General features: G+C 40.8%; 2 protein-coding genes across 5 annotated transcripts; one reads left to right on the top strand and one right to left on the bottom strand.

Moving 5' to 3' along the window:
- The first annotated feature begins 37,653 nt into the window (after positions 1-37,653).
- On the top strand, positions 37,654-72,410 carry LOC140365474 (caM kinase-like vesicle-associated protein). Its single transcript, XM_072451931.1, has 11 exons — positions 37,654-37,821; positions 64,421-64,528; positions 65,000-65,131; positions 66,082-66,156; positions 67,349-67,487; positions 70,014-70,134; positions 70,203-70,278; positions 70,671-70,807; positions 70,889-70,967; positions 71,624-71,711; positions 71,894-72,410. Exons 2-11 carry the CDS (start codon positions 64,434-64,436, stop codon positions 72,173-72,175), a joined length of 1,224 nt encoding a protein of 407 aa, XP_072308032.1. The 5' UTR covers positions 37,654-37,821; positions 64,421-64,433; the 3' UTR covers positions 72,176-72,410.
- A 6,030-nt stretch (positions 72,411-78,440) lies between these two features.
- On the bottom strand, positions 78,441-141,048 carry sema3fb (sema domain, immunoglobulin domain (Ig), short basic domain, secreted, (semaphorin) 3Fb). 4 transcript variants are annotated; one of them, XM_072451928.1, is made up of 19 exons: positions 140,665-141,048; positions 138,126-138,291; positions 97,529-97,689; positions 96,566-96,628; positions 96,177-96,296; positions 95,144-95,233; positions 93,038-93,131; positions 90,409-90,528; positions 89,771-89,910; positions 88,739-88,853; positions 85,438-85,507; positions 85,205-85,349; positions 84,562-84,784; positions 83,225-83,313; positions 83,092-83,133; positions 82,614-82,771; positions 81,876-81,943; positions 81,579-81,712; positions 78,441-80,648 (listed from the first exon to the last, which is right to left on the bottom strand). In XM_072451928.1, exons 2-19 carry the CDS (start codon positions 138,244-138,246, stop codon positions 80,205-80,207), a joined length of 2,397 nt encoding a protein of 798 aa, XP_072308029.1. In that variant the 5' UTR covers positions 138,247-138,291; positions 140,665-141,048; the 3' UTR covers positions 78,441-80,204. The 4 variants fall into 4 exon arrangements, with proteins under 4 accessions (XP_072308029.1, XP_072308028.1, XP_072308031.1 ...); XM_072451927.1 differs by having other exon boundaries at positions 81,876-81,959; positions 82,615-82,771; positions 140,665-141,047; XM_072451930.1 differs by lacking the exon at positions 95,144-95,233 and having other exon boundaries at positions 140,665-141,047.
- Between the last annotated feature and the right edge of the window lie 3,131 nt (positions 141,049-144,179).

Here is a 144,179-nt window from a genome sequence, read left to right as displayed (position 1 = left end):
CTGGATACAATGGAAAGGAACAGTTAAATTGATGACATTTTAAATAAATCTGCGAATGCCCAGCAACGACAACAATTCTCATGTTTACCACCCCAGCGCTTACATGCACTCACACACTTCACCTTCACTTCACACCTTCAGTCAAGTGTGTTGTGCGCAGTGTGGGTATTGGGACAGGGCCATAATGTTCACCCTTAGCCTGGTATTTGTCCCTCTGCATTCTATCAATATAGCAATGCACTGCATTATTTAGATAAATGATGAATGAAAACGGAACTTAACTGCACATGGAAACCAAGCTTGTAACTCAAGAAACAGGCAGTGGTACTAGCAATTTTCTTGCTTTATTCACACATACACCTTCCCTGCCTTATCTGGCAACAGCCAGTTCAAAAATGAAGGGAATTTAGTTCTGCTTAATTTACACAGGTCCGTGCTCAGGCAAAATGCCAGCTAAATTCCCAGGGAAGCTGCATGTGTGAATGGGGCTTTAGAAGAAAAATATTACCTTATTGGTCACTTGCATAACACTAGAGCCTTCATGCCCGATAATGATTGAATCTGAAGCAGTTTTACAATCCCAGAATTCCCAGGGCACCGCAATGTAGACCAGTGGTGTAATGAACTCCCACAGAAAACACCCGAGTAGTTCCGGAGGACCACTGCCTGCTGTAAGTGCCCAAATCCTGCACTCATTTGAGGAGGCTGTGTGACAGCTGAAGCAGCAGGGAACTGGTGCTCTCAGCTCCAGGCACAAGCCACAACTATTTCTGGGCATCAAATTAACATGTTGGTGGTAACTGAAAGTGGAAAATGTGATGGACATTGGGCAAAATTTTATTTATATTTTATTTACAATACGTGAACTTATTTATGCAACTCCAGAAGATAGCAGCATAAAATGCTTGAATGTAATGTTAATTACTTTCATGTGTATCTTCTGATCGCCTCAATCATAAAAGTGTCTACACAACCTTATACATAAAACATATACAAGCTTTTGGCATGCTTTAGCCCCTTGATCGCTTTTCAATTTGACATGGGCAGGGAGTAATTAAAGCAGACATGTTTGAGACACATGTGTCAGTCAGTACATTTACAATGAATGGTAGACAGCATGGCAACGGACGACGAAGAGAGAATGCACGTAAACCAGACAAGAGAAGAGTGAAGACAGACATTGACTTGTCAGAGAGCCTCATCTATGTGACTGCTTGTATTAAGGTGTCAAACCAGATTGCAGAAGCATCAGACCCCATCACACACAAGGATGAGACATCCTGACCTGATGATGAGGTCAAGTCATAAATAAAATCACAGTTTATAAAAAAATACTTCTTATGTTTTGTCTGTTAAACAAAATGATAAAACAATGAAAGATCTTATTACTAACAGCAAAATGCACAAATTAATTAAACAAAGTAATGACCATTAAAACCCTCTGACTAATTTTCTTTTATCAAGGCTTATAACTCTCAAAGTTAGAAGAAATCTTAAAGGAAATAATATCCAAACTATATCAATGCATTATTAATCTGGACAACTACGAAAGAGAAGGTAACCTTGTTCTGACGGACGAGAAGAGCACAAAATCACATATCTGGAGGGAATTTTTTTGAAAAAATGTGTCACGTTTTTTCATAAAACCATGTCAAAGTGCCCATTATTCACAGGAAAATACAGACTGTTGGAGAAACTGTGGAAGGCAAACCACTATCATGCGTTTTGGGCCTGTCCTGTTGCTTAAAAATATTGGACTGAAATCAACAAGGAGATACAGACTGTATTTGACGTCACCATCCCATTAGACTTCAGAACTATGTACTTCAAAACTCCTGCCATGGACACAATAAATGAATATCTTTGGAATATAATTTTGCTATCAGGTAAAAAAGCCATCACAAGGAAATGGATGCCACAACCCTCCCGACAATCAAGGACTGGATTGACATTATAACAGACATTTACAAATGGGAAAAAAATACTTTCAGACTCGAATTGAAGATTGAAAACATTGAAAAATCTTGGGCGAGATGTGATGTGTATGTTGGACTTATTATGCTGTAATGTTTTATAATATTGTGCCATTACTATTATTGTTCATTGTTGCCCTCTCCAGGTGGGTGGGGTGTCCTTGCCCCAAGTGGAGGAGTTCAAGTATCTCGGGGTCTTGTTCACGAGTGAGGGAAGGATGGAGCGTGAGATCGACAGGCGGATCGGTGCAGCGGCTGCAGTGATGCAGTCGCTGCATCGGACCGTTGTGGTGAAGAGGGAGCTGAGTCGAAAGGCAAAGCTCTCAATTTACCTGTTGGTCTACATTCCTACCCTCACCTATGGTCATGAGCTTTGGGTAATGACCGAAAGGACAAGATCGCGGATACAAGCGGTCGAAATGAGTTTCCCCCGCCGGGTGGCTGGGCGCGGAGTAGAGCCGCTGCTCCTCCACGTCAAGAGGAGCCAGCTGAGGTGGCTCGGGCATCTGTTCCGGAGCCTCCTGGGTGCCTCCCTGGGGAGGTGTTCCGGGCATGTCCCACCAGGAAGAGGCCCCGGGGAAGACCCAGGACACGCTGGAGAGACTATGTCTCTCGGCTGGCCTGGGAACGCCTCGGGATCCCCCCGGAGGAGTTGGAGGAAGTGTCTGGGGAGAAAGAAGTCTGGGAGTCCCTGCTTAGACTGCTGCCCCCGCGACTCGGCCCCGGATAAGCGGAAGAAAATGGATGGATGTATTATTAGTATTATAATTTTTCTTTGGTCTCAGGTCGTATCCCCAGTTATTATGTATTGTGTATAATTAAACTGAAACACAATACATTTTTTTTTTTAAATGCACATAAGTAAAGCAAATAACTGATGTGAATTCAGTTCCGTTTCCATCATCAAGTGCATATCTGGGTGTTGGTTGCCAGGTTACGGGAGCCGCAGGTCGCCTCTGTGTCGTGACACCGCTAATCCTGCAAAGGACGCAGCATCCACAGTCTGCTTCTTTAGCTTTGCTAATGCTCTATCTCTGTTATTTAATTGTTAGCTACCTACTTTTTTTGTCATGTCAGGATGTTAATACTTTAATCATGCTGCAAGACAGGTAATTACACTTTTTCTCATTCTGATTAATTCTGACTACCAATTGTTTGTTCTGTCATTTTACAGCTTAACAAGGATGTACACAACAAGCTTACCAGAGACATGACGGTTAGGCTGAAGTAAAAAATACTTCTGTCTAACCGTAACTTTAAAGCACAAGAATTCCAAGAAAAAAGCAGTGTGTCAGCATCAACAGACATCAGTTCCCCACATGGGACTCTATACATTACTCTCAATAAAAACAATATTCGTGGAGTTTCTATAGTTTTCAAAAATACCTCCCTTTGAAGGCATCTATTGAAAAGGATGTTTTTTAATTGATCATCCTGCTTGTTCCATATACTAACCCCTTTAACAGAAATACAATTTAATGCTTCATTAGTTAGTTAGTTCTTTGAACATACCTGTTCTTCTAAGTTTGTACTTAAAAGAACTACACTACACTGTATTTCACTACAGCTGTGCTCATATTAACAAGGTCCAAATCCATTTAGTATAGTATAGTATAGGATTTGTTGGTGCATGATAGTCTGCGGGATTTATACTTCTAACAGTATTTTTTTGGAGTTAAAAAAAGGATTAACATTAGTTTTGTAAATGTTCTCCCCATATTTCCACACAGTGATTTAAACATGGAAAAAAATCTATTGTACAATAGATTAAGCGATTAAGTGAATTTTGACTCAAAAGTTGTTTAATTGAGTGTCTGCGTGATGTCACGCAGACACTATATGTTCTTGTATTTCACGTATTTTTTATTATTATATTTTCCATGATTTTCCATTTAGCCAGTTTCAACTCCTTAACGCTTCAACCGATTTCAACATGTTATACCTCATTATGATCGCTTTCGCAGTAGTACATGTGCTATTACTTTTGACATTTGAACAACTTATACGTTTTGCAGAATTTTCAAAAGTATTAGTACCTTTTCCTTATTTAAATGAATTTGGGCATTATGATTGTCTACGGAATTCTTTAGCCTTTATTCTTTAGAATTTTGTGACGGAGCCAGTCGAGCGAGAGAGAGAGAGAGAGAGAGAGAGGAATAGAAAATAGAATAATAATAATAATTAAAGCCGCAAGCGGCAATGATCGGCCCTCGCCATGCCGCCGCCGCCACGCCGCAAGAGGAGGGGGCGCTAACGCGCCCCAATTGTCCTTTTAGTACTCCTACTGCTGAATCTGTGACGCTGTCACATCTTCTCCCCTTTGTTTTACCATCAAAAAGCAATTTTATTTTGAATTCTTGGCAAAATGTGCGGCTTTGCCGCACAGACACCGTGACTCTTTGAATAAAAATGTGGATACCTTTTGATGGTCCACCCCTGAAGATGAGTCTCACCAAATTTCAGGTTAATAGGGCTAACGCCCTGGGAGGAGTTGGTGGAAGTATAAAGTGTAAACATGTTCTGGCGATTTCCCCATTGGAATAACATGGGAGGTTTTGGTGATCGCTACGGCAAAGCCGTAACAATTATGACATGGGTCTCATTTACTTTTTTGATGGGTATGCCAAAATTGAGTTTTGTCTCAAATTTCAGATAATTTCGCAAAACTAAACATTTAACCTCCATATAAAATCTGTAGGGGGCGCTGTGGCGCCAAATTAATTTATTTCACTTCAAGTAGGTTTAGGGCAAAGAGTTTAACCACAGATTCTAATTTGAAGCAATTCGGACTTTATCTGCGCAAACGGCAGAAATGTTAAATTTGGGAGATTTCTGAAATTCTAGCTACAGTTTGCGGCTTCGCCGCACAGAGACCGTGACAGGTATCAATGTAATTTGGATAACTTTTGATGTCCCACTCCTCAGTAGCATTTTCACCAAATTTCAGCTTTTTAGGGCCAACGCCCTGGGAGGAGTTCGTAAAAGTACGACGTTTGGAAAAACTCCGAAGTCATGTTTAGCCATTTTTGAAGCAATATGGCCGACATTTGGTTGGGCGGACGGCGTTGCCGTAATAATATTTTTTACTTCTCTTGTCACCATCTACCTCGGCGCCAAATTTCATGATTCTACGATCAGATTTTTTTTGGGTCATTTCCCATCTCTCAATGCATTTTTGGCACATTTGGGGGCGCTGACGCGCCAATTTTTTTTATTTTAGAAAAGGGAAATAGCCAGAATGTAGAGAGGCACGATTTTTAGAGGTGTGAACATTTTTGTGACTTTTCGTCAATGTTCACTGGGTGAAAAATAGGGGGGTTGGTCCCGAGAAGAAGAAGAAGAAAGAATTAAAGCCGCAAGCGGCATCCAACGGCCCTCGCGGGCCGCCGGCCTTCCGACTCTGCGCTTTCGACTCTGCGCTTTCGACTTGATAAAGATGGCGCCCTTATTGTGTGTTGAATTAAAAAAGAACTTGACAGACGGGGACACATTGGACATGGCCAATCCAGTGCAAATGAACACAAGTGTCAGTCAAATTTGCTGCGCCGCCGCACAGATACCGTAGCACTTAGAATATAAATATGGATAACTTTTGATGCCCCGCTTGTGTAGATGATATTTCCCAAAGTAAAGCTTGATCGAGCTATTGCCCACGGAGGAGTTTGTTAAAGTGTGAAGCATGAATTTGAACATTTCAAAGATTTGGCGTTTTCCCATTTGTGACAGTATATTTGCAGCTCCACGGCACAGAGACCGTACCACTTGAAATCAAAATATGACTGACTTTTGATGCCCCGCTTGTGTAGATGATTTTCCCCAAATATGAGATTGATCGGGTATTCGCCCTGGGAGGAGTTCGTTAAAGTGTGAAGCGTAAAAATGTGGTCATTTTAGAGATTTCGCTGTTTTCCCATTTCTGACATATATTTGCGGGTCCGCCACACAGAGACCGTAGCACTTAGAATCAAAATATGGATACGTTTTGATGCCCCGCTTGTGTAGATGATTTTCTCCAAATATGAACTTGATCGGACAATCGCCCTAGGAGGAGTTCGTTAAAGTGTGAAGCGTAAAAATGTGGTGATTTGAGCGATTCTACGATTTTCCCATAAGGATAACATGGGATGTTTCTGTCATCGCTACGGTTACGCCGTACAAAATATGACTTTGGCTCTCATACTTTTATGATTTGGATGGCAAATTAGAATTTTGTTCAAAATATCATGTCATTTGGAAAAACTCTATTGTTTATAGGCCACTCTGAAGGCCAAATAGTCAGAATTCTGGGAAACGTTTGCGGCTCCGTCGCACAGAGACCGTAAAATCTATCCTTAAAATTTGGATAACTTTAGATGCCCCACTTGTCTAGAGGACGTACACCGATTTTGAGGTCGGTGGGCAAAACGCACTAGGAGGAGTTCGTTAAAGTGTGAAACAGAAAAATGTGGATATTCGAGAGATTTAGCGGTTTTTCCATAGGGATAACATGGGAGGTTTATGTCATCGCTACGACTACGCCGTAAAAATTAAGGCATTTGTCTGATTGGCTTTTTTGATCGGGACGCCAAAATAGAATTTTGGGTAAAGTTTAGAAAATTTTAGTAAAACTAATTTTTGACCTTCAATGTTAATTTAAAGGTCACTCTGTAGGGGGCGCTATCGCGCCCATTTCAATTTTGTCATCATAAACTGGTCCAAACTAGAAAGTTGAACAACTGATTCAAATTTGGTCCTAATCGGACTTGTTTTGATCAAATGGGAACAATTTTTAGATCTGCAATATCCCAAAATAAGTTGTCCAACTTTGCGGCTGCGCCGCACACAGACCGTAAGAGGTATCTCAAAAAATTGGATAACTTTAGATGCCCCACTTGTCCAGAGGACGTACGCCGATTTTGAAGTTGGTGGGCAAAACGCCCTAGGAGGAGTTCGTCAAAGTTTGACGTGAACAAAATGGCTAACACAGCGTGTTTTCATTTTCAAAGGAAGATGGTGGCCATAGGGTAAGTCTGGGGGCGTGGCCACAATAATATTTGTTTTTTGTCCTCACAAGAGGAATGCGTGTTCCGAATTTCGTAGCTTTACGACAAAGTTGACCTCGGGGCGTCTCCCATAGGCGCAATGTATTTTGACTTTTGTCGGTGGCGCTGTCGCGCCATTTTTTTAGGGAAAAAAAAATGGCCCAGAAAAAACAAAACTTTTCGCCGATTCTGAATTTTGGGCAAAGTTTGGTGAGTTTTTGAGTATGTTCAGGGGGTCAAATTAGAGATCAAAGCGCTGAAGAACAAGAAAAATAATAATAATTAAAGCCGCAAGCGGCATCTAACGGCCCTCGCGGGCCGCCGGCCTTCCGACTCTGCGCTTTCGACTTGATAAAGATGGCGCCCTTATTGTGTGTTGAATTAAAAAAGAACTTGACAGACGGAGACACTTTGGACATGGCCAATCCAGTGCAAATGAACACAAGTGTCAGTCAAATTTGCTGCGCCGCTGCACAGAGATCTTAGCACTGAGAATATAAATATGGATAACTTTTGATGCCGCGCTTGTGTAGATGATTTTTCCCAAAGTAAAGCTTGATCGAGCTATTGCCCACGGAGGAGTTTGTTAAAGTGTGAAGCATAAATTTGAACATTTCATAGATTTAGCGTTTTTCCCATTTGTGACAGTATATTTGCAGCTCCACGGCACAGAGACCGTAGCACTTAGAATCAAAATATGACTAACTTTTGATGCTTCCTTTGTGTAGATGATTTCCCCCAAATATGAGCTTGATCGAGCTATCGCCCTAGGAGGAGTTTGTTAAAGTGTGAAGCGTAAAAATGTGGTGATTTTAGAGATTTCGCTGTTTTCCCATTTCTGACATATATTTGCGGGTCCGCCACACAGAGACCGTAGCACTTAGAATAAAAATATGGATAGCTTTTGATGCCCCGCTTGTATAGATGATTTTCCCTAAATATGAGTTTGATCGGACAATCGCCCTAGGAGGAGTTTGTTAAAGTGTGAAGCGTAAAAATGTGGTGATTTGAGGGATTTCGCGATTTTCCCATAAGGATAACATGGGATATTTCTGTCATGGCTACGGTTACGCTGTACAAAATATGACTTTGTCTCTCATACTTTTATGATCAGGATGGCAAATTAGAATTTTGTGCAAAATATCATGTCATTTGGAAAAACTCTATTGTTTATAGGCCACTCTGAAGGCCAAATAGTCAGAATTCTGGGAAACGTTTGAGGCTCCGTCGCACAGAGACCTTAAAAGCTATCCTTAAAATTTGGATAACTTTAGATGCCCCACTTGTCTAGAGGACGTACACCGATTTTGAGGTCGGTGGGCAAAACGCACTAGGAGGAGTTCGTCAAAGTTTGAAACAGAAAAATGTGGATATTCGAGAGATTTAGCGGTTTTCCCATAGGGATAACATGGGAGATTTATGTCATCGCTACGACTACGCCGTAAAAATTAAGGCATTTGTCTGATTGGCTTTTTTGATCGGGACGCCAAAATAGAATTTTGGGTAAAGTTTAGAAAATTTTGGTAAAACTAATTTTTGACCTTCAATGTTAATTTAAAGGTCACTCTGTAGGGGGCGCTATCGCGCCCATTTCAATTTCGTCAGCCTAAACTGGTCCAAACTAGAAAGTTTAACAACTGATTCAAATTTGGTCCTAATTGGACTGGTTTTGATCAAATGGGAGCAATTTTTAGATCTGCAATATTCCAAAATAAGTTGTCCAACTTTGCGGCTGCGCCGCACACAGACCGTAAAAGGTATCTCAAAAAATTGGATAACTTTAGATGACCCACTTGTCCAGAGAACGCACGTCGATTTTGAAGTTGGTGGGCAAAACGCCCTAGGAGGAGTTCGTCAAAGTTTGACGTGAACAAAATGGCTAACACAGCGTGTTTTCATTTTCAAAGGAAGATGGCGGCCATAGGGTAAGTCTGGGGGCGTGGCCACAATGATTTTTTTTGTTTGTCCTCACGAGAGGAATGCGTGTCCCGAATTTCGTAGCTTTACGTCAAAGTTGACCTCGGGGCGTCTCCCGTAGGCGCAATGTATTTTGACTTTTGTCGGTGGCGCTGTCGCGCCATTTTTTAACGAAAAAAAAATGGCCCAGAAAAAATTAAATTTTTCGCCGATTCTGAATTTTGGGCAAAGTTTGGTGAGTTTTTGAGCATGTTCAGGGGGTCAAATTAGAGTTCAAAGCGATGAAGAACAAGAAAAATTAAAGCCGCAAGCGGCATCTAACGGCCCTCGCGGGCCGCCGGCCTTCCGACTCTGCGCTTTCGACTTGATAAAGATGGCGCCCTTATTGTGTGTTGAATTAAAAAAGAACTTGACAGACGGAGACACTTTGGACATGGCCAATCCAGTGCAAATGAACACAAGTGTCAGTCAAATTTGCTGCGCCGCTGCACAGAGATCTTAGCACTGAGAATATAAATATGGATAACTTTTGATGCCGCGCTTGTGTAGATGATTTTTCCCAAAGTAAAGCTTGATCGAGCTATTGCCCACGGAGGAGTTTGTTAAAGTGTGAAGCATAAATTTGAACATTTCATAGATTTAGCGTTTTTCCCATTTGTGACAGTATATTTGCAGCTCCACGGCACAGAGACCGTAGCACTTAGAATCAAAATATGACTAACTTTTGATGCTTCCTTTGTGTAGATGATTTCCCCCAAATATGAGCTTGATCGAGCTATCGCCCTAGGAGGAGTTTGTTAAAGTGTGAAGCGTAAAAATGTGGTGATTTTAGAGATTTCGCTGTTTTCCCATTTCTGACATATATTTGCGGGTCCGCCACACAGAGACCGTAGCACTTAGAATAAAAATATGGATAGCTTTTGATGCCCCGCTTGTATAGATGATTTTCCCTAAATATGAGTTTGATCGGACAATCGCCCTAGGAGGAGTTTGTTAAAGTGTGAAGCGTAAAAATGTGGTGATTTGAGGGATTTCGCGATTTTCCCATAAGGATAACATGGGATATTTCTGTCATGGCTACGGTTACGCCGTACAAAATATGACTTTGTCTCTCATACTTTTATGATCAGGATGGCAAATTAGAATTTTGGCAAAATATCATGTCATTTGGAAAAACTCTATTGTTTATAGGCCACTCTGAAGGCCAAATAGTCAGAATTCTGGGAAACGTTTGAGGCTCCGTCGCACAGAGACCTTAAAAGCTATCCTTAAAATTTGGATAACTTTAGATGCCCCACTTGTCTAGAGGACGTACACCGATTTTGAGGTCGGTGGGCAAAACGCACTAGGAGGAGTTTGTCAAAGTTTGAAACAGAAAAATGTGGATATTCCAGAGATTTAGCGGTTTTCCCATAGGGATAACATGGGAGATTTATGTCATCGCTACGACTACGCCGTAAAAATTAAGGCATTTGTCTGATTGGCTTTTTTGATCGGGACGCCAAAATAGAAATTTGGGTAAAGTTTAGAAAATTTTGGTAAAACAAATTTTTGACCTTCAATGTTAATTTAAAGGTCACTCTGTAGGGGGCGCTATCGCGCCCATTTCAATTTTGTCAGCCTAAACTGGTCCAAACTAGAAAGTTTAACAACTGATTCAAATTTGGTCCTAATCGGACTGGTTTTGATCAAATGGGAGCAATTTTTAGATCTGCAATATTCCAAAATAAGTTGTCCAACTTTGCGGCTGCGCCGCACACAGACCGTAAAAGGTATCTCAAAAAATTGGATAACTTTAGATGCCCCACTTGTCCAGAGGACGTACGCTGATTTTGAAGTTGGTGGGCAAAACGCCCTAGGAGGAGTTCGTCAAAGTTTGACGTGAACAAAATGGCTAACACAGCGTGTTTTCATTTTCAAAGGAAGATGGCGGCCATAGGGTAAGTCTGGGGGCGTGGCCACAATGATTTTTTTTGTTTGTCATCACGAGAGGAATGCGTGTCCCGAATTTCGTAGCTTTACGTCAAAGTTGACCTCGGGGCGTCTCCCATAGGCGCAATGTATTTTGACTTTTGTCGGTGGCGCTGTCGCGCCATTTTTTTAGGAAAAAAAAAATGGCCCAGAAAAAACAAAATTTTTCGCCGATTCTGAATTTTGGGCAAAGTTTGGTGAGTTTTTGAGCATGTTCAGGGGGTCAAATTAGAGTTCAAAGCGATGAAGAACAAGACAAATAATAATAATATTTTTAGCAAAAACAATATAGCCGTTTCCACTATAACAACAAATTATACATCGTTTGAAAGCTCTAAGCCTTCCCGATGCCGCCATGGGGTGGAATCATCATTACGAGCGCTTACGCGCTCGTCACTCCCTATTCCGTCGGGATGCCCCGCCCACTCCCCATAGACTTCCATTGATTTGAGCAGATACAAGCATGGCCCATGCCTGCGGCATGGATTCTCGCATACGGGACAATGCCAGGAGGGTCTTTGAAGGAATGCAGCGCTTCGCGCTGCTGTTGTCAACAATTAGTGAATGGGCTACGCCCATTCACTAATTGTTGACTATTTCTGTCATAGCAGGAGTAAGTATGCATGATCCATGCCTTCGGCATGGGCTAGTTCACTGTACTTGCCAGGGGCGACGGGGCACCAAACATGCGGGCTGCGCCCGCATGTTTGGTCAGACAGTTGCAACGCTGCCTTCGGCAGCGTTGCGGGAGCAATAGGCCCTCCGCCCTGCTGGGGCTCGGGCCTAATAATAATATTTTTAGCAAAAACAATATAGCCGTTTCCACTATAACAACAAATGATACATCGTTTGAAAGCTCTAAGCCTTCCCGATGCCGCCATGGGGTGGAATCATCATTACGAGCGCTTACGCGCTCGTCACTCCTTATTCCGTCGGGATGCCCCGCCCACTCCCCATAGACTTCCATTGATTTGAGCAGATACAAGCATGGCCCATGCCTGCGGCATGGATTCTCGCGTACGGGACGATGCCAGGAGTGATTTTGGAGGAATGCAGCGCTTCGCGCTGCTGTTGTCAACAATGAGTGAATGGGCTACGCCCATTCACTCATTGTTGACTATTTCTGTCATAGCAGGAGTAGGTATGCATGATCCATGCCTTCGGCATGGGCTAGTTCACTGAACTTGCCAGGGGCGACGGGGGCTGCGCCCGCATGTTTGGTCAGACAGTTGCAATGCTGCCTTCGGCAGCATTGCGGGAGCAATAGGCCCTCCGCCCTGCTGGGGCTCGGGCCTAATAATATTCCAATGCGAAAACAATGTTTCCCATTTTTCAAATATCATAAACTATACATTTTCGGAAAGCGCTCGCGCTTTCCTACCTCATGGTGTGGGTCCCTGGTCACTGACGGGTACTTTCGTTAATTTTGAGTGGGCTCCGCCCACTTTGTGTTTTTGGCCCTCTATACAGTAATAATGTTCAATTTTTGCATTACATGCTTATATGCACGGAACATGCAAGAGATGGGGAACGTATTCGTGAGCTACTTAGCGCAAATGAGTCGTCATCTCAATGTAAAGTGCTCATTTAGTTTGCACTTTCGCACGGGCTTCGCCCGTTTACAACGGTAATGTTCCATTTTCCTACTACTAATTAGTATGCACGGGGCGTGCATGAGTGAAGGAGTGCGTTAGTGAGTGTTTGGAAATAGGCGAGCGCTTCGCGCTCGATTTCGTGCGCACTACGCGCGCACTTTCGCAGCCGTGCTTCGCACGGCCTTACGAGATTAATAGGCCTCTCGCCAGCTTGTGGCGCTCGGGCCTAATAATAATTAAAGAAATTGTGACATCACTCACAATACAAGAACATATAGTGCCTGCGTGACATCACGTGCAGACACTATATGTTCTTGTATTGTGGAGAGGGCGGGAGAGGAAGAGAGGGAGGGAGAAATTTAGCCTTTATTCTTTAGAATTTTGGGACGGAGCCAGTCGAGCGAGAGAGAGAGAGAGAGAGAGAGAGAGGGAGGGAGAGAGAGAGAGAGAGAGAGGGAGGGGAGACGCAGACACTCCAGCAATGGCTTCAGCCATTACAGATTTTCTAGTTTGACCCATTATGGCACGAGGATCCTTGTCTGGAGTTCACCATTGTGCATTTTCTATTTTATCAATATGAATTCCCGGACCTAGTTCTGTAATTGTGTTCTTTGGCAATAAACTTACTGCCTTGTATGAAAGTGCTGAGTGCATGAATACAATAAATGTAGGCAGATGCTGCAGCTGCATGTTCTCTAGCGTTGCGCTCACATCTTGTTTCACAATATCTCACCTCAAAACTCCCACTTAAGGCCCTGCTGTCAAGGCTGTCAAAAGAATAAACCCTTCTCATTCCAATTGTTGTTTCCCATAGGTAGAGGCAAGGAAATGTAGGAGCTACATTACATCAATATACACATAAATATTAGAGGGTACATCAGGACAAGACAGAATAAAGCAAATAAATAGCTTACTCAAAATATGTACATTATTAAAATACCACTATAATCCTGAGTTGTTCTGGATTTTGGACAGTCCTCCGAATACAACAACTTGTAATGTATACGCTGAGCTATGAGCTTCATTTATGGATTTTTGGCTGTCTTCATACACAGTGTTGGGTAAGTTACTTTGAAAAATGTTTTAGTTAACTGATTACTAGTTCCTTATTATTTTGGAATAACTCCTTCATCTCACATAAGAAAGTATAATCTTTGTGGTATCGAGAATCAAGCATGTTCCTTAGTATCGAAATAAAATGTAATATTTTAGCGTCGTGACAATATAAGAACTTGGGACTAAACCTGGCTGAGTCCTGGTTTAGAACTAGTTTAGACCTGGTTTGTTGTACAACCCTAATTGTTGCTTACATCGTGTCAGAGGGTTAGCTAGTACTTATTCTTCTTTGGCAACAAACAAAGGGTTTAGGCTAACCCGTGTTTTGCACGTAAGCATGCATTACATCCTGTGTTCTGGATGTAACTGTACTCTAATTACAGGTATTTTTATTATCTTATTTCAATTCCTTACTGTATTACGTCCCTTAAAACTACAATCTAATTCCAGTAACAAGTTGCACCCAGCGCTGTTCATACATCTACTGCAGATAGAAGGCTTAATACAAGGTGACAGCCGGCACATATATATAAACCTCCGGGCACTGCTCACAGAGGATTTTTCAAATTTTGCTTTCGGCTGAAGACAGTTCTGTCTTTAGTGTCTCTTTAAAGGCCACTTCTTCAAGACACTTTGGAGCTTTTATGACACATTAGATATTGTGAAAATGATGTGTAATGCACAGCACGATAGCGCTCTCACTTCACTTCACAGCAAGAAGGTCCTAGGTTTGACTCCTGGGCAGTGTGGGGCCTTTTCTGTGGAGTTTGCATATTCTCTCCAGGTCTGCAGCGCTTTCCCTTATAACTAAACCATGCACAATAGTATGTTGGTGTAGGAATGAGAGTATGTTGTGAGAGTGAATGTGGGACAACGGATGGAAATGAGCCCATGGCTATAATCCGGTGTGTTTACAGCATTTACTGTATAACATGTATGTTCATGAACTATCCCCCCCCAAAAACAGATAAACAAATAAATAAGAGCAGTCTTCTTTACCCTCAGCTGCTGAAGTGAAGCATGAAGAGGATTTACTTTCTATGGAGAAAATCCACTTTAATGACTTCTGTTTCCAAATACAGCCAACAGCTGGGACTGCAGAGCAACATCTGCTTTTGTAAGTGAACAAACTCATCCAATTACCCGATCAAGATGGCCAGCGGCACATGTGCATACAGTACACTAATGTGCAATAATATGGTTTGGAAACAATGTCAGCCCATAGTATTTTGATTTGGTTTATGGTAGTTAAGAATATTTTTACGTAACCGTGAGCTGCTTAAATTATATTGGTTTTAGCTGGGAATAATAGTGTTGCAGCTAATCCTGAAGTTGTTGATGATTAAAGAGGCATACTCGTGCTTGGATTGGCATCACGGTGTGGAAATGCCATATGTTGGCATTTATTGGCTGTTAGGGTGCATCCTGGCTTGTGCTGTGTGCCAAGTTTGTTATCTGATTGATAAGAAATAGCCCATAAACAATATTTTTGTTAAAGGAACCATTAAAATCTGCACCACAGAGGTCTAGTTTAAATGAACACTGAAGGACACTGATTTATGCATACATGGCGTCTTGTGGTTTGACATGTTCTCCACAGTCTCATCCCCTGAGCAGGGAAAAGGCTCAGAAAATGCAACATTTTTAGGGTTGAGCATTTCACTTTTTGTCACTTCTAACAAAAAATTAAAATCCCAGCTTGTCCAACCAGGAGTTTTGCTCTTATTGTGGTGTCCCTGTTTCCAAGGTAACTGCTGTTTTCACAATGGTAAGTGTAGGCCGTCACTAGCAATGGGGCAGCGTTTAGTTCTGTAAAGATTACCCCTTTACTTATACACTCCCATGTCTTGTAGAGATGGTCTTGAAGGTGTATGGTTATCACAGACTAAGGCTGAGTAAAAAGTTGTTGGCTGTAAAATGCAAAGAGGGTCCTTTGCTTGAGTTTGTGTGTTGCAGTTTTAAAGCAAATAACATCAAAAGACATGTGCAGGCTGGCTTCTTTGGTTGTCTCAAAGGTTCTTTGCTTCAATAGCTTTATATTGAAACATCGCTCTCATTCCTTCTCCTTTGAGGGTCTGGTGGAACTAAATTTGACCACTCTTTGGTCAAATTTTGAGACTGATTAGTTCCACTCATCAAACAGTCTGTTGAGGATGGAAATTGGAGGAGTCTGGAATGGATAGAGAAATCAGGAAAAAACAATGTTTTTTTCATAGTTTTAATCCTTAGACTTGAGTAGAATAAGGGTGAATTATTAAAAAAGGATTTTTCTAATAGGAAAGAAAATATATTTTTTCTCTAAGACTGTTGATACATACATAAGAAGGGCCACGCCTAAATATATAAGAGATTCCATTTGCCATTTAAACTTCAAAAGGGATCATCAGAAAGAATTTGAACAGATTTTGAACATTTAATTTGTATCCAGACATTGGACCAATATTTGGAAGAAAATGCATTACATTGTAGGTATTGCAATTTCTAGTTTGGTCAAACATAATAGAACATTGTCTGCAATTTTATGTTCCATCCCATCAATTGTAACACCATGAATTGTTTTTGAGTGTTTAATATTTTGTGCCAATGGTTGCAAGTCCAAAGCCAACAGGAGGGGGAACCAAGCACAGCCCTGCCTCACCCCTCTTTACTGAGTCAGTGGATCCGTCAGGTGATCATTGAGTATAATTCTTGATGGTGATCGTAAAGAGCCCCAATATCTTTTTATTAATAAGTTGTCTATTTTAAATTTGCTAAGCACTTTGAATGAATTAGACAGAATCAAAAGCATTCTCAGCATCCAAACTAGTAATTACATCCTCGTTTTGCTGTTTTTGTATTTGATTCATTATGTGTAAGAATCGTCTTATGTTTGTCGTAAATCCTGTTTGATCATTGTGTTTTCAGTTTGGGAGTGTTTGTTCCATAACCCTGTGACGAGCTGGCCCCTGACCATGCCTAAGGTCTAAAGTCACTGGGATAGGCTCCAGTTACCCGCGACCCCTAACGGGAACACGCGGTGGAAAAAGAAAAAAGAAAAAGAACGTTCCATTCATAATTCAGGTGTATACAATAATCCACATTCAGAATAGAAAAGTGTCTAAATGAGGCACAATCGAGTTGATCCTTCCCTTCTATAGGTATTAGGAATATGACGGCTTCTTTCCAACTAGGAGGAGTCTGAGTTGTTTTAAGTGCCCATTTTAAAGTTGTTAAAAGTAGAGGAATATGTGTTTCTTTTAGAGCTTTATACCTTTCTGAGGTGAACCCTACACTCCCTGGAGATTTAGGCAAGGCAAGTTTATTTGTAGAGCACAATTTGTACACAAGGCAATTGAAAGTGCTTCACACAACAGGATTAAAAAAAAAAAAATCACAAAGACATGACAGAAATCACAAAACCTTAATTTCTATTCATTCAATTTAACAATTTTGCTGACATGAATCATTAATTTTTTCTGTGCTTAGTGATCCGCCAGATGGAAAACCAAATCTATTGGACCACACTGGCAGACACTGGCTCTTTCCCATATGTATTTGACATTGTCAGCGTGGCAGGTGTCTCCGGGACGGGCACATTGGTTTTAGATTGATTCTTTCCCACGTTTGATGTCCTTAGATGTCAACGCGCTGCCTCTGCTCAGCGTATGTATCTTTTTTGGCACTTTTGTATCTTTTGTCTCGTCTGCCCCCTCCCTAGATTTAGCTTTCACTAAAAAAATTGTCCCGGACAAAACTTGACCAAAGATTTTAGTGTTAAAACTGACTTTTCAGTGGAAAGGTGCGCCAGGTTCTTCCTGGACTTTGCAGTGGCCTTAGTGCCGACTGACAATCTGACCAGTGTGTGTTCTAACCTTCTCCCCAGACACTTGCAATGTGGCTGCACTTGGACACCGGCAAAACGGGCTATTGTGTCAAGCGGAATTATTTACATTTTCAATTGTAATTGTGTCTAAATAGTAGTTTTAGTTGTAGATTAAATGTTATTTCAGCTCCTAATTGTGTATGCCCTCTTGCATTTTATAATATACAATTGCTTGTTAGGCCCGAGCGCCACAAGCTGGCGAGAGGCCTATTAATCTCGTAAGGCCGTGCGAAGCACGGCTGCGAAAGTGCGCACGTAGTGCGCACGAAATTGAGCGCGAAGCGCTCGCCCACTTCCAAACACTCACTAACGCACTCCTTCACTCATGCACGCCCCGTGCATACTAATTAGTAGTAGGAAAATGGAACATTACCATTGTAAACGGGCGAAGCCCGTGCAAAAGTGCGCACTAAACGAGCACTTTACATTGCTTTGCGGTCGTCATCCCCATATAAAGCACTCATTTGCGCTAAGTAGCTCACGAATACGTTCCCCATCTCTTGCATGTTCCGTGCATATAAGCATGTAATGCAAAAATTGAACATTATTACTGTATAGAGGGCCAAAAACACAAAGTGGGCGGAGCCCACTCAAAATTAACGAAAGTACCCGTCAGTGACCAGGGACCCACACCATGAGGTAGGAAAGCGCGAGCGCTTTCCGAAAATGTATAGTTTATGACATTTGAAAAATGGGAAACATTGTTTTCGCATCGGAATATTATTCTTTCTTCTTCTTCTTCTTCTTCTTCTTCTTCTTCTTCTTCTTCTTCTTCTTCTTCTTCTTCTTCTTCTTCTTCTTCTTCTTCTTCTTCTTCTCGGGACCAACCCCCCTATTTTTCACCCAGTGAACATTGACGAAAAGTCACAAAAATGTTCACACCTCTAAAAATCGTGCCTCTCTACATTCTGGCTATTTCCCTTTTCTAAAATAAAAAAAATTGGCGCGTCAGCCCCCCCAAATGTACCAAAAATGCATTGAGAGATGGGAAATGACCCCAAAAAAATCTGATCGTAGAATCATGAAATTTGGCGCAGAGGTAGATGGTAACAAGAGAAGTAAAAAATATTATTACGGCAACGCCGTCCGCCCAACCAAATGTCGGCCATATTGCTTCAAAAATGGCTAAACATGACTTCGGAGTTTTTCCAAACGTCATACTTTTACGAACTCCTCCCAGGGCGTTGGCCCTAAAAAGCTGAAATTTGGTGAAAATGCTACTGAGGAGTGGGACATCAAAAGTTATCCAAATTACATTGATACCTCTCACGGTCTCTGTGCGGCGAAGCCGCAAACTGTAGCTAGAATTTCAGAAATCTCCCATATTTAAAATTTCTGCCGTTTGCGCAGATAAAGTCCGAATTGCGTCAAATTAGAATCAGTTGTTAAACTCTTTGCCCTAAACCTACTTGAAGTGAAATAAATTCATTTGGCGCCACAGCGCCCCCTACAGATTTTATATGGAGGTTAAATGTTTAGTTTTGCGAAATTATATGAAATTTGACACACAACTCAATTTTAGCATCCCCATCAAAAAAGTCAAAGAGACCCATGTCATAATTGTTATGGCGTTGCCGTAACGATGACCGAAACCTTTCATGTTATTCCAATGGGGAAATCGCCAGAACATGTTTACACTTTAGACTTTCACAAACTCCTCCCAGGGCGTCAGCCCTATTAACCTGAAATTTGGTGAGACTCATCTTCAGGACCATCAAAAGTTATCCACATTTTCATTCAAAGAGTCACGGTGTCTGTGCGGCAAAGCTGCACATTTTGCCAAGAATTCAAAATAAAATAGCTTTTTGATGGTAAAACAAAGGGGAGAAGATGTGACAGCGTCACAGATTCAGCAGTAGGCGTAATAAAAGGACAATTGGGGCGCGTTAGCGCCCCTTCCTCTTGCGGCGTGGCGGCGGTGTGGCGGCGGCGTGGCGAGGGCCGATCATTGCCGCTTGCGGCTATATTTTTTGATTATTTTTGACCCAATTTGGTTTTGCACATTTGGTACAGCTGGCAGCCCAGTGTAAACGCTCTCTCTTCTTTCTCACACTTATTGTGCTTTATCTCCTATATTTTGTAAATATAGTTAGGATATTTTTTCTATTTTTCTGTACGATAGGGACACGCGCTGGAATAGTTTTTTAATTCAACTGTTTTTGACTTCTTTCGGCTGGATTTGAGCGTTTTTCGTTGCGTTCGTTGTGTTGTTGTGACGTGAGCTAGCTCCGAGCGAGCCCACCAGCCCCCCCGCGCCCTCCGGCCGCGCTAAAGTACGGCGTGTCGTCGGTACACGTTTATATACACGTTTATATGAAAGAGGAACTTCACGAACGATCGGGACACTCACTGGAATCGCTTTAAATTAACTTGTTTTGACTTTATTCGGCTGGATTGAGTGTTTTCGTCGTGTCGTTGCGATGTGTCTTGGCTCTGAGTCCCCCGGCTCCGGCCCCGCCCCCCGGCTCCGGCCCCGCCCCCCGGCTCCCCAGATCTTCTACAGAAAGTGTTTTTCAGACTTCCTATAAGTGTTCTGTTCTTCTGTATCTACCTCTGTATCTACCTGCGTTGCACCAATGAAATTTCCCCATGTGGGACAATAAAGGAATATCTTATCTTATCTTATCTTATTTTAGAATGTCACTTCAGAGTATAGCTTATTTAGGCATTTTCAAAATTGTGTAAGATGCATGGCATTCAATGTGAGTGAGACATAGTAGTCCCTGCTGAGACTTGTGTCTTGTTGAAATATTAAACTCTGTCAGGCTACTTGAAACATTCATGTATGAGTGGGAGTTCCTCTGGGCATCTCCCCAGGGCCTACAGTAGATGCTAATTGCTAACTCATGTCCAATGAAGGACTTTCATTTTGTGAACATTGAGAGCAGAGTCCTCGAAGCACTGATGGACCTAAGTGAAGTCACAGAATGAGCTCAATTTCAAGAAGCAGATTTAGATAAAAATTGAACTATCACGCTCTTAGGCATCTGAAGGTGGAAAGTTATTCTCCACTAAATTAACATTCATAATATAGTATATAAAGTATATATAAAGTATATATAAGTATATATATATGTATCTCTCTCTCTCTCTCGTGTTATATATATATATATATATATATATATATATATATATATATACATATATATATACAGCATATATATAACACGCCTTTTATAGGCCTTCAGCCAAAATGATAAGGCGTTAAAGTCCTGAATAGTCACCATCCGCACCTGAGTTTGTGTCTTGTGTTGAGACAAACTAACTAACAAGCTGTAAGCATAAAGCACCTGCCTGTATTTCTCCTTGTTGCTCACAAGCTCGGGCCTTAAGCAGGTTACTTTTCTTTCCAAAGATTCACACTCCAAACAACAGCTCATGAATTAGACAACAAATGAATTGTCATTTTCAGTGCTGTAAAAACAATGCCATCTGGTATTGCCACTGTCGATCATCCAGTCTTTTAGAAATGGAATGATTTATCTGCCCACTGGTGGTGTAGTGGATAAGGGCATTATACATGTGTGGTTGCTGCTACTGCGGCGCTGTTTTAAATAAATAAAAAAGGCAGAACGTTTTTTTCTGTTGTATTTCCCCAGATCAGGTCGTGTTATTATTATCACATCAACAGGATAACGACATTGAGGATCTGAAAGTAAAGCTCTTTTATATAACTATGTGGACAACCACAGTACTGAGCCAGTGCACTGACAGGAGTGCACTGAAGAGCCCTCTACACCCTTCCCCCTTGGAACAACCATTATCAACACAATTACCACCTCCGCTCATCAGGTCTGCCTCCCATCATCGCATCCACGACTCACCCACGGGTGCACCCACATCTCTCTGCACTTGGGATTTTTCTGGGCCCCACTTGTTTCCAGAAAAATACACCTCATTAAATTAGTCATAGTACATTCCGATTATGACTGCTACTCTCTGTTGGGTCTATATGGGTTTAAGAAGTACTCTGTGTGGATGTGTTTGAGTGCCCTCTTTATTACATGGCTCGATCAGAGAGCCTCTCACCACTGGAGAAAATCATTACTGGAAATTGATGCTTGAGAAGGGACATAGCACTCATGTATGTGCATACTTCAGTGCGGTTTCTGAGAGATCCTTCTAAAGTGTCCAGAAAAAAATGGTGGAACAAATGAAAGGTGCTCCAATTACTTCTGTTGTACTCAGGGCTTTGCTGCAGCACGTAGCCTTTTTGTGTAATTCATTTGTGAGTAAAATCTATACACTGCTGAGCCAGTCCCTCGTACCTTCTGTGTAAATGCAGAAGCGTCTGGGATCAGCAATCAATTGTCAATGAATTTACCGCTGCTCGTTTGTAGCATGGATCTTGATGTTTCGAATATCTTTTACCTCAGTTTAACATTGTGCATCACATAATGATTCAGCAGATGTCTGTATTTTTACTCTGCGCTGTATTCTTATTTTATTTTTCACATAAGCCACTATGTTTGTTTTGATACAAACCATGCATTTCTCTGATTGGCTTAACCACCTGTCTAAACAAATGTCTTCAGAAGATGCCTTTTTGATGTCTATGACTGACTGGAATGATTATTATTACAGCAAAATTCTCCTGTGACCCTGCATGAAATCCTTTGTCACAATTCACTGCTCACCAGATACGACAAATTCCAAGCACTGACCATTTCCTTTGTCCTGTAATAACCATTTTTGGATTTCCTATGAAACAAAAAAATGACTGAAAGATATCAAATAAAAAAAAATATATACAAACAGTAAATCATATAAAGTTTTAGTTTTATCTTTATATCCTCATAAGCCAGTGTTGTTTCCTGTTCAATGGGATTTGGAGCAGATTACTATTTTCATTCGTGCTTCACAGTTTCTCCTCAATGATGCATGCTTTTTACCTCCCACAAAGTCACTAGCTTCTGTCTAATGAATCATAACAACATTTCCATTGAATCTTGGCTTGAGGACAGAGCCATAAATGCGACCGAAATATTTTTAGTGCAGTCAGGAACTTTGAGTTTAATCTCAAAATCTGTACGCATTTGGTCCAAACACCAATCTGGGAACGAGATGCCACTTGGAGAGCATCCAGGACAACAAACAGATTTTCTCATGAAAAGCATCACAGTTTATTTTGGGCAGAATGGTGGCATGCACTTCAACTTGTGTGTGGAGAGCCTGTTTCAAAAGGTATTATTTTGTTCGTTTATTACGTTTTCCATTCTCTCTTACTTTCCAGCCTCCAATAACTATGGCAACCGTCTCGACTCATGGCAGAAGAAGTGGAAAAAAATAAAACTTATTGAATACCAGATGTTCACTTGTGACTTTTAGCTGTGTAGTAGTGTGCATCTTCCTAGTCAATGGAGAATGTCTCTTGTTTTTTGAACAGATCTGTCCACGAGCAGACGTGAAGCATCTCACCACCCACTGGCTGCATGTGATGCCGACACTGCGGGGAGCTTAATTCACATCTTCCACTCACCATCTCACTCTGTTTCCTCTACTCTACTCTTGCCCACAAATGTCAAGGCAGACATACAAAAATGCTGATACAAAAAATGTGTAAATTTTCTCTAAATGTTAAAATGTTTAAGTGCAATTAGCACCTGTGCACCTCATGAGATTCACAGGACAGGAGAGGAACTCTTTGGGGAGCCCGTGTGATTGATGCTCAACACTGCTCTCCTGGGGCCAAGTGGGGAGCCAAGGGTCTGTTCCCTGTTAAAAAAAAAATCCCCGTTTGTACTTCCAGGCTTGTTCATAAAAATAACGTCAACAATGAGCTAAGGGGTGTTCGACATTGGATGCACATGACGTACCCCCTGTGAATGCCATTTGTATGTGTGTATATGGGATCGCTGACATTTCACCTGAAGGTTTTTGAAGGACTGGGTTGATATAAAGGTCAAAGTTGTCGGGTTGTATGATTGTAATACCATCACTTTTGTAACAGTGAAGAATATAGAAGATTTGAAAATCCTTTCTATTTGTCCTGTCCGTCCCGATTATTCAGGAAAGATGAGATTCTAATTGGCAGTTGTTACGATGCACAACACCTCCATCCATTCGGTTGTATTGCTTGTAAAGTCACATTTACACAGTGGTTTAGGCACATTAAGCTGTTTACACTGACGAACCACTAACACTATTCAAACACATTCATATACAGAAGACTTTTAAGACATCACAACAAGGCAAAACTGTTGCACTCTCTTACCAGTGGTTAAAAAAACAACAACAAACAAACAAACAAAACCAATTTACCAATACCATGGCCACAATTTTACAGAATAGCTTGTCATATTGCGGCTCTTTCCACTACAGTGTCGAACATATTTATTATCGCCTTGATCCCATTTACCCTGACAGCTGCTCTAATCGTCCGACGTGAATGAGGCTTCTAATATTTCTGTAGAGCGCCAGTGAGCGGAGACAGTATAGATCAGTGATAGCCCCAAGTCACACACTCAGTCATGGTGGACATAAAAAAGGTCCAACAGGGAGAAATGACATGTACTAAGAAACCTCACAACCCCCGCGGTGGTGGAAGTGAGTCTGGTGAGGGTGTGGAAAGGTTACATCCAGGGAAGATAAAGGACATTAACAGAGCTCTGTTAATGTCCTTTATCTTCCCTTTTGTCTGTGCACATGAAGACACATAATCTTATCTTCTTTCTTCTTTTTGAGTCAAGAAACAGGACATATTTCAAACAGGAATATGACTTGGCCATATCCTGAACAATGCTCAGGGATTCTTGATAAACAAGATGAATAATTAAAGGACTTGGGCCAAACCACAGTCATTGTTTTTTTCACAAGTACTTGACACAGCACACCTATATAAAACTACAATTTGAGTTTGGTCAGCTCCACAATGCTTGTTTAACTAATATTTCATGGGGGGGGAATAGAATAACCTACTCCCCCAGTGTTGATAATGAGATCTGAGAGAACAAAACGACTCTCTGGGTTCTATACATATATTTTCGACAGTGCCAGACTCGTAGGCTGGAGATAAGGGTTTAAGTGTTTTGCTTCTGCTTCACAAGAGGAGGATTTGCGAGATAGAAACAGTCAATTATTTAAGCATGCATTAATATGGATGAGGCAGGTAAGAGAACCAAAAACAGTGATTATATCTGAGTCATATGTACTGTACCTGCATGCTCCAACCAACTCTCACTGCACTTTGACCTTTGGATCTTGTGTGCCGTTTCGTATTTCACAGTGGATTTGGTTTTATTCCTGGAAAAGAATGATTGCATTTTTAATTTATGTCATAAAATTTAGCCAAAAATCAGCCCCTTGTGCCGGAGATAAAGGTCACGCATATCTTTTGTTTACAATGTCAAATACTTTTGGTTTAGGTCTGCAAAATTAAAGTTAAAAGTAAAAGCTTCTGGAAGTTATCAACTTAACTTTTTTTCCCCCCAGCATTCACCAGTGCTCAGTGAGACATCTCCTAAAAGCCACAAACAATTGGCAGTGGTGATGACATATATTTCTGACACATCAATGAGGTCCAACCTCATTGATGTGGCATTTTTGGAGATTCTAACCTTCGCAATGTCTTTCCCAAAAATATTTTCTAATTTAAAACAACACAAAAACAATGAGGGAAGTCTAGACATCCTCTAGAGAAATTAAATAAATGTATTTATCTTTCTATCTATCGCATTTTATTGTTCCTCATTGTGGAACCTTCTTTAACTTCTTGATTTTCTAACCCAAGCCTCGTACTACAGTTTTACAGCGAGTCTCTTTACTCACTGTGTCACCTGTGTGATTTATTGACTGCACTTATGTGTCCATGTGGTCTGTTCTTACAGAAGCTCATCTATTCTTCTGCTCACATTAAAGCTTTGTGTGCGTAGGATTACCAAGCCAATAAACAAGTGCAGCACGCCTGACTCTGGGAAGATTTACACTCATAGATAGAAAATCCATTGCAGCCAGGCTTTGTTCAGCAAATTGAGACCAAATGAAAGATGCTCTCTCCTTTAAAAATTTAATTCCTCTGATATCTATAGGAATACCATGAGTGCACGCTGTTTTACCACCAGCACCACCAGATAGTGGTAAGGATCAGTGGTGGAGCTATCTTCGCAGAGGGAAAAAGTTTGTAAAATGGATTTGGCTGGTTTGAGGCATTATCTTTACCACAAGGTGCTTGCAGAGATTCCACTTAGGGCCATATTGAGTTGGTTTAAGTATGAATTATTTGTCGCACCACAAGGTCAGTACTTAATCCCTGCACAGTGCGAGTCCATATTTGTGTCCATATTAACCACAATATTAATCTGGAATTTCTTTAAATAATTTCTTTTACAATAATAACAGCTTCATTGACTTCCTGTTCAAAGCTGCAGAACTGACAGGCATGGCCTCTTCATAATGGCATTTCACCATTGCCAAATGGCAATGTGTCATTTTATAATCAGACATGTATAACCCGGTCGTATGAATTTAAAAAATAATCCTTTGTAAGTAGAGGGCCATGGGCGGAGACAAGGGGTAGGTGAATATTTTCTGCCTCAAATGCTGAAAAATACAGTATTACTAAAATATGCAGGAATCAATTGAAATATAGCTGGGACATGTTGATGGAACATCATTTTACACAACATGTCACCCTGTTAGTTTGACTAAGACCACTACTGTAGCTTGGAGAGAAGAAGAAGCGATTTAGAAGACGCAGCTAATGTTATTTAAAGCACTGGACCAGCTTGGCTTTAAAAGCATAGAAGTTGACAGTACACCCTTAAAATATATGCTCCCAGATGTGTAGTAAATTAAAACGGGGGTTGTGCCTGTTTCTCTGTGTATTTCCAGAATCTATCCCTCACTGCCAGCACTGACAGGTTGGCAGAGAGTGAACGTCAGCAGATGATGATGGGGTGAAGGCAATAATCCGAACTATTGACCCACAATTGGCAGTGGCACTTGTGGCTTGGCTCAGCAGAAACCTTAGCTCAACTCCGGAAATATTCATAAATCTCAAAGTTGGCTTGGATGAAATTCCCATTCTTTTCCTCCAGCAAAGATTCATTAAAACAGGGACGGGACAATAGGCTGATGGTGCACTTCAGCAGTGTATCGCCCGTGTTCGCCGGATCAGGGTAGCTGGTAATTAAGAGCCGAGCTGAGGTCCTTTGAGGTATATGCTGTGTACCACCGCTATCTCTATATGACCCTCTATGCCAGCCACAGCAGCCTCTTCATTACTGCTTTTCCCACTGCCTCCGGTGTCGACTATTAGAGCTATAAATTCACGCAAGAGTAATTTTCACTCATTAAAGTGTCAAAAGGAGCCAAATTACCTTTCCAAACAGGGAGACATGATTTTAAAGCAGCAATAATATTCATTAAAATATTCTGTTTGTAGAAATAAGTAGCTTGTATTGCTTGCACTTTGCAGCTCTTGGCCCAGAACTAGATTAGATTAGGCAAGGCAAAGTTTATTTGTAGAGCGCATTTCATACACAAGGCAATTCAAAGTGCTTTACACAACAGGAAAAAATGCATTCAAGATTAGCCTTTATTGTCCCCGTAGGGAAATTTGTCCTCTGCATTTGACCCATCCTTCACCCAGGGCAACCTATCAGGAGCAGCGTCCGGGGACCCATCTCCAGATCTTGAGACTACCTTCACTGGAGATTTTTACACATTGTGCATGTTTTGGTTCAACCTACAGTAGCTTCCAAAAGAGAGATTAGAGCGCTTGATTGCATTGCACCATTAATTTGACTCCAATATTCTCCATAGAACAGCCAACATGATTTGAAACGTGAAAGAAAACCACCAGATTTCAGGGAATATAAATGGGTGAACATGTGAGGGGGAAGGCAATGTAGTCTGATATTTCTGTCATTTGTCTTCTCCATCCCCCTACATACTCCCACCCACTGTCACAGCGCCTCATGCATGAGCTTTAGTCGGCATGCTACGCCTTCTTTATGCGCAGTATTGCATGTATGTATGCATGTGAGTCTTTTGGAGTATTCAACATAGAAGGAATGAATGGCTGTGACAAAATGAATAGTAGTATAAACCTTTGGCCCATATGCAAACATGTGTTTTTATTCTTTTACCTCTTTGGCTTTGGCCTTGGAGAATTAATGCATTAGTAGTATTATGTCAACAGCCAGTGTGACCGACTACATATGGGCCAAGCTGTTTTACATTTTACCATTTCCCACTGACATATTCATACCCCACCGTAGACTGTATAAAGCTTGAAGGAGCCAGCTCTGTCTATTTCAATATACAGTATAGTCTATGTGCAGAGTCCTTGCCCCAAGTGGAGGAGTTCAAGTATCTTGGGGTCTTGTTCACGAGTGAGGGAAGGATGGAGCGTGAGATTGACAGGTGGATCGGTGCAGCGGCTGCAGTGACGCGGTCGCTGCATTGGACTGATGTGGTGAAGAAGGAGCTGAGTCAACATACAAAGCTCTCGATTTATCGGTCAATCTACGTTCCTACCCTCACCTATGATCATGATCTTTGGGTAATGACCGAAAAGACAAGATTGCAGATACAAGCACAATTTCCCCAATTACAGCATTACATTTTTCTGGTACAAGACAAAACTACAAGCTGTGCTTCAGTCGCTTGAAGATTTCTCAAGCCCATTTTGATTGACCCGGGACCTGATAATTTAAACACTATCTATTGAGTAGTATTAGTGGTAGTATTTAGTCATTCTCATGTTTAAAATGCCATGTTTGTATAGTGTAATATGAATAGGAAAATCTCAACACCACAGATGAAAGTGAAGTTATTTGAGCCATTAATGTTCAATTGAATTGTATCTTGTATTTAATCACTATCAGACTTATACAGGTTGTTGCACATGACAGAGCATACAGTTCACCATACTGTTTGTCAAGTATAAGAATGTAGTACAACAAAGTGCCTCTTATCCAATTTCAATAATACTTGACTATTATACAGATTAGTACTATATGAAGTGTGATACTTTTCTGAATGAATGTTCACTCAGCAGTCCAGACTGCAACACGCCCACACACACGTGCTCCGTCTTCAGTAGCACACTAATGCTCGCTCATTATTTATAAGATTTCAGTATATGCTATTTTTAGTTGTCAATTAAATAAAATATGAATGAAAATAATATAGTGCTGCTTATTAATTGGAATAAAAACGTACTGTATATTTAATCAGCAATTCCAAATATAGTAATTACTTTTGCATAATGGTGAAAAATAATGCATTTATATTTATTTCACTGTAGCACTTTAGGGACACTCATATACCACCTATATTGCATTATTAATTCACTCTGTTGGTATAGACACAACACTTAATAAGTTATAGAGCAGTGAGCAACCAGTCTAGGGCTGATGTGGCAAAATTATATCACTATTCTTTTCCTTGGATAGATCAATCACTATTTCCAACACCATTTTATTTTACCTTAAAAAAATGTACAATCACTTTCAATATTATACCCTGAACATAAACAAGGCAGACTACTTATTCTTCCAAAGTCTAATCTCCCTGTTCTGACCCAGGCTCTAGAACTCTAGATTAAAAAGTTCCAAGCTGTTCTTGAATTGATTGGAGCCCTAAATCACTCAATCAAACAAACAGCTTGTTTAGGGAGGATTAGCTGATTTTATAAGTTTTATATGGGAGAAAGAAGAGTGGATTATCTCAAATTTTCAAACTGAATGGAGATCTAAATAATGTTGGTGTAACTAAGATTTTAGAATGTATTTATATATGAGACATTCAATGCTGGACTGACAATTACAATGCCATTCATCTGCCTCCTCCTGATGGTGATACATTAATGTCTCCACATCAGAGTGTGAACACATGAGAATAACCTTGTGATTCACGATGCCATAATCACTCTGTGTTTCAACAAAGGCCTTTCGGTGAAATAACCTGACGTCCACAGCTCACGCAGCACTCACAGTGCTCCATGATTTATTAAGTAGGCGGCTTTTTATTTCCCCTTTTGATTGCTTATCTAATAATGTTGTCATGGAAACAATCTGTTTGTGCAGCACCTCTGTCAGTGAGGTGATTCAAAAGTAGTTCAGATCATCGAACTGTAAAATGCACAACCTCAGGTATGAATCAGTCTTCTGATTAGACCATTTATATGAAAGGTGAGTTTTGGTTCCATTAACCTCATCATATTATTATGAAACACAAAAACAAGTCATTGTGGATGTGCTATAGCTCCAGTAAAAAACATAAGCATGAAATGTGATTATCTGAAGGAGTTAAATGTAAATCCTTAGTTTTATTTGCCCTCCCAGAACTGTTTGTTTGAGAGGATAAATGTTAAGTGTAAGCACTTAATGTGAATCGTGTACTTGCCCTTTTTGGATCAGTATTATTACTGTGACCATGTAACTTGGTACAAAAAGATATCAAACAGGTGGCAAAACATAAACAGAACAAAAACAGTCCCTATTGTAGTATCCAGTCAAACCACACGGGCTAATTCAATACACACTTGTGTGACCTGTTCTCTCACACATGTTTGGTGGCTCTGGTGCCACCTCAAGGGAAACAGCTGAATCTCCTTTCATTGCACGGTTCCCAGAATACCTGGGCAGTGAACATCTTTAAGAAGATAAGAGCAGAGCCAATCAGGCCATGGTCAGGTCACAGCTCTTTGGTGAAGACTATAGTTAAAGAGTTCTGTTTGCGTGGGTATAATGTCAATATTAATACTGGAGAGTAGTACTGGAGTCACATGGGGCTCACTGCCTGTGGAGACTGTAATTCATGTATTTATTATTATTTAATACAGTTAAACAGGCAAATGTAAGATTTTTTTTTAAATTTACTTCACTGCCTGTCTTCACAGCAGTTTATTTGTAGTGCACATTTCTCAGATGCAGAAGATATCCTTGTAACATTCAGAACAAAATCTATATCTACTCTCACTTCAAAATATCACTGTTTAGTGCTTCCACAATAGATAATGGCTTCCGGGCAGGAGCTGAAACTTCTTGATTTCATTGTACAGCAGATGATTAACTTTGAAATCCTTTCTACCATGGACCACTCCTGGACAAATGAGGGATTACATCAAAACCAGATAAGGGACTTCAAGTTCAGTGTACAATAACAGTAGAGACACTTCAGCAAAATAAACCATTTGTTACTCTTCATCCTTGTCAATCTGAAAGCTATGCTTTTACACATGTATAAAGGGAGAGAGAGAGAGCACATGCAGCTGAAACATTAGCTGTATCAGTCATTTCTTCCCCGCAGAACCACAACATAAAAGACGTACCCATGCTTACATCCCTTAATAAGTATAATAATGAATAGCATTTCCCTCCATCTTTGCAGTTAAGAACCTTATCATGTCGTTGACCATGTCCATTCATTCACATTATCTTAAGCTCCCAGAATTGAAATAAAGCTCACTGTGTTGTTTCAGTGCTGTCACAAAAAGCAGAGAAAGTCTTGGCAGGCACAAGCACACACAACACAACCTGCCAAAAATAATCACTAGACTGGGAACACTCCAGAGTCCACCAACACATGGATTTGGACGTTTGCCTGCACTGAATGATCCCCTGAGCATTCTACACGGAAACTACTCAATAACGACGCGTTTACCTCTTGCAAAAAGGTTCATGCTAAAAGAGAGACAGGGAAATTTGTCACAGTTTTCCTTTTCTCAAATAGTGCCATGTTCTAAAATGGCCCTATTTCTCTCATTTAATGATACATTAAACATAAGCTTGTGGTGTGGAAGATGTTTTTACTGGTGGTCCAAAAGTATGAAGATGAAAAGACAGGAGAACGTCTGGATGTTCTAGCCCTTGTGCTATCTTCAGGTCTGGATGACCTACAGGCGTCTATAGTAGAGGGCCTCACCGCTCCCTCCATAACATGAAAAAGTGTTTTTAACCTGCACACTATCGTTGAGGGTGGCATTAAAAAGAAAGAAGAGGTTTATCAATCAGACAAGCCTGGAGTGATTTGAAAAGTCAGCACAGTGTTTTTGCATTGATTATTCAAGTAAAAGGGGTTTAAGTATCTTAAAGTGAGCGTCATTTTGAAGGACAGTACATTAATCACAAGACTGTACATAAGTCATCCGTGCCACACATTAGATAAAGTAAAGTTATAATTAATTAAACCAGTGGCTATCATCACTAGTGCAAAATCATGCCTGTTTATGTAATAAAAACTGTATTTGAACTGTAATGGAAATGGCTGAATTTGTTGTAATTACAAAACCGCAACCTGAGATGAATTTAGAAGCCAACAGATGCACAACTACAAGCAGGAAGCACATTGTCATAGCTCCTACCAACACCGGCTTTATTACTGCTCCGAAAAACCTCTCTTCTGGTTAATGCATTTATGACTCTATAGTGTCAGAGTACTTTTGAATTAACATGAGGCTAAGTGAAAATTCTATGAGGTGTGACGACGCAAGAGCTCAAGATCTGTGTCAGAAAACATCCATTCCCTCGTGTTTACCCAAAGATGAGTGCGCCATTGTGATCCTTCCGTAATGAGACTGTGGCGTACGCATGCAAAGTATTTCTCTGGAGACTTTTAACAGCTACACTGAAGGCACTATCCAGTCAGTAAGTGATTATGAAATCATCGTTTCCCCTTTACCTCTTCAATATGTTCACAAACTCACAGAAATAAGCCCTCTGATCACTCGTTACCATGGCAACTCCTACTCCAGCTCAGTGTTGCCACAAGGCCACGGATGCTGTTGTGATGTGAATCGGCAAAATCTATCAGCCAGCCTCAAAAATTGGCATTGAAGTAAATATTGTTTTCCTTTTAATTAACTACGGTACATGTGAAAAAAATATTGTGAGCAGCAGCACTTATCAAGGATTGTCAGGAAACACATTTGCCTCATTGGGAAACAGATACATAGCCTACAAATACAAAGGGATAGATTCTTCAGATAGATGTGTTCATGTTCACTTATTGATCTGATTCTTCTTATTTTCTCTTGATCGGTCATAAGCACTCCTCATAAGATCTTGTGAGCTGGTACACTTACTGTTTAAATACAAACACAATAGGTCAGTGATTCTCAAACTTCTCATCAAGTACCACCTAAGAAAATATGTGGCCATTTGAAAACCACTAGATCCAGGTCCGGACTTTTCTTGGTCTAATTGGGCTAAAAGAGAGGTCTAAAAGGACTGAACAGAGTTTCTTTACTTTCCACAGCTGCCCTTGGGAAAACAGACACAACACTTTCAGGTGTGAAGTGTCTTGCCAACAACAGTGTGTTTTGGCCCAAGCAGGAATTGGTCCTCGGACCCTCGGGTTAATAGACTTATTTCACTCTTAACTTATCAAATATAATTGTGTAATTTGAGCTGTATTCTTACCAACCAGAGGATAATATATATAGTACTTTTGGCACATTTTAAATGTTGCTAGGATCACGATGACCTGAATCTCACTGTACTTCTGTTTCAAATTCACTGGAGCTGGTACAAATTTGACAGACATTGTAAATGGTCAATATCGCTCTGGCTCCTTCAGGTGTTCACAGCAAGTGTCTGCAGTCTGGCAGAAAATCATATGACTTATGGCGAGCTCAGTCCTCAATGAGATTCAGCAAATTCTCACATGTAGTTAGAGGCTACTAGGTTTGTAAGTGAGTGAATGCAGCCCTGCCTGCCACTTTTCTCTCCTTTTATTAGTAAATGAAGCCCTAAGCTTTAAACTGAATAGAAAATACATATTTTTTTGCTTTCATTGTCCAAATTGCTACAACAATCCTTTTTTTCTGAAATTCTTTCACCTTCTGTTACCTTTTTCAAACCGTGAGTATTGCTGAGAAGTGTCTCTCAGGGTGTGGTGCAAACACGTCCACATATTTGACATGTAGCATGCCAGCATCCTGGATTAAGTCTTCCTGTCAGAGTTTCTCTAGTGGATCACTTCTAATGCATAAGAGCTGAAGGACCCTGGTGTGGAGACAACTCAGAGCTTCTTCTGCCACATGCCAGCAGTCATTGTGAAATAAATGGTAAGAAAAGTGCTAAATTAACTAAAATGAGCAAAAGCATTCACAATGGTTCAAGCCATATATGATCTGGTCCAATTTAATAGGAGACGTTGATGGATGTCAGGCTGAGTCTGGCATTATAAACAATGTGTTAATATAATAATGCATATATGGGTGATATACCACATCAAGTGACTAAACCCTGAACTAAACCTGACTAGAGCAGGACTAAACCCACAGGGAAGAAAACAGAACAAGTTTGAACGCACCGACACCATATAACGTATTAAACATAATTTCAAAAGAATAACTTCAAATTACTATTTTTGCTGTAACAGTTTTTTTTGTATTACTTTAACTATATGCACAGACATAGAACAAAGATTAACATGGCCAAAACTTCTGTGAGGGCTTGAATGACGTTGAATCAACGTCTTTTGCTCTCTGGGTATTTAGTTACTTTTATGTAAGTGGAAGTCAATTTGTACAATAACTTTTATTTCCACAACTACTGACACACAACACATTACAGAGAGAGGGTTCTCAAAACATTTATGTCTTTGTGTAACTCATGTGCAAAATTTGGTAAGAGTGTCTCTTTTTGGTGTCTTAAGAATCAAATATTCCAAAATCTGTCAAAGAATACTTGATGCTTTTTTGAACCATAACATAAGCAGATAGTTTTACTTTTTTTAAAATTATAATTAGGCCAGAGCCGAAGGACGAGAATCGTCTCAGCGAGGGACTATTTAAAATTGTATCCAGAGGCCAGACAATGGCAGAAATCAAGTAATAAACATGCGAATGGTATCGAAACTTAGAACTCAGTAGGCTCTAATTTGGAGCAGAAAACCTGTGAAAAAATATTTTCACAGCGCCACCGCAAAATTGATTAAAATGGGGCCTATGGAAGAAAAAAAATCATTAAAAATATGCTTAAATTATATCATATGACGACAGTAAATGATGTTAAAACCCCACCATGAGGGCTTTTATTATTATCATTATTATAAATATAACTAAATATATTAACTAACTATAGAAAAAAAGAAAAACAAAACAGTTTTATACAGTTTACACCATTTTTGGGCAGTTTAAACAATCATTCAACAAAATAAAGGTGTTATATGGTATTATTGTGGCGTATGGTTTTCAGCATGGTTGCTAGGTAACAGAACTACCTCTACCTATGTCACATTTGCTGCTCATGTCCAACCAGGAAGTACAATAATAAACTTCACAGTAATTGTCAAACTTGGGACGAGTACGCAAAATATTTTGAAAATCTGAAATACGATTGCGTTCACAAAGTTTTAGTAAAATGTGTGGTCATATTGATTTTAAACTGATGCCATCCGGGCACGATACAGAATGCCCTCAGCAAATGCAGTCAGTTTACCAAATATGCACTGATGTATCTCATTTTAACTTTTAAATGTAGCAGACATTTATAACATTTATTGTAATGCTTGACGGACGAATTGTTTGTGACATGTGATGGTGAACCAAAGACAAATTTGGCCCCAGATTTTCATTTTCATGTTTTTATTTTAAAATAGTGGCTACATGACAGTTCAGGATCTTACTTGATTTTTACTATCTTCAAACAATCATGACTAAGTACAGGGAAAGGGCGGGGATGGGGGGTAGGTGAAAACATGGTGAATACACTGGTTGCTGATGCAGGACAATACAAGATTACTCAAACACGCTTGAATTAAACAAAATACAACTTTGAGTGGCTTATTGATGGGGAAACATCAAGCTTAACAAGGTTAAAATCTCATTAAAGTTGTCCACTTTAAACAGAATTAAGAAGAAGAATTAAGACTCAATCAATCAATTCTCATTCAAATCAAAACGTTAAAATGAGCGTTTTCTATGTCTTAAGTCGTGTTTACTGAGAGAGAAACTGCATGTGCTGCAGATGGTGGTGGTTCTGGACCTCCGATGACACCATAAACATGGAGCTCTTTAGATGACACACGTTCCTCACATATAAAATGGGGTAATAATCCATATGTTCCGTTGTTTCGGTTGTTTCGTGCATCGGACCCTCTCCCTCACCCCGGTGCACCCCTCCTCACCCCCTCCTCACCCCCGTCCTCACCCCCTCCTCACCCCCTCCTCACCCCCCTCCTCACCCTCCTCCTCACCCCCGTCCTCACCCCCTCCTCACCCCCTCCTCACCCCCCTCCTCACCCTCCTCCTCACCCCCGCCCTCACCCCCCTCCTCACCCTCCTCCTCACCCCCGCCCTCACCCCCCTCCTCACCCTCCTCCTCACCCCCGCCCTCACCCCCTCCTCACCCCCCTCCTCACCCCCGTCCTCACCCCCTCCTCACCCCCTCCTCACCCCCCTCCTCACCCTCCTCCTCACCCCCGCCCTCACCCCCTCCTCACCCCCCTCCTCACCCCCGTCCTCACCCCCTCCTCACCCCCTCCTCACCCCCCTCCTCACCCTCCTCCTCACCCCCGTCCTCACCCTCCTCCTCACCCCCTCCTCACCCCCCTCCTCACCCCCTCCTCACCCCCCTCCTCACCCCCGTCCTCACCCCCTCCTCACCCCCGTCCTCACCCCCGCCCTCACCCCCTCCTCACCCCCCTCCTCACCCCCGTCCTCACCCCCGCCCTCACCCCCTCCTCACCCCCCTCCTCACCCTCCTCCTCACCCTCCTCCTCACCCCCCTCCTCACCCCCGTCCTCACCCCCTCCTCACCCCCTCCTCACCCCCCTCCTCACCCTCCTCCTCACCCCCGCCCTCACCCCCTCCTCACCCCCCTCCTCACCCCCGTCCTCACCCCCTCCTCACCCCCTCCTCACCCCCCTCCTCACCCTCCTCCTCACCCCCGCCCTCACCCCCCTCCTCACCCTCCTCCTCACCCCCGTCCTCACCCTCCTCCTCACCCCCTCCTCACCCCCCTCCTCACCCCCTCCTCACCCCCCTCCTCACCCCCGTCCTCACCCCCTCCTCACCCCCGTCCTCACCCCCGCCCTCACCCCCTCCTCACCCCCCTCCTCACCCCCGTCCTCACCCCCGCCCTCACCCCCTCCTCACCCCCCTCCTCACCCTCCTCCTCACCCTCCTCCTCACCCCCCTCCTCACCCCCGTCCTCACCCCCGCCCTCACCCCCTCCTCACCCCCCTCCTCACCCTCCTCCTCACCCTCCTCCTCACCCCCATCCTCACCCTCCTCCTCACCCCCCTCCTCACCCCCTCCTCACCCCCTCCTCACCCTCCTCCTCACCCCCCTCCTCACCCCCTCCTCACCCCCCTCCTCACCCTCCTCCTCACCCTCCTCCTCACCCCCCTCCTCACCCCCTCCTCACCCCCTCCTCACCCCCCTCCTCACCCTCCTCCTCACCCCCGCCCTCACCCCCTTCCTCACCCTCCTCCTCACCCCCCTCCTCACCCCCCTCCTCACCCCCTCCTCACCCCCCTCCTCACCCCCTCCTCACCCCCGCCCTCACCCCCTCCTCACCCCCCTCCTCACCCCCGTCCTCACCCCCGCCCTCACCCCCTCCTCACCCCCCTCCTCACCCTCCTCCTCACCCTCCTCCTCACCCCCCTCCTCACCCCCGTCCTCACCCCCTCCTCACCCCCTCCTCACCCCCCTCCTCACCCTCCTCCTCACCCCCGCCCTCACCCCCTCCTCACCCCCCTCCTCACCCCCGTCCTCACCCCCTCCTCACCCCCTCCTCACCCCCCTCCTCACCCTCCTCCTCACCCCCGCCCTCACCCCCCTCCTCACCCTCCTCCTCACCCCCGTCCTCACCCTCCTCCTCACCCCCTCCTCACCCCCCTCCTCACCCCCTCCTCACCCCCCTCCTCACCCCCTCCTCACCCCCGTCCTCACCCCCGCCCTCACCCCCTCCTCACCCCCCTCCTCACCCCCGTCCTCACCCCCGCCCTCACCCCCTCCTCACCCCCCTCCTCACCCTCCTCCTCACCCTCCTCCTCACCCCCCTCCTCACCCCCGTCCTCACCCCCGCCCTCACCCCCTCCTCACCCCCCTCCTCACCCTCCTCCTCACCCTCCTCCTCACCCCCATCCTCACCCTCCTCCTCACCCCCCTCCTCACCCCCTCCTCACCCCCTCCTCACCCTCCTCCTCACCCCCCTCCTCACCCCCTCCTCACCCCCCTCCTCACCCTCCTCCTCACCCTCCTCCTCACCCCCCTCCTCACCCTCCTCCTCACCCAGTCCTCACCCCCTCCTCACCCCCGCCCTCCTCCTCTTCCCCTGGTTGCGCTCCCGGCACACACAGCTCGGCGCGCGTGAGCACAACAGATGGTACAGTAGAGCAGTCCGCAGGAGCGCACCGCTTTGCACGCACCGCATCACATCTACCGCAGCCAACTTCACGCGACACCGGTGCGGGACTTCAGTCCACTTGGCTCGTCCCTGGAGTTACCTTTTGCACGCGCAGTTTGGGTAAGTTGTTTATTCCTCTCCGTTACAAAAGTGCGCAATGTCGTCGTCAATTAAACTCAGGAATGAAACAATTGAGGAGAATAATGACTCCTCATTTTCTTGCACATTTGATGCATATGTATCGTTTTAAACAGTGTTATTGACTTGAGTGACAGTTGAATTCAGCGCTCATGTCTCTCCGCATCACGTAAAGGTTGTTTGGAATGGGGGACAATGCTGCAATTATTTAATTACATTCAAAACTTGTAAAAAGCGTGACTTAAATCGTAAGAGCAGGTTTAAACTCAAGCCCTGCACGTTGTCTCGAGTGCGGTTCAAACCTCCGTTCTGCACCTTCAGTCGCGGATTTGGACTTTTCTCGATTAGTGGCTCTGCTTTATATTCATGCTGATCCTGCATTTTGAGGTGCCAAGGGTTTAAATATGAGGGATGATTTCAGTGACTGATCTTGAAGTGAACGGAACACACCCCTGCTTTATATTCCGCGCAGCACCGCTAGATTATACTTTGGGGAGTTTAGAAGTTATTGCGGCTGAGCTGGAGAAGCTGCTGGTCCCATTATCAAGAGCACTAAGCAGGTTACAGTGTTTTCTGTACGTCGATCGAGACATTCAATACTCAAGCATTATTGCATTTAGTTGTAGGCTACTTTGTTTGCAAAATCCAATTTGTATTACAATGCATTGGACCAGTTATGTGAAAGGATTGTCCTGGATTTTGAACTGAACGGTAGGGCAAACAGATTATTTTATTTTATTTTTAATTGTACTATACTTATATTTTAACTATGGCAGCATTATATTTAGTATGCAATCACTGAACCACTTGAGTTAGCATTAAATTCATTCATAGGTGGCTTTTAGTCAATATAATCTGTGTTACTTGAACGGTCAAATGTATTTCAAGAGGAGGTGGACCGGTGACATGTTGAAAATGACAGATGCCCTCCCATTGGTAACAGTGCTGCCTTAGTTGGCACTGAAGCAACAGACACTGAGACATAGTTGTGTGCCATCAATTCAACTCCATTACCAAATTTGCACCTAAATGACCAATCTTCAGCAATGCAGTTCAGCATCACAATGAAATAGCCTTTTATCACAAAGACTCTATTTATTGATGATACATTTAAGTTCAGTGGGTGTTGAGACTGGCACTAATCACTTTGAATCCTGCTTGTCTCATGCTTTAGGGACCACATGACATTTAGCTCAAAGCTCCAAATCCAACAGAGAACGTGCAGGTTGTGCAAATCTTATGGCATTCATTAACACAGAGGAGATCTTTAGATCATCACCTCTGCAGCGCTGGGTTGAGAATCCAAGACTTGTACTCAGGTAAGAGTAAAGTTTGCTCAAAATAATGTTGCTTAAGTTGAAGTACAAAGTAGGAGACTATTGCTCAAGTTAGAGTAATTTTACGAGAAGCTGTCTTAGCGTAATACACAAAAATGAGAAACGTGTTGATGGAGCGGCGCAAAAAGCCCAAATGCTCACTCTATCCCACCAAACTCCACACTTGCAGTGATGGCGGTGAGGTATTTGCACTGAAACTAACCACGTCTGCAGAAAATATGGAACTTTATTGGAGGTACAATAATGACGGATTATTTTTGAGCAATTTACAAATGATCATACACAGAAGAAGGGCAGTTTTGTCAGCCTTTTACCAGACTGACAAAGCTCCAGATTGATGAGAGAAATGGAATTCTGTAATTTAACGGACTATAGTTACTTAAAGCTCACATTAGCTAAGCTTCAAATGTACATTAATGTAGCATTCATTTGGGTTTTCATTTGGGGAAAGATTTCACATAATGATCACCTTGACATGATTGAATAAGCCTCTGTTGTGTACAACAGCTTCAAATTAGATACAGTATAACAATTTTATCAAGATCATTATTAGGCCCGAGCGCCACAAGCTGGCGAGAGGCCTATTAATCTTGTAAGGCCGTGCGAAGCACGGCTGCGAAAGTGCGCACGTAGTGCGCACGAAATCGAGCGCAAAGCGCTCGCCCACTTCCAAACACTCACTAATGCACTCCTTCACTCATGCACGCCCCGTGCATACTAATTAGTAGTAGGAAAATGGAACATTACCGTTGTAAACGGGCGAAGCCCGTGCAAAAGTGCGCACTAAACGAGCACTTTACATTGAGATGACGACCGCAAAGCGGTCGTCATCCCCATATAAAGCACTCATTTGCGCTAAGTAGCTCACGAATACGTTCCCCATCTCTTGCATGTTCCGTGCATATAAGCATGTAATGCAAAAATTGAACATTATTACTGTATAGAGGGCCAAAAACACAAAGTGGGCGGAGCCCACTCAAAATTAACGAAAGTACCCGTCAGTGACCAGGGACCCACACCATGAGGTAGGAAAGCGCGAGCGCTTTCCGAAAATGTATAGTTTATGATATTTGAAAAATGGGAAACATTGTTTTCGCATCGGAATATTCTTCTTCTTCTTCTTCTTCTTCTTCTTCTCGGGACCAACCCCCCTATTTTTCACCCAGTGAACATTGACGAAAAGTCACAAAAATGTTCACACCTCTAAAAATCGTGCCTCTCTACATTCTGGCTATTTCCCTTTTCTAAAATAAAAAAATTGGCGCGTCAGCGCCCCCAAATGTACCAAAAATGCATTGAGAGATGGGAAATGACCCCAAAAAAATCTGATCGTAGAATCATGAAATTTGGCGCAGAGGTAGATGGTGACAAGAGAAGTAAAAAATATTATTACGGCAACGCCGTCCGCCCAACCAAATGTCGGCCATATTGCTTCAAAAATGGCTAAACATGACTTCGGAGTTTTTCCAAACGTCGTACTTTTACGAACTCCTCCCAGGGCGTTAGCCCTAAAAAGCTGAAATTTGGTAAAAATGCTACTGAGGAGTGGGACATCAAAAGTTATCCAAATTACATTGATACCTCTCACGGTCTCTGTGCGGCGAAGCCGCAAACTGTAGCTAGAATTTCAGAAATCTCCCATATTTAAAATTTCTGCCGTTTGCGCGGATAAAGTCCGAATTGCGTCAAATTAGAATCAGTTGTTAAACTCTTTGCCCTAAACCTACTTGAAGTGAAATAAATTCATTTGGCGCCACAGCGCCCCCTACAGATTTTATATGGAGGTTAAATGTTTAGTTTTGCGAAATTATATGAAATTTGACACACAACTCAATTTTAGCATCCCCATCAAAAAAGTCAATGAGACCCATGTCATAATTGTTATGTCGTAACGATGACCGAAACCTTTCATGTTATTCCAATGGGGAAATCGCCAGAACATGTTTACACTTTAGACTTTCACAAACTCCTCCCAGGGCGTCAGCCCTATTAACCTGAAATTTGGTGAGACTCATCTTCAGGACCATCAAAAGTTATCCACATTTTCATTCAAAGAGTCACGGTGTCTGTGCGGCAAAGCCGCACATTTTGCCAAGAATTCAAAATAAAATAGCTTTTTGATGGTAAAACAAAGGGGAGAAGATGTGACAGCGTCACAGATTCAGCAGTAGGCGTAATAAAAGGACAATTGGGGCGCGTTAGCGCCCCCTCCTCTTGCGGTGTGGCGGCGGTGTGGCAGCGGCGTGGCGGCGGCGTGGCGAGGGCCGATCATTGCCGCTTGCGGCTATATTTATTACTATTATTATAATGATCAATATCAGTGAATGTTATATGTAGGTTTTTATAATAAAGTGTACATTTGTCAGAAACAAACAGAGATACTGAACTCACACTCGGACCAGGTGAGGTTTATTAATGTTTGGTCTGAATAATTTTTAATATCTATTTTTATGTAATGACAAAGAAACTCCAAAAGCTTAGAGTAGGTGCTAATCCAAAAATATATTGTTAAGCAATGCAAACATTTGATTAATTACCATCTCGGGAAAAGTTTTAGTATGCAAAATATCAGCTTCCAAGTACTTAACCAGAATCAGAGTTTGAATATATAAAGCATGGCAAATTTAATTGTAACCCTTGTAAACCAAGGACTAAAATGTTACGTTAATATTTATATTTTGACTGTGGTAGTTGACACTGATAACTAGAATTGGGAGTAGCGCGTTAGCTGGTAACGTGGACTACTCAAATTACTTTTTTAGCGTTAGTTTTGTGCACCCATGTAATCTAATACTAGTTACTTTTTCAAATCAGTAAAGGTTAGTTTTGGTTGGATCATCATCTCTTTGCCGGTCTCATCTCCTCACAGAGCCAGGATTGTTCCCCAGCTGCAGAGCAGAGAAAGAGCCGCGGCAACAAAACTTTCAGATGCACGTTTTGAAAAAGTCCTTCTCCTTCGTTATAACTGCTATTTTGTAGCTGAGGAGTAAATGTCGAGTAACAGTGATGTGGCGAGTTTGATTTGAATAAATGACTAAAGGATCCATCGCTTCAGGACGTGCTTTTTGTATGGCACTGTATTGTGCTAATCCGTCAACATAAAAGATGAATAAAGCTCAGTCAAACGCATTTACTTGTTTAGTTGATATTTTAATAATTATATTACTGTGTTCAGCGATGCAAAGGGGGGGTTGGTAAACAATATAGGTTATACAATAATCTTTATTATTGGTAACGCAAGAGTACTCTAATGCGTTACATTTATACCAAAGTAGCACAGTAACTTAACGTAACACTGCTGAAAGTAATGAGGTGAAGGCTACTCTAAATCTGGATTTAACCCTCTGAGGCCCAGAGGAGACCCAGAGAGTCAGAGAACCCTCTAAGACCACTAGGGGGTAACCTTACCATAGTTTAGAACATGTTTTGAAGGCTATTAAAGGTAGTAGTGAGTGTTTAGTGACCTGTAATGTCATGATCTGTGGTAGAGCTCAGCTGGTCAGAGTTACAGGCGCAGCTTTGCCGTTTGCACATGTACCATTGGGTCTCTGGAAGGAGCTGTTCTGATGTATATACTGTATATACTGTATATACTGTATATACTGTAGTGTAGTAATTATAGAACATCTTGAACTGTGACCTACCGTATATTGAATAAGAAATATGTCAACTTATATCACCCTTTAGATATGAATGATAACTGGTCTGGCAAGAGAGTTTGCTCCAGTTTATACGCTTAGTTAAATTTAATTACATTTATTTTTGGACCCCCAAAATCACATCAACAGTTTCCTCATCGGGCCCCCCAGAATTGTTGATTTAACAAACAGAAATTCTGAGAACAAAGAGAATTCAAATGAAACAATAATTAGATTGTTGCAGATTAACAGCGTTCACAGGATAACTGCCCCTGTCCTTGACCCTCCTTCTCGTCCCACGGATGGACAAGCTGTATGGACAAGCTGTATGGACAGGCTGTAGATGGACAGGCTGTAGATGGTCCAGGACTGATGGACAGGCTGTAGATGATCCAGGACTGACCTGGATCCAATTGCAGATAGAATACGGCCAGAAACATAACATCTAGATGAGATCAGCCAGATGAGGCTATATATACTGGAACAGTAGCTGTTTTACTGATCTTAAAATACAGACAGCTCCTCTCACACTGCTTTTGTGTCCTTGGGCAAGCCACTACATCTATATATTGCCTCTGGATTCACTTAACCATGTGAGTAATGTTAATAACTAGTAAGAATACACTATAAATCATTTTGCCCCTATTTCCTTTGCTGTGAGGGGCACATTTTGGTTCTAGCAGTTTATCTTCTCTACAGAGAAAGTACAGTTGACATGTTTTAGAACTCCCAATTGTATTGTCACAAGTGCCTGGAGGAAGACCGTGAGTTAGCCTCCTATATGAAACTGTACTATGGGCCAGTTTGACGTTTTAAGTGTGAGACAAGAGAGTGCGGAAGGGATAGATCTAATGCAATAAGGAGCTGCTCTTTTTGAGTGCTGGTTTGTGGACTACATGGACTGAAGCAAAGCTTTGAAGAGGAAATCAAAAGCACAGAGCCACTGCAGAGATCCACTGTTGTATTGACTTTATGTATTCCTACATGTTGGTGCTGTATCTTTTGCAGAGATCATTATCAGCCTCATTCAACTTGAAATGAAGAAACTGTGGCTGGTTCCCTGTTGATACTGAAGAGTCTGTTCTGTTGGTGGTTTTTAGATTCTAGCATGATGTCATACTCTCTGTCATACCCTCTTGATCAAATTGCAGTTTGCCATGAAATGTCTAAAAGATAAATGAAAAAATGCCTAATCTGATGATTTCTATTAGTGACTAGACTCAAACTTCTTGTATTACTACAAAAAACTGCCTTTTAACTATATTAATTTTAGCTGCCTCCATCTGTATTAGATATTATTGGCCTATGGAATGTTGTGATATCATCTGAAACCCAACAATTGCCTGTATAGGTTGTGTTCACATTTTAGAATGTGATGATGTCATAAGACAAGCCCTCCACTAGCCCTGCACCCCCAAACTCGGAGCGACTCTGGCTGCTGTTAATGTCTTATTGCATTTCGATGGGCCCGGCTTGCAGTGTACTGCTACGTGAGCAGCTGACGTCACCCAAACATAACCAATGTTTTCTTCTATCCATCCATCTTCTTCCGCTTATCGGGGGGCGGGTCGCGGGGGCAGCAGTCTAAGCAGGGACTCCCTGACGTCTTTCACCCCAGACACTCCTCCAGCTCCTCCTGAGGCGTTCCCATGCCAGCCGAGAAACATTGTCCCTCCAGCGTGTCATGGGTCTTCCCTGGGGACCCTTCACAACTGTCAGGCAGTTGTCTGACAGTTGTGAAGCTTAACTGCCATCCCCAAATGACACAAACAACTGGACCAAAACAGTAAGAGGAAGTCTAAAACACCACAATGTTGTAGGGTTGGTTTTCAAAGCACAGTTACAGTACGTGTAGTACAGACAAGAATAAACTGATAGCAACTGAACTATGAGTTTCAAAAGGATGAAAAAGGAACATTGCTGGCATAGCAATAAACAATACAAAAAAAGGGGCTCTTTGAATGGTGAAAAATGCTTTGATGGCACCCTAATCAGGAAGCTGATACTTATGAATATCTGCAACAGTTACATCTGAACCAACACAGCAAGACACATTAAAATGTACTGAGCAAACTGTGTGAGCTGTCAATCAGAAGCTGTCAATCTTACTGTAGCCTGACACTCTTCTTTATTCATTGTTTGGAGTAAATGTCAGTGCAGTAATTCATAACATTACCAAATGACAAGATTCTAATTTGCACACTTTAACTTTCTTTGCATCAAATTTGACCTTTTTCCAGCACTACGGATAAGAACTAATTCTCATGTATGTGAAGCTCACCTCCAAATGCTTTTTCTCAGTGGTGTTGTGTGAAATGTTTACAGCAGTCAGTGCATTGTACACAAAAACACAATATGTATCTACTCATAGGGATGTCACAGCATAACATTTTAGTCACGATGATCATGAGGAGAAATATCGCAATTTAACGATTATTCACGATTATCAGCAAAAAGAAACGTAACATCTATATTGTATTTTATTTCATGTTTAAACTTGAAAATAGTCCTGTGTGAGGAAAACGTGTTTTTATAACAATTAACCTGCCAAACATTTAATGCAGCAGATCATTTGAAAAATTAAATATAATGGCTACAAATTAAATAATATTAATGCAAGTTTATTGGCCCCTCATTGTAGCTGTTTAAAGTACTATATATCAGTTATATATGAGATGAGCTCCATGGTAACGCAGACACTCATTATAAACTGCTAATTGACAGTACAATACACACACATGGGCTGGGCTCCGTCTGATACACATGCACACACATGTGCACCCCACCTGGACACATTCCTGCGGTAGACCGCAAAAACCCCACCTACCCCAACCTAACGTGGCCATAAATAATTGCGAAAAAATAAAAAAAAAAACAGTTAGACTTGACTAGACTGGTTACTATTTAACATAGTAGCATTTTAGATTCTTTCACACAAACATCTAAACTTATTAAAGCTGAATTATGATTTTTAAACCGCATTCTGCATATTCTCTGGCCACTGGCCAATCAGAGCAAGAAATGCAGTGCCACTATAGATATACTAATACTAATACTATAGCGCTTTATTTTTACATCTACAAAATAATATATTTACTTTTCTGAGGTAATGCCAGGTCAACAACCTCTGATAAGACTTGATTTTAATTAGTTAGGCCAGGAAAGGTATAAGAAGAGTGAAAATATTGCCTTTCCTATTTAATGAACAAAGAGTTTTCCCCAAAGTAGACCACACGCCCTAATATAACACGTTACTGATTCTATCTGTCTTTGTTTGAGGTAACCATGGGTTCCAGTATGAGGAAACATTAGGCCAATTGCTATAACATTAACAATTTTAAACTAAATATTATACTCTTGAACACTGAATAGTCCTCAAAAAGCCACTCCAACAGGAAGCTGAAGCCCATGAATAGAAAGGCGCAGATGGTGCTGCTCTCATCACTGTTCTCAATACCGCCAATGAATTATAATTACATGGCCTGAATTCTACTGAATTCAAATACAGGTTTAAAAATAAAAAAAAATTGTCACATTTATATATATATATATCACTTTTATACCGTCGAGGCACTCAAAGCGCTTTACATCAAGGAACTAGTCACCCATTCCCACACGCAGTCACACACCAGTTGTTTGCAGACACTGGGGGCATGTCGGGTTGAGTGTCTTGTAGCTGCTGTCGCCCGGCAGCAGTATCTACTCAATTGAAATAATATCAGTATTTGTAATTAGTTATTTGGCAAAATGATGATGCTTTGTATTAGGTTGGTTGAGCTATTAACTAATATTCTGTCCAATTAGAAGCGCTTCATGCCAGTGTCGCTCTTTTTAACCATAAATGCATTGGTGATTACAGCTACACGGCAAATAGTAAAAGTGTGTCCCTCTGCCACCAGCAGTTATGCAGTATTTAATGTGGAGCAGCAGCCCTGCTTATGAACGAAAAACAATTAGTGTTGAGTACCGGGCATATATAACCCACTTGTATCTTGATAGCGGAATCATCCACTTAGTGCTAAAATATGGTGAAACTAAAGAAAACTAGTGTTCTCTACCTCTGTATCTCATCTTTTGTGGAGGGTTACTTAGGGCACCATGCGGCTTCAAAGAGCTTCCCTGCCTAGCCTCCACAAATAGAGAATTTGAAGGGGAATTTTAAATAAGTGGATGAATATTTCACCTCAACATTGATTCATATAGAGCCATGATGTTCCCACACTATGGGAGGCAGTTATGTTCTTGATCTATTTCCTCTGTACATTAAACAGGCTTTTTCATTGGTAAGTATAGGCAGTAAGTTTCTCATTTACAGAAGTTGTTGAAATTGCCACGCTACTGCTGATAGAGGCTATAATCAGCTATAATTATTGATGTGCATAGAAGGTCAGTGCAGTCTATCTATAATATTTAATTATATTGCATCATCCACAATTAAGATAAGATAAGATAAGATATTCCTTTATTGTCCCACATGGGGAAATTTCATTGGTGCAACGCAGGTAGATACAGAGGTAGATACAGAAGAACAGATCACTTATAGGAAGTCTGAAAAACACTTTCAGTAGAAGATCTCCTATAAATAAATAAAAACTCCCATAGACAAATAAATAAATAAATAAATACCATTGCATGTGATCCCGACAGTAATTGCACATGAATATGTGTCACGACAGCACATAGATTGCACATGAATTTCACAGTAATTGCACATGAATTCCAACAGCAATTGCACATATGACAGAATTAATGAGAAATCTTATCCAAATGATGTTATATGACAAATAAAAATAGATTTACAGACTTTGATTTCCATTAAAGTTGCATGAGCGTAATGACATTTGCATGAGGTGATCAATGGTTACAGTTTAAACTCGGCTGCCTGGTATCCTGGGTAACATGTGCCTTCAGACCATCCTGAATTTAGACCCAAGATGCGTTTGAGCTGGATGTTTACAGCAGTTTCAAATTCGTGAAAACAATTAGACATTTTCCAAAAACTTGGACCGTTCTTCTTTCTGTTGGCGTTACCTGAAGCCCAACAAATCTCTTCAGTATTTTGCATATCGATTTGGCTGCTAATTTAATCATGCATTTATGGAAAGCAGACATGAAACCGGCACCAAAATATAGTACATACATATGAGTTTCAGTTTTCAGTTACCAAAAAAAAAACTTTTTAATATTACATTAAAAATGTTTTAATATTACATTTTATTTTAGCAACATTTTACATTTCAACAGTTTTTAAAGGGGAAAAGAGATCATGTGCAGCCAATCAGAAGGTGCATAAGACTTACTAACCCTCAGTTATTGTGCTAGACAACTTTTGTGGATGCAATGTACTGGCGTATGATTCTACCAGTAGATATGAGTGCTATGTCCAGTTTAATACACACTACATTTATGCCCTGTCCCCTGTGTTCAAATCAATAGTAAAAACGCAAGTGAGAAGATGTGGCCAGGTATATGGCCATTTCTGATTGATTGAGGCTAAGCCTGGCGAGTACTTGGATATGAGACCGCTGGGAAAACCAGTGGAGCAGCTGTGGCTCTAGTGCAAACTGGTTTTGTGTTCTTCAGCAAGACACTTGACCCACATTGCCAGGATGAATGTGGTATGTGCGTGTTGGTGGTGGTTGGTGGGGCAGGCGGCGCAGATTTGCAGTCTTGTCAGCTGCGGCTGTATTAATAGTAGTTTTATTATTATTTCATTATCATATTTCACACAAATATTCTCTGTATACTTTGGAAATTACACTTCTCTTCAGTCCTAACACAGGAAGACAGGAGTCAGAGCAGGCTTCATTACAGCTCTCACATCTCATTCATGCAAAGTACAATTTAGGAACATTTGGGACAATGTTCAATATTTAAATGTGGGCACTAATTGGACAGTATTCTGTAATAAGAGAGAAGGAGATTTTACCTTGTGCAGTCTATTGAGATGCTATAGTAAGCCATACTGCATTCATGTTCTCATTAAGTCGCCATGTTTAATTACCCTTTTCAGATGTCATATGTACAGTTACCAAAAATATTTAGTTAAATATATTATATTTAACTAAATAAAATATTTATTTTATTCTAAATCTAGTTGATTATGATTATGTTAACATTAAAACTGATGTGCATCCAGATCTATAAATGTGACTAATTCATGATATACAAGAATAAACACACAGCTTCTCCCTGAAGGAAATTATGTTTTTTCCGCATTGAGATTCACTGTACTATGAGGCCACACTGAAGGCCTTTGTAACCATGGCAACCCACAACAGCAGTCACAGAATTGTACGATTAGCTGCTGCTATGTGAAAAGAAGAGGCCTACATCACATTTATACAATGGCAGATTATAAAAAAATACTTTTTACCTCATATGTGCTACATAAACCATTTTGCAACCTTTGCTAAAGTGATACTGGGAAAATATACAATGTTGTGCGTTTGTGGCTCACAAGAGAAGAAAAGAAATATCGATATTAAAATCTTTTCAGAATATTAATTAATGTATCTATAAACAAAAATGTGTGTATAAAGTTAAGAAAATCAGTTTTGTCATTGCTGCAACCACCTTAATTATGGTTTAGCTTTTTTGCAATACCTACATTTTACACTACTACTGCGTTTTGCCCATATTGTGCTATAATCCTTCCACATGCTTCACACCAGTGCCTAGACTGCAGTATATTTAGCTACAGACTACTATTGACTGGAGAACAGCCTCAGAGATGAGCTCTTTGCATTGTTGTGGGAGGGAAGACTGTTTTGAGATAGAGATAGAGTTTTTTTTTCCCTTCTGTCTTACAACTGCAATAACTATGACGAGAAAGGCCATAGTGGGATCAGAAGAGCATCCCCTACGGCTTCTAGTGTTGTGACTCGAATTTTCCCAGCACACATTGCAGCAATGACTATTGTTTGTTCTCTCAAATAGTTCACAAATCTTTCAGTGTCTGCAAGGTTGGAAAAATAAATGGGACATTTTCTCAAGTTAAGTTTTCTTTTTCTTTTTTGCAAGAGAGGTAAAAGATCAGCGTTGAAACTCACTAAAGAAACTAACTTTCTAAAAGAAAGAAATCATCTAATTTTATCTCTCTTGTGTAATAGTGCTTTATAGTAAAGGTGCCGTGTTTTTACATAATTACAAAAATAAGTGTCTCTGAAGGGTGGCAAAGCATTCTATAACAGGGCAATTTAGACTTATATATAATAATCTGATTATTATCAGATTTGTTGTGTTATAAAACTATTAAAATTATGTAAACAGCAAAAACATCTGACTTATTTTGGGTTTTGGTCCCTCTGATTACACACTTGCAATTAACAGGTTTCCTGTCATTGAAATAATCTCAAAGATCCATAAATCAGATAATAATCAGATTTTGGTGTGCATGTAAACATGGCTGTCAAGCGCTAGATCTTTTGCTTATAGCCATGCTTCAACGGCTTACTATTGTCTATGTAACCTTAAGAAATGGCCACTTTGCTAAGCATGAGGCCAAGATACATGTTATATTACTGCACTTTCCATTACATCTTTTAGTTGTACATTTAATATGAGATTGGGCCCAGCTTGATTATGACATTTAAATCAATGGTAACGTGTCCAGTTGTTGCTCATTGTCATTGAACATTATTTTACATATATTATTTGTTATCTTTTGCAGGGGAGGAACTTTTTGTGCATGTTTTTAGTGGTAGGGGAAACCTACTCAGACACAGGGAGAACATGCAAATTCAGCAGTCCCTATACAGGATTGGGAATCGAACCCAGGACCTTCTTGGTGTGAAGCGAGAGTGCTAATCCGCTGCAGTACCGAACCGCCACGTATGTAGTGTTCCAAAAATAAAAATAAAGGTTTGTCACTCTAGATGACATTCACCTATGTTAAAACTATGCATAATTATAGATATGAGCATGTTAACCTTGAGGAGGAAATATGCCATATTTACACAACATTTACATATGGGGTCATAAAAATACATAAAATCTGTGCAAAACACATGCGCCTGAAGGCTTGCATGGAGTCACCATAAGTACTGTTGCAGCAGCTCTGGGATTTTGTCTCATGGAGTATTGTTTGTTTTTGCACATGATTTGGCAGTCTCTCTGTTTCACAGACAGCGCTCTGGGAGGGTTTTCAGTTAGTCTGAGTCTGACGTTTAGATGATACTATTTCTTGTAATGTTGATTTTATGTGCATCAATTAAAATTTCTCTCTGCTGAAGCAGCACACGTGAGTAATTTAATGACTTACCAGCAAGGCGTTCTGGGAGCGCAATTGGAAATATCACTGTCTAATTTGACACTATTTGAGGCCTTTTGTTGATTAAAGCCTAAGACAAACAGGCATAATGACCTAAACTGACTTTGACACAGTATTACAGTCTGTAACTGTATTTTTCCTGGTACTTTGAGCCTACTTTCTGGGGTGAATTTGTTTTCATACTAATGTTGGTGACAGGAAAACATCGCTACAGAAGTGACCAGTGAACAGTGATGAGAAGAACACTTTGTAAATGTATTTACTTACATATTCCTTTACATGGTCTAATCATCATACTGTATTCTGAATACTTAGAATTATATATTATATTGCAAAAACACAACATATTAAAACAGCCTTTTGGTTTTGTTTTAATGTTTTTAGTGAGTTTATTTATCACAATTGTTTATAATTGATTTATAATTTGTTCATCACAAATTAGAAAAGGAAAAATTGGACACGCACGAAGCTGCGTTTTCTATTTTTCTCACTAATTCGGCGCAGTTTGAAGCAAAATTATGTTCTCAAATACCATAATGTATTCCTCTGATTTTATGAACGTAATGTATTCTTAATACCACCAAATGAAAAAGTAACTTTACCAGAATACAGTTACTTAAAATTAGTATTCTGAATAGGGATTTTCGGTACATGTATTCAGTTACGCCCCAACACTGTCAGTGAGTCACTATAAAGTAGGAGTGAATGGTTATAATACACCACATTTGTAAAGCTAATCTGAGTAACTAATTAAAACTTACATAATCACTCCAATATAGCTTAGATGATATATAAGTAAAAGCCCATAATAATGTCTAAATGATGCGTAGTTCCTTCCAACACGTTTGCTTGTACTATGGCATGTGGACACAAAGGTACAGAGATGTTGACAGACCTGGTCCCTCTAAGTCTAAAATTAGACAGGGCGCTGCATGGGTTGTAAATAGACGAGGACCACAGGGCCGTTAGGAGGAAAGAGTAAGGGACAAATGTAATGCGTTTGTTCACTGAGGCGAGTGTTGCTGGGGTCTGTATTTTACAGGTCACAGTGTTCCCCCAGGATAATGTCTGATTGATCCAAGATGAAATCTAATCCTACACCCATAATTCCCCCCCCCTTTGTGAAGGCTTCCAACTCTTGTCTCTTGATCTTCACAACCGCGTCGTCCAGGGAGCGGTACCAGGAACTTGGAGGAGTGCCCGAAAAGGAAGTGAAGATTTTAAGTAGAGTGAAAAGATGGTTTGAAAGAAGAGTTAAGGAGGCCCGAATGAATGACCCATAACAGGTCAACTTGTAAATAAAGTCAGTTAGTTTCAGGGTAAAAAAAAACCTGGTAGTTTCAGGTTAAGCAAATGCAGGTTAGTTTCCTGAGGGCGGGGTTTAGGCCGCTCAAAGCAGTATACATTTGAGCTGGTTAGACCAGCTCCGGAGATTGAAACGTCTTGATTTTTTTTTTTACATCGTCCAGATGACTCTTTCATATTTTCAAGAAAGTCATATTAACAAAACAAAACATTATTTGAGGGTTTATGAATTATATGCAAAGGAAGTGGCTATATATTGAGATAAATAAACAAAAATTACACCTTGGATTTTCAATCAAAAGCCTTAGAAATTTGTCAAAATGAACCACACTCATGTGCGATTAGAGATAATTATTTAGACAATACCAAATACAAGATATATAAATATATTTTACAAATACGCTACAGTGCCCCGTTTGAATTAAGACAAAAATGTACTTTGATGTAGACGAATAAACCTTCTTGTTATTCTGAACAAAAAGCCAATGACAGTATAAGCACTTTGATTATTATTCTCCACAACACAAAAAAGACATAACTCTATCTCAAATGCGGTCCTGAAAATGTTTGAAAAATCTCCCATTGCAATGCCTGAAGTGGTATAAAGTTATTACTGTTCGGGAGGGGTGATGTAGGCAAGAACGGCTTTAATTGTTATTATCATTACAAACAAACTTCAGCATGCCATTGCTTCCATTTACAGAACAGGTATGTTATCACCTTAAGTAGAGCTTATGTTGGTAGGTTGGTTAAAGCCAGGGGATTTTATTATGGTAAACGTTGTAAAAGGTTTTTTCCCTAACATGAATAATGTTGTAACTTAACCAGACTGCTGCCAGTCATCTGTATCTAATTGCAAAACATTTTATTGATGACAAAACTGGAATAAAGAGTCTGATACATCACTAAAACATTGTGGTGAGTGTGGTTGGCCATACAATGAAAATCCACCCTGTTTCACTTTGTCATCTGAAAAAACATTCTAAGTCACATGCATGGAAAGTCATGCATGTGACTACATTATAGTGGTGTGGCTAAAGGATTGTAGGAATGAGTTAGAAAGCTTTAAAAACCGACTTCCTCTTTCCACAATTTGTGAATATGGTTGCGTGTGCACTGAGAAGCATGTGATCTGGGACACTGCCTTTCCTCGATACACGTACAACACAGACCTACTGAGACTCTCAGGGAGAAGATACTGTCATGAATAATTAATCCAATTGTGTATGCACTCGTCAAACGCCTATACCACCAGCTCCACTCTCATTTTTCTCTTAATATGCTGGCACAACTCTGAAGCTTCCTTCAAAATTCAATACATAGAATCACACTTTACTGACCAGGGTCCTCATTTATAAACGGTGCGTACGTACAAAATGGGGTCCAAAAGTGATGTATGTGATTTTCCACATTAAGTTTGGGATTATAGACAACTTGACGTGGGATTGTGTGGTTTTGTCCACAAACTCTGCTCCCTGCGTACAGAGTTTTCAGAGACGAGGCAGAAGATGATCTGCGCTCAAAGAGGAGAGAAGGAGTAGACTGAGGAAGTTTGAGTTTAGTGTACAATGTATTTAGATCCCTTTACTATTACTCATTTAATCACAACTGCTTGTAAGGGTAATTAGGAGGGTGTTTTGTCCTCACATTAATGCATCGTCATTTCAGAATGAACAAGAAAGCAGAAGGTGCCGGCTCATTTTGTTGTATTCAAGCAAAAGCTGGAGATGAAGTTTATCTAAAGCAAGCGTCTACCTGTCAAAACGCTGCTGTCATAGGAACCGACCGGCAGCAAAGCTCTGCCCCCCCTCCCTCTGCACCACAGAGGTTTCACGCACACACAGCACACACACTGCGGACGACCTGCTGTTTCCTTGCACGTGCAAACACCAGCAGGGCTTCTGCCTCTCGCGTCTCACACACTTCCACTAGGCGCAGGACTTTGCTTACTCGAGAAGAGAAGGGCTCAGTCCGTGAGCCTACAGAGAAGATCCTGAATCTGTAAATGGACTTATGAAACAACGATCGGATGGAGAGAACACTTTTTTTTATGCAACATTGTAAAATAGATTTCGATATCAATGGGTTTCTTACCTGATTAAATAAAGGTTAATAAAGAAGTAAAAATGAAGCGCTGAGACAAGACCAGATCCAACTTGCAGATTTAAACTTTCATTTGTCTTTACGCAGGTGGAGTTTGGATCGACTCAAATGATCCAACCCGGTGTGTGACATGTAGCCCAGTGACCGAACCTGACCCAGACCCAACTTGCTCTTAAGGGTCCCCCTGTTTAAATAAAACAGGGGGGACTTTTTTTTTTATATATATATATAAATGAGACCCCAGTGCAGGCAAATAAACGGCTGCATTTTACCTAAATAAAAGAGTAAACTTTTATGTCGGTGCAATCCCTCATTCGTCCAGGAGTGTTCCATTGTAGAAAAAGATTCAGTTGTAGTCATCTGGACTCGTTTCGACTCTCATCCAAGAGTCTGACTCTTGGGTATAAAAATAAAAACACACACATGCGAATAGTTTTAACAAAAAAAAAGCAAACAATTCAAAACACTGTCCCAACTGTGCTACGTCACATGAATTGTATAGTGTGCATTGTGAGCTTTCACTTTAAGCTTTTAACTACATTTAACGTCTTTCCTGTCTAAAAAGCAAGCGTAAATCTATAGCTTCAATGATGTGCCCATTAAAGAAGTATTAATATGACTGGGATATCAAACCTTGGGAGATACAGTGGCACTGTAATTTGTTTCAATCTCAAAGGCCTCTTTAATAGAACGTCCTGACTGTGGTGTAGTAATAACTCTTTAGCTGAAACACTGCGCAGAGGGTCAGGCAATGAAACATCGAGATTTATAGCACATCAGTATTCCACCTTCACCTCAGCACCTAACAGTAGTGACGTTAACGGGGTGAATGGATTAGACACACCTTGGCACATAACATGAATTCTCTGTAAATGTTGTGTACTATGTAAAACACACCAAATTAAATTGACTTGATTCACTAAATTGAGTATTTAGATTAGATTTTGTATGTTTCACATACAAAATCTATACAAATCTGAAAATAAATCATTAAATTCTATTTATTTTTGTAAAATCACAACACGCCTAAAATCACGGCCAAAATCACAACAGCAGTTGCCTCAAAGGGTGACAGTGAAAAAACAGATTAAACAATGTTCATAGGCACCCCGTGTCCTTAGACAAATGTCCCAAGCTCCCCTGTCCTTAGACCCTGCTTCTCATCCAGGAAAAAACTCTTTGGAAAAAGTATAAACCTGGAGAAGTTCCACAGTGAAGGAGAGATCAGACGGACAGGCGGATGCGAGATAGACAATGGCGCTGAATCCGCTCAGGAGGATAGACTTATAAAAAACCGTTCGTTTCTCCAGGGAGTTGAGCAGCATCTGGATCCACAGGTCATCGATGTGCCTGTTCCACTCCCACCGGGGAAGTGGGAAAAGAAGAAGAAAAGGCAATGAACAGATTGGAAGTGAAATTAAATATTAAATATAGAGGATAGTGCTCAAGCTGCCATACTTCTCCCAGCATAGTTGCTCCTTGGGCAGCGTAGCTGAGAAACTGTAGGTTTATATTTCTGTTCCTAACTGGCCTGACCATAAACTATTTCAAAGAGGAACATTTTAAGCCTGGTCTTAAATGAAGAGACTGTGTCGGCTTCTTTAACATGGACAGGAGCTGATTCCATAACACAGGAGCTTGGTATCTAAACACTCTCCCTCCTACTGTGCTTTTAGAGACTCTTGGGACCACCAGAAGGCCAGCATTTTGAGAGCGAAGAGCTCTGTTTGGATGATATGGTACTATAGCATCTTTGAGGTGGGATAGGACCATGTCATTTATGGCTTTGTAAGTCAGGAAGAGGATCTTAAATTTGATTCTAAATTCGAAGAGAGTCGAGCACTGGTGTAATGAGCTCTCTTCTTTTAGTTCCCGTTAGTAATCTTGCTGCTGCATTTTGAACCAGTTGTAAACTTTTTATAGAGCTTTTAGGACACGCTGCGAGCAGGGAGTTACAGTAGTCTGATCTAGTCGTTACAAATGCATGGATACGTTTTTCAGCATCGCTTTTAGGCAGGATTTTTCAGATATATATTGCGCAAATGGAAATAGGCTGTTTTACAGGCTTGATATGAGCTTTAAATGAGATCTCATGGTCAAATAAGACTCCAAGGTTTCTTACAGTAGAACTGAGGGCTACACTGTGACTCTGTTCAGATAAAGCGTCTCGTAGATGTTTAGGGCCCAGCACAAAGACCTGGGTTGTTTTTCAGCGTTAAAAAGCAGTTAATTAAGTGTCATCCAGGTTTTTATATCTTTCATGCAAGCACTAAGTCTGTCTACTTGATCGGTCTGATCGGGTTTCATTGATAAATACAACTGAGTGTCATCTGCATAGATGCTTTCTGATAATGTTACCTAACGGCAGCATATAAAGAGTAAACAGAATTGGACCGAGTACTTAACCCTGCAGCACGTCGTAAGTTACTTAAGAACAAGGTGATCTAGACACACCCCTGACCATATTTATCCTGTTGAATGTGTTTATGATATTTTTCTGCACTTCAGATGGCCTGACATCACAGCCCATATATTTTCGCTGCTTTAATTCCCTGCTTGCATAACCATGCTCCAGTAGGTGCACATGTAATTTATATTCAGTGCAAATGTTACCTTAGACACTGCTTCAGCCTGACCTCTTGGAGCAGGGTTTGTGTTATGGCATTATCCTAAATACCACATCCAAACTGCAGGCCAAATTACCAATGGTTTTCATGGGGCTGACTGCTTTCCAGTTTGGCTTTGAGGGCCCAGGGCATTTTCTTTATTATTTTGTTGGCAATGATTTGGAGCTCAATATGTACAGTAACACATATGTTAGGCCATATGAAATGTACAATAATACAAGGATTCATAGGGCACTCTAGCAGTAGTACCATATACACGTCATACAATCAAGATAAATCCCTTGAATAGTCAAGGTTCTCCACAACTGTATTTTTGACACGTTCTTTTGGGCAATACCAAGCGATCATTGGCAATTGAGAGAAAATTGATGTTCATTCTTCAGAATGCAAAAGTGTTTCCTCGATGAGATTTGAGACGACTGAGTTTAAGCTTGTCAGGGACACTCCAATGTGCTTCAGGGAATCTACTGTAAGCAGAACAAACATTGTATGGTCATTCTATACCACATTTTCCACTTTTACACAAAATGATGTGTCCTAATGTGTCAGTTATGATTGCTTTTCATTGCAATTAGAGGCAAGCATGAAGCAAGTTGTGACTTTGAAAAAAAAAGAAAGAAAAGTTTTTTGTTTTTGTTCTGGAGTTAATTAGTGGTCTGGGTTCTGAGGGTTGGAGTAGTTTTGTTTTTTTTGCAGTTACTTGAACACCACGTGAATCAGAATCCACAGCAGTAGTTGTCATTGTTGCACCAAAACATATAAGCTGCAGTCATTGTTATCCACACAACAGTCTCTAGTGCTCTCTGTTCCTTGTTTTCAGACATATTTTCTTTGTTCATGGGAATTACTGAAAATACACTGTTGTCCTTTAATTAAAAAGGACAACCACTACTTTGAAATAATGAATATATATATATATATATATATATATATATATATATATAGGGCTGGGCAACGATAAAAAAAAAATATTTCCCTGATTAATCACGATTAATCGCATTTTTACGTGCAAAATTCAAAAAGAATTCAAAAGAAGTGTAAAGTGCATCAGCACTTTTATTCAGTAGCAGTTAAATAAAATATTAAGTATTCACTTGCCACAAAATCCTGAGCCACAATCATTAAAGATGAACAGGCCACTTCAGAGGTAACGTCAGAAACATTGTAATCTCATGAAACATTAGACACTCAAAACACATTTTAGGAGCAGCAGAACCAGTCTAGATATAACATCTTGTTTTGAGATTTGACTGTACAAACAGAAAATTGTTACCGCCAAGTACAGTCCATCCATCCATCCATCTTCTGCCGCTTTATCCGGGGCCGGGTCGCGGGGGCAGCAGTCTGAGCAGGGACTCCCAGACTTCCTCCTCCCCAGACACTTCCTCTAACTCCTCCGGGGGGATCCCGAGGCGTTCCCAGGCCAGCCGAGAGACATAGTCTCTCCAGCGTGCCCTGAGTCTTCCCCGGGGCCTCTTCCCGGTGGGACATGCCTGAAACACCTCCCGAGGGAGGCGCCCAGGAGGCATCCGGAACAGACGCCCGAGCCACCTCAGCTGGCTCCTCTCGACGTGGAGGAGCAGCGGCTCTACTCCGAGCTCCCCCCGTGTGGCCGAGCTCCTCACCTTATCTCTAAGGGAGCGCCCAGCCACACGGCGGAGGAAACTCATTTCGACCGCTTGTATCCGCGATCTTGTTCTTTCGGTCATTGCCCAAAACTCATGACCATAGGTGAGGGTAGGAACGTAGACCGACCGGTAAATAGAGAGCTTTGCCTTTCGGCTCAGCTCCCTCTTTACCACAACGGTCCGATGCAGCGACTGCATCACTGCAGCCGCTGCACCGATCCGCCTGTCGATCTCACGCTCCATCCTTCCCTCACTCGTGAACAAGACTCCTAGATACTTGAACTCCTCCACTTGGGGCAAGGACACCCCACCCACCTGGAGAGGGCAAGCCACCTTTTTCCGGTCGAGAACCATGGCCTCGGATTTGGAGGTGCTGATTCTCATCCCAGCCGCTTCACACTCGGCTGCAAACCGTCCCAGTGCATGTTGCAGGTCCGGGTTTGATGGAGCCATCAGGACAACATCGTCTGCAAACAGCAGAGATGAGATCCTGTGGTCCCCAAACCGGACACCCTCCGACCCCTGACTGCGCCTAGAAATTCTGTCCATAAAAATTATGAACAGAACCGGTGACAAAGGCAGCCCTGGCGGAGCCCAACATGCACTGGGAACAGGTCTGACTTACTGCGGGCAATGCGAACACAGCTCCTGCTCCGGTCATACAGGGACCGGACAGCCCTGAGCAAAGGGCCCGGACCCCGTACTCCCGGAGCACCCCCCAAAGGACACCCCGAGGGACACGGTCGAAAGCCTTCTCCAGATCCACAAAGCACATGTGGACTGGTTGGGCAAACTCCCATGAGCCCTCGAGCACCCGATGGAGGGTCCAGTGTTCCACGACCGGGACGAAAACCACTCTGCTCCTCCTGAATCCGAGGTTCGAGTATCGGTCGGATTCTCCTCTCCAGTACCTTGGAATAGACCTTACCCGGGAGGCTGAGGAGTGTGATCCCTCTGTAGTTGGAACACACCCTCCGGTCCCCCTTCTTGAACAGAGGGACCACCACCCCGGTCTGCCAGTCCAGAGGCACGGTCCCCGAACGCCACGCGATGTTGCAGAGACGTGTCAACCAAGACAGTCCTACAACACCCAGATACTTTAGGTACTCAGGGCGGATCTCATCCACCCCCGAAGCCCTGCCACCGAGGAGTTTGCGAACAACCTCAGTGACTTCAGCTTGGGTGATGGATGAGCCAGCCTCCGAGTCCCCGGTCTCTACTTCCTCTTCGGAAGACGTGACTGAGGGATTAAGGAGATCCTCAAAGTTTTCCTTCCACCGTCCGACAACATCCCCAGTCGAGGTCAGCAGGCCTCCACCCGCACCGTAAACGGTGTTGGTGAGAGACTGCTTCCCCCTCCTGAGGCGCCGGACGGTTTGCCAGAATTTCTTTGGTGCCGACCGATAGTCCTCCTCCATGGCCTCCCCGAACTCCTCCCAGGCCCGGGTTTTTGCCTCTGCGACAGCACGAGCCGCGGCTCGCTTGGCCTGCCGATACCCGTCGATGACCTCCGGAGACCTACAAGCCAGAGTGGCCTGATAGGCCTCCTTCTTCAGTCTGACGGCATCCCTTACTTCCGGTGTCCACCATCGGGTTTGGGGGTTGCCGCCACGACAGGCACCGGAGACCTTGCGACCACAACTCCGAGCAGCCGCATCAACAATGGAGGCGGAGAACATGGTCCACTCGGACTCAATGTCCCAAACCTCCCCCGGGACATGGGAGAAGCTCTCCCGGAGGTGTGAGTTGAATACCCTACTGGCAGAGGGCTCCACTAGACGTTCCCAACAGACCCTCACAATGCGCTTGGGTCTGCCAAGTCTGTCCGGCTTCCTCCTCCGCCAGCGGATCCAACTCACCACCAGGTGGTGATCGGTTGACAACTCTGCCCCTCTCTTCACCCGAGTGTCCAAGACACGCGGCCGGAGGTCTGATGACACGACAACAAAGTCGATCATTGACCTCCGGCCTAGGGTGTCCTGGTGCCATGTGCACTGATGGACACCCTTGTGCTTGAACATGGTGTTCGTTATGGACAATCCGTGGCTAGCACAGAAGTCCAATAACTGAACACCGCTCGGGTTCAGATCGGGGAAGCCGTTCTTCCCGATCACCCCTCTCCAGGTGTCACTGTCATTGCCCACGTGGGCGTTGAAGTCCCCCAGTAGAACAACGGAGTCCCCGGTTGGTGCACTGTCCAGTACCCCTCCCAAGGACTCCAAGAAGGCCGGGTACTCTGCACTGCTGTCTGCACGGCCCGTAGGCCGCCACAACAGTGAGAGACCTGTCCCCCACCCGAAGGCGGAGGGACGCGACCCTCTCGTTCACCGGGGTAAACTCCAACATGTGGCGGCTGAGCTGAGGGGCTATCAGCAAGCCCACACCAGCCCGCCGCCTCTCCCCGCGGGCAACACCAGAGAAGTGGAGCGTCCAGCCCCTCTCGAGGAGATGGGTTCCAGAGCCCAAACTGTGCGTGGAAGTGAGGCCGACTATATCTAGTCGGTATCGCTCAACCTCCCGCACAAGCTCAGGCTCTTTCCCCCCCAGCGAGGTGACATTCCATGTCCCCAGAGTTAGTCTCTGTGTCTGGAGATCTGGTCGCCGAGGCCCCTGCCGTCGACTGCCGCCCAGATCTCTCTGCACCGGCCCCTTATGGATCCTCCTGCGGGTGGTGGGCCCACAGGAGGGCGGCCCCACGTCGCTCTTTCGGGCTGTGCCCGGCCGGGCCCCGTGGGGTAAGACCCGGCCACCAGGCGCTCGCCATGGAGCACCCATCCCAGGCCTGGCTCCAGGATGGGGCCCCGGTGACGCCGATCCGGGAGACGTAAACTGCCTTGTTCGTGTTGTCATCATAGAGGGCTTCTGAAGTGCCAAGTACAGTGAGTGTTGTATTTGATTTGTTAAATTGTATGTGTTTTATTATCACTTCCAAATCTTCCATAATTGTATTAAAAATATTTTTGCATTCACACATTTCTAAATACAAAAGATAAATACAGTCAGTTGTGACTATAATTCTAAATGTTGCTCTAATTGTTTTAGCTCAATGCAAACATGTTTCATACACATGACTTAACGTAACCTAATAACATACACTTTTGTTGCTCATTGTGGTGTTGGCCCTAAATATCTATCCCATTTTCAGTCTATTGCCATGTTGGTAGTCTTTTTGAACTCCACTGTTTTACATCCTATAATTGCTGTTCAACACTTCTTTAATTGGAGATAATTCGAGTTGATTTGCCTGGAGTGGTGTATTCAGCCTGACAGGTCACACCGTGGGCAGTAAAACCGTTGATTTGTGCTCCCCAGGGCTGGCTAACCCTTTTAACACATCGGAGAAAAGTGTTGCAGTGTGGCGGATGACATTGTCTCTAAATGCTCCTGTTTTGATGTTTGTTTGTGTGACCTGGCATCTGCCTGCTCTCTTGGTGGAAATAGCTTATTATTTCTCATGTGTGGTCTTTTGAGGGGAAAAGTCCATTCTGTTATTGAGTAAATGTGCTGAGTGCTCATTTTTTTTTCAATTTGCGAGGTTATAAATCCCCACAAAAAGCTTAGGTGCATGTCTCCTCCCACGTTATTGATACGATTCTTGGATTCTTGGATTTTCCCATTACACAACACTCTCTTTCTATTTATGACTCTTGAGCTTCCTGTCTTGATTTCTAGTTCTTTCCATCCGATGTGTTTCGTAAAACCTCCTGGTAAGTGGTGCTGTTGTTGGACATTAATGTATTTTTGTGCACAATTTACCATGTCATTAATTTAACATTTCCAGAAAAAGGTACTAAATAACTCATGAGTTATTGGTTGTAACTACGTTCTATGTTATTTGCCATGTGCACTGAAAGGCCTTGTGATTTAAGAAGTGTTTAGAGGCTTTAGTTTAAATGGTAGTAAGAACTCACCACAGTGCACTTACTAGAAAACTGTTTTTGCAGTGAAGCCTATAGGTTTAATGGACAAACCTCACTGAAAAATGACACCATTTTGGATCTTTTCCTTAGGGCGGGGCCGTATCATAGCATATATAGTGTGATAGGTATGGGAGAAGATATTCAATTTGGAATAATGTGTGCTGTAGTGGTTTAAGGCAGTGCACATATTTGGTTGTTACCAACTAAGCGTTGTGAGTTTGCATACCAGCCACGAGTGTTTGCCAAATTCCACTCCCCTTTTCTTTTCTTAATTTTTAATTTTTTTTTGCTGCTGTCCTGTCCAGTAAAGCTTTTGGGTCAGAAAATCTGATATAATCTTCATAACCTACATTGACTCACACTTTCCCCCTGTTTTGAGAGCAGCCAAACCACCTCTTTTGTCTCTGCAGCAGCTGGAGGAACATCTCAAGTGCAGAGCTCAGGGCTGACGACACTTCAGTCTGATCATGTCACTGTAGGAAAAAAAGAGAGAAACACTTACATTTACAGCAGAAATACACTTTTTCTACAAAGGGGATCCAGAGGGCTAATTACCAAACCCTATCTCCTTTTGCTCATGGCAAATTTAATAAAACATGTAACAAACAAGAAGGTGTTTCATAAACTGATATGTTAAGTTTTACTAATGGAATGAAAAGATAGAGCATGTTAAATATCTTTATCAGACGTCTCTCCTGGAGCTGTTGGCAAACTAGGAGGCCACACCCCCAAATCCCCAACCATCCTCATATTTACCCAGCACGCGTTTAACCAACAGTTGGGTCAATAAAGTAAGTTTTTTTTTAAGGTGTAAGTACAAATATTATGAAAAATACACAGCCAGCCAGTTATATCTTTGCCACAAATCTATTTTAAAAAGTGGTCCCTATCGCCCTGCCCTATAACATTAATGTCATGCACATGGCCATGAATGCATACCAAAAATATTTCATTCTCAGTGACGTACTATCAACCAGGGCTGCACACTTTTAAAAAGGACACCCATAATAAAATGGTTGGGCATTTAAAATATATATATATATATATATATATATATATATATATATATATATATATATATATATATATATATATATATATATATATATATTTTTTTTTTTTTTTTTAATGGAAGCTGAAGATTTTTCATAATAGTTCTTATAGATGGGCACAGATAAGGCAGTAACTGCTCATTTCATACAAAAAAAGAGGAAACTTGAAGGGTAGGGTACAAAAGCGCTGTTATCAACTGGCCTGAATGCTGTTTGAGGCATGCTCAGCCTGCACATTATGGTCTTAAGATCCACAAAAGTGTTACATCACATTCACAAGTACTTATTTTTATTTTATTTATGATAAAAAATAAAAAAAATCATACTATCGTAATATTGTATAATTAAGCTAAAATTGTGACATAACTGAATAATTAAAATGCATATTATTTAAAAAGAGTCTCCTCACATACCTCCACTGTAGAAATAAAACAAGGATTAAGTGCGGACTTCATTGCAGACCTATATTCCCAAGCTCAATAAAGCTACACCCAAACTGTGTATTTGATTAAGGGCGGACCAGTGTCTCTGTTTGAAGCATCCTTTGCTCACTCTCCTGACAGTTTTACCCATTCATTTCTCATAAATAACAGCAGGTCATCATCCATCTAATATCTTGTCTCAGTGTGAGTCCAAATAACGGAGTCTTGCCTTGACAAACTGCTAACCGTCCACTCATTATCTCCTGTGTGTCCTCAGGTCATAAATAGTCATGCCATTTGGCTGTCTCCCAGTGGGGGAGAAGAAGGACTACAACAGTCCCACAGATGTTACAGACAAATATGACATGGGCCAGATTGTCAAGTCGTAAGTATATTTTTAGATTATTATATGATTATACAGCTATGTTGTTCTGGTTGGTAAGTGAGTGGTGCTTCACATGTGTGTCTCTACATACAGTTTTAAACATATAAAAAGGGTGTCCAAATGCAGACCTTGGTCAAATTTTCATTGCCTCTCAGGTCTTCTGCTGAAATGGCCCGAATGATAGCATTTATACTACAAAATTAAGTAATTCTACAACCTCGAGCACATTGCACTGTATTGTGATACAGACCTGAATTTCTTGTTTTAAGCCTTACTTAAAGCAAGGTTAGATTCCCGGCTCACCACCTGCATTACTCTATGGTGATAAAAGTTTATTTAGAACATTCTCCATGGAGACAGATGTGTTTTTTGCCAGTCTTTGGAATGTTATACCCTGTCCCAATACTTGCACTTGTATTAAATGTCTAACTCTGCATAAGCAGAAGTAAATGCTTTTATGTTTGCTTTCAGGGAGGAGTTCTGTGAGATATTCAGAGCTAAAGACAAATCCACCAATAAAATGTACACGTGTAAGAAGTTTCTTAAGAAGGATGGACGGAAAGTGCGCAAAGCAGCAAAAAACGAGATCCAGATTCTAAAGATGTAAGTTAATTTATGTCAGTTGTACTTTTGTGATTTGGGGCTCTACAAACATGAATCTGAATTTAAAAGAAATTGTTACACAACAAGAGGAAGAAGAAAAAAAAATCACACAATCACTGTTTGTCTGAAACTTGTAAGACGGATTTCACACATTTTGCTGTTATCTAACTCTTCAGCAAAGCGGCATTATCTGAGTTGGGTTAGAGAATGGAATGCAAATGAGCATGTGAGAATAACACTCACACCTTGTGGAAATGCTGTACTATTTCTGCCCCCCAAAAATAAATGAATTAAAGGAAAAAGAGACAACATATGTATATCTGGAAGATTCAAGGTTCTGGAGACAGTGTTGTTGAAACAATAGTATTTATTTCCACACAGACAGGGACCAGGATAAAGATTTCATTTTACATATTTTTGTTCAATCAGCCTTTTCTGTAATTCACTTTTCTGTAAACAGTTTTGGGGTTGGCACTAAGAGTGTCACAGGAAATCGTGCTTATTTTAGTTTAGTTTTAGTTTTCCTTTTCCTTGATAATTATCACTGTGGCCACTGCTGATGAACAACTAAGAGAAGTTTAGAACGACTATTATTTTATCAAGAGCATTCAATCCGCACATTCAAGTCAGCATTTTATTACAGCTTACAGGCAACACTAATAACAACATGTCTTTTCTGTACTGAAAAGGTGCTGAAGAGTGGAACAATAGGAGGAACACACTCTGGCCCTTCCTTCATGGCGAGATGTCAACAACACAACTGTTTAATTTACTGTATAGTTCCTTCTCTGTAACAATAACATGCCGACCACGGTCCAGTCCATTTTCCATGTGCATGTGTCAGCCTCCTGCCTTGTATGTTGACTGTATTTGTTATTCATGAGATGCTGCACAGCCGTGTACCTGACGTCTTGTGTCTCTGTCTTGTGCTGTGTGACTCATTTCCTCAGGGTGAAGCATCCCAATATCCTCCAGCTGGTGGATGTCTTCGAGACCAAAAAGGAGTACTTCCTGTTCCTGGAGCTGTGAGTTGGACTTGTATACTGTATACTGTATGTATGCATCTGTGTGTGTGGATTGTACACTATTGGGGAATGAGCTGTTATAGCCTCGGGCCCTGTGGATATAAGAACGACTGTGAACTCTTTTCATTTGGAATGCAGATGTGGCGATGGCTATTGCTGTTCTATTCTCGTCAGTCAGAACTCCCTGAATGGCTGAATTTTCACAGATGCGTTAAATGTATAATGTCCTTTGAGGATTCGTGGATTAAGAATATCAGTACAATGAAATATGTTATGCATCTCTACAGAGAGTTAATTATCCTCCTAATTCAGGTGCACTGGGTAATGTCGACTTTTAATAATGGAATGATGATGAGCCACCTGAGTGTTTATGCATCTTCATATGCATATCATTGTATAGGGTCGAAAATAACTTGGAAAAAGTGATGATAAGAACAGTCAAAATGGAGAAGAAAATGGGTTTCTACAGATGTCACAGAGGAAACTGGTGGTGACACAACTGGGACAGATAAATGAGATACTCGAAACAAACACTTACCAAGCAGTTCAAAATGAGGCTTTTGTACAGTTTGAGTTCTGGTGTCATTATATTCACTTTAACTGTTGCTTTTGTCAAAAAATAATAAAATAAAACATGATGAGAACATGATGGCAGGACTAAGATTGTATTTTCTGTTGCGAGATGCCAGGGTTATGACTTTAGTCTCTCATAAACAAGGCCAGGAGTCGGGGGCCAAGACATTGTGGGGGCCCTTTTCAATCGTTTTATATAAAGCTTAAACATTGATATTGAAACAAATCAACTTGAACTGGAGATATTTGTCAGTACATTCAGTATAATAGAGACAATAAAATATGGCCGTTCAAAGTAAAATCAATTTAAATTACAACACAACTTAGAAAGTTTGAAATTAATTAAATTATTCTAAATGAAAATGTAAATAGATTTACACAGCTATGGGAATTGTGAAAGTGAAATGAGAAGTATGAACAGACGCTCTACTGCTTAGTGATAGGCCCTCTCACGCTTTGGGAATAGTTTGCGGTGGATTGTCAAAGTGGAAATAATTGATTATTTATCATTGTTTTTTTTACTAGCTATGGGAATTATGATCATTAGCATGTTTTAGTTCATATTACAGGGGAGTTCACTGTGTCAACCTGAATAACAAACACATTTGTGTGTCTCCAGAGCAACAGGCAGGGAGGTGTTCGACTGGATTCTGGACCAGGGATATTACTCAGAGAAGGACACCAGCAATGTGGTGCGGCAGGTTTTGGAGGCTGTCGCCTACCTTCACTCACTGCATATTGTCCACAGAAACCTCAAGGTATGTAGATATATAAGAGAAGATATATAAAAGAATAATGCATAAATAGCAGTCAGGAGCTGCATTCAATTGGCGCATGATGCTTCTAGTTGGACGATTATGCATCTTGAAGACGGGCAAATTCATACGCGTGTCCTAGACGTCCTGGGCAAGCGTGTGAAAAATAAAGTCACCAGCAGACGGGGGTCTAATGCACATTCGCGGCTGAGGAGTTTTTTTTGTTGTGTTTGGTGTGGTTGGCCTCTTGGTGCGATGACAGTCAGGATGACGGGTTGAGAGAGTGGCTTTGATGTAAACCCAACAGGCGCTCGCTCTGCAGTTTGTCCTCGAGATACTTCAGAGGCGATCCATCATTTGCATCTGGATGATTTTTACCGGTACTGGGTTTGTTTTCATTCTTCTGGATAATGAAACATGTAGGCAGTGCACGTCACTGGAGTGTAATCTCTGATTGGTTGCCGTGCTGCGTCGGCTTCCAAAAGTTCATCTTATGTGTCAGACGCCTTGGACACCCTATTTCTGCGTCCAGGGCGTCCTGAGCTTAAATGCTCAAAATGCAGCTCGTCAAATGCTCAAAACACAAGATTCATTCAGCTCAGATACTGAGGACACGCTGTAAAAATGCCAGATGCCCTGGACGAGAGTCTACCTTAGACTTGATGCTTGGGTGTGAATGCAACATATATTCAGCCCTAGGACTCACTGCACGTGTATTTTGCCCTATGCATTCATAAAATCAGCCTTAAATCAGCCTAAAATCAGCCCTATGCATTCATAAAATCAGCCTTAAATCAGCCTAAAATCAGCCCTATGCATTCATAAAATCAGCCTTAAATCAGCCTAAAATCAGCCCTATGCATTCATAAAATCAGCCTTAAATCAGCCTAAAATCAGCCCTATGCATTCATAAAATCAGCCTTAAATCAGCCTAAAATCAGCCCTATGCATTCATAAAATCAGCCTTAAATCAGCCTAAAATCAGCCCTATGCATTCATAAAATCAGCCTTAAATCAGCCTAAAATCAGCCCTATGCATTCATAAAATCAGCCTTAAACCAGCCTAAAATCAGCCCTATGCATTCATAAAATCAGCCTTAAATCAGCCTAAAATCAGCCCTATGCAGGCATAAAATCAGCCTTTGAATCTTTTTTAAGCCAGCAATAAAAATGAATGAGAAAAGCCACACTGTCAGCTAGGGATGCGTACCGCTACGACGAACCGGATCTGGACTTGTAAAAACGTTTCGGTTCAGGTAAAAAAAAACGAAACCCTGGTGATTCGGTTCTGGACTCATATAAAATATAGCACTCAAATACTATATCCTATTTGTTCTAGAATCTAGACCATCTTAAACCTTCCATTGATAGCTAAATTTGCGCTGGAAAAGACGTAAACACTGCCATGCGCCGCTGTCAATAGCGCACACGGACCCTATATAGTGACGCACGCGTCTTCCGGGCATAAGTTGAAGCCGGCGAAATAAGTTTAAAGATGCGAGAGACGGGAGCGCTGTCGAGCTGCGCGGAACCGTGTATCCACATGCAGACATTGAAGTGAAGCCGGTAAGATCGCTGGCTTTATTTGAACTGTTTTGAGCTGTGGCCGCCGCGTGCGATGTTGTGATGGTTAACGTGCTGCGCGTTAAAGGGGCGGGGTCAGCATGGTTTCTTGTCTGGGTCTTTGGTCTGGGTGTAAATATGAATGAAATAACTTAAGTGTTATGTTGTGGTGTGATGTATTTGGCATTAGGTAAATACTAAGTAAAGTCAAAGTAATATTGCTTAATTGCTGCATTCATTAATTGGAGTTTATATTTTGTAATAGTATTTTGTATTTGTATTCTACAGTTGTTAAATATGGTCTGAACATTGTATCAGATGAAACAGCTGCTTTGACCCTTGACCCAGACTGACTCTTGTCAACAATACGCAACATGCTCTTGTTGTTGAGTTGAGTCTTAGCTAGTAGCTTTTGATTTGTAAGTTGTAAATTCTGTTAAAAAACAGTGAATAAAGCAGACAAGTTGAGTTTATTTCAATCTGCAGTTAAACCTTGTGTTTGATAGTCGTCCTTGTTCAAGTGTCTTCAACTTTAATTTAGCAAAGTAGCTTGTGTTACGCTGTTGTAACATTATGCAAATATGGCATGGTTTAGGTGAGTCCGGACCTGAACCTAAACCTCTGGATTCGAATCCGGACTTGAACCTGAACGCGGGTTTAGGTATTCATTCCTACTGTCAGCGCAAGATACGGGAGCGGCATGTCATGCGCACAGAGTTTTCAGAAAATTTAACCCAACATGTTTTTTTATGCCTGACGTGTACATACATTCATACATACATAGAAAGCATGTGTTCGTTGTTGTTGTTGTTGTTGTTGTTGTTGTTGTTGTACAATTTACCATCAGCACGTTCCTGGAGCAGTTATGGATCATTTGAAGGAGCTGTTACAAGTTTAATGTATAAATGCATTGTCTTCACTTACATGAATTTTGTGTGGCTAATATGTTTCATTTTTTGTCTTTAGTTGGAAAACTTAGTGTACTATAACCGACTGAAACACTCCAAAATAGTGATCAGTGACTTCCATCTGGCCAAACTGGAGAATGGACTCATCAAAGAACCTTGTGGCACACCAGAGTACCTGGGTAAGGGCTTTTCACACTGCGATCTACTGGATGTGAACTGCTCAACTAATCTCCATGTTTTGATGCAGCCCCTGAAGTGGTGGGCAGACAGCGGTACGGTCGCCCAGTGGACTGCTGGGCCACTGGCGTCATCATATACATATTGTGAGTGATTTAACACTAACCGCAATGTAAAAACATTTTAATCTAAGATTGCCCTTTAAGATTAATTATCTCTTTTTCCAAGGAACCCTTAAATTGCTTTACTTATTCTATACAAATGTACACGGACTGCATATGGAAACTAGCTATTTATAATCTGATGTAGAACATCTCATCATGTTGAGACATTTGGATACTTGTGTTAATCTCTCAATTAGTCTATAATAATACACATAATAATATAATATTATGAAACGCTGTGTTCTTCATAAAGAACTGAGTTTGAATTGAATAAGCATGTGTTCCACCAGCCTCTAGAATGCAGAGCAAACAATGGAACAAAGGTCACTTAGGTTTAAAGGTGCTCCTTCTTGTTTGTTCACTCTTATCCTAAGACTATCAGGCAATCCTCCCTTCTATGATGAAACTGAAGATGACGACTATGAAAACCATGACAAAAACCTGTTCAGGAAGATCTTAGCCGGAGACTACGAGTTTGACTCTCCATACTGGGATGACATTTCTGATTCAGGTACGTTCAAGTGTGTGGACAAAATAGACTTTGCTCTGATTGGAAACTCATGCCCTCCCCTTTTTTGTTTGTTTATTACAGCTAAAAGTTTAGTGGCTCGCCTTATGGAGGTGGACCAGGACCAGAGGCTGACTGCGCAGGAGGCCATAAACCACGAGTGGTATAAAGAGCTTACTTTAATTTTATGCTGCTCTGTTGCCCCGTCTCTCTGATCTATTTGCAGATTAATAAACTGTGAATCTAGTGATCGAAAACGCCACCATGCAGACTTTTCATTTTACTGTCTCTAATATGACCAAATCAGGCCTATTATCACTCGTCAGAACTTTACTGTTGTTTACTTAGTTATTAGGATGAGAGAGAGAGAGAGAGAGAGGGGACAAGAGAGGGAGAGAGGGAAGAGAGAGGGAGAGAGAGAGAAGGAGAGAGAGAGAGAGAGAGAGAGAGGGGGGGACGAGAGAGGGAGAGAGGGGGGGACGAGAGAGGGAGAGAGGGGGGGACGGGAGAGAGGGAGAGAGGGGGACGAGAGAGGGAGAGAGAGAGGGACGAGAGAGGGAGGGAGAGAAACAGAGAGAGAAGGAGAGAGAGAGAAGGAGAGAGAGAGAGAGAGAGAGAGAGAGAGAGAAGGAGGGAGAGAGAGAGAGAGAGAGAGAGAAGGAGGGAGAGAGAGAGAGAGAGAGAGAGAAGGAGGGAGAGAGAGATGGAGAGTGGCTGCGCCATAACCACTCCACCACCAAAAGCACAATAACAATGTCCTGATTCTCAGCGGTGCAGTGTCTTTTCTGTAAAGTGGAGTTCTTCTGTTTCCTCCAACAGGATCTCTGGTGGAGCTGCCTCAGATAAGAACATCAAGGAAAATGTGTGCGCACAAATAGAGAAGAACTTTGCTCGAGCTAAGTGGAAGGTAAATATTCCAGACTGGGCAGACTGTATGTGCTGTAACAATAAAGTAATCAATAAATAAACAAACATAGAAAATACTTGGTGCCAGGTTCAGGTGGTCTATAGTTACGATTCAAGATTCAAGAAGCATCCTTCTGAAAGTATTTCTTAATTTGATACATGTATTCCTTTTTTTATCCACAGAAAGCAGTGCGGGTCACCACAATCATGAAGCGTCTGCGATCGCCGGACAGTGACTCAAAGCCTGTGGCCCCTGCAGCGGGAGCTTCAGTGGAGCCACCCGCAGACGCCCAGGCCCCTGCTGGCCCCTCTGCACCCTCGTCCGGCGCTGAGGGAGAGCTCACTGTGGAGGTCAGCCCCTCACAGCCTCAGCATCTTCTTCAAGATGTCCCACAAGAGTCCCGCTGCAATGGGGACGCCCCAGTCTCCTACACAGGGGCCCAGGCTCAGGACGAGCAGGGCTAGACGCGCTGAGGCCTCTTCTCCACAAACTGTACATTAGCTGCTAGCATGGTGACACTGACTGTGCTTCTCTTCATCACTTCATGAGGTGCTGCACTGGCTTTTCCTCTCATCTATACTTTGTCTTTCTGCACTGACCCTGTGGTTTTTGTCATTTATACTCGCTCACTTGTGTTCAAACACTCTGATCCCTGACAAGCTGTGATTGGGAGTTTTAGTCCCAGTGCTAACAGAGTTATAGTAGTGACTATTTGAGCTAAAGCCGCGGAAAGTTCTAACAATCAGTTCTTTCTAACAATAGCAGGAGACTGATGCTGATGTTGCATTGTACTATACAAACCCTGTCTTGTGTTTACCTGCTGTATGTAAATTATTTAAAAGTGACACTTGATACAAACTAATGATGCATTACATGAAATCTTCTAGCACGCTGAAATAGAACAGTAATAAAAAAGGGAAGGCAGTGGATTGAATATTTCACAGAGTCAACTATACACTGTAAAGACCTAGAGGTATATATAATCTATATCAATTTCTACTTTTAAACAACAACAAAAATTCATTCTTAGAGTGTAATAAATATTATGGATAAAACTGTTACTGACTTTTCACTGTTTATGTCCTCAGTGGCGATATTCTCAGTATTTATTGACAAATACATTGAAGTATATAATATACAGTTATTTTACATTAGGGATGCAACAATTGATAAAGAACATTACAGCTTACATCTTGTGTTATCTTGTGTCAACTGTTTCTCTAAAAGTTATTCTAAAAGTTAGTTTGAGCATATTTTAAATTAAATCCCGGTATTAATGACAACATTTGTGCTCAAATTGTTGCATCCCTAAACTGTACATGTTTATGATTCTCTTTTTATGGCCAGCGCTACATCTAAAATAGGCAGCTTTAGCAGAAGCACACACACTTTCTCCTTTGCAAACTTTCTGCTCAGGAAAGAACCTCATAAACTGTATATAAATGTTTAGAAGTAGCCAAACAGCATGTTCTCCGTTCACCCCAGATGTACAAACACTTTAAAGATGCACCAGTGACAATGGTGTCTTCCAAAGCCACAGCATATTCTAACCACAAGCCATAGCTTTTTTTAAAAAGCAGAATACTACATGAGGCAAGGACAATATAACACCGCTTTGCAATGTTACAAAGCATTAAGCATTTGCATTCCGTTTCATTTGTCACCATGACGTTTTGTCATGTAAAGTTGATCTTCTTTGTTTTAGCTTTGTATGTGTCTAGACAGGATGACGTGTATAATTATTGTAAATTGTAATATTTGCTCTCACAGTTCATATTAGCTGCCATTTATTGTCCCTTGAACGATGTCCCTTTCCAATAATGATCACTGACCCAAAGTAGAGCAATACTGACAGGCTACAGAAACTGTGATTCTTGGTGTCCTGTAGGTGACGTTCACATCTCTGAGTGAAGCAGTCCATTATCACATGACATGGCTGGGTCCAAATCACTCAATAGTACCTCTTTCTGCCAGAATTCATAACAGATGAAATGTCAAGAGGAAAAGTCAAAAGTAGGCTTCAATTTGCCATGCATTTGTCTCACTAGCAACACTAACAACAACCAAAAACAGCATTTTGAGTTTTGATATCATACTCTACAGTTGTAGGTTGAGCAAATGGCAGTCTGTCCATTATAGTCAGTTCCGAGTATCTATAAAAGTGAACGCATGTCTTGCTTGGATAAAAAAGGACAGCTAGTTTAACCTGTTGGCAGTACATTGTTGCCAGTATATCAGATGTGACAGTAGTGGACTAGTTATTTTGGACCCAGCCAACCCAGAGCTGTGACTCATACGAGCCACATGGTCTACTCACTGTGCACAGATGTCCATTTGTAATAAAATGTGCACTAAGAATGAATTATTGTGGAATCTGTTGTCTTGAAATGTTTATATTTCCATTGAGCAGATTTGGCATTGTAACATAGGCCTACAAATGTATCTCTAATCCACCTCTCACTGTATAGTACCATATCTCCAGTGGTCTTCAGGAGGTCCTGTCTAGCATTTGTCAGCTGTAGTAATCCACTAATAAACGTTGATGGTAATAAAAGTGAATTCATCCACAATTCTTGTTTTGGGACTAATCTTTTCCCACATTATGAATGGCAACTAAGTCAAAAGGTTAAAGGATAAAAAGGAGCAGAAGGAGCTGATGAACAGATACAAATGCTTTTTAGCTGAAGTAGACTAGAATATACCATTTGGCTCTAGCAAATAATAGTTAAAGTTTCTAAAGTTCTATACAAATGCAATTTCGCTTTCAAATGATTTCTATTGTATTATTGTGTGCAGACTTCACACATTCTCAAGGATATATTTTGGTTGCCATCTACTGGTGTCCTTGGTGTACTACATAAGCTATTATTACATTGCATTGCGTGTATCAGAAACAAAACAAAACAAGTGGAAATAAATGAACACTAAATAATTACTACTGCCAGTGCCACCTTTTCTCACATTTGTTTGTAACACACAATGCATTTGAGTTGTTGGTCCCAACTTTAACATGCATTTCTGAGGAAATCCACCAGAGGGCAGCAAGACTCTTCACATGTCTTTCTCTTTAAGTGCCACTTGCTTTTGAGAACATTCCCGGCTCCATCTGGAGCTCTGCTGCGCGGTGGACACAGATCAGTCACTCTTAAGTTTGTGGTTAAATGGACAACACTTAATCAGCTCCCTCAGCTGGAGTCTGAAGGTCCAAATTAGAACCAGAGTCAAATCTCACTCTATAAATGCGTTTATAGAGGTTTAAACTAAGTCTGTATGCAAAATATTGAATTCACTGCAGTGATAAATGCCAATGCAGCCTTCAGCGTGTAATAAGAAGCAACATCTTGGGGGTTCATGAATAAATATAATAATTTCAAATAAACTGACCCCCCCAGCACAGGCCTGTGCCACAGATCAGCACTTGCTCGTGCAGTGGTCACTGTGTAAATGTTTCTGTGGGTGTGAAATGACATGCAGTGTTCTTTCCAGTCTCTGTGATTCACTGCGGTGTCGTTCTATAATCTGTGCTGAGTCATGCAGTGGTTGTGCCTTGTACAGTATCGAGTCAATACTGTACACTCTTTAGGCCACATCTGTAAAAGACAATTGGGGTTTTTGCCATAATTGACGTTTTTGCCATAATATCATAATATGAATTTTCATATATAGACGCTTTAGTAAATGGAAGCCTAACATACATAAGCCTCATCAATTACATAATTTTCCAAATTACTTAATAATGACCATATGTGATAGTAATAACTTGAAGTGGAATACCTTCTTTCATGGGTCAGATCAGATAAGCCTGCTCCACAGAGCTGGGTCTACAGTCCAGAAGTCATGTGCAGCCAAGTATGCCCTGAGATTGTTGTGTTGCTTCTTTGACCTATTGTTCTTCCACTCTGGAGCTAAAGCCTGCACTCCAGACGTGCTCTCATCTCCCCGTTTTACAACATGTCAGCACTCTTTGAGATTCAGAGAATGGACGTTCTCTTACAGAGCTTAACTGTTTTTTTATTATTAACTTTAAAATACAGGTTTGATCTATAAAGGTTTGACATTCCCATGGAGCAGTGGTTCCCAAATGTTTTTATCTCGAGTACACCCTAGTTTTGACTACCTCCTAACACGGCAACAATGCTATTTTGTTGTTTTGTTTTAAGCTATTGATGTTCAAAATCTTCTCAAATGTTCTTAAGGGGATAACATTGACTGATATATACCACGTACCCTGAGGGATCACAGTAACCTTGGTTGGGAAACACTACCAAAAAGCCCAGATTGAATGCACATTGCTCACATATGCAGATGCCAGGGTGGTTCAAGTCTGCTGCACCAAGCTGCTCTGCTCACAGGGTCAATGGGTTATCATCTCTGCTGCTTGTCACTTTTACAATTTATTCTACACTAGCGGCTGAACGCGATGTGGTCCAAAATGATTGAAGATGACATTCTTCAGACAGCCATAGATGTCATTAATGTCATCTATGGCTGTCTGATGGCGTGCTTTCAGTCCTCTGTTATTACCTATTTAAGTCCTTTAATTGTCAAGTATTTTTGGTCTTTTGCAGCAGGTAGACAGGGCAAGGCAGTTGTTTTACCTGCTTTTTGTTTACACCTGGATTCAAATGGCTGGCATAAATGTAATTGTATCGTTATTTATACTAGTAAATATTCAAGCAGATTCCTATTCTTCAGCAGAAAGATAATTAGAGTGGATTGTCCTCAAATAGAGGGGGTCATCATTTATTCCAAAGACTGGTGTAGATGTGGAAGAAAGATCTCTAAAAACTACTGCTACTACTACTACTACTACTACTACTACTACTACTACTACTACTACTACTACTACTACTACTACAAACCCAGACACATTTACTGTCCAAAGTACACTTCTGTGGAGGGACACAGTGAGGAGACAGTTTACAGCAGCAGGAGGAGGAGAAAGAGAGCCGGAACAGAAGTTTCAGTTTTTTGTCAGATAGTATTGATTCATACAGTTCATATATAATAATATAATAACATGATCAAATTCATTGATCCTATTTTCAGAGAGTGACCGCTACACAAAGCCTTCTCCAGCTCGTTCCAAACACTCACTGTGGTTCTGGTCTGTTGTAGATTAGGTTCTGCTTCTCCATTGATGTTTTCTCTGCTTTATGCCCTTCAAACACATAGACATCTTGTCCATGACCATGGGATTTGTCTTTCCACATGGTTGTTTCAGAAATGAGAAGCCATTCACTGCTTTTTTGCCATGATAGTTGTTGCTCCATGGTCTGCATTTCATGTCTCACATTTATAAATCATGGAGACTCTTAACTTGTGTTGTACACAGCTTGTGTTAATGTCTCCTGCAACAGAAACATTACGCTTTTACCCAATCAGGATCTGACGGTCTTTGTACATCATATTTAGTCCTTGCTTGTCACGACTTGGCCCGAGGGGGAAAAGGATACTAAAACGTACCTGGTCTGAGGAAGTTGCACCAAATGGAAATGCATTAAAGCAGAGCTGAGTAGAGCCGTTTATTTAGTTTTAATTTTCTTCCACAAGCCGATTAGCTGATCGTGTTTAGTCCTGCTTACTTTCCAATCAAATGAAAGCACAAGAAAAAGTAACCAATAACAGCACGAGTGTCCTACTGACAGAGCAACCAATCAGTGAAGAGAAGGAGATGGCACTCGACTCACGGACAGGCCACTCTAGAGACCTTGTATATACTTGCATCGTGCAAAGTACTAGTACTGTTAAAGCTCCGAGACGGGTACTTTTTAGACGTGATGGTACTGAGTGCAGGTACAACTGCTTAGAACCAAGTGAACCAAGCCAGGAATGTTGCATTGTAAATGTAGGAGGAGCTTGGAGTAGAGCCACCACTCTGCCACACTTCTCATGGAACTCAGGTATTTCTTTGCATATGGTGCATTATGTTCTTGTTTTATGCTCATGAAGAATGTGATACTGGAGGGACGTTTGATTAAGATTGTGAAGAATAGGTCCCATTTAATGGGACCTCTGAAGTTTTCTTTCAAATCCATTTCTTTACTGTAGTTCTAGCTGACCTTCTTCTTCTATGCAGATCAAAGTGTGATATTTGCCAGGGCATGAATCAATACAAATGAGACCATTGAATGTGCTGGTGTTTATAATATTGGTTTTGTTTAATTGAATGCAATTATTTCTTGTGAGGCTCAGCAACAGTATAAAATGCTTATAGATTTCTACTTCACCCTGTTTTGTTTAAGTGGATATAGATTCCCATAGTCTCCTGTGGGTTCAGAGTAACACTCCTGAACAGGGCCTTTGTGCTTAATGTTCTGACTAATGAGCTGGGGGTTTCAACTCTGCTTGATCAGTACTTTGAGTTCCAGTTGTTTCTTTTGTAATTACCTAAATATACCATGATAAATCATCAAAACTTTTCTGTGGGTTCAATCAATGGGGTTATTTCAGCAGATAAGGACTGGACATAGTAAAGTGTACTTTTTACAATGCCATTTACCATAAGTTACGTTTCCTTTCTGGACACTAAACTGTAAGAGCATCTACTGCCATAGTTGATAACATGGCAAACAAAGGGCCACTTCCTCACACCTCCACTCAGAAACCAGTTCAGCTTGTGCTGCCAGATAACCTGACATACCTCCACTGTTGGTTTTGTCAAATCTGATTTGATTTGTAGTGCACAAACCCATGTGTCAATCAAATGCAAATGATAGATGGAACATGTACATGGTCCATAGACAAAACTTTATTTCTCTCCAACATTATGTGCCACAAATGTTCCACGTTCCACACGGACAATGACGCGCAACGACACACCTTAAAAAGACACATCCTGTTTCTCTATGTACAGAGGTGTGTGTGGTGTATTTAAAGCATCAAATTGACCCATTTCACTGAAGAATGTCCCTGTGACTGCACACCCACAGAGATGAAGGAAAACAATGAGCACACAGGATAAATTACAGCACATCGGACAGATTCATGCACACTATCAAAGCCAGCTTCCCCACATTTTGGTTAGAATCACAACATTATTATTTTTTTTACAATGCTTTGTTGTACACATGGGCATTTTTTCACATGAGAATTGAATGCGTCGGGAATATGTCTTCTGTGCTCAAGGTAAATGCTGCTGTCCCATCTGAGCACCAGTTTCATTGTCCTCTCAACTTTCACAAAAATCAGCTGCGACACAGTTGTGCTTGTTCCATTTGACCCCAAACATTGTCCCTTTATTAACGTAAAAGAGTAATGCCCACCATGCAAAACATTGACAACCTTTGTAACAGTTTTGCATTTGGAAAAGTCTTTATTTTCTTTTAGGCAGCTATGCCCCAGTCCTAAGTTTTCTATGCAAAATAATCAAAAGTCTGGTCTTGGTGGCAGAAGGGAACGAAAGAAATGTGTGCAAATTTAGCTGCCTCTAAAAGCAATCAGACGAACCATTTGGGAGAATCACAGGCAGGATTATATTCATGGTTTTCAGTTAGATCCCTGTTTAAAGGCACCATTTTGAGTACTTCTGACCATTCAACGTACATTTTTCAAACGTTTTGGCAACATTTTCCATCCCTCTGAAAAATGTTAGATTAAACCTGTGGATTATATTATAAGTCTGGTTAGCTTGGTTAACTTCCTAACAAGTAAATTATGATAATAACGTTGTAAAGTCCTGAGGGAAGCTTTATAGTTCAATTATCACCAGATTTTACTAAAGCATTCTCTCCATATGTAATTATTGTACATTTCCTCAGATCATGCTGCTGAGGAATCCATTTAGTCATACAAAAAAGGAAATAAGAGCTTTTTTGGGCCGTCATTGAAGTACAAAAGTAAAAATAAAACATTACACACAGACCCTTAAAGTCATTTTTCATCCCGGCAGATGTTGCATGATTTCCCAGTTAGTCTCTCACTCAGAACACAAAAACGTCACATTTATATTGCGAGCTGAATGCAGTCGATTCTATGTAGAAATGCCTTGTTCCTCATGGATCCACGATCCACAATCCAGTCCTTTTGCAGTGTTGAGTCCATGTCCAAGCATCTGAACAAACTGCATCATTGGGTCCCACCGCTTCCACAATTAAAAAGGTCCCGAGTCCAACACAAGCAGGAAACTACACATCCCGTCACCCCTTAGCTCACTCACAACTGGTGCCGAGACACATGATGTTGACAAAGAAGTAACAGCAACAACAAGAAAATAACCAACAACAATAATAACATTAATATTTGCCCCCAAAGGTACCTATACACAAAGAGCATGTTTTATAAGTACAAAGAATCCACAGATGGTATTATATACAACCTACAATAAATACTGCGTATCATATATCTTGAGTGTATGGGGTTGTATCTGGAAGCCTTTCTTTTTTCAGTTTGATTTTGTGGTTGATCTTTTTTCTTTTGCTACGAGTCTCTCCCAGTTTTCACAGGGTAAGGGGCAGGGCATAGGAAGTATACAGTAAGTCTCTAAACGCCTCCTCATGTCTCCGTCTGGTCCTCATCATCCTGGTGGTCCCCGTGATGCCGGCGGTTGCGTGGTTTCTTCTGCTCCTTTAGCTCCTTTAGATCTTTGGCCTTGAGCGCCCCCATCAGCGGGTCTCCATACTGCCAGTAATCCTGACAGTACTGGTTGATCAGACTCATCTCAGGCTGGCTCAGGATGGTCAACAGGTCCTTGTACTGTCCTGCGCTGGGCGTCCACTGAGTGCTGGAGTGGAGCGAGGACGGCACCAGACCACCCGTTCCCTCCACCAAGGCGTTGTTGACGGCACGGCCCGATAGCACCACCAGCTGGAGTTTGACCAAAGTGTGCTTGAAGTTTTTCTCTGTGGCTGAGCACTGGTACAGGCCAGAGTCTGAGGGCTGCAGCGAACGCAAGAGAAGCCCCTGCTCTGTTTTGAGGATCCGTCCATCTGAACGCATCTGCAGAAAGAGCAACAATAATGTTTCATATTATCTTAAAGTCTTTTTTATGCTACAATTTAGAGCATTATTCATATAACCTCAGTCACACATTAATACAATAATACAACTGCTCTGACAACCAGAAACGAATGAGCAAGATGGATAAACTTGGGAGAAAGTTCAGATAGTTGAACACAAACAGGTTCATGAAGAGAGGTGACTGAGTGCTACTAAAAGTAGCGATTTAGTTCATAAAATCACAAGTGGTAAACAGGCCATTAACTGACAAAAAAATTATCTTGTCGCTTTGTATTTTTATTATCTGGGAGTTTCTCTGTGAAGAAAATGAACTCCCTTAATCATTCCTTGAAATGGTCCAGAAAGCAGCTCAATGAGCCTTCTCTGAACCAAACTCCCCTGCAGTTTGTTGTGTAGTTCACCCACAGCATATTCTGAGCAGAGGCTTGAGGTTTAAAACGTTAAACGAAAGTTAGATTTTAGTCTTCAAGTAGAAGTTAGAAGCGGAGTAGTTTCTCTTTGTCTTTTTGTCGACTGTCTGTTGAAGTAACATAAGTTGACTCTTCCGTGAGAACAAAGAGCATCCAACAGAATGGTCAATAAGAATGCTGCAGCAGTGCGCTGCTCAACAATAAAACTTTCAATAGTGCCTCAGGCCTGTAGATCATGGTCAGGCTCTTCAGATGTTCAGGACAGTCGAAGGTCTAACAATCATTCCCAACAGGCCTGTCTCAAATCTGCACTGGGTTGGCTCATTCAAACATTTGTTTTGATGTCTGGTTTACAACAGTGTCTCTATGTCATAGAAAGCAAATACATAAGGGTTTTTCTTACATTCATATTGTGGTATTAAGTTGACCCTCAAATATATACTATGCAAAATATTTTAGGGGCCTTCTTGTGACACCAAAGAGGGCTGCTTAGACTGACCTCTTTCCGCCGGTCGCTGTTGTCTCTCTGCAGGTGCCATTTGATCAGGGCGTGTGGGGAGCGCGCCTGACACTCCAAGAAAGTGCTGCTGCCCTCCACCCCATACTGGACCATCTCCACTGTGTTCTTATTGGCTGTGGGGCAGAGACACATAGAGTTTCAGTGACAGCCATACACTTGCATTAGGGCCAATGATACAATTCAAACATTAAAAAAAATATGAATTTGAGTTTGTGACTGCAGTATTTAAAGCTGCCCTTATATGTGCTAATGATGATATATGGAGAAGATGTGTACCGTTAGAATTGAATCCTCTGCACTGGCGTATGGGGTTCCCATACCTGACGTCCTGCCTCCGGCTTCGTCTAAAGGGGTCAGACCAGTGTGGCCGAATAAGGAGAGAAAAAGAGCATAAAGCAAACGCAAAGCCATCCAAAGCCATTCAACAAATCATTTCACACTTACAGAAACAGTAAACTCGATAATTAGATAGTCCCTTTGTGATTTAATTGATGTACATGACACAAGTATTGCTGCTATTGCTCTTAGAAATACTTACTGCAGATCTAACCCAGGACCCACTTCATTTGGTGTGGAATTTTCTATGATAATAAAGGTTTCAGAAAGTAGTACACGATACGAGTTTGGGACAGACAACTCATCCAGCCTCTAGCCTCTCATCTAATTATGCTCTAATCTGACTATGCACTTTCCAATAGTGCTGAAGGTGTTATCTAAATTAATACATTAATAAATAAATAAATAAATATAATGTTTGTGTCCATCCACACATTATCACACACATGCAGGCTATGTTTTACAAAGTGCATACAATGTTGGTTTAATTCTTTGGATGAACATAATATTTTTGGACCAAAATGAAATGCAGCCATAGAGCCATCCACTTACATATGGTTACATACCGCTCACATATGGTTTCAACACCCCACCTGGGTCTGTTATTGTGTTAGTGGTCACATGCTAACATGCTAACAGGCTAACAGGCTGACAGGCTGACAGGCTGCAGGTCCTCACCTCTTCTGAGAGGATGAGTAGCGGGAGCAGGACTTGCCGTCCCAGGCGCAGTAGGGGTCTCTGGCCAGGCAGCAGTCGGCACACGCCTCCCCATAAGCATCACAGCGGTGCAGGGCCAGCTGAGTGAGGCCGATGGCAGACGACACGTAAAGCTGTTGCTGTTTGAAATACAAAACATGGGAATGAATTATCTGTATCAAATCACACAGCAGGCATGTCTGGATCATCTGGAAAAATACTCTACTCAGGTCCTTGTGGTGAGCTCATTTTTCATTAGCATATGTTCAACATTTATGGGCCAGCTGTGTGTATGTATGGTAGTAAATATAATGCACTTACTTAAGCCTAATTTGAAAATTATGAGATACAATTATCCATGCAATTCTAAACTGGGTCAAACACTGAAGCTGTTATGTAGTATATACAGTTTTGAAATTTATCCATAAGAACATATCTACAAATAGTTAAGTAGACTTACTCTTTTAGAGGAGATCTTCATTGTTGTAATGGGTGTAGGCACCTGAAAACAAAAAAAGCCATCATAAAATGAATAAATATATACCATCAACAAATATGTTTTGATATTATTGAGAAGTGTATAAACTTAATACCTTAAAGACTTCAACTTCCTCCAGCACCAGCTCTTCTGTCTGCAGGTCATCTCTGGGCAGGACAATGACCTTCTGCACTGTGCCTTTGTCTGCAGATCACAACAACACACCTGTCAGCTTACACCCGCCGCCTCTCTTCAGTCAACATCACAATTCATTTCTATAATCCTCCCATCCTCTGTCCTCTGGTCCACCTGGTCCACCTTGGTGCTTCACTGTAGTTTAACCTCCAGCAACAACAGCTCTGTTCCGCTTTTGGGTTCTCACCGCTACCACCATGACAAACCTCTTCTGTCATCCGGGGCCTTGACCTATTCATTCACTGACCCGGTTTCTCCCTGCCATGTTTGAGCTCTGGGGTTCTGCATTCCAGTGGGAGGGATACTCGAGATATACTTCTAAATAAAAGGCTTCTGAATAAATTTGAAAAGGTGCTAGTGAAAGCAGCTGAAAGGCCCAAGTGAGGTCCAAGTGACAGCCTAAGAGTTTTCTAAGTTTTCTAAGAGGAATGTGGTCACAGAAAAGAACAACACAAAAAATCTGAACAATACCAAAGAAAGCAGGATATACATATAAAAAAATAAAAAATTAAAAAAAATAAAATGAATGTCCCATTTAATCCAAGGTGTTCCAATTGTATTCATTTCCAAATTAAGTTAGAATTTTTTTTTCAATTTTTTTCATTTAAAATGTCAGTCCGGTGCTTGATTGTCAGTACAGTTTGTGAACTAGCTTTCTTCCCTGCTGCCAAAAGTATACTCCAAGGTATCCATTTATTGTGATCATGGCAGATTTGATTGTCTAATATATTGTTGTTGGGATGATCAAACATGTTCATATTTAAATGTTTTTATGATTTTAAACATGATGTTGGTAAAAAATCAATGATATTGTAGATTAAATAAAAAACAAAAATGGCAACGCATGATAGTTGTAGCACATCCATCAAATGCAGTTCTGGCCATCATATGACCAATATTAAGCTATCAAAAACAAGACGCACATCTACAGCTGGCTGTTTGAGAAGTAATGCCCCCTTTGTGCCCTGCAGACAGTCAGTTCACAGATGAAAAGGCACCCTGTGATGGCCTGACGGGCTCTACAGAAGCACAAAGAATGCACTAAATGATAAATGATTGTAGAAGAGACAGGCCGTTGTTCATGTGGGGTTTATCTCTGAGTCGGGGATTTTAAACCATTATTCACTGTGACACCGGCATGTGCAATTTAAAGTGATCAAAGGTGGTGCCAAGCTGCATGCATTTGTCAATTAAAAATAATCTAACCATTGCATGTACTGTACGTTTGTTTTTCTATGACCCAAAATGTTCACTTACCAGTTCCGAGGAAGAGCACTTCGTAGTTGCCATCTGCAGCGGTCACCTGGTCCACTGTGATGGTGGTGAACTCGTAGTCTACATTGGTCCTCACCACCAGGGGGCGCTTGTGCACTGGGTAGACAGCATTGTACATGGTTGGGTGGTTCCTCATGAAGTTTATCACTTCATCTGGGTAGTCTTTAGTTGACTTCATGTTTGGGGTGAAGGTACCTCCGGGGCACTGAGGGACACAATCAGACAAAATAACATTACTTTTGGAAATGAAAGAAGATGTCCAGACACGTCTGTCAGTGAATGTAGAAACATTTATGGTTAGTGGTGAGCAATACTGAAACAAAAAATAACATTAATATTATTAATCGTGATATTTTGTCAATCCAACAGAAATTTGTTAAATCATGTTTTAAAATTGATTAGTTGATGTTTAATTATCAGACAAATGTGAAATGTTAACAAAAGTGCAGAAATATACATTTATATGTATTTGTTTTTATTTCTTATCAGTTATTTTTGTAGCAGTTTTACCATAAGCAATATATTCGATAATCAAATGTTGCAGCTCTTCAAAAAACATTCACAATATTATCTACATTTCAACATATTTCCCACCTACACTTATGCTATATGGTGTGATACTGACCGTCCCGGGGCGAGGGTATGGAATCTTTCCTGTATAGGCAACCCACTGGTAATTGGGACCCTCTTTGTGGGCAAAAGGTCCATTGAAGACCATGCGGATGTCAGCCATAGAGTACACACAGACTGCCGAGCCTTTGAACACAGAGCTGTGAGAAGAAAGGCATAAATGTCTGACTATTCATTCTCAATGCAGCTGAATTTATTACACTTTACTGGCTGTTGTACGGCACTAACCCGGAGACAGAGAAAACTCCATAGATGACTGGATTTTTTGTGTCCTGTGTTGGCTGTATGTACACATCTCCTGCAAAGAAAAAAGAGAAATCATGTCCATGCATTCAAGGCCAAGAAGGCAGGCCAATATTTACACACTCGGAAAGGCTTTTGTCAGAGAGAACCTTTAACAGCCACTTCTAGGAACGCACAAATCTCCAGCAGACGAAATTTTTTTTAGTTCTGTAAAGCAAATTAAATGTTCTGTTTTGGGAGGCTATTTACACTTATTTTCCCTCTTGCCATAAATTAATAAAATATCGACGCAAGAGAGGCTTGACATGCTAGCGTTAACTCCAAATCCAAACAAAGATACAGTAAGTCAAGTGAAACCATGAAATCCTTCTCTCTGCAGTCTAGACTCTAGCCCGGAGAAGCATATCCGGCGTGCCACCAGAGAGTTCTGGTGTAAAGACAGGAGCATTTAAACATGAAGAGTGGGGAACTTTCCTGGGCCCATACTTCATGTCTTCAACTGCGAGAGAAAGGAAATGTCTCCTCTCTCCCGAAGGGGAATTCTATCATCTACACTCGAACCAGAGTTGTTGCTCTACAAATCATTCTTTTCTAAAGGAGGCTTCGCTCTGGCAGGCACTGACACTAGACACAGGTTTAGACAATATGTTAAAAAAATTAAAGTACATTATGAACAGGACTGCAGTAACATTAGTATTCATGATAGAAACTCTTATTTTTCCTTCTTGATCAGAGTGGTTTCAGCTACAATGCATCCAAAACTCGGCTCCAAACAACGTGCTTGGCCTCCTTCACGATTAAAATGACTCAAGCACATCATTGACAATTATAAATCTGACTGAAATTCGATTTTGATTAACTGCACAGCTCAAAAGCACAGAAATGACAGAAATGTTGACGAAGTGGCCCAGGCCGGGAAACACCAAACTGGAATGAATATGTTTTTGCCCATAAAAAATGATAAGGTAACGTTCCAGTAAAAGCAACTTTCTGTTCAACGATTCTGTTTTACTGTAGGACAAGGACATTCCACATAAAATGGAGTATGCACTTGAACAGGAAGTGGCGAGGGAAATGATTGTGCTGTAAAAAGTCAACAAGTGCAGGGCATCGGGGAGAAGCTAAAAATATGACTATATACCACTCTTGCACGTGTGAAAGAACCAGAGCTAGACACAGCAAGCACTATTCAGATTTATGTACTGTATGCTGTTCCATATAGACTAGCATGAGGAATTAGCTGTCAGGACACTGCACAGATAGAATGATACATCGAGGCGTGTGGACCATTCTTTCCCAGAGGGCCCCCTACAGCCGTGCGCTCATTTCTGGACAAGTAAAGCCGGCGTCGCGCATCATTCTTCTTTTGCAAGGTACTCCAAAGTCACACCCATCCACAGACATGCCACGCTCACTGCTCAGAGCGGTCGAAAGCTTGGTAGGACATACCAGAGAACACATAACAGACACAACACAAACGCATCAATATCTAGGGAATAAAACGACGCATGTGATGCAGCGACGCCAAAAGAACAGTGATGATAATTTGTCATGATATAAAACTTTTCGCTATCATTTTTCACTATCATTTGAATGCTTAAAGTCTGTTCAATTCAACCTAGCTAGCAAACAGTATGTGTCCGAGTAACATTTTGAAAGCGAAAGTGTCTGTTCTTTCAACTCCACTACATTTTTGAACTGCAAAGTACTTTTCTGTAGAGTGTGAGACTGCCTGAAATTACCATGGTGACATCCCTCTTAAAGACTTAAAGACAGATAAAAAAAAAGATAAAAAGGAATAGATAGAAAAAGTTATCAATTAAGATACTCTAAAATCTGATCGAAATACTATTTTACTCTTTCATACTTTTTCTATGAGATTTACTGGAGTACTGTACTTTTACTAACACAATTGAGTACTTCTTTCTCTACTGGTCACAACCAACCTTCATCTTCTGCAGCAAAACATTTGTCTTCTCTGACTCCCAATCTCCATTGAGGCTAAGCTTGGAGTTTACTTGTATTTTCTTTCTGATTCAAATAAAGATGGCAATATTGTTACAGTTTCAAGCTTTGCCTACGGTGGCCTTTGTATCCTTCTTGCACATGTTCATCAATAAAACCAAACAGAGCATGTTTAAAAGCTCCATAAACAGAAAGTAAACATGGCCTCATCACTCTGAACACCGGTCACATTCACTTTACTGATCCCTCTAGTGTTGCTTGGCAAAGTTGACAGTTCTCTGGTAAGTTTTCTTACCAAAATGCCCAAAGTGTCAAAGCTGCCGCCGCCCATTGCCTTTTCTACCCCACTGCTCTGCCAAAGACCGATCCTAGCAATATCCTGAAAATCAGCGCCAGCAGCGTCAAGGTGCTCCAAAGGTTTCAATACAAATGGCAAAACAGTCTTCTATTTTGGCAGACTAAAGTAAACTGAGGAGACATATTCACATGTAAATAACACATGAGTGCCAAGAACTATCAACAGCAACAGCAATCACTTCTCATTTCTTGAAGCAACAGAAACTTCATATTTGCAAAGGCTATCATTATTATGTCTTTATTTTAGAGAGGAACAGTGAACTCACACTCACAGACATTCCAATGCAGTGATATGATTTTACTTAAGTCATTTAGTTAATCTGAAAATGAAAATTGCTGTTTGGTTCAAAGTATCCTTGCAACCTAGATAATGATACTGGTAAAAGCAGTAGGAAGAAAACTACTTAATCCGATTACTTAGCCCTTAGCGTGGGTGTCCAGACAGGTGCAGGGAGAGTATTATCACGATCAAATGGGATTATTACACTCAATTTAATCCACAAAGACATTATAGTCATTTGGGGACCGAAAGACTTGTACCGCTACATGTATATAAGTTTCCCCTCATAATTAACTTAATCAGAGCTGTATTTAGAGTAATTCATGCATGTTTGAGAAATCCTGTTTTGTCCTGCATTTGAGGCTTTAGGCGTTTCACCTACCCCCTATCCCCGCCCACAGATCTCTGTAGTTACCTGCTATTATTTGAAAAATGTTGACTCTAGGTCATAAACAAATATTCAAGAATTTTGAAGATAGAATGAAAATCCACCGCTTGCAATGATTAAATGTCACTAAGAGGCAAAGAATGAACCCATCTGTGATATTAAGTAAATAAATATTGCGTTTCAGTCAAGAAACTGATTTTAAAAATGTAATATTATCTATGCGTGTTATAGTTTATTATTGAATACCAGATGTCGTCTTTAACAGAAAACAGTTCTTATGAGCTGTGTGCACGTACGGAGCTCGTCGAAGTGCGTCTCCATGCCGTCAGCCCCGGGGACGGAGCAGATGAGCCTGGCCTTCAGGAAGGTGCTCCACTTGTTCACCAGGCAGCAGTGGCCTCCATCGTCATTCTGTTTGGGAGGGAACACAACGATATTCATCTAGTCTCTCGTGTATACATTGACCAGGTGGTTCCTCCTACACACAACATATAGCCCACTGTAGGGTTCAGAAAGTCAGGGAGATGTAAGCAGGAGATGGCATGAGCGATACATACTCCATCTGTCACCAAGGAGATACAGTGAAGAGGGAAATCACAGCAGTTCAATGTTTAGCTATTGCTTTAGATACTCGCTAAGAATCTCACTGTCATTAGAGGGAGGTTTCACGTTTTCATTTAACTTGATGAGTATCTAATATAGGGGTTTCATATAGAGTAGATGTGATGCCTGAACTAAACTAGGCCCAAGCAGATTAAAACAAAACCTTTATTAACCTTTCGTTGGAAAAGAATTTCATGTGCAATTGAGTGTCCATAATCTAGTGCAATTGTTGGTGTGTGGAAAAGGCAAATAAGAACATCCAGATGCATCACAAGTCTTGGTTTCTGGAGGTCAACGGTGAAGCCCAGTTTGACGGGACCAGTGTTTGTCAGTCAGAAGCATTTTCATGGAAAATACAGTTTTCAAACCCCCAAACACACACGCAGTGTTGTGACTATACTCTGGATGGCTCTGGATGATTTGAGCACAACTTTTTATGCCGGAAAGCTTCAAATATTTTTGTTCACCATCGCAAAGGGTTAGCGGATCATGAGGTCAGAGTTCAAAGGTCAAATCTCTCTGACAGAGGGCTGCATTGTAGACAGGAAGGTTAAAGACACATGTGGATTCCAGCACGTCAGCGTTGGCCAAACACTATCTCAGCACTCATAAACATTCAAACTCAGGGCTCGCTTGCCTCAGGACTGTTTTCATACTGGAGCAGGGCCTTTCTCCTCTCTAATGTTTACAGCCAAAAACAAATAGAGAGTCCGCTGTGTACACACCAGGCAGATGCGCCCAATCCGCGCCTGGGTCACCGGACTCTGGCCCATCTCCGCAGACTTCTCGCGGAAGAAAAAATACAGCTTGTCGTCGTTCCTTTCGGCACTGTCAGGGATGAGCTGCACATGGACAAATGTGGGATCTGTAGAGGAGCAGCACAAGGAAACACTTAGCATGTCATGGTTGGGTTTCAATAAAATACATTGTTAATCTTCTGGGGAAAAGACAATGTGACCCTATTGGTTAAATATAGAAGTATAAGAATAATGACCCTATAGGATACATCGACTTTACAAACCACTAGATGTCTAGGTACATCCTGATAAAAAAAAGAAGCAGCAATATTTTGTGAATAGAGATAGGCTCCAGTCACCCGCAACCCCAAAAGGGAACAAGCGGTAGAAAATGGATGGATGGATATATAAATAATACTTTTAAGAGCTGCAGCAATAATAATAATGAATGATAATACCAGTGGTAGCAATGATAGCAGTCACAGTAGTAGCGCTGTATTCCTGAGATTTATTAGCACGTTAGTTGACTTTAGTTGACTAAATATATTAACACAAAGTACCATTCATCAAACACGTTTTGTTGAAAGTAGTACAGACTATTCAAGGACTGTCAGTGTCACTTTTACCATTCAGCCATCTGGAGTTGTACTGATCTGTCCTCATGGCCGTCTTTGTCCCCAGAGTACGGAAAATGGCAGAGTCCGTTCCCATAAAGTCAACATAGACTCCCGCGTAGAGTTCCCCATCTGAGGACGAGAGAAAACACTTGAGCTACATTCCTCCGTTCTGACATTATTCCAGCGCCGCCCTTGGCACAAGACAGTCCGGCTTTTGTTTCATAATATATTTAAAAATGTTTAAATCTGCAGACTCTCTGATGCAAGACGGCAAAGTCATCATCATTTGTTGTTTTAGAGGTCACAGTGGCAGCTCTATTCAAGACAAAATTGTAGGCCTGAAAGTTAATTGATCAATGGATTGATTGAAATCAATTATTGAAATAATCATCAACAAAATTTAGTAATCGAATAATCTTTAACTGGTCTTTACACAGGCTCCAACATAGGCCATGTGCAGGGAGAAGATGTTTCATGACTAAAGCAGTAATGACATCAAAATGAGAATTTGTAACATTTTGTCTTTTGATTCTTAGTCTTTAAGTAGCGGTATACCCAATCAAGATGTCCTCAAGCGCCATCACTTTAGCTTGATCAAATTTAGTAAAATATATAATTTGCAGGCCTTTTGCCATACAACGAATCAATTAATTAAACAAATTAATGAATTAATACATTAATCAATCAATTAAAGAAAATTGCTATCTCAAAGTAATGGTTAGTTGCAGCAAAGGGAGTTAAAGGCACAGTTTATACTTGCACTGTCCTTACTGTAATCAGACATAAACATTTATACATTCATAAGTACATCCTGATAACCTCCTGGAACTGAAATTTCCTCACATTTTTGTGCTGGTCAAAAATACAATATGTCCTACATCTTCCACCTCTAAAACCACTACTTTACACACTTCTACATACAATCTATTTTTCAATCAACTGCCGTCCGTCCATTCTCCCAAGGTCACTCGGTCAGACCCCCTTTTCTCACAGTTGCCACCCCGTAAGGTGATCTCTCTGTGCTGTGGGAGTAAATCACGCACTGCTTTCCCCACATTAACACTGTGTCAGCCCCAGATGAATCTACCTCCAGCTCCACCAGTTAGCATCGCACAAGGAACACTGTTGTTCCTATAGAGAAACAATAAGAATCCTGACAATAGATGGCACACACTGAACATGGGCCGCTCCAGCGCATTACACAGGCCTCCATCCACACATGCTTTAACGACACCCCATCAATCTCCCCTGACGACCATGACATTGAGGAGAATGTTTGAGGACAGTTTTTCAGGCGATTTCTCAGCTATGACAGTCACACCTGCTCGAAGCTCCCTTGCAGCAGCTGGATACCAACACCTTGCCTTCCTGTGGCTTAACAAAGCAGCCACACACACAAGTCTCATAATTTATGGAGCGCACAGTAAGAGGATGTTTGCAAAAGCATTGTTTTATTCGGGGTTCCTGCAGTTTTCTAATAACTTCTTGGGAAGATTTATGTGCGCCGATGTTGTTTCAATGGATTAAGAAAGAGTGTAGCACAGGCAATTAAAGTTGGTCTTTTGTGATAAAGAAACGAGTTCGTAGGATCGCACTAAAACAGTTGTAAACGGCTGAGGAATGTGCGTAGCTGTTGACTGCGAGCCAATTCTAAACAATAGAATTTTGCTGATTTAACATGCAACTGAAAAAACGTACAATTTCTTAACGTTTGTGAGCTCTAAAACTAATCAAAGACACGCAAAACTATTACAAAGATCAACTGCGAGCTGGACAGCACAACGCAGTCACTGGCAGATGAGTGGGATGTTACAGTATGTAGTAGTAGTAGTAGTTTATGTGTCTGAAGCAGAAAAATGGCCAATGTTTAAATGACTGCGATATTAACAAGGGCTCAAAATGTGATGGGCAAGAGAACTGGGTCAAAGCCTCTTCACAACTGCAGCTCCTTAAATGTTAGTCATGGGGTTGTTTCCTGTAATAAGCAGGGATGACTGACAAAATTGTATGTCTTGATTTATTATTTTTTGAGTATCCTGATAATAATTATGCCAATCCAACAGAAATGTGTTTAAACATATTAGGTTAGTTATTTGTTGAGGTTTAATTATTAGACAAATGTGAAATGTCTGTAAAAGAAATCACAAATGTACAGAAATACCACTTTTACTCTTGTTTGAATGTTAACTTAAACAACATAACTTAGATTAGATTCATAAAATCATCACTTTTTAGTAGCATTTTTACTACAAAAAAACAACAACCTTGATATTAAAATGTTTTATATCTTCAAAGCAATATACAATAATATATACACTTTGATATATACTAAACGGGCGCTTTGGTTCATGACTCAAATGAGCACGCAAATAAAACAATTCACGTATATTTTAGTCACTTTTTATATTAAATATGTCCACCATAAAAAGTAAATAGTTCTATGCAGCTCATCGTGTGGGAACTGGCACAGATGCTTGAGCCTTGAGGAAAATAGTTTCAGCTCGCAATTAAATCATTTTTGGACAATTTAACCAATTATGTTCAATTATGCACTTAGAACTATTGAGTAATAGCAAATACAAATGTTTTGGTTGTAAAGCATTGTGAAGCGGTTTAGCAGAGTACGCCTCATACTCACTGATCAGAGCGGACACACTGTTGAGTTTCGGGTCGTACGAGCACTTCCCCTTCCCAGACTCCACTCTGCCTGGCTCCAAGTGGAAGATTTCCTCCTGAAATGGGAAAATCAGATCGAGATAGCAATAAATTCACTGGTCTTTATCTTGTCAAAGTGATTCCCATGTGTAGTTAGAGCGGAGCAGCACTCTAAACCCTGTGGGAACCGCACGGCCTGATGGGAAAGAACTATCTGAATAATGAGCGAGCGTTCATACAGAAAAATACATGCAGAGAAAAGGGGGAATATCTAATCCACACGATGGCTCTCTGCTGTGACAGTGTGTCATAAGAAGATGCATCCCGTGCTGTGGGTGTTGGGACCACTGCTGACACTGGTAATCGTGTGACTCGGGCTAAGGGCTCATGGCATAACTGCACGCACAACAGCTGAACTCATACTGGAGGGAGCGCATGTGTCGGTGGGGTTAGTGGCTCACCTCATGGACCACAACAGAAGACCAAGCCCCCCGCATGTCAACTGTGTCGCTGCGGTGGATCAGGAAAGAGACGAGGATCCATATACTCGTTTATGGAGTATGTAACGTCCATCAGATACATTTTACAAGTCATGATTAGGTGGGTCAGGGCTGTTTTAAAATATTGTCTTAATCATTCTTATATTCCATCATACTTGTTTATTTAATGAGAGTAATGTCCTTTAGTCAAAATAGCAAAGAGCGCACAGTGCCATAGTTTGTGTTAGCTCTCTGGTTTCATATCTGCGCAGTTTGAATCTAAAGCATTCTATTATTTCTAAATCAATCATATCTTGTTTGCTTTTTTGAATCGAGAGATCCACAGCCAGTCCTCTGTACGTAAAAACAAGTGGGGATTTTTTTGTGTTAAATAGCAAAGATTAAAAGTCTATTGTATGTTCAGGAAATTCTCATTAAGCCCTTTTTATTTGGCAAATGTATAACATTATGGTAACTTGCCATAATTTTATACAACTTGCCAACACCTAAAAAAGCAAATAATTCTTATTTAGAACAAACAAAGTAACCCTACTTTGTTAAGGGATTAAATAAGGTCAAACTTCTTCCCACTCCTGTGCTTGAATATAAGGTGAATGTGGTCATTTATATCTATTTATTGTTTCATTTATTTTGCTTGTGCATGTGTACCAGATATCCTCATCATGCTCACAAAAGAAAACTAAAGAAAAACTAAACCTAAATCAAACTAAACCTAAACTAAACCTAAACTAAACCTAAACTAAACCTAAACTAAACCTAAACTAAACCTAAACTAAACCTAAACTAACCTAAAACTAAATTAAACTAAACTAAACCTAAATTAAACCAAAATTAAACTAAACCTAAACCAAACCTAAACTAAACCTAAATTAAACTAAACTAAAACTAAAACTAAAACTAAAATTAAACTAAACTAAACTTAAACTAAACCTAAATTAAACTAAACTAAACCTAAACTAAATTAAACCTAAACTAAACCTAAACTAAACCTAAATTAAACTAAACTAAACTAAAACTAAAACTAAAACTAAAACTAAAACTAAAACTAAAACTAAAACTAAAACTAAACCTAAACTAAAACTAAACCTAAATTTAACTAAACCTAAACTAAACGAAACTAAACCTAAACTAAACCTAAATTTAACTAAACCTAAACTAAACGAAACTAAACCTAAACTAAACCTAAATTAAACTAAACCTAAACTAAACCTAAAACTAAACCTAAAACTAAACCTAAAACTAAAACTAAAACTAAAACTAAAACTAAAACTAAAACTAAAACTAAAACTAAACCTAAACCTAAAACTAAACTAAAACCAAACAAAATTAGTTTTTAGAAAATCGCCCTGCTCTACAATAATATCAGATTATGTTTTGTACACAACCATCTGTACATGCAAAAGTACAAGAAACAAATGAGCATCAAAATGAACAGTGAATAAACATTGACCATGAGAGACGTGAACACACAGACAGCGTGACATTAGTGCACATGATGAAAGGTGCATGCTGGGGAATGTGGCGTGAGTTAGCATGCTGCCGGTGAGTACGGGCGCGGCCTGAAAGCAGGGCTGGGGCTCACGTCGCACCTTTATTCCCAGAGTCTCGTGCACTGCGCTGGGCTCTGCTGCGCGGCTAGCCCTCCCTCGGGCATGGGCCATCTGCAGATACATGGAACTCTAAAACAGGACACATCAACACCAGTTACCCCACCACTGAGAAGAGCTACTGGGAGAAATGTGCAGCGGAAAGTCAAACGAGGGAAAAGGCGACAATGTTAGATTCCTCCTCTCTTTGTTTAATTCTTATTCATTCTATCACAGCTCAATCAATGACATTCACCCCCAAAGAAATGAATGAATACATAGTCGCTCGAGGCATATGTGCATTGTTTTGTCAATCTGGAACATTCCATTTGCAGATAATAAGTTTCCCCACTAACAATTAGTGGTGAAAACTAGCAGAACAGGTGAGCAAATAGCGAATACTGTAATACCAAAGCCCGGGGGCACTAAAGGTAAGCTCAGCACTGCTGCTGTGAGGGTTTATATTCCAAACTCCCCAGGTCAAGATTAAAGAACAAGTGGGATATTTAAGTCAGAGGGTGGTGTTTAGTGAGAGCATGACGAAGCAGTAATGCAGTAAAGGCTGACCCTGTTTTAAGTAATCCTCGAGCTCCTGGTAAAGTGCTATGAGACTAAACAGAGTATGGCCTTAAATGCTCACTGGGGATAACAGCTGTGTGGTGGTCCGGCTCTGCGCTGCCAGACGTGGAGATGTGGAGTCCAGAGCCGGACTAATGATGGAGCACAAGTCTTGTAAAGTCACGCTGGCGTAAGGTGAATTCAACAAATACAAGAGCACACCCACTTTTCGTGCTGTTGCGTGGCTTAAAGCTATGCAGTACTGAAATGAAGTGCCCCAAATGTACTTAAAAAAGCAGATTAAGTTATAAGAAAATGCTTTGCCATGGCTAATTTATTATTTATTGGTGGCGGCAAAAAGGCGAACCGTGGGAATTTGTGGCGTTCTGTCCTTACATTATAGTGCAGTGTATTTCATTTTCCTCTGTGATTGTTTAATCCCAGAGCCTCTTATTTCTCCAAACTAACTGTAGCTCACCTGTGGCTTGCGTCCGCGGTTGACAAAGGTGCAGACTGGGTTGTACGCTCCGGTTCCACACACGTACAGCTGCGTCCTGTTCCACGGCTCGATCAGACGGATGAAGTTTGCACATTCATCCTGTTCCCAAATAAAGAAGCAAGTCACAAAACTATATTCACTATTTACGGTAAACCCCTTTTTATTGGGATTATTAGACATTAATCCTGTCACTAGACCATATCATTTCTGTTTTCTTGGCCAGACAGTGAGGAAACAGCCATTTTACTTTGCCAATTGTACAGGTAAAAGACACTTTCACATTAGTAAAATACATTTACAATTATTTAAATGCTTAAACCATTGCATTTCATGTCCTGCCATTAGAACTTGAATCTTGTCTGACTTACATTGGCCTCCTTCCCACTCACAAGGCACTCCATCCTTCTGCGTTCAGACACTGGCCAGTGGATCTGTAATTGCAGAAATGATGTGGTTATTCAGCCCATACTGTCTTACACCGTTGCTATTTATTGGATACTGAGGCTATAATTGCAAAAGGGATATCCAGCCAGACCAATATTAGTCCTAGAGGGGCTGTCATAACTTAATTACGGATTTAACAAGGTGATGTGAGAAAAAGAGAGTTCCAACAAAAACTCAAATTGAGTTTGTTTAAAAAAAAAAAAAAAGCTGTTGGTGGGAGTGTATGCAATTAAATATTTGACTCAAGGGAAATATTTGCATTATGAGGTACATGTTGTAAGTGAAACTATGTTTTAGTGTGAGCTTCTAATGTAATCCGGTATTGTGTGTGCCCCAGATTCATGTTTTTATATCAGAAAGAGGACTATCAGAAAGAGGACTGCATCTGCTATAAAAACAACCATATGAATAAAAAAATGTACTGGGCTGTACTGTACTCACACAGCTATATAGTAAAAATCATTAATTCGGAAGAAAATTAGTTCATTGTTGCTCTCTGCATCTAATTATAGAGCATTTTATTCTCTTTAAGTGCGCTCTTAGCATGCTAGTTGTTGTTAGCTTTACTGTGGCGGCAATACAAACACAAGAAAATAATGTGTAAGGACTAAAAGTAACTGAATGATTGGGATAAAATGTTATAATAATCTTTGTATACAGTGTACTTCAAATGTGACCGACCTCCAACTGGTAATCAGAATTCATAGCATTGAGCAGATTTAAGCAATGATTTTTTTAAGTTACGTTAAAAATGCTGGTAACTTCTTTATCTTCATTTTAGTGAAAGACAAGTCAAACAAAACAAGATCATTGTTTTCTCATGAGCTTTGTGGAACATCATATCAACCCTTTTGATAAATAAACCGAGGAAGTGATAATAATCTTACAATATGAGGCTCCCTGTTGATGTCATGGAGGTCCAGAGACAGGATGTGGTCCTTGCTGCCCACATACATGCGGTCGTGGTCCTCGTCCATTCTCAGTATGCGGTAGTCGGTGGTGTTGAGGACGAAGGCAAAGTGATGGGCGGTGCCGGTGGACCTCAGCTCTGCATCGACACACAGACAGATGCAGACGCGTTAATGACATTGACAGTGTACACACTCCGCCGGCATTCCTCCAGCTGCAGCCACACTTATCTGATGGTTTTCCACTAACGCTGCTGAAACTCAACCCTGCATCAGAGAAAAGTGCGACTGAGTGTCTGTCAGATCGTGTTGACGGCTTAATACCTCCTCAGGGACAAGGGAGCGCGGAACCTGCCACAATAGACCTCTTTGATGACCAGTCAGTGACAAATACCTTCACCATTTTAGTACTGTTGGCTATATTTGTTGATGTGCAGCGAACATTCATCTCCTGCATTGTCTGTATAAGCTGCCAGAGCATTTCCCTGTACAATCCACCTTAGAGGGCTTCACGTTGGGCCAAACTGTTTTAAGTCCTACCTGTTGATTGTTTTAGCGTGCAAGATGTCTCAAAATGCTGTTCTAAAGCTGTGTTAGTGGCCAGAAAATGCATGCATGTGGTGATGTGCCAAGGGGTTTGTGAGAACTTGGAACTTATTAGACAGATCTAATTATCCACTACATCTCTGAAATGTTAGTGACATGTGAACCACCTCTGATGACCTCAGGAACCGGCCTTCTGCTGGTGCCCAGAGTCAGGACTAAACATGGGGAATCTGCCTTTCAGTTTTATGAAGCTAAAACCTGGAACAGTCTTCCTGAAGATGTGAGACGAGCCTCTACTCTGACAATGGTCAAATCCAAGCTAAATACTATGTTCTTTAGCTGTGCATTTGACTGCTTTGTGATTTTAATCATTTTCTTCAGTTGTGTGAAGCACTTTGAATCTCCTTGTGTACAATTCTTTACAAATAAACCTGCCTTGCCTTGCCTTGCCTTTCTCCTTTCACGGTTTGAAAATCAGGTACTCCAGCTTTAATACAAACAGCCAATGCAAAGTGATGCATTAATACATTTTGTTGTCGGTAAGATTGACCAAAATAGATCAGCATGGACATATAATACTATATCTGCCCAATATACTAGATTATAACTGGATGGCTAACTCTCAAACACCTCTTACGTCTTTCGCAGTAGATCACCATAGCCATTAGAAGGTCATAGGAGTGTGCACCTATCCGAACGCAAAGCTCCGGGCACGTCTCCTCATGTCGAGAGTAACTCAATCTTCCTGCAGTGCTGCGTTGGAGTGTTTGTTTGATATGTTCTGTCGGGTTCAACAGTTGCGTACAGGCCGGGGCAGAGAGGCCACCACTAAAACAGCACAAGGCCCCATGCCACACCAAAGACAAACACACTCCTGCACTATCTATAGGAGAGAGGCAGTGGAGGGTGGCTCGCCGGTGTTATTGAACAAACAGTGAGGTTTCAGCCAAACTGCAGGGCCACTTCTCCTCATGCGGCAGCAGACGACCACAGAAAACCCAGGATGAGAACTAAACTTTGAGACAAGCCCTATTTTATGTGTTGATTTAACAAACTCCAAGGCGGTAAAGGTAATCCAGACGATAAAGTGTGAAATGCAAAAAGCTGTGTTTGGCAAGTCAGTTTTTAATATAAATAGGGGAAACATAGCATGTAAAGCACTGGCCATTTCTGAAGTGTAAAATGTAATGGTCTGCTATTACCTAAACAGTGAGAAACAACAATGCCATGTGTTGAAACTGAGATTTTCAGTGACTAATGAGGATTTTTTTCCAATGTTCCTATACAATCTGGCACATGCAAGGGTCTATATTTTAGTTTTTTTAAATGGCCAAGTCTCGTCCGTCCCAAACATTCCAGAGGTGCTTTTGAGGAAGAAGTCCGGAGCCCAAAACATGTATAGCCACAATCATGTCCGCCATTGGGTCTTAAAATAAACACCATCTCCAGACCTTTTTAAACACTCTCCCTATGGAATCTGATACTGCCCTTCCTTTCAGCCATAGCTAAATTTAACATGGAGGTTACATCAATAAGCATGCATTAATAGCATTAGATACACTATATTTATCTAATTTTATTGAATAACTCCGGGTCGTCTCTGTGACGGACAGCTGTCAGATGACCACACGGGTGGATGGCAACATGTGGTCAGTCGATTATTTGTATTGGAGACTCCAGTTGAATGATGAGCCCCAATACGCTGCTTTATTATTGTGAGCGCCAGGAGCCACAAAGGGTGACTATGTGACGTTGAGACACTGCCAAAGCAAAAAAAATCCTCCAATAAACTGTCGGTGACTCCTAAACGTGTTTGTTGTTGTAGTGTAGTTGGATGGGCCCATCTTTCAACGCTGTAATACTTAATGTGCACAACACGTTCGCAAAAAACACACCCATAGTTGCGTAGTCAGGCGCAAGGAACACAAATACACGTTCATTATTGTCTTTTCAGTGCCTTCAACTTAATCAAAATTTACAATATACAGGTGACTTGGTCTTAGTAGGACATATTATCAGAGAAATACATCTTCAGTTTATTCAGCAAAGGTACTGCTAAAGTAAACAAACACAAGTTTGGGCGCGAGGAGTCGGTAATGACGTTTATGAGGAAATCTAATCCCTAATATCCTTCGTTAAGAACATGAGTTGAATAAATCCCAGTTTACACAACCCAAACCTACTGACAGACAATGGGGATTTGGGGATTTTGAACACACTAAACGAAACAGAACTGAACCAAACTCACACAATCACATTTAATATTTGACCATTTACAACATTTAGTACTACACCAATGAAATGATTAAACGTATAAGCAAGGAAAATATGTATATCATGCAGATATGACAGTGTTACTCATAAAACCATGTGGAAAAGCTGCATTGGTTGGGCAGCTTTGCATTTTACTCTCTAGTAACACAATGTTCTTTACCTTGAGCTACTATACAACTGTAAAATATGGGACCTTTTGAATAATAGCGCTAGACTTAAAATGTACTTTCAGCAACTAAACTTCTCCTTGTTTTTTGGTGAGTTTCCTCTCTCTGGGTGCTGGTTTTCCCCATTCACCTTAAACAAAACATGTGATCGCAGTTAAATCAATGTTACCGCTTCAAAATGCTTTTCTCCCTGAACATTTGTCAGACAAAGGACCGAGAACAAATTTGTAAAAGCATTCCAGCTCGGAGACATCACTCGCTATTCTGTGTGCTGTCCTCAGCCCACTACCAAAGTCAAGCCTCCCTCCGAGCGGTGGCACAAAATGAAATGTTGACTATGGACTTAGCGTGGCAGCAGACTGGGCAGAGAGGATCAACTGCCTCAGAGTTTAGCGTACCCATTGAAACATACTCAGCAGGACACTGGCAGCCATAGGAGAAGTGCCGGGACAACAGCAAAGACAAACACATCAAGAAGACGTGCTGAGAGGGAGACGCTATTAGCCAGGTCATGATCGTAAATCTCTGCGTTTGCCAACTTCATACTGGAGCAAAGGATTTTACTTTATTTGTGACTAGTAAAAAGACTTTCACCCTATTTGCTTGTTGTTGTGTAGAGATACAAAGGGGCCGATATTTGCAGTCTTTATCGTATCGACTATCGGCCTTAATTGTCCTACACCAATGTCCAATATTTAGTTTTGGACATGCTACATAAAGAAAACTTAAACATCTTTATTTGAACCATACTCAAAGAGGACAGTGCACAAGACGGGACAACACTGCTCTCTTAGGTTTGTGTTAAAACGTGCTGACGACTAGTAACATTAATTGACTAAATGATGAAATTCAGACAAAAACTAAAAAAATCGGAAAAGCTTATCAGCCATGTTTTGTTTTTCTGGATTCAAAACAACTGGTTGAGACTTCGGTCATGGAAAAGAAACAAAAAAACATGTCTGTCAATCTGTAGTACTATATATAAACTTAGACCACAACAGATCTACAGAGAAAATGAGGGATGAGAAAAGAGCTTAGTACATACACTGGCATATGAGAGTTGAATGATGGAGGGGAGAGAGTGTGCACTTATATGAATAGCTACTTGATGAGTGGCAAAACATCTTCTCTCTTAAAACATTTCTCCAGTTGACAGAATAAAATGTTTTTTTGCGATGGAACCTACCTGGACAACTGAGGGGCTACACAGACACTTCTATGAATGACTTGGAGAAGTGATTGGAAGGCGGGTGCCCATGGTTGACTGGAAAATGGGGTGCAGACGTATTGGGGTATTCTTGAAGCCCTTTGTCCCACTCGATGTGACTTCATGAAACAATCCTGCGTGTGACAGTGATGCAGGAATACTAAATGGGCCACAATAACTAATAACAGACAATAAAAGTGTGCCCTTTTTTTGTCTGAATTCAACATGATCTTTCCCCTTGTCACATGGATTTGTGGGAACAAGCATCACCTTTAGAAATGATGAGAGGAAGGGATTGTTTGTGTCCATCGGACTGAAGAGAGTGGATCGGATCACCTCCTGTATCTCCTCCACTCATGTACAAGAACACCAAGAGAACACAAAGCAGGAGAAAATTGGAGATCTCACTGGGGCCCTTGGACGATTTGCAATTGCCGGTGTGCCAGTGTAACATAGTGAGGAAATGCAGAGACGGGGGGATCAGGTTGCCTCGGTGGTCTACCTTCTCCACTAATAGAGCAATTGGCGTTTCTCAGAGGAAAAGTGCACTGTTTCCTAGTACAAAGAACATGCTGTGCAGATGCCAAAGTGAACCTGTCACGTAAAGTCAACCGGGAACTACTGTAGGAGTCCAGATTTGACTCTTCCTCTACATGTTGCATCATTTAATTTGAAATATGACACTTCACCCACAATTGCTTCAGACTTCACCCACGATTGCTGTTACTAGCTTCATCCGTCTTTTAGACCAATTTAAAAGAAAATAAGAAATACAAACGTCTTTCTTACTTAATCATTGGAGATTCCCAAACTCTGCATGTGATAGTGAATCCCTCCTTCTTGAGTGAATAGCCAATTGGAATGGTTTACTTAAGATGTGCGTTTGAATTAAAAATCGTAAGAAACAATCCACGCGGCTGCAACGATTTAGTTAGGATTATATTTTGCCACGCTGCGTGTAACACCAGAAAGTTAAAGGAAAAAACACTTGATTTTCTTGGCAAATGTACTTGTTACGAGCACCTTTGGAAATTGCACACACAAGGCCAAAAGAGCAACACACGGCAACAGAAAGGAGCACAGGAGCTGCGCCCAACTGCATATTTTTGAGGTTTCCAAGTTGAGAAATTAAATGCATTGCAAGTTGCAGCCAAAGATATTGAGGAGCATGTTGGTGCTTGAAGCCTCTTGGGTCCTGTAATTGTGAATGTCAAAATAGAACACTGAACAGGAGGAAGCAATGAGCATGAACGTAATGTCTTCATCCATGAGTGTATTGTTGGATTAGTAAAACATTAACTTCTGTCTACAAAATGACTTTAATCTATCAGGAACCTAATTTGTAGACAATAGCACAACCATTCGTACAGTGAACATGTCAAGCAATTTATTTTCTTTTTGTTTTCAGTCTTTCTAATTTATTTTAAATTCTTGTCTTTATAACATGCTCTGGAATGTTGACAATTGCACAGCCATTTCATGTCCACATTATGCATGAACATGACATTTTGATTGAATGCATGCACACGCAAAGACTGGGCCTCAGCCTGATATGTTCCCATCTACATCCGATTGTAAGTGCTATTACCCGTTGTTCCATCACATGCCAAACCTGATGTCTTCCAACACTGCTGTGGAGCTATATTTGAGTACACTTAATTAAAAATGTGGTATATACGTCAGGGGCTGCCAATAGGGACTGGGGTGCGCATAATAATGTGACAGAAATACCTGGTTAGCCCCCAGCGTCTCACACAGTCCTGCGGCACTTTCCGGCTGGCTGTCAGGGCGAGGTGTGTGAATGTGCACAGACGGAGCAGCAGCGCTCATAATTAGGGCATTTACAGGAGGAGGAGCGGCGTCAGGCTGTGCCACATCAAAGACTGGCAAATATTTGGAAGCTTGTCAGTTTAATGGAGGAAAACCCCAGTTAAGACGTGACTTATTCAGCTACAACAGACAAAAGAGGAGTGCGCACAATGGGGGTTTGGGTGGGAGCAAGGATTTTCAATGAAGAAAAAAATTGTGTTTTTACAACTCTGTTAAGGTTTCCATTTTGGGTGGATGTTGGATAGTGTATCTGGTCTCATAGGTATTGTTGCATTTTTACACAATCAGAAATAATTTATTTCTCATGGTTTTTGACTCCAAAACAATGTGGGGGAAAAAAGCAAATACAATGTCTTAGTTTGGTTCATAATCTCCATAATAAGGTAACAGTTATGTCACTTTTGCCAAATATGTAACATAATATCACACAATCTAGAGATATGGAGTATGTTTCTGTGTTTGCTAAACTAAATCCAAATAAACTGACCTGGGTTAGACCATTGACTTTGACAATTTGCAGAATGTCACAGAATGTATTAAAGACAGAAAATAAAAACAAAAAGAACATGACACAGCAAAAACAAAAAAAGCACAAATGGAGGGCAAAGTATGTCCGCCGTATAAATCCCATTTAATGTCAAATAAGTCAATTTTCAAATCAATCTTTTTCATTTTTCTAATTTCAGTTATTTCAATCAAGTCCATGATTGTTGGTTATGCTTGTGTCATCCATTGGTGTGTGATGGAATTTTCCCTGCAGCCAGAAGTATGCTCCAAAGGTATCCATTTATTGTGTCCATGGAAGGAGTTTTGAGGCCCAGTTACATAATTATGAAGTCAAGTGGAATGTCAGTACTGCAAACCGTTTGGAGTTAAACAATGTATGTGCAGCACTGAGGTCACTGCAGCAAATACCCCACATTCTCACAAACAATTATGCAAAAAGACAATTGCCGTAGTGCCCAGTAGTTAAGGTGGCAGCACATATGCCAGGCTCCATGTGCAGCCGAATCCAGGCTCTGGAACACGACTGCATGTTCTCTCTCATCCACATTTCACGCTAAACGCCCCTGTCTAATAAAGACTGCGGGCCAAAAATCCTTTAAAAAATAAAAAAGCAAAAAGACTATTGCCATTGTGTGGTCACTGTGTTCTAGTCAGCTCTGTGTCCACCGCCACGGGCCGCTCCCCTCATAACAGCTCGCTTCCACACCACTTCATCTCATGTCCAATGTTTATGACACTTACTGAGATTTGTGGAGGCAGCACTTTTCAAAAGAAGCCGGCAAGTGACACAGTTGTAAAAGAATGCCACTGCAATCACAGAAAAGCGCTGCAGCACGTGAAGCCAGCAGCTCGCCCACTTGGCTCAGTCACTGTGGGAAAACAATAAAACGGTCATAGGCCAAGCTGCGCTGCCACATCAGATGACACGCCAGTGCCTGATAACATGTGAATGCAGGATAGGAGTTGACCAGCTTGTAATGCTTAAGCGCCCGTCCTACAAAGGGGTATTAATCGGGTGCCTTAGCATATTGGTGAAGAGAGATGACTGCAGTTAGTAGGGAGGTCACGGTATAAAATGTGTTACGATTATTGTAAGAAAAACAGCGATTTAGTGATTATTCACTATTACCGAGATCATAACCAAACAACAATGAAATATTTCACTTTAAAATGTTACTATTCTTCAAGTTTGGACCAACTTTACACAACCAAACGTTCTGAAGAACAAAATAAAGTTTAATATGACAAATAAAAGTCAGATGAATGAGTGTGGATCTAAAATTGTCACCATTATTATCATCACCACCCGACGTGGCTTTCCAAACACATCTTCACGTTGTACTTTGTTTTATGTCAGATGCAATTTAGGAGACCTGGGATTTACAAATCTAGTGCCTGTTAAGTTCAACATTTATTTTTGCTACTTGTGTTTAATATATATCTGTGTATAAATAACAAAATGTAGAAAAAAGTGGCATTTTAATTCCATCACTGAGGTTTGAAATGATTGTGAAGCCTTGATACACCAACGCCTCTTTGTGATTATACGCTCGCCTTGATCCTGCGTTTGACCAGGTGTCAGACCACTCTAATGGGACACTGTTGCTCTTAATGGCATGCTGTTTGTATTGCGTTGCTGTGCGATGGCTCCCCGGGGCAGTGCTGTGATGATCTTTTGCCCGTACACACACTGAATGTGATCCTTCATAATGGCCGTGCACTAAATGCTTGTATCACACGTCATTAAGCAGCACTTCTGAGCCGAGACACTTTTAAAAGCACAATGGCATTTTCTCTGTCACCTTACTATTTACCGCCGTCAACACCTCGTTACGCCCCGTCCCGCAACTCCCACTGACTGCGAGGGAGGGGTCTATATCAGCCCTATAATTAGGAGTCAGCCCCCCTTTCAGCCCTCAGCCCCATCCTCTGCTCTAATGGCACCAATTTGTATTCACTGTCAGAGCTGATGAGCTCTCATGCGGAGCGATGGTCTTATCGCAGGACCCTGTCGCCTAAGCCCCTGTGTCGCTGCTGTCTGCCAGGCCAGTGTGATGGACAGGGGGGTCAGGGGAGGTACATTTATCTCCATTTTCATGTGCACTCCTGATGTGTCTCTGTCACGCCTCCCAATCAACCACTGCGACAGAAATTGAATTGTACAATCTGTTGTAGTTTAGTTTCATAGTTGTACATTAGAATGGCTCATATAGAGATAATACCAAATATGTTAAGAGTATTCGGTTAATTGATAATAATTATTCAGGGCAAAATAGAGACATAAGAACTAAAACATAATAATCATGATCATTTTAGAAGCTTAAGTTGAATCTATACTCATTTATTTAAAGTAAACCAGAATGTAAAACGTATATATATTTGTTTATGTCACATAACTTTACTTTATCATTCAGAGTTTCAAGTTTGATTTCATAAAGCGGGTTTCAGACTAGAACAGTGGTGTAATGTTAGACAATTTGAATGCGAGTACCGGTAAATTAAAGGTTTTTCTGTTATTTGGTCTTGGTGTCGATATTTGTGAATGATTGTTGAATCGCCCAATAATCAATCAAACCAATCATAAGGTGTCATTTTAGTTAGCATACATTACAACAGAAAAATATGAGAATTGAACCAAGAATCTCAAGTACTCTAAGATGCAATTTATGCTTGTACATAAAAAAAAGTTTGTAAATTGTTAAGTAGTCCAGTTTATTACATGTTCATTACACTGTTGCTGTCTGGTGAATCCACGAAATGCAGTTTAAGATGAAGCTATTGGATCAGAAAACTAGAAAAAAATGTTTGTTTACTGGTTTATTAATTCAAGTATAGGAACATGAACCACCTGTTGCCTTCTTTAAAAAACAAACAAACATACTAACGGTCATAAAATCAAATAATAACAATCCTATGACATATTCCTAAGGCAGTCCTGTGTGAAGAGCTTTGTCAGAGAAAGATAGAATAATCAGACTATATTTGGTGAGGTCAGGGGCCATCACATCTGACCCTACATTCTCTTTTGACTCTGTTTCTCTGGACTGGACAGGTCACTTCTCACTTGTGGTCAGATCTACTCTTCCCAGAACAGCATTAATGGACTTTTTATAGGTAAAAACCAACAGCACTAACCTAACATGGCCTGGATTAGAACTGTTTTTACATGTGCAAGTCAGCATGAGCCCGGAGACATGCAGGGGTCAAAGGTCACTGGCAGTAGTGGCAATGCGCTCTGCTCTGGTTTAATCTGGGATTAGCTGTGGTGCAGGGTTATCTCTCCTCAGGCTGAGTGGAATCAGGAAACAGGGATTGCCAGAGCTAAAGTGGCATTAGAGAACGCCTGTCCACAGCGGCTGTGTCCTGCCACCGCTGACTGAGAGAGACAGGCCACCAACTCAGATAACAGGCCACCACATTTAGATTCCTCAACATCTATTTGTGGAAGACATTTTGCATCGTGAATGGAAGACTGGGCATGTCACAATAATTACTATATCGACTTATCGTTCTATAGATGAAAGCAATATATATATATATATATATATATATATATATATCAACAATATTGTTCAGGGCTCAATATTAATCATGTGCACTATTTCTTTGCATTTGAGGGAGAACTTTTTCCTTCTTTTCTTCAGTCTGAGCAGTAGAGAATTGAAGAAGTCACTTCAATAACTCATTATAGCCTCTTGACTAATCACTTGTGTGTTTTATTGTGCAATTGATTTACTGCAATTCATGTTATCTATACAAAACAGTTCTTAGAAAAGGGTTTAGCTGGATTGTCCTGCTGTGAGGTTATAGTAGTTTCAGTAGGTTCTCACTTACTGGTTTACTTATTTTCCGTAACAATACTGTATATCATGACAGGCGTATGAAAGACACGCAGTAAGTAAGTAAAGTCAAATAATATATGATACAAACGTTGGTCTTTCCCCTCTTGAGGTTTGTGGGTGATTCAGCTGCCTTCAACTGTTCAATGATTCTTACATTTATTTGTCAATGCTTTTATTTTGCCTGCTAAAATTCTGATGTATATATATATTGAAAATACCTTTCTTTTATACTCTCAGGTTTTATAGACGTACTAAAGTGTAGTTAATTCATTGTAAGAGCTGAAAATCCACACCAGACCCTAAGAGCACACACAGTCTATAGAGTGGAGAAGTTAAAGGAGCAGTAAAGCCCCTGGTGCTCTGGTCTTATCTGAACCTGGTTTGTTTCAGCTTCATGTCAGCAGTAATCCTGACCTCACCCAAAGGACCCTCTGCTCACCGTGGGCACCCGGGACCGACACAGACAGAGCAGAACAGCCTGGTGGTAATGGAGATGGATGTCTGTGTGTGTGACTCAAGACATATCTCACTCACAGATGAACAGACTGAGATAAACTCAAGCAGAACATTCATATAAAACAAATGTGTAGGAAAGGTCCATATATCCCTTTATCTTTGCATTGTTCCTTCATGTTTTATAACTTCTTCTTACCTTTACATATGCAAAGGTCTCACGTCCACAAATGTACATGTATCCAGGAGTTGGTCTGGCACAAATGGGGAATACGTTTATGGCAGTTATATTTGATAAATTGTCTCATAATATTGCTTTATAAGCCATTTCACCTTATTCAGAATGTTGCCATTGGTCCACCGTGAATTGTGTTCCTCTGTCCGCTTGTACTAGATTACATAGGGCTGCCGATCTCAACAGTGTATAAGTTCTACACACACAAAGCCGCTGTCAAGCCACCCAGAGAAAGGGTGCAGTGTTGACTTGTTTGTGCACGTGAATATTTTACACAAATCAATCTACTTCATATCATATTTTAGTCCTTCATTCAAAATAACACTTAACTGGAAATGCCAAAACAACAGAAGTGCTGATCCGTAGCAAAAAGAGGCAAAAGTGGGAGGGTAACTGTAAATCGTTTTATACATAATGTATACAAATATTCAATAATGTGGAATTGAGCCACTATGGACCTTGTTTCAATTTCAGTCTTAATTTATTATGTTTAGCTTTACACCGCTTAAGAATTGTTTGCTCTCTCTACATTAGTGTCTTACATTTCACAATTTTGCAGTACACGGGAAAGTAATGACAATCGTATCAAATGTATGCCAAGTTAAAGCGCTTTCTCCTGCCTCAGAACAACAATGGATGTTGGGGCTTGTGAGGTGCATTCTGACAGGCTGATGTAGTGAAAGAGCAGAGGATATGGAGCGAATGCATGTGACAGTGCTTGTGAATGGGCTGTTTGTGGAGCTGGTGTGGGGTCGTTGTGTGTGAGGCCACTGGTCCCAGCCTCTTCCTGAGAGCTACATTACACAGGGGCACAATGTGACAGCGGCCATTATGGTTCTACTGCAGGGTTCTTCCTGTTCCTCCTCCACCTTCAGGAGCACTAAGAGCTACTTCAGCACTTAGAAGATGTTTGTTAAGCAGCAAGCATTAACAAAAGTGTATTACTATTACCTCTTAATAATATTATTACCTCATAAACACTAATAAGCATTGAACAATATTGAAATTTTATGACATGATTATCAGCCAAAATATTAGCGAGCTTAAGAATGATTCATATTTATCATTTTAATATTATGAATAAGTTCCATAGAACAGAACATCACGGATAAGAAGCTTTTTTACACACATTCAGTTTATGTAATGGGAATTATATTTGTTGGCAATTATTAAAATTTTAAGCAGAAATGATCATTGTCTACCCTTTTTATTGCAATAAACTTATTATTGTTTGCTGTCACATCCTTACCATAGACAGTTGGTATTTTCAATTAATCTATTTTAGGAATACTAACAATCAGAAACAACAAGCCACTTACCACATGTTTCATTGGAGCGAATGCCATAGTTCTAATTCAAAAACGTTTCAGATCTAATTCAAAAGTGTGGTGGCCTTGGTGCCATCAGAGTCTGACACAGACTCTGACCCCGCCTTGGTCAGATGCAGATAAACTGATTCCGACACTCCTTTGATTCCCAGGCCTTAGGGGCAGGAAAAAGGATTAGAACACAAATCCCACTCTTCCCTGCATAATGTCAGCACTGCAGTGACCATGTTCTACCCTGCACCCCTGTTGAATGCTGCTGCTGACTTTTCATAAACAGCTTGTCTCAGGCCGTGCTGCATGAGGAGCAGACAGCAGTGTGCTCCAGAGACCTCCGGGTGTAAGCCATGGGAACACAACATGATGTGTTCCAGCTTTGAATAAGGGATCATCTCAAAATGGGTTGAAACTGAAAAGACGTAATATTTTTCGTCTTGGGGGGGCTACATTTTGTCTTTTTGTTGCTTTGAAGCTTCAATACATCGTTGTGGCAGTAATTGTTTTTTGGGTCCAGAGAGAGACGAAAAAAATGTCGTCTTTTAAGCTTCAACCTACTTTGAGATGATCCCTAACTCGAGAGAAGTAGCTGAAAGGAGTGATGTTTGATGCCTGCTTGGTCTGAACCGGTTCCGTTTTAAAGACTGCTCTTTTTTCCTCTTTTCTGACACTGCGAGATAATAAGTTCCCCTAAGACCCAAGAACAGGTGCTTCATTGGCCAATATATGTTTCTGGGTCTTACAATTCAAACACACACACACACAAGAAGAGAACTGGACCTTATATTTTAGGGGAACTCTTGAATAAAGTTATGACACGGAAGACGGATAACTTTACTGTCACTGAGGTTCCGTTCACACTTTGCCCACAAACCACAGCGACACTGCGACAAAACGGGGACTAAACCTGGAACTAGAACCAGGACTAGAACCGGACTGAACTCTGGGTGAATTCACACTTGCGCATTCACCACATCAAAATTGCTACTAAACCCAAATCAGACTACGGCATCCTATTTCTTGAAGTGACAATCTGCCTATAACGGACAATCATTTTCATTTGTAAAAATCTCAACCAATGTGCTCCTGTCATTGCTGTTAAATCTAAGTCATGTGATCACAGTACAATTCTATATGTTGTACACTTTCCATTTAATCTTCAGGCCAGATTCTGAGTATGCGGTATCTGTGTCACTGTGGTTACTCTGTTCATGTCAGGTGGATTTTATAGTGAGAACCAAAAGGAGGAAGCAGGGTCAGCGGGTTTACCAAGCCGATTTAGCCATTCCATTTTGCCATTGGTAATCTCTGATAAAGGACAGAGATGGATCAAGTGTGAGGTGAGGAGAGGTGTGCATTGGGGTTGACGACCTCCACTGGATTGTCATTTGCCACTACAATAACTATCTATGCTACTGTGGATTAGTATTGTAAGTACGTTGTTTTCACCCTGCACATACTCAAATGTATGCGTTTAAAGTACATACTGTAATCTATACTCGTCAATAATTATCCCTAAGACCTAAATCTTTATGGCTGTGCGAACATTAGGAGCAATGTACTGTATAATCTTATGTAGGGGTCGACGTTACTGAACAAAAGTAAGTTCTACGATAACAATAGTCAGATGCTATTATGTCTTGAAACGTATTAGTTGAGGTTTAATCAACAACAAAAAGGTGAAATGTGTTTAAAATGAATCACAAAAGTGCAGGAATATCACATAATACTCTTATTTGAAAGTTTACAACATAACTTTTTCATTTGTATTTCAAATCAGCTCTTTTTGTAGCATTTTCTTTTGAAGTCTGAACTATATACTCGCTATTTTCAACATGTGCATATCTTCAAAAACAATATTCCCAATATTATTTTAAATTCAATTGCCCTCTTCTAGTTGCAGGTTTGATTCTAATTACTTCTTTACCTGAAAGTAGTAGCCTGACCATAGTCAAATTTGCGCATTTGGAGTACATATTCATCATTAATCATCCTCATAAGAAAATCTGTTCTCCAGGATTTTCTGTGCAAACATAAGGAGCAAAAGCTATACCCATCTGTACAGTATTTGTGTTTGATAGCATTGCGTATTGCTCTTTCAGAATGTACACAGTGACTCCTTTGCATTACAACAAACACCCCAAAATGACCACAGTCTGTTACTGCAGTGCACATCATACAAATATAACGCTGGCCTTATTTGATATGAGCAGATTTAAAGAACATAAACCATTTCAACAGTAATTCAGACTGCCAAAACTTCAGTCTGCAGAACCCAACCTCTGCACGAATGAGGTAACTCCAGAATGGAAGCCGCAGAGCTGAAGAAAAGCGAGACACATGTGAAACTTTTATGGCAGTTCCTTCAAGGTGGAATACACAATGTTAGCTTTGGCACGGCCCACCACAACTTCGACGCTTGGAGTGAAAGAGAAAGTCTGCCAAAGCCCCAGTCCTTCCCCTTATCCCACCACGCACTTTCCAAACGTCTAGATTAGAATATGCTTTTCACATCAGCCATGGCTTCCTACTCAGTTCACATGTTAGCAGCCACACTGAATTACTCAGTTTGTGGTCGTCTGCCTCTGCTCTGACCCAGTGGCAATGTGATATGTCATCTGAACGACGGAGGTCACTGGAGAACAGCGTGATCGGCCTCACCGTCAGCCCACAGCCCAGCAGGACCCTATTGGGCCGGTAAAAGGTAAACATCCCTGACAAAATGTATCTGGAGATTGAACGGCAAGAAGGTTAAACTGTGAAATGTGGTGCGGGTTAAAGTGCTGCTTCACATGTTGGCTGAAATGAAAATCTAAGTCAGGCAGCCATCAATCTTGCTTTCAACAGTGTGTCTGCATGCTATAAATCTAAAAGGAATCGCATTTACTGTATAGAGGTATTGTTGAAACAGGGGAACGTTGTGAAAATAGTCATTATTTCTCGACCTCAGCGACATGATACGCTAAGATTTGGCAGTTGGAGACATAAATCATACTTATTATTAATAGTGGCATTTCAGTTAGTCAATGTTACGCATATAACATTAAAATAAGAGAGCAGAAATGGCTATGTGAGTAATAGAATTATTTTGGCTCCAAACTGTCTTCTGTTTAGTTTTACTTCCTCAAAATGACTCCTAACCGTTGTGTGGCTCAGTGGTTAGAGCTGTGAGTGTGAACATCTCAACATTGTTAATACGAGTCCAGTCATGCATTTTATTTCAAACCCTGACCTGGTATAAGTGCATTGTCATTAGGGATGTCAATAACATTCGGTTAATGGATAATTGTGATTATTTAGGTCACAACGTAATCGTAAGAACAAAAAAAAAAAATAATTGACTATTATAGAAGACAAAATGAGTAATTTGAATTCAGTCTGTCTGTACTCCTATAAACTACTGTGCATCTGTAATTGAATGTACAGTGCATTTAATGTGACTGTTTATATCAGAATAAGTTAACGTTTGCATTCAGGATGTTTGATTTCATGAAACTGGTCACATACTAATTGAAACGTAACGTAATAGAAAGAAAGAAAATGAAGGATTTCACTTCTATTTGAATGTGTCGAAAACCACTATATTGTGATGTTTCTTCTCAAAATAATCTAAAATTCAAAGTCGTGACATCCCTAATTGTCATATCATCAGGTCTCAGTTTTCTGTTGTTGTGTTGACTGTTCACAACATGCACTGCCACTATGAACAAACTCAATGCTTTATATGTAAAGAAATCCCAAAACCATCAACTGGCCAGTCTGATAATCAAAGCTCCAGAAGCAGCACACAATCCCCCTCCTCATGCTCCTGTCATCTCCAGCACCCTGCAGCTCCCCTCTGAACTCAAACTGGCAATGTGACCTTGACACCAACTGTCAATCATTGATTAGCCGCACGTTTAACACATTCACTTAAGGCTTCTCCTTTCATGCAAGATCAATATCAGCCAAATGCACACAGAGATAGTTGGTCTGTGTGAAGCGGGGCGGGGGACAAACTGCCCTGGGGAGGACAGGATATTTTAAACAGCTACAAAGAGTAACACGTTCTTGTCAAATGGGGTTCAAGGGAATATTTGACGGACCCATCTGGAGAAACTGAAGCAGTCAGTGCCACAAGTTGCACAAAAGATGTTTTGATTTGGACAGAACTCATTCCAACAACAATAGGACATTATTTCTAGATTGCTGTAGATTGCATGCTCTGGGAAAATCATCAATTGTACTATTTATGAAGCTATTTATCCGGAGCTGAAATAAACAAACAGATTGTGTCAGGGAAGGCATCTGATATAACATCTATATCGGTGCACAAATGTGTATAGTCACTGCCAAGAATAAAGTGACTTGTTATTGTGAAGATATGTTTCCGGGAATGTTGTCATCTTGTTAGTGTCTACACTTTACTGATGACTGAAATATCCTTCAGTTAATACAAGCAAGAATATGCTAAAATCTCTTCACAATCTAAATGTTTCTTGATGCTAATGTTCTAAAATCAGTAACAATCAATAAATAAACTTTCAAAAATACGATCCCTAAAAATGAATGGAGGTGAAAAGGTGTTGCCTCATTATTACTGCACACTTGACATGGAATCACCAGTTAATCCGTAGAAAATCCTGCCACCGCCAAGTGCAGGCTGCTTAGGGGCACTCGGGAGATTTGCTGTCCGCACTGGCTGCTAAGTCACACATACGGGTACACGCCATTGCATTTCTCATAATGATTCATTGATCTGAGCTCCTCAATCCTTGCCTGCTCGATCTAAACTAATGGTACATCACCAATGCCACAATCTCCCAGTGCAGCCCAAGGTCAGTGTCAGGGCTTTTCTGCGTCCGTGTGGGGAAATACACAGTCACCATTGTAATGACGGGTTACAATCTCACACCACATCCACAGATATGCACAAAAACCCAAATGTGTGAGGACTGAGATCTAAACACAGATTAGAGATTGACCAATATGGGGTTTGTTCATGATCGATAGTGATACAGATTTTTTAGAATCCAGAAACCTATGACTGATAACCTCTGCCGATAATATTTAGGGTCGCAGTAAAGTGTTAAAATGAAGATTTATGTGACATATTTAGGGAGCTGGTCGGCCAAAACTAAATATTGGCCTGTGTTGGAAATTTAAGGTTGATTGCTGTGCAAATATAGGTCTATTTCTAGTACAGATTAAGAGAATGACTGCATTTTAACATGCTATAGGCAACAGGACATGCATGAATCATCAAAATACACTGAACAAAAACATAAACTCAACATTTTTGTTTTCGCTCCCATTTTTCATCAAGGACAACTCTGAGAACCTGAGGGAAAACAATATAACAAGGTGCAAAGAAAAGTCGATTTTTTATAAAACTGGCATGTCGGATTTTCAAATTGTGAAAGGAAGAAGTCGATTTTTAACTAAGGACGTCACTAGAGATGTCACTATATACATTTCTATGTCAAGATTATTGACATCATGACCAAACAACAGGGAAATCCTTAAATAGTTTTCACTCAAAATTCAAAAGATTATCTTTCCTCACAAGCTTTATGAAATCAAAGTTTCTGAATGAAAAAGTAATGATATTGGCACATAAACAGCCTGATAAAAGTGTTGCTTTTCGAAGTATCATTGAAAATACTTGCTGCTACCTTCAATTCTCACAATGATTTCTCATGATTACATTTTAGTTCTTATATTGTGACTTGAATAATCACAATTATTGATTTACCGAATACCTTGACATCCCTGGTTACCGCACACAGCAGACTGTTATTCCGGCTTTTACAATATACTTTAAGAAATGTACTCTTTACAAACGGGTACTACAGCATGAAGGACCATGTTGTGAAAGTGCACAATCAAAAATGTAATGCGATGTCAATATAAATCAGTCTAAATGATCATTTTGAACAAGACAGGTATTTCTTGCACTCCAATGAAATACAAGCCCTTTATCAGCACAAAAACAAACAAGCACTTCACACAACCATAATTCTTTTCAGTTCCTGATAGCCCGGTGCTGACCCTGAACATTTGAAGGCTACAAAGGGACTCCCCTACAAAGTCTTGAAAGGCTCCCAAGTGCACAACCATTTATAACTTTAGAGAGAAGGGCATGAAAGCCGCAAAACCACAGGGAGTGAGTGTACAGAGACGAGCTGAAATTTACAGGGGGAGAGAAGCAAACAAGTTCACTTTGCTTGTTCGTGTATCTCAGCGGGGATCCTCTGGGGTACACAACATGGAGCAACAGTCAGAACCGTTAGACGAGTTCTGGAAAACATATTTTGCTCAACGTTACAAATACGACCAAAGAGAATTTCTACAAACCAGACCAAAGACGTAGACTCCAGAGAGTTGAAGAGGCCGTCTATGTTCTTCAACTTATGTTTGCATCAGAGCACTGCATTTAGGGCTGAACGGTTCTGGCAAATATCAAACAATAATTAGGCCCGAGCGCCACAAGCTGGCGAGAGGCCTATTAATCTCGTAAGGCCGTGCGAAGCACGGCTGCGAAAGTGCGCACGTAGTGCGCACGAAATCGAGCGCGAAGCGCTCGCCCACTTCCAAACACTCACTAACGCACTCCTTCACTCACGCACGCCCCGTGCATACTAATTAGTAGTAGGAAAATGGAACATTACCGTTGTAAACGGGCGAAGCCCGTGCAAAAGTGCGCACTAAACGAGCACTTTACATATAAAGCACTCATTTGCCCTAAGTAGCTCACGAATACGTTCCCCATCTCTTGCATGTTCCGTGCATATAAGCATGTAATGCAAAAATTGAACATTATTACTGTATAGAGGGCCAAAAACACAAAGTGGGCGGAGCCCACTCAAAATTAACGAAAGTACCCGTCAGTGACCAGGGACCCACACCATGAGGTAGGAAAGCGCGAGCGCTTTCCGAAAATGTATAGTTTATGATATTTGAAAAATGGGAAACATTGTTTTCGCATCGGAATATTATTAGGCCCGAGCCCCAGCAGGGCGGAGGGCCTATTGCTCCCGCAACGCTGCCGAAGGCAGCGTTGCAACTGTCTTACCAAACATGCGGGCGCAGCCCGCATGTTTGGTGCCCCGTCGCCCCTGGCAAGTACAGTGAACTAGCCCATGCCGAAGGCATGGATCATGCATACTTACTCCTGCTATGACAGAAATAGTCAACAATTAGTGAATGGGCGTAGCCCATTCACTAATTGTTGACAACAGCAGCGCGAAGCGCTGCATTCCTCCAAAAACCCTCCTGGCATCGTCCCGTACGCGAGAATCCATGCCGCAGGCATGGGCCATGCTTGTATCTGCTCAAATCAATGGAAGTCTATGGGGAGTGGGCGGGGCATCTCGACGGAATAGGGACTGACGAGCGCGTAAGCGCTCGTAATGATGATTCCACCCCATGGCGGCATCGGGAAGGCTTAGAGCTTTCAAACGATGTATAATTTGTTGTTATAGTGAAAACGGCTATATTGTTTTTGCTAAAAATATTATTATTATTATTATTATTATTATTTTTCTTGTTCTTCTTCAGCGCTTTGAACTCTAATTTGACCCCCTGAACATGCTCAAAAACTCACCAAACTTTGCCCAAAATTCAAAATCGGCGAAAAATTTTGTTTTTTCTGGGCCATTTTTTTTTTCGTTAAAAAATGGCGCGACAGCGCCACCGACAAAAGTCAAAATACATTGCGCCTATGGGAGACGCCCCGAGGTCAACTTTGTCGTAAAGCTACGAAATTCGGGACACGCATTCCTCTCGTGAGGACAAAAAAAAAAAATCATTGTGGCCACGCCCCCAGACTTACCCTATGGCTGCCATCTTCCTTTGAAAATGAAAACACGCTGTGTTAGCCATTTTGTTCACGTCAAACTTTGACGAACTCCTCCTAGGGCGTTTTGCCCACCGACTTCAAAATCGGCGTACGTCCTCTGGACAAGTGGGGCATCTAAAGTTATTCAATTTTTTGAGATACCTTTTACGGTCTGTGTGCGGCGCAGCCGCAAAGTTGGACAACTTATTTTGGAATATTGCAGATCTAAAAATTGCTCCCATTTGATCAAAAAGAGTCCGATTAGGACCAAATTTGAATCAGTTCTTAAACTTTCTAGTTTGGACCAGTTTATGATGACAAAATTGAAATGGGCGCGATAGCGCCCCCTACAGAGTGACCTTTAAATTAACATTGAAGGTCAAAAATTAGTTTTACCAAAATTGTCTAAACTTTACCCAAAATTCTATTTTGCCGTCCCGATCACAAAAGCCAATCACAAAAATGCCTTATTTTTTACGGCGTAGTCGTAGCGATGACAGAAACCTTCCATGTTATCCCTATGGGAAAACCACCAAATCTCTCAAATTACCACATTTTTATGTTTTACACTTTAACGAAGTCCTCCTAGTGCGTTTTGCCCACCAACCTCAAAATCGGTGTACGTCCTCTAGACAAGTAGTGCATCTAAAGTTATCCAAATTTTAAGGATAACTTTTACGGTCTCTGTGCGACGGAGCCGCAAACGTTTCCCAGAATTCTGACTATTTGGCCTTCAGAGTGGCCTATAAACAATAGAGTTTTTCCAAATGACATGATATTTTGAACAAAATTCTAATTTGCCATCCTGATCATAAAAGTATGAGAGCCAAAGTCATATTTTGTACGGCGTAACCGTAGCGATGACAGAAACATCCCATGTTATCCTTATGGGAAAATCGTAGAATCGCTCAAATCACCACATTTTTACGCTTCACACTTTAACAAACTCCTCCTAGGGCGATTGTCCGATCAAGTTCATATTTGGAGAATATCATCTACACAAGCGGGGCATCAAAACTTACCCATATTTTGATTCTAAGTGCTACGGTCTCTGTGTGGCGGACCCGCAAATATATGTCAGAAATGGGAAAACAGCGAAATCTCTGAAATGTTCACATTTACGCTTCACACTTTAATGAACTCCTCTGTGGGCAATAGCTCGATCAAGCTCATATTTGGGGAAAATCATCTACACAAGCGCGGCATCAAAAGTTATCCATATTTTTATTCCAAGTGCTACGGTCTCTGTGCGGCGGCGCAGCAAATTTGACTGACACTTGTGTTCATTTGCACTGGATTGGCCATGTCCAATGTGTCGCCGTCTGTCAAGTTCTTTTTTTATTCAACACACAATAAGGGCGCCATCTTTATCAAGTCAAAAGCGCAGAGTCGGAAGGCCGGCGGCCCGCGAGGGCCGTTGGATGCCGCTTGCGGCTTTAATTCTTCTTCTTCTTCTTCTCGGGACCAACCCCCCTATTTTTCACCCAGTGAACATTGACGAAAAGTCACAAAAATTTTCACGCCTCTAAAAATCGTGCCTCTCTACATTCTGGCTATTTCCTTTTTCTAAAATAAAAAAAATTGGCGCGTCAGCGCCCCCAAATGTACCAAAAATGGATTGAGAGATGGGAAATGACCCAAAAAAAATATGATCGTAGAATCATGAAATTTGGCGCAGAGGTAGATGGTGACAAGAGAAGTAAAAAATATTATTACGGCAACGCCGTCCGCCAAACCAAATGTCGGCCATATTGCTTCAAAAATGGCTAAACATGACTTCGGAGTTTTTCCAAACGTCGTACTTTTACGAACTCCTCCAAGGGCGTTGGCCCTAAAAAGCTGAAATTTGGTGAAAATGCTACTGAGGAGTGGGACATCAAAAGTTATCCAAATTACATTGATACCTCTCACGGTCTCTGTGCGGCGAAGCCGCAAACTGTAGCTAGAATTTCAGAAATCTCCCATATTTAAAATTTCTGCCGTTTGCGCAGATAAAGTCCGAATTGCGTCAAATTAGAATCAGTTGTTAAACTCTTTGCCCTAAACCTACTTGAAGTGAAATAAATTCATTTGGCGCCACAGCGCCCCCTACAGATTTTATATGGAGGTTAAATGTTTAGTTTTGCGAAATTATATGAAATTTGACACACAACTCAATTTTAGCATCCCCATCAAAAAAGTCAATGAGACCCATGTCATAATTGTTATGGCGTTGCCGTAACGATGACCGAAACCTTTCATGTTATTCCAATGGGGAAATCGCCAGAACATGTTTACACTTTAGACTTTCACAAACTCCTCCCAGGGCGTCAGCCCTATTAACCTGAAATTTGGTGAGACTCATCTTCAGGACCATCAAAAGTTATCCACATTTTCATTCAAAGAGTCACGGTGTCTGTGCGGCAGAGCCGCACATTTTGCCAAGAATTCAAAATAAAATAGCTTTTTGATGGTAAAACAAAGGGGAGAAGATGTGACAGCGTCACAGATTCAGCAGTAGGCGTAATAAAAGGACAATTGGGGCGCGTTAGCGCCCCCTCCTCTTGCGGCGTGGCGGCGGTGTGGCGGCGGCGTGGCGAGGGCCGATCATTGCCGCTTGCGGCTATATTTATTATTCTTATTTTAGCAGTTGACCAGTCAAACCATTATTTCTGTTGTACATTGAGATTTTTTAAATGCATCATCAGCCAAATAAAGGTTGAAATAATAATAATAACAGTATTACTGATAAAAATCTAAAATAATTTACTCTATATTTGTATTTAATAATTCCACTGTCTTTGTTATAAAAATACCTTTTTCTATATGTTTTGGAGTCTGCATAGTCAAGATAACCATTGCGATTATGTGTTATAGTGGACAAAACACAATTACCGTAATCCTGTTCAAAAAGGGACAATATCCACATCTCACTGTATAATATTATCTCACAATAGCTTTCACGGTACGATATTTATTGTGATATTGTAGAGAGGCTGACAGAACTGTGGAAGTTATTCCTTTTAATATGCGTAGACAAGCCTTTGGTGTGACTCATTACTGTCATTAATTAAAATATAAAAGTGTTTAACAACAGTTATATCTTCATGTTCTCTGCACGGACATGGAGAAAAATATCATGGTCTATGTTCCCTCTGTTTTTTAGCTGCTGCTGCAATACAAGCTTATTATTCAATATATTGTGACAGCCCACAATATTATTCTGAGACTTGTGACGATAGCATATCACAGTATTTTACATCTCGAGTTACATCTCCACCAATTGAGAGAAGCCTGAAATAGTAACTAACGAACTACAATAATCTCAGAAATTTCAGAAAGTACAGCTTTTATACAGAATAAAACTAGACATTTTCTTGTCTGCAAAGAACTATAACAATTGGAGTCTTTGCTGTTTGGTGACAATTCAAATTGCAATGTTGATTTGATTGCGATTCATCTTGCAGCCCTAAATGCGTTCACTTTTTTTTACCTTTCTACATTCCCTTACGTTTTGTTCCACAGTAGATATAATCACAGTCTGAACAATGATTTTCCTTGGCAGTTCAGAGCTATTTGTTGCAAAAACACAAATCAGTCATTCCCCTGTCTCTGCTCCATCCGAGCCCTATTTCCTTCGTTTAGCGACCCCAGCTGACAGCTCCACAGGCCTGGAAACACCCCTGCTTTTAGGCTACACCCAGTCTAAATGTGAGATTTTAATGACCAGTCAATCCGCCCAGAGACACACCTGCCCGAGCTGGCGGCTGACTGACAGACAACCGGATTTCCCATTGAGTGACCTCGCTGACACCGCCCACAACAGCTCTAGTGGGGCGTAATGAGCTTCAAGAACAGTCGGAAGTATGGATTGCAAATAGGGCTTCTCTGGCAGCGAAAACTTCCTCTTGTTAAATAAAAATTCCAGTGATGTAAAGAGAAGCGAGCAGCAGGAAGGAAAGTATCCGAGTTTATTTAATGATCAGCTATTGCAAATTCCAAGCATTCTATGAAACAACAACACAAATAGGACATCATATGAAAAGATGGGAATTTGTTTTGCAGTGTGTCTTATACTGAAATGATTACATTGCACTTAATCTTAAATCCGGTTTTAGGGCATTAAGGTACAATCAATGCTTTGTCAAATAAATAAAATTAGCACTGTATTTTATGTATTTATTTACATTCATTTGAATTTTGGATTGGCTGATTTAGTCTTAAAAAAATCCAATACAACATAAAACATTAAAAAAGCAGCAGCATACCCCTCAGTTCTCTAACATGCCCTCCAGCGCTCTACAATTATGTGCCATTTAAAATGAAAGCCATGTGGGTTACTCTGAATAATGGAAAGACCAACTGTAATGGGCTTGTTTTGTCAAATAGATCATAATACAGGGCTCCACTTAACATGGCGTGTTATGATTGGCCCCATCAGGGAACAGCAGATGCTCCAGGGGCCACTGGGAGATCTGATGAAGGGTAAAATGTCAGAGAACTTCGCTAAATAGCTTTGACTAACACATCATTGGCCATTTAAACACTCACAAATGTCTTATCTCTCTCACATTCTCATCTTGATAAAAGCCCTTTTGGTTACTCTTATCTCATATAAAATGTGCTAATCTGATTTGGCCTCCAGCACGGACTTGGACACAGTGACTATTCATATTTGGCCGTGTGCCACGTCGGTTAGCAAACAACACGGCTGCAGCACTCCAGGCCAAGCACAACTTAGAACAAGCCTTTTGGCATCATTCAAGTGTTTCCCATATGCAGGGGCTCTCTGCAACAACATATTTTAATTGATGCTGCAATTACATTTGACAAGTCCAAACACAGTGTAATCTGCATCCCCAGGCAGAGGAGGTGCACTCTTTACAGTGTAAAACAGCAAACATAATGTAACAATAATATTTGATGTTGTATGAATAACGGCTTATCATCAAAGAACAGATTGATTTGCAGGTTGACATCCGGGGTGAAATGCACTGACAAGACTATTACATTTCATATTTGTGTGAAGGTTAGAATTAATTCACAGTGTATTCCCAAATGTTCAGCTCATTCATGCCCCTTCTGCCCCTTCTGTTCTTGTTGTCCATGTATCTTATTTAATCCCAATCAAATAATTAGATGTCTAATAAAGATTTTGATCAAGGCCCATTAATATGACAAATGATAGCCTAATACATAGGGATGGGTAATATATTGGTTCCAGTATTGGTATTGGCCGATATCAAATGATTTAAAAAAATATATTGACTATGAACTTTACTTTAACTTGAAAATGCGGGTAATGCTAAAATCTAAATATCTAAATATCGGTCTCGGCAAATAACAAACACCTTCCATAGCACAACCCTCCTCAATTGGGCTGGTTTGACTGAAACTACTGAACGACTCATGAAGGTGTAATTCTTGTTAACAAATTCACAGTTTATTTTATATCTCACATGACGTTGTGCTGGACCCAAAAAAGAAAGAAAAGATATATAAATGCTCTGTACGCACCATTTGATAGAAATCCAAGCCTCGTGATCAACAGGTCTCTTCCAGAAGCTGCACTCTACATGTTTGTGTGGACTGTGAAGCAATTTGTATTGAGAAAGCTCTGGTGACATTCAAAGTAATGACAGTTTGTTTCATATCAAGATTGAAAGCAGTGATGAGGCTTTATAGCGGCCATATTACAAGTGCAGTGCAGGAGAGATGAGTAATACGCAACCGCTCCAGCAGCAGCTCGCCGAGGTTAACTATGATATATGGATGGCAAGGAGGCCATTTCTAGATGATATTTATCACAGTCAGACTCAAGGCTGTGTTTGCCTCCCAATAAGTGTCTGTGGAATAGAAGTGCGTTTTACTGTAGCGCTTTATGAAAACTCACTATGTAACAGGCAGGGCCTCGGAGCCAATTCAACCGAGAGGGATTTCAACGCACATTCATCAGGTCATGAAAGACATTTAAAAGGTAGAATTCAAATAAAAAGGAAATAGCTTGACAGTTAAAGCAACAGGAGTGACAGACATTTTCAAAACGTGTCCAAACTAAGCTTGAATGAAGTCTTAAATCATGGCCGTACACTCACAGAATTCAAAATTTTGTGCACTTGTTTTTTTACTATACTTTTCCTCATTTGTAATAGTAATACCATCCATCCCTCCATCTTCTACCGCTTTATCCGGGGCCGGGTCAAAATAATACATTACTGGTAAATATTCCTAATATGATGGTTGACTAGGAGTGTGCGATATTGACAAAAATGAATAGCAATTTATTTTCAATCAGCTATTTTTGTAGCATTATTTGAAACGCTGTAAACAATGTGCTCGATGTTCAAATGTTGGATATCTTCATGACAACATTCAGGATATCATTATATTGTGCCGCTCGTGGTGGAGTGGATAACACACACAGTTTCAGGCAGCTGCGTCGTCTCATTCACGCTGAACTGGGCTGTCAAAGAAAGCCTACGGGACAAAATATCCATTAAAAAAAGTGATCTATAGCCCTTTGTGTTCCTTATAATACTGTTCTACTATCACTTCGATGCTGGTGATAAAAACATTATTGCTAAAGTCCTTTTTCAACGTTTTTGGGGAAATTAAAATCAAAACACTTTTATCATAGCTTATGTCTTATGTCTTAAGTGTTTTGAGAGTAAACATCTTTCTTGACTGACTGTAGGTGCAATGACACCTATAAATGCAAACATTTTTACTTAATTTATGTACTCTTTCCATTTTCAAAAGTATAATTAAAACTTATAAAGCTCCTTTTTGTGCTATACCACTTAGTTATATGGTGCATGTGGGTTTGGGACATTTTTAGGAGTCAGTACATTCCAAACCCACAGTGTATTATTAAAAGCACCTCATCAAACCATCATTTATCTCTGCGGCTAATTAGTTCCAATCAATTACCTTCACTCAATGCTGCCCACACAATTAGGGAAACCGGAAGTGCCACTCTTTTAGTTCTAGCCTTTAAAAAGCTCCCCTGGGCCGCGTCCACAAGCTCCAGACTCCTTTTTCTGCTCTGAGGTCTGCATTAAAAAGCCATTGCTCACAGGATAGCAGCCAGTCCTATTACAGCAACGGGCACAAGGACCCCCAGTAAAACTCAGCTTTAGTCACGCACCATGACCGAAAAGAATAAGGCAATAATAATGACTTAATGTCATGAGCTAAAATAGCAAATACAGTCACAGTTGAGTTAGCGTTTGATTTGAGAAATGATATCGGATGCTAAACACCTGAGGGTTATTAGGAAGTTGGTTCTAGCAGCAGAAAGCATGCTGCTGGTTAATGGTGCAGAGGTTACATTGCACATTGGAAATAGGAAAAAAGTACAGCATTAAGGGATTTATTGTACTTTCTATGCATGATCTCTAATGGCAATTAAGAAAAACAAAACAGACACCAAATGAGGAAGGATTTAGAATTGATATTCAAATAAAACATTTTATATAAAAACATTTTTATAATGGGCTGGTTGATAAAAGGAAACAATTATAATCATGTTCGATACATTTTCAATTCTGTTTTATTTAGTCTTTTATAAAGCAAAACTTAAAAAAAGCTTCTAGTGATGATTTCAGCATACAGACTTTTAATCTGTGACATTTAACACAAAAAAATAATCACATTTCTTCTTCCAAAGTTAGACTTGTGCTTCAAACCCAGAATTGACTGTAGACTTCTTAATTTAAAAAAACAAACCATATCATTGATGATTAGGCATGACTGAATCTCAATCACTCGATCTTTTAATGAATTGCCCAGCCATTGGTATGTGTATCAACCATGAGTCAAATGTTATGAAGCAGTTCAAGCACAATCTATCTTTACATTTGCACATCTGTATCTTTTTGGATTGAATGGAGTAACTCCTAAAACACTACTTGTCAAATGTTGTAAGAAGAGGTCTAGTGGCTTGAATCTGATCCCATTGAAGAACAAGAGAGACTTTGGCCTAATTCTGCGCCTGTAGGGAAAGACGCCCAAGTGTAACCTCATCCTCTTCCCTAAGTCCTAGCTCCTAGCTCCTCTGTTTGTCTTGCACTAAAAGGAAATGCAAAGTAGTCCTTTCCAAAATGCTGGGAATCGCCACAGGACGTCCCCGGGGTAAAATTAAATACGGCCACTCAAGTCCAAAAGTACCAATAAAGTATTCATTAACTCCCCCCAACGAGGAGCTTAGGAGAAAAACAAGGAAAGGTTTTAAAGAGGCAAACAGGACAACACCACTCCTATTCATTAGGAGATTAGAAAGACAATGGCTGGGCATGGAGACCAAGCAGAGACTTTGATTGGGAAAGCGATGGAGAAGTGTGCGGCATTTTGGCAAACGATAAAGCCTATAAACCGCCGTACACACAACATGAACGTATCACGAGAAGAATTACGAATTCAGTGAGCCACAATGTAGGGATAATTATATATATACTATGCACTGTTTGAAATTGTGCACACATATTGGGCCGATCAGCATAAAATGGAGTATTTGTATTTTATGACTTATTTATTGGCCAACATTCTCAGTAAATGCACACATGGTATCCGTCCTTGGTTTGGGATTTACACTGACTTTTCTGTGTGCCCCATTGAAGAATTGTCATTAGTCACTTCCCATTCTAAAGCTCTGTCCCCCCTTTTGCATCGCCACAGCAGTGCCCCCCCCCGACCTGGACAGAGGAATCTATAGGCCGCTGACAGAAAGGCCCGCGGGATGCTGTCCGCCACATTCACTGACAGAAAAGACCCTCCGATGCCAGTTTGACGCCCACCCCCGGGTCTCCCAAGAATGTGAATGAACTTCTGTGAATGAGCAAACCTACGCGCTATAGGAACTGCCGCAGTGTGGGCGACGCTGAAAGACAACATCATCAACAACAAGGAGATCTGCCTTCTACGACTCGACCTTTCTTCACACGTTCACCCGATCAAGAGTATCCACGGGTGTCAATGGGGGCCTCGATGGATATGGCGACGATGGGACAAAAACTATAGCATCTCGTGGGGGGGGTGAGAGCGCCATAAAGACCCAAGCCAGGCGTCAATGGATGTGAGTCCATCCAAGCACATGACAATTTAACACCTACACCATCAACGAGCGTCAAAAGGAAAGACCATGAGGACATCAGCATGACAAAAAAAAACACCAGTTCAAAAGCATCAAAGTGCATTGTGTCTTGGGATGAGTGCTCTCGTGGGCTTCACTGTGTCTTCAATACGAGACACATTGGCCTTACTTCTCTCAGTAGAAGATGTTTGAATGCAAAAATTAAAGTAAAACGATATACACGGTTTTGTTTTCTCATTATATTTTATTGAGAAAGACATTTTTATTATGGCACTAGAGGCTACTAACAATAAGGTTAGTAAACACTCTCTCAATTCTATAGACCAGACATTCTAATTCACTAATGTAGTTTATGCACAGTGATGTCAGTGTGGGTGGGAAAGTTCAGTGTACACTATGATTCACTTCATAGCAGTAGTATGTTATCTCTTAGCCTGAAAGAAGGAGAAAAAGACACTAAATGTGCTACTGAGCATGGAATAAACATGTGGGTTCTCAGACGTTTCACACCAGGACCACCAAAAATAACCATGTAACTGACCCTACACACCATTTCAATTGGCATGACAATGAAAATATTGAATGTCATGCCAATTGAAATGTATTATTGTATTTTAGAGGTTTATTGAGTCTTTTGATGAATACTTTCACTGTGAAATATTGTTTTCCTCAATTAAAATGTATGACAGAAATACAACTGATTAAATGTGGTGTCATTTTTTTGTATTATATCTTCATCATCATCTCACCCAACCCAGGAGACCACTAGTTTATCACATGTGAAGGCAAATAGACAGTAGGATCAACAAATCTTGGACGTTTTATCCAACTTTTCTAGAATATTTTCCCATTCAAAAGTTATAAAAAAAAAATTTCAAACTGTGAATTGCTCTGGCAACAGTCCAGTTTTGTTTTATAATTCTGAAACCCATAGACATTATTCATGCCTTGATTTAGTCTTATACAAATGCAACCAAATCTGCCACTGTATGAAATGATTTGACCGTTTTACATCACTGGCTTCCCTCACAGCAAAATGAATTAAATTATGCACTACTTTCTTGAATTAAACCTGTACAAATACTTAATAAATAAAATACAACTTCTGTGTCCTTTTTAGACAATAAGAGCCGAACTATAACCTTTAGGAGCCTTTAATGGTAGCGACGAGTGTGAACAAGTGATGAGTTGGCTTTTTGAGCAGAAGGTCTTGTCGCGGCCGCCACAGCCTGGAAGCGCAGGGGAGTGGACGTCTTCAAAGAGCGGTATGCCGGTGCGCGCCTTTAAATTTGATACGAGGAGTCAGAGAAGGAGGGGTGGAGCGCAGAGGGAGGGTGAGGAAGGATAATTTCCGAAGATTAAAGACAAGGCAGTTTTGTAGCTGGCTGGATGAGTTGCACCAGAGCCAAAGGCAGAATTTAGAGCGTGACTGACAAGTGACTAGAGCTATGACACACACAGACAAATAATAACTGTGGACTCTGAGCTGGCTTTATGCGCTAAACGTTTGATAGTGTTTTCTGACTAACCTAATGCCAATCTCAGCATTAAACAATGAATATACTACTGACGTTGAGTCCTTAGACAAGACATTCTACATTTGAAGTTGTCGACTCTATAGGGGTGCCAGTTTAGTCGATAAATTGGTCGATGGTGTTTTAGTTGACCACAACTTGTGTTAGAAAGGAGAAGGCATAAAGAGAGTTTGCTTAACATTTGGAAGTGAATCGTGAGTTTAATCTGCTTTTTACTTGTACCAGTAAATACAGAGTTTCTTAGTATTTTGCAGTACAAATGGTAGATTTTATGTTTTACGCCTATGCAATTATAGGCTTGAGAGGGCAGTTTTGTCAGATAATTGAGAAACGTGAAAAGTGTTGAGAGCTTTTTTTCCATTAGTCGACTAATCAATCTGCTAGGCATGTCTTTAATCGAGCAAGAATTCCCTTGGTCGCCTATAACCCAATTAGTTAGTGTGGTCAGAGCGATACCAACCATTATAGCACTAGTTATCAATGTTTTTTTGAATCAACTGTAGGCACACACACAGGTAATTCTTCTGGACCATTATTCTGAGCGACACCTTAATCGCCTCAACAAAAACACTAGCGCCGAGAGCACATCGCGTTTAGCCCCGGCGGTGCAGGGGGAGACAAAGCCAAGTCTGAGTCCTCAACCTGTTTATCCAGTCTGCATTAATACTTTGTTTTCACAGGTGAGAAAAGACACCAAATTCCACAGGAAGTCTTAATGATGAAAAAGCAGCAGGCCTTCACGACTGGCAGGTGCGGGACATAAGCCACCGGGCCGGACACATATGACAGACAATCTGCTTTTAGCATTGTAACCAAGAGAACAAAGAATAGGAAAGCGACAGACAGACAGGCTCTTCACTTGACTGACATTTTACTGGAAAAAGGAAGGCATCATCATATTTCACAAGGTTCACAAAAAATGCAATACAATTATAAGGTATAAGTTGTTCTTTTCTAGTATTTTATCTCAGTACATGCTTTCATTAAGATCTGTAAAATGAAGAAAGGGGTAAGAGTATATCTATATTTGTTATTGTATTTGTATTTTCATGAAAAGTGATCTTATTTTACCAGAATACAGACTGTGTAATTCTATTGTGTTGTCACGGCACTAAAACGTCAAACTCAATTTTGTACAAAGGAATAGGCCAATACTTGATACTGTGTCATTCGTTTTTTATACTTTGGATACATATTTTTTTTCTTGTTTATGTGATTTTTCAGTATCTACATACTAGTTTAAGTATCGATTATGTTTCTGATACTTTTGACGAGCTTAATGTCCCACTCTCACTCAATATGAAGTCATTGAGCAATCAAATCTGTGTTTCTTTGTTCTGAAATGTCACTGGCATGGCTTACAAAATGGCATCAGTTCAGCTCTGTTTCTAATGCTTGGACCATTTTTGCACGCTTTGTCATTAAAACCACATTGAAGTAAGATGTTTAGGTTAAAGTTATCATGGTTAAGGTGCAGGTTTTTGATACAGGAAAGTGAAAGGAAGTATCTGAACAGTCTGGCGGCCATGTCCCAGTCTGTTGAAGAGCTGCCAGACAGACAACACTGCGTCGTTGCTCTTTGAAAGTGAACCGTGTGGATTTCAGAGCAGGAGGAGCACTGACGGGGTGTGTAAGCTGAGCCAGGGGACAGCACCACAGGTGAAACCCTGAGTGAAGGGGGCACAACGCAGCGTAACCCCCCCACCACCATGCCAAGAATCCCAACCAGCCTTATACTCTCATTCTATGCTGTTGCTAAGCTGAGGTGGCCTAAACAAGTTCCAGCAAAGACAACAGGCGAGTACACACAGAGAATACTATATTTAGGCGGTCCTTAGCCACCTTCATTTTACAATTTTAGAGTAACTAACAAGTTTTTTGGGTCTGTATTTAACTTTAAATTGATTATTTGATTTGAAAAAGTAATTTAACATGCTATCTCACCTCTCAATTTGTGTGTTCAACTATCATCTGTCACAAAGAAACCCAGATTAATGGTTGAAGTGTAAAGTACCTGCATATTTATGTATTTATGTCATGAAGTCATTTCTCCCAGGGTAAAATACCAGTGCCAGGAACCCATTTTACATAAGTTCTGTTCCAATATCTTGGTGGGATTGTACCGTATGTGACAGAGGAATGTTGGAGCACCTTCTAAGCAAACTGAGGCCCAAAACTAGAGAAAATGTAATGGATCGGGTGTTGTTTCCCCATCTTCCAGTACTGATCTGTTTCTCCGATTAGCCATAACCCATTTGTACCAACTTCACCCCAAAATGAATACCTATATGTGATTTTTAAAAAAAAATATCATAACATTAGTAAATCTAAATGTTTTTGGACATTTTAAGAACATGTTTAAGTAGTTTTAAGGAAAGTAATCTGGCATAATTGATTGATATCTGCAGATATTTTAAGCTCAAGTATCAACATTGGTATCTGAACCGAAAAAGCTCACTCGGTTCGTCCCAAGAAGATTTTTTCCCCCCCAGAAATGTCATATTCACTAAACAGAAGAGAGAAAACACCTATTGTTACCTGCTCACACCTGAATCTGCATTATCGAGCGGATGTTAATCTAAAACCCTGACGCTTTCGACTCAAATTCAACGCTGCGACCACCCAAGAAGCTCGCCATTCTTTTTACAAGCTTGTGGCCATATGTCGTGAGATTCGTGTTTAGTGAGGTGCCAAGCTGCTATATTCTCTAGTCCAATACAATGACTTCAATTCATGAGCTTGATAAAGGAAGTCCTGTCTGCTTGTAACAACAGTTGGAACAGAAGAAGAGATATTCCATGCACTGCCTCGATGATGTTTGGTGTTGGGGGAGGAAGTAGGAATTGCGCTAATGGTTGGCACACTGTGATGAGAAAGCATTATTATCAAGGCCAATGTGCAGAAAGAATTGAATAGATCCCAGCGTTACTCAACAGCAAAAGCAACTTGTCTTTCTGATCGTTCTGTCCTTGAAATATCACAGGTTCATCTCACACGTATTATACAGACAGATTATTGTGAAAGCAGAAATCTTCAACGCGATGTGCTTTATAACACAATGGTCTAATTCTAGTTGGTGCGGACATAAATTCTAATTAGTGTGACTAACAAACTACAGGCCACTAGTTAAATGAACAGACCTCACAGACAGATAATCAATTCCTGATTCTCGACCTGCCGGTCCGAGGTCCCATGACCATCTGCCCATTTAATTACTGCTGGACTACTACCTATTCAACCAGAACCAGAATCGTGGTATAATATTGTACGCGGGTATGTTGAAACGTGTATACTAAACGCATGGTTTTTAAACATGAACAGTTGAATAAAGACATTCTTGGTCGACTAAAGACATGCCTGTTGATCGATCAGTCAACTAAAATCAAATGTGTGACAAAGCTCTCAAAACTATGTCTCTATAAGATATTCCTTTATTGTCCCACATGGGGAAATTTCATAATGCTCTATGCATGACCCAAAACTACATTCATAAGACAACAACTGTGCGGGAGTTCATGCTAAACAAATACTCATAGTACTTATAGATTCACTACCAAATCATCTGCTTACTCCCTCCATAGCTTCTCTTTTCTGCTGTTTTCCTGTACAGTAATTAGTCGACTAATACATATTTTGGTTGATTACGACACCATGGACCAATTAATTGACTAAACGGCTAAAGACCTACAGCCCTATTAAATACAAACAATATTAAAAAAAACAATACAAGCAAACAATGGAGCGACAGAGAGATTAAGAGGAGTCTGCACGCTTTTCCACAAATGTTGGCATTTGGCTCAATTTAAAAGCGTGACTATAAAATGTCTGGAATGGTATTTTTGATGTCTGCTACAAACAAACAACTAACACTTAACTAATACATAAGTTGTTTTGTCTTGTAAAGTAATTGCTTGAGGACATCAAAAGAATGCATCGCGAGCCAAGCAAAGCTGCAGACACTGGTATGCTTTCTTATTCACTTCTAAGAACAATTTATTAGTTTCATGTTGATGCCACTATGTTTGGGGAATGCAAGTGGCTTTGACTTTCAAGTTGTGTTGACAGCCACATCCCAGCCATGTTTGAACTCACATTAGCGTCACCACCAGCCTGCCCACTGGGTTCAATGGTTAACCACAGCCGTACAAATGACTGCTTGCTGTGGGAGAGCGGCCGGCGTCTTGCACTAAATACTGGGCTGACCGCGGTGCAATAAAAAGCTCAGGTCTGGGACGGGGCCAGCCAGGGCACTCGAGGTTTTCTGCAGACTTCATCGCTCATTGTGTCGGTGGCTGTGGGGAGCAGTGTTCAGATCAGCATGCACAAACAGTAATTAGAGATCACAGCCGGAGCACAGGCCAGTGGTTTTGTGGCTTTGTCTTGTGGTCAGAATGTGTAGAAATAGGTAAACGCAAAGAAGGAAGTGATTAGAAATGCTTTCCCTGTTTTTGGCACATACAGTTTGTTGATTCAGCAGATGAATGGTATTGCGATTTGCGACCAGATTGGAATTGTATGTTTTAATTCAACAATTCAAGGAGAATTGATAAAAAGACAAAGTAATAAAAGAATCGCATGTATTTCAGAACAGATCTAAACTACAGGGATAGCAGTTTTTGTGCAGAATAAGACAGGATATTTTGTTCTTTGTGTAAAAAAGTACTTTAGGAATTAAAGCCTTTGCGATTTGCGACATTGCGTCCCTTTATATGTATCGTTTTTCTATCGTGATTTATCTTGCGGTCAACTGTGACTGTAAAGCTTGTTTTTACTTTACCTTAACATAAATTATTCACCAAAAATGTGATTACTAATGAATATGAACAACTGCCAGACAAAAGAGGAGACATAATTTGTGGATCTAAAGCTGGCTCCAGTGTGTTGTAAGCTAAAAAGGTCATAAGAGTGCTGAGCGCGAAAGTAGACAGTGGCCACAGGAAACATGTGCGAGGAACCGTAATAAAGTATTAAACATTGACTAGAGCAGGACAGTAAACGGGCAGAGTCGCACTGATAAAACATATTGACCAATCACAACAACAGTCGCTGGAAACAGAAACAAGCCAAGGGGCAGCATGTCTTCTTGTACCGGATCTTTTCACAATTTAGACTGGAATTATTCACACAATTTATCCCACTTTTGAAAAACTGGCACAAAGAATATAATAACTTGAGACAATTTGAGAGTTTCAGATTTCTATTTACAACAGTGGTATCTTATTAATTGTTTGTTCCTTACACCATAAACATGACTTTTTTACAACACATTTTAGCACTGGCAAGACATAATTTATACTGAGCCAGCGTTCAAAAGATGCTAAATACATATTCAGTATACTACTGGTACAGTTTTTCTTTTGGTGGTATTCAGAATTCAGTTACTTTTCTAAAATCAAAGGAATATATTGTGGTATTTGATCATTTGACTTCAAACTGACCTGGAAACAAACATTTAAAACACAGTTCTTTTTTCTTCTCTAATCACTGATAAATAAATGCATAACAAACAGTGAAATAAACAAAGCTATTTTAATCCAGTGTCATGTTTTGAACACAACAAATAATGCAACCAACTGTGAAAGCATTCAAAGTATTCAGAATACAGTACTCTGCTTAGTCAAAGTAACGGAAAATGTATTTAGTTTATAGTTTTCTTGCCAACACTGTCCATCATGTATTCTTTATTTCGTCTGAGCACGTGTTTGAGTGCTGATGTGGACAGAACCAACCCACATTTCCTTGTTGTCACAGAGGATTTGGCTCATAAGTTTGACCATGCGTGCTGTAATCCTAATAATGTCATTACTATTGGAAAAGCGTCTGCGTTGAGCGCGATTCCACACTGCAACCATTTTCATTATCACCCAGGCAGGAGAGGTGAAAGGTGCTAATTGTCACTGCTGCTCTTTTGAAGCACAAGGCATGACTCCGGGTGTACTACATTATGCATGCGAGCTTTCAAAAAGAGAATTCACACATCACCTTTATCATTATGCAGCCACAATCTTATTAGAGCGTTACAGATATCACCTCATTTACACCGCGCAAGAAATAATAATCATTTACGGCAGAAATAAGGACATTCATTTGTTGATTTATTTATAGTATAAGTGTTATTAATTTAGTGCAGGAGAGTCTGGCCGTGTTCATGAGGTGTTACAGTGAAGAAGAAAGAGGAATACATTTGGTTTTGGATTATTTTAACTTCCGAAAGAACACAAGCAATTGAAGATTTGACGTGAACGAGATCAAGATGTGGATCAGCTTTATGCATGACGGCAAACATGTTGAAGGAAATGTGGGCTAATGAGGGTAGCCTTACGCGGTACAAAACAAGCTGGGTCCATTCATAAAAAAGTAAGCCAGCAAAACTTCGTAAAGCCAATTAATGACATCATGGCCACGCAGTCTTTTCCTGCACTAATGCTAAGCTGGACCAAGGGCTGTTTAAATGAGCTGTGACCTCACCTGTGATTTGTTAAAACTGACACTAGCACATTGTGGGCTGTCGCAGGTGACATGTCAAGAATGTTATGACTCTTGGGGCTCACTGGCGACAGCGGTCTCATCGAAAGTAAACCTTAAATGTCACGCGATTATCTACGGTAGAATGGACTCCTCCGCTCCCTTCACAACACATCTGTCACTGATCACAACTGCTGTCTGCGCTGGGAGAATTATTGCAAACTCTGATTTCTAGCGCAGCTTATGGGGCTGAGGCGTGATAAGAAAGAACAAAGTCTATTTCCAAGGTTTGAACAGAGAGTTTACCAAGCCAGATGCTTCACGTTAAGTGTAAACCTGGACAAAGTTAACTAGCGCTGCTCATCACTATTTTGCTAATTAATTAATCTGTCCTTTAATGCTATTATAGTTTGATTTGTCATTTAATTGCAATATGTCAGTGAATGTAAGATTTTTACTAAAATTGAGCTGGATGAATTACACATTATATTTTACAGAAGAAAAATAGGTTTTTCCATCAACAACACAAAAGGCACAAATTTCTGTCATTTTGATGTAATTCCTGCTCTAAAGTATTTTTTCATTTCTCTCAGCACATGGCATGTTTTGGAGAGAATATAGTCTTGGTAACAGATATTTAATTAGAAAAATAGTTATTATAATTTCCATAATTATTAAGTTTATAAAAAGCCGCTGGGTTGTTTCAGCCAGTTAATTGAACAGTTTTTTATTCTGCTCAGTTTCTGTCGAGTTTGAGTCAAAAACGGACTAGTCTAAAATTAGGTGTTTTATGTCCACTTGGACAAGGGACCAGCTGCAATGTAAACTGGATATCCATGGTACATCCACTGGGGAAGGCTTTATGTTTTGCCGTCATTGTATTTATTGTATTTGTTGTATTTGTATTGTCTTTTGAATTACTTTTCAAACAGCTGAGTCTGAGCTATTATAAAGCACCACATCCGAATAGTATAACTGAATAGGTTTGGGCCTAGACACACCTTTACTGTTTATAACCAAGACTTCAATTAGAACAGAGGTGTTGCAGGAACACTATGTCTCATGATTGACTCTGGTTTAACAGGGGCCTCGCAAACAGGGGTCAAAGTTCTTCACCTCACCCTTTAGCTACTGTGTGAACGTTTTGATTCCTGGTTGTGACATGCTGCCATAACAATGAACAAACTCAAGCACTTTTTTGACATTCTTTCCCTTATACTCACTCACACAAACGCAAAAATACATGAAAAATACAAAAAAAACGCCAAATTGAGTGGTAACTGCATTAAGTGAACGCATGATGCAGAAGGGGGAAGCGAACCTGACTTTGCCAAGGTAAGGACCATTCTAAAAGCAATTAAGGCAGAGAAAGTCATATTGAACAAAGAAGGGGTGCATTCCACTGTGAGCAGCAGCAGCAGCAGCAGACTGTGAAATTCATATTGACTGGAGAGGCAAACACACACAGGTGAACCAAGGGAACCTGGCTCTTTCCAGCCGGCTTGTCAAGACAGAACAATGCATTTTACCTCAGCACGTTCAGCCATCCAAAGATCTACACCTACAACGGCTTCCAATCAGTCACAGACGGGTCTAGAGCAACATAAACACAGCAGAAGCTTTCCTCGAGATTTTCGTAGTATAAAGTGAGTAATTAATGAAATCCTTGTGTGCAAAGGGCTTTTCAGAGACATGTTTTTGGTCTTTGATATTTCTAATTTGACAGTAACAGAGAGACATACACGTACCACAAATTCACACTCATTTCTAGCTATCTACAAATCTGTTTTTCTCACACATTTATGTCTTGGACTATAACAGAAAGCAGGATACATGAAGAAAAGAGTGCCACTTAAATAAGAAAATAACAAGAACTTTACAATCCATTATAAAGAAAGAAAAACACACACAAACACACACACACACACACACACAAACACACACTTTTTTTGTGTGACTAAAATGCCCCGGATATAAAAAAAAAAAAACTGAACACTGGATGTGTGCTCAGTGATGTGGTAAATCCTACTTGATTAAATGGGGAAATGCCACTTAATGAAGTGAAGTTGTACACGGGAGCTCTGGGAAATGAAACGCAAAAGCAAACAGGCACGCCGCGGCTCTCCTCCACGCCCCCTTCTTACTCCGGCGCTAATCAAAAGTCCTCCTCTCAGCAGGACAAGCCTTGGGGACAGCGGCTCTGCATGGATGATCCTGGCAATTTGCTCCTTATAATTCTCCATAGATGCTTCAAGAGTGCGCTCCGCCAACCTGGCAACCCGTTTTACTTTTCCTGCAGCCCCCTGTAAAGTCCACATCCTCCTTCTCTCCAGGGAATAATCACATAACGGTTAGAGTTATTACATGCTTCTTATTATCCTGTCTCCAGCTGAAGGATTTGGAAGTTAAGATAGCTTAAAGAAACAATAGGGCATTTGATTAGCTAAAACAATAATGGTGGTATCTGCAAAGTGTGCCAGCGCTAACTGCATGTTTGACTTGTTAATTGTTTGTACAGTACGGTCCAGTGGGAGCATCTGCTGAGGATTACATGGGCTGTAGGTCAGAGGAAGGGGCAGCAAATGGAAACAATGATTTGTTTGAGCTTACACTTTAGAAAACATAGACAACATAGAAGCCACACGTTGTATTTGCAAAGCTCTCTAACAAGAATTGTTTATTTACTGTATAGATTTCTAGATGTCAAGATTATCCGGTTAGTCAATAAAACCAGAATTATTCAGATCACCTTATAATCGTAAAGACAAAAAAATTATAATTGTGACTATTTTAGAAGCAAAAGTTATTTCAATTCAGTCTGTACTCCAAAAAATAAAATGTGTAATGCTTTTTATGTGGCTGGTTACATTATAATATATTAACTTTTGCATTCAAAACGTTTGATTTCCTAAAGCCGGTCACATACTATTGGAACAGAAATGTATTAAAATAACAGAAAATTAAGGATTCCACAGCCATCGTGAATAGCCATTAAATTATGACGTCTCGTCTCACAATAACTAAAATTCAATATTCAACCTGTTTGCAACTCATTATGTCCACACGTATCACAAAAAAATCCCACAAAGCCCTGTCCGCTTTAATATCATTCACTTCTGGAAAACATAAAACACACGCTTCGATTTCATTCACAAACCACCCAAAGCACCTTCCAGGCCAGAGATACCAAACGACAATTCTATCTGCAGCAGTGCAAACAGCAGTTATTAAAGAACCCATGAGCAAATAAGAAGAAAAGCCTTGTGGGAGCTCTCCGCAATATCCCACTTGACTGTGCCTTTACCTTTGACTGAGATGAAGACGCGGGGCGCAGCAAGCGGGTCATTGGTGACTTGGTTGGTGATGATGTTCCCCGAGGTCAAACTAGACAGGGCCAGAAAGGTCCAAAGACTGCTCAGACACATGGTGGACCTCAAGTGGTTTCCTAACGATGGTTAAGGGGGAAACGTCTGCGGAGAGAAACAGAATTATGAAGACAATTTCACTCACACTGTCTTTGGGTCACTGAAAAGCGCTATATAAATAAAAGTTATTATTATTATTATTAATAGAATCAGAATCAGAAAGGATTTATTGCCATTTTCAATGAACAGAATTCACAAACATAGGAACTTGTCTTGGTGATTACAGAGATACAGTTTATTCTTACATCTCATGATAGCGTCTTAATTTGAGCAATTATTTTGGAATTAATTTAAATTGGCATTGTTGATCAAGATTCATTTTCAAATTGGTTAATTCTGACATCTCCATGACACTTTTTTTTTTTATATTTATGGAAAGTTAGACATCTTTAAGTGCTCCATTCCCACCAAACAGTTTTCGCTATCAAGTTTCACTGGACTGGAGCCAAGTCTGGAGCAGTTTCTACATACATAGCATATTCCCATTTGGTAGGAATTACACATTCATATTGTGCCATACGGGAGTCGCTCATCTTGTCTCCAAACATTCCCGGCCCATGACACTGGATGTTGCTCTGTAATTATGGCCTCACCTAATACCAGGTCTGTGCTGCAACTTCATGTTTATTACTAAACACAAAGACATGACCAATTGTTTAACACCATGTTAGTTTACAAAAGGGGATTTCTGGAAAGAGGCACTAATGATGCAAAATACTCACAACGACACTTTTACAAGACATCGGACAATGCCTCTTCGGGGTCAACAATTAGGTGTCCGGTTAATAAATAGCGTGCGCCATTGACGAAGTATAAAGAAAAAGAACATATATCACAGCTCAGCAAAAGAATATGTCATGAACATGTTGCCTCTTGTCCATCGCCCCAACTTCTGTGAATCTGTGTCAAATGTGTGCTCTATAGTGTTACCTCTCTATGCTATCATGCATTATAATGGAATATGTTATGGATTCAAAGCATTCTAGGCACTTGTAATGCAGCCCATAGTAATAGCAGCAGTTCCAACCTCAAGTAGTCAGCCAGTTCATTCCTCATATGTAAAAACTAAAGTGAAAATTCTTTACAATCCTTTTACAGCTTTTAAACAAGCTGCAAGCTCAACTCTGAAATGTATTTTTTAAACTAAGCAAATTTAACTACATCGTTTTTGTTAGCGCTATTTCTTTCTATAGTCACACATTGTTCAAATAACACTTTCTCGATCATCTTTAATAAACAAACTGGGGAGCCTTTAACTTTTAGTTTAAGAAATGGCCCTTTATCAAGGATTAAACATTGCAATAATTGTCTTTTCAAAGCACCATTCCTCCACGATAGCACCTTGTGCATATAATGCATCACATTAAAGCCAGATTAGTCCTTATTAAATGTAAACATGTGAAACATTGTGTGTCTCTTCATCATTGCTGTGGGACAATGTAAAGTACCAGTCCTTTTTTATCATTATTATTCTAACACATTCATGGACTATATATTTACTACATATTGGCCTGTTATGTATCTTCAAAGCACACTGAGTATATTTGGAGTAAATTATTGTGCTAAACACCTGTTCAAATCATGGATGTTTACTACTTATTATAGGCATCCAGCTGTTTATTCTGAGGGAGGCCAAGCCATTCACACGTGAATCAAACCAAACAAGGCAAAGTGGCGCTCACTGGAGCCACACACAAAAATATTGAAGGTGTTTATCCAAGTGTGCTTATAGTCAATCATTTCATGGAGTAAATTTAAAAAAAAAAAAGCTATAATAAATAAGAATTGCATTTTAATTCCACAAAAACGTGTGGAAATAGTTTTACACCTTCTGTGGGGAGGAATGTCACACCTAATGAGACTGTCAATTTATACATTGTTTGTGTCTTAGAGTTGTTGCCAGACTCACTGTCAAACATTCTGGCTGAGGTTCAAACAAGTGCACTGTCACAATACCTCATTTTGAATTTTTTTCTCAGCTAAAAAAAGGAAAAATGAAGTTTCCCAATTAAAAGAAATACATGGGCCTAAAGGAATTGAATTCAGTTATAAAAGAATGAAATGCATTCTCTTTCACAGTGATTGCATGTTAAGAGTGCTGTGTGTGCTCACTATGTGGAGGAGATGTGTGCGCAACAGCCTGGCAGCCTTGGCTACACATGGACGACAGAACTGTAAACAGTCTGGTGTGGAATTAGAGACACTCCACAGCAAATAGCGCACTAATGAAGAGTGCCAACAAAGGACGTTTCACATTTAGTATAATTATGTATTCCTGCGCCTTAAATGTGTGCGTTTATCATAGCCACAAGTGCGAAATGAGCATTTGTATGTTCCCCATACTCAAAAGCACAAAAGCAGTTGACCGCGTAAAAATAAATGGTAGGTATTTTGAGAAAATTTGAGAGGGGGACTTACCTTGTCAGTTCTGACGAGTGGAAAAGTAGAGTCCAATCCAACAAGACATTTAATAAAACAATCCCAAACGAGTCCACTCCAGATAGAAATCCAATTCAGCGCAGGACGGTACCTGCGCGCACTTTGGTTGTTCCCCCGCGCGTCCTCACACAGAGTCCGGGTGAAACGAACCAACGTCATTCATACACAACTATTTCAGTAGTTCGTGTCGAGGACACTCTGTGGCACGGAAACGATCACCATCTCGTGGGAAAAGTGTCGCGCTGGAACTAAGTCCTGTGTGAGAGAAACGGAGCGGTCCAGAGACGCGGCGGGAGCGGCAGGAGCGGCAGGAGCGGCGTGTGCAGGCTGCCTCTCGGCTAAAGTTGTGCGCTCCAAGCTGATCCTGACTCTAGTGGGGCAGGAGGCAGGCGTTAGCAGGTGGATGCGCTTAAGCACACCCACAGGGCGGGCATGGATCAGGCACAGAGAGCTGAGACCCCCAAACCACTGATTTACTGCCCGCGCGCTACTCAAGAATGTCTATGAGGAATATGCGCCTCCTGCGTGCCACAAGAGGGACCAGATATGAAAGACTTTGTTTATTCAACATGCTGATGAAACAGGTTTTGTTATTTGTAAAGCTAAGCTGCATACAAATTATGATTATGATTATGATTATGTTTATTATTATTATTATTATTATTATTATTATCATTATTATTATTATTATTATTATCATCATCATCATTATTATCAGTAGTAGTAGTATTATTAATATTATTAGTATTACATGGGTCACAAAGTTGACAAGTCCAAAGAGTTTGAACTCTGACATAAAGTTTTGTGATACGAGATTAAAGAACTTTTCTATTCACAAAGTTCAAGTACAAGCTTATCACTCCTCGTCCATTCAGCATTCACCAAGTCCACTTAGTGGCGGTCGGTTCAGACAATGTCATGATTAGTATGGCAAAGCTATCGGGAATTAGAACTCTTATCATAGGCAGTGTTATTCTGAAAAGAGGTGGAAATAATTTGATAACTAGAAGAGAGAGAAAAAAGTAATTTTGTCAACTATTCACACACTGATTGGATACAGACTTAGTGCCTGGAGACCTTCCAAACTCATTTTTGCTTTTATAATCCCAGTCATGCAGTTTCCTCACACCTGTCTTATCAGGCCTTCATTTTCTTCTTCAATTTGCATTGATTCGGTACAAAGTTGAGTGAGAAAGTTTGGATTGGAACTTAGAATAAAGATGAGCATTTTAACTTCAAGACTCCTCAAAACACTCCATCTGGCACAGGTCAAATAGAAAACATGTTGCTCCAGTGAATAGTGCAGACATGGATGTTAGCACACATTCCTCTTTCAGTCAAACTCGCTAAAAGAGACAAAAATCGCATGTCATTCTGGTTCTCTGGAAGGCGTGAATGCTTTCTGCTTGAAGGGGCTGGAAGGCAGTACATCACTAGTTCTTATTTGTACAGTATGTGGTCCTGAATGGTAAGATTAGTGATAAAATCTCACGAGTGCACTGGTTGTGAGCTGCTGTTGACAAGTATCTAAGTGGTGTATGAAGCTTTTGAATGTTTTGCAGTGGAGCTATTCAACATGAAAAGTGCTCATCGTGGAGATCTGGCTGCAGAGCATGAAGCACTGGCAGGTGTGGTATTAGCTTTTGTGAGTCTTTTATCTTTAGGAGATTTGCAACACTTAATTTTGCTTCTAAAATGGAGAACTACGGTAATATATACAAACATAGAAATGTATGAAGCACAATTCAACCCTAACGCTAATAATTACATCAAAATATGCGAAAAAATCTCACTTTCCTTATGTATGGTCTACATTTTTGTTACACAAATTTGAGTAGAGTGGCCTTAAAGTGCAAATGACAGGATAGACTACACATTTCACAAAAACGTAGTTAACAATAATAATTCAGATTTTACACACACATTTTGGGAATGTTATTATGTTAATGCCTGGTTACGGTAATGCTGCGTCCCATTTGCCCTTCGACTTGTAAGTCTCAGAACCCCAAGTAAAATAAGTAAGTAATTATACTAATTAATATACTATTAAGAAGTAATTATACTTTGAATAAAGCTTAACGTCCGACTGGTAAAACATTGATAGTACTTTTAGCAATTTCACATTTTCAATACTATCTCTGTCTGTGATGCTAATGTTGCTAATGTCCACACGGAGCTAACATAAATAAAAGCATAACATTGAAAAATGTAAATGTAATAACACTCTCGGGATTAATACATTAAAGGCGCAATGGACGATTTTTCGGCGATTTGAGAACGCAGGCGGAAGTGCGCATGCGCACTCCCCCGTGCGGACTGATACAACACACAAGTGCGTTTGTTTATTAGCGCAACGGATCGCATCACATCTCTCGTCTCCCGTAGATTTCTGTCCACTTCTGCGTCAGCTCGAACTGTCTTTCTCCGTCTTCATTTTCCCCCGTACACTAAGGGAAATATATTATGATAGATCCATGCGCTTAGGCACGCGGAAACGTGGAGACGAGCCTGACGCGGCTGCAGGTGAGTGGTTGGTGCGTTTTATGATTGATACGTGGCAGGACAAATGATTTATCCACGCCACGAGGAAATATGATAAAAAATTTGCTGAAAAAAATCGGCCATTCCACCTTTAACTAACTTGGATCTGCATTTTGCCTGATTGGAGCACTTTCCTGGTTTGTATTACTTGTTTTGAGTCGTTAATGTACATAAACTGTAATCCACTGCTCACTTTTTTCCCGATTTGACCCTGGAACACAGAAAGTTGGAGAAAACGTCTCTCCAAGGTCTCTCCGGGTTTCAACCTCTGAGGGCAAACCGAATGCAGGATGATTCCAAAACTGTTACCAAGCAATGTAACCTAGTAATGTAAACAAGGGCCAGAATCTACACAATTATATATATGATTTGACTTTATTTTGTTAGCTCTACTCAGCAAAACTACCACTTTTACTTTTTTCACAAACTGCCACTTGATCTAAAACTATGATAAATATTTCCCAAAGGTACTATACCACCAAAAAAAGGAATAGCTAGAAATGAAGTGGTCATATGCACCAATTCAAGTTAACTACAGATTCATTTGCCGGACCGTTAGAACTCCAGTAATCAACAAAAATCACATTGTAGCCTCAAAATCCGAGCTACTCTGAGAGGTATTAAAAGTCCTTTATTTCCAGCTGGACACTCACGTATTTCGACCACTAGGATGGCCTTCGTCAGGACATTCAAGGTTAAAAAGGACATCTAAATACAGTCAGCTGACTCATCACATGAAAACAATAAGAGATGAATCTTTAAGGTAACAGGCATATCTAAACAGTTACAATACTGACAATAGTATCAATATGAACCATCAGATACAATAAACCAGATTAAACCACAAGATTTAGATCACACAGTATTACAACCACTTGGTATTTTGTTTACTAAAGATAATGGGCCAAAGGAATCATTTCAGAAGCACATGGAGTAAAACTAGAATCATAACA

Source organism: Eucyclogobius newberryi, unplaced genomic scaffold (genome assembly GCF_026437365.1).
Source record: "Eucyclogobius newberryi isolate DKJ021-1_F unplaced genomic scaffold, fEucNew1.0.hap1 SCAF_19, whole genome shotgun sequence".
NCBI classification, from domain to species: Eukaryota; Metazoa; Chordata; class Actinopteri; order Gobiiformes; family Gobiidae; genus Eucyclogobius; species Eucyclogobius newberryi.
This window is presented reverse-complemented; position numbering and strand designations above follow the sequence as displayed.

Bases quoted from the DNA above. Each gene is read 5' to 3' on its own strand.
- LOC140365474 (XM_072451931.1), top strand. From the start codon at position 64,434: ATGCCATTTGGCTGTCTCCCAGTGGGGGAGAAGAAGGACTACAACAGT. The intron at 66,157-67,348 runs GTGAGTTGGACT...GTGTGTCTCCAG, and splicing joins TACTTCCTGTTCCTGGAGCT to AGCAACAGGCAGGGAGGTGT. The intron at 70,808-70,888 runs GTACGTTCAAGT...TGTTTATTACAG, and splicing joins GGATGACATTTCTGATTCAG to CTAAAAGTTTAGTGGCTCGC.
- sema3fb (XM_072451927.1), bottom strand. From the start codon at position 138,246: ATGTGTCTGAGCAGTCTTTGGACCTTTCTGGCCCTGTCTAGTTTGACC. The intron at 97,690-138,125 runs GTAAAGGCACAG...GTGTCGATGCAG, and splicing joins CGTCTTCATCTCAGTCAAAG to AGCTGAGGTCCACCGGCACC. The intron at 89,911-90,408 runs GTAAAAGTGACA...GCTCCTCTACAG, and splicing joins CAACTCCAGATGGCTGAATG to ATCCCACATTTGTCCATGTG.